The sequence below is a fragment of the Euleptes europaea genome, chromosome 13 (assembly GCF_029931775.1).
Source record: "Euleptes europaea isolate rEulEur1 chromosome 13, rEulEur1.hap1, whole genome shotgun sequence".
Lineage (NCBI taxonomy): Eukaryota > Metazoa > Chordata > Lepidosauria > Squamata > Sphaerodactylidae > Euleptes > Euleptes europaea.
Window position 1 is genome coordinate 49,389,472 of NC_079324.1, and position 144,179 is coordinate 49,533,650.

Below are 144,179 nucleotides of genomic sequence, written 5' to 3' on the forward strand. Positions count from 1 at the left end.
AAGATGGGTGTGGTGTTTTTTTTTCCATTTTGTGTTTGTGTTGTAAGAGCCACTGCAGGTTGCGAAAGCCGTCACGCTTCAGCGGGGAACTTCAGAGGAGGGCACACGGAGAGAAAAAGAAACCGTCACAGGACGTGAGACGGGGAGGGGAAAAGAAAGACAGCCGTCCTCGTCCTCATTTTTTTTTCCTCCTTCCTCGCCGTCCGCAACACATCCTTCAGGACACAACAACATGACGAGACACAGAAGAGCGTTTGTCGCGGGCCGTCGAGTCCCTGGAGAAAAGGAGCGGATGTGGACGGGTCAGTACAGAACCTAGCCCACTTGGGCTGGAAGAGAGCAGCAGGAGCTACTCTGACTGGCCTGGCTTGGCGTCCCATCAGGGGCAACACGGTGGTGGTTAAGAACAAAAAACCCTGCAAGAGAGGCAGCGGTTAGGACCGATGTCACATGTGCTTCTTCAAAGAGCTTTAATGGTAGCTTGGGAATCTCCCTCACCACCCATGGAGTCTGCCTTACCACCCTTCACGAGTTATACTCTTCCTGGATGGGACGTCACCAGAACTACTACATCTAGCCTGGTTATGCAGGGCAGAATTCTGAACATACCATACCAAGACAGGACCTGTCCTTGCTCTTCTGGCTCTATTGGTTCATTAGCTCCATGCCCTCTTTTACCTCCATGCCGCTTTTACGAGGAACTTCGATCACGTTACATCTCTTCCCTTTTAACATATAAATCTAATGCCTCTGTGTCGGACGTAATGCCTTTTTTAAATTAAGCGACAGGGATCCCAAGGCTACATTGTCAGTGGCAAGATTTATTCCAGTCCTTATAACCCTCAAACATTAGATTTAAAATTACGCTGCTCAAGATCAATGGATCAAGGAGCTTCCAAGGGATGAAAGGAAAGGAAAGTACAGCTAGCCCCGCCTGGCTCCCTGGATGCTGGCCAGGATCGTAGGAGTAAACTATTGGGGGGGGGGGCTGAGGGGCTTGAGACCCCCCGAACTTGGCCAGGGGCTCGGGAAAGCAGTGCCCACATGAGGGGCTCAGTTACAATGGCAGCTGAAGCACAGTCCTGTCCTACCTTCCTGTTGTATCATATTACAATTGCCATGATTCTTTGGGGCTTTGTTCCTGTTTGCTAGTATGTATTTGTTTATTATATGTTTATGATACAATTTATACATTTCCTTAAAAGACCTGTACCTATGGTCCAAACAAAGGATCTTGCCACTGAACTCTGCAGGTTCGTTCCCACCCACAACTACTTCAGGTTGGGTGAGGAGTTAAACCTTCAAATCAGTGGCACAGCTGTGGGGCACCCGCATGGCTCCACAGTATGCCAACATTTTCATGGCAGATCTAGAACAGCATTTTCTGAACTCCTATCCTTTGGCACCTCTCCTTTACTTGAGATTAATTGATGACAATTTCTTTGTCTGGGCTCATGGCAAAGAAGCCCTCAAAAGATTTCACCAGGCTTTCAAAAATTTCCACTCCACAATCAATCTAACTATGAATTTCTCTGAACAAGAAATAAGTTTCCTGGACACCACAGTATGGATACACAAGGGACACACAAGCACCACATTATACTAGAAATCAACAGATCAGCAAACATATCTAGATGCCTCCAGGTACCACCCCAACCATATCAAACAGTCTATTGTCTATAGCCGAGGCCTACACTATAGTCGTATCTGTTCCAACCCCTCAGACAGAGATACTCACTTGAAGGAGCTACAGCGAGCATTTTTGCAACTACAGTATCCTGCTGATATGGTAAAAAAGATTATTGGAAAAGCCAGAATGATACCCAGGCACAGCTTGCTACTAGACAAACCCAAAGAAAATGACAATAGAACACCTGGTGGTCACATACATCTCACAACTCAAACCAGTCTAACGTATTATTATTAACGGCCTACAACCAATTCTGCATTGTGACACTTCCCTCTTCAGAGAAGAGAGCTTCTAATGTGAAGCAAAAGCCAGGCCGACAGTACCAAGGGGGTTACCGCACTTTGTATTCCCAGCAATGTATTAAGAGTTTGAAAATGTAAAAAACATCGCTTTAAAAGGGTTTTTGGATACCACGGCTTATAAATGGTTGGAAGACGTCTTCACAGCTAGGGGCCAAACAAAGTGCAAACAGTATTTTTTATAACCTTTTCAAACTCTTAATACATTGCTGGGAATATATAGAAAGTGCAAACAGTATGTTTTATAACATTTTCAAACTCTTAAATACATCGCTGGGAATACAAGTGCGGTAACAGCCCAAGATACTTCGAAAAGAACCTATGAATGGCTCTCTCATGATGTGGCAATGGGAAGAGCATATTGTGACATCTGTCGCTTAGCAGCGAATGACATGAATGTTCCAAACACATCCAGAGACAAGGATGTACATGAAACTTTTGTTCAAAATGGCTTCTCAAACTGGAAGAAGTCACTGTTTAGATTTCAGAACTATCAGAATTCTAACTTGCACTGTGCAGCTGTCCAAGCTATAGCCTCTGTTAAAGCAGGAGTAAATGTGCAGAGCAAGTTTTCAGAAGGCCAGCAGAAGCAAATGTGAGATGCTAGAAAGGCACTGCTGAGAATTTTAGCATCAGTAAGGTACCTTGCCTGTCAGGGCATTGCAATATGCAGCCATGACGAGGAAGAGTCAAATCTGAAACACCTCTTGCTGCTTCGTGCTGCAGATGTTCCACAGCTGAATTCATGGTTGAATCGTACAAACTACAAATGGATTTCACCTACCATTGTAAATGAAATGCTTGAGATCATGGCTCACAATGTTTTATGTACACCAGTGAGAGAGATTAAAGCAGCTGCTTATTACAATGTAATTGTTGATGAGACCACAGATATCATCACACAAAAGCAGGTTTTATTTTGCTTCTGCATTGCTACAGAGGATATGTTTGTGGAGGAATTCTTTTTGGATTTTATGAAACTGAATCCACCACTGCTAAAACTCTCTCTTCTATTTTGAAAGATGTACTTTACTTAGGGTTCCCAACCTCCAGGTAGTGGCTGGAGATCTCCTGCTATTACAACTAATCTCCAGCTGATAGGGATCAGTTCCCCTGGAGAAATGGCTGCTTTGGCTGTTGCTTTGATCTTTCTCTTGACAGATGTCATGGCCAATGCTATGATGGATGTTGTTGGACATCTTAATGGAGTACAGGCTCTTGTAAAGCCAAGAGCACTATGTGTCCATGGTTTTGCACATGTTATGAACTTAGTGGTACGTGATGTGTCAGAAAATGTTACTATGTGTAGAAATTTCCGGAGTGAGTTATCTGACATGATCACCTTTGTGATGACCAAAACGTCTTGCTTTGTTTAAACTTTCAGCAGGCAGAGAACATAAATCTGAGACACTTTTGCCCCACTAGGTGGACTGTAAAAGCAGTTTCCTTACTGTCAGTCTTCAAATTATAGGGAGTTGATTCAGTTTAGTTCAGTGTTTAGTCGTTTGGACACATTAAACACAGGCTGTTACCGCACTAGGTATCCCCAGCGATGTATCAAGAGTTTGGAAATGTTATAAAAAACATTGCTTTAAAAGGGTTTTTGGATGCCACAGTTAAAAAATGGTTGGAAGACGTCTTCACAGCTAAAGGGCCCAAACAAAGTGTGAACCGTATTTTTTATAACAGTTTCAAACTCTTAATACATCGCTGGGAATACATAGAAAGTGCGAACAGTATTTTTTATAACATTTCCAAACTCTTAATACATCGCTGGGAATACCTAGTGCGGTAACATCCACAGCTCTTCAAAAAAGCAATTTACAGTTCCATCAAGCAGAGCTTCTTTTTGCTTCTGCAAAGGAGAGTACAAAGCAACTGCGGAATAACTTTGAACAGTCACGACAGCAAGAGACTTCGATTTAGAGCGCCCTACTGTTCCTAGGTGCAGAAAGCCTGCATGATGTGTTGATGCCAGGTGTGATCCTCACCAGTTTCAGCTCTTAACCACTACACCACACTGGCTTCTCCTTTTCTGGAACAAAGTAAAACTTTTTTAAAGAGAGACTATTTGAGAGCATTCAAAGTGCTTTCCGCTCTGTTGGCACCTCTTGTGTTAAGAAATAAAAAACGAATGGCGGTTTGCCTCTATTATATATTTATTTTACCACTTCTTTCTGCTGCGTGTGTGAACCAAGCCTCACAGAAGACAGCTGCATTTGTGACAACCAGTCAGGAGATCCTGCATCTCTCAAGTTGCCTTCTGAGTCTGAAACTTCTCAAGTACGATTCTTCCAGTCTTTACTGCCACACAAATTGGAAAGGAAGGTTAACAGTAAAAGTAAGGTTGGCAGCTCTAGGTTGGGAAATACCTGGAGATTTTGGAGGGTGGAGCCTAAGGAGGGGAGGGACTTCAATGCCCTAGAGTCCAATTGCCAAAGCAGCCATTTTCTCCAGGGGAACTGATCCCTATCAGCTGGAGATTAGTTGTAATAGCAGGAGATCTCCAGCCACTACCTGGAGGTTGGGAACCCTAAGTAAAAGCACAGAGAGCCGCGAGGTGCAGCTTTAAAAACAAACCAACCAGGTTTGCGAGAGAGTGGCAGAACCTGACAAGATGGCTCCGCACATTGTGATCCCCGCCCACTCGTAATAAGAAATGTAAATGATGGGAGTCACGCGGCACCATCGATACCTCCGAGCAACACAAAAGGCTCCTTTTCCGCAAGCCCACGTGTTGCGGAGAAACAAAAGCACAGGTTAAAAGAAAAAAGCCAACTCACTCATCCGTGTCTTTCTTGCTCTCCTCAATGTGCGCAATCGACTCAGATCGGAGGCGGTTAGTCACTTCGTAGGTGCGCAAGGTGACTCCAAATATATCTTCGTGGTAACGGTTGTCATCCTGCATGGGGGGGGGAGGGGGCAGCCACAAGCACGGACAAGAAAATCCACGGCACAGTTATTTGCCTGCAAAGCATCGGCATTTAAGTGAAATCTGAGAGGTGCCCTGATATCTGTGAATTGTGCCACAATGTTCCGGGATGTGTTTATTTTAAACACTTATGACCCACCTCATCAGCAAAAAGCTCTGCAGGAACATTCTGTACAATGTTTGTTTTTAAAGTTATCCTATAATTATAAGATACAATAAGACAAAAACAAAACAAAACCCAGAGCCTTTGGGCTAAGGGGCAAGGTACAAATGGTTCACATAAATAAAAATCAGGAGACAAAAAAAAAAAACCCTCTAAAAACTAACACCCCGCCAGCTGTAGTGTCAGTAAAATATTGAACAATGTCAAAATAATTATTGAACACCATCACCAACAAGAAGTGATACAATTGATGGTGGCGGGAAGTCCCGTCAGGTCGTAGCTAACTGACGGCTACCCCAAAGGTTTTCAAAGCAAGAGACGTACAGAGGTAGTTTGCCACTGCCTTCCCTCTGTGTAGCACAGGGTTGCCAGGTTCAGATTGGGAAATACCTGGAGATTTTGTGGGTGGAGCCTGAAGAGGGCAGGATTTGGGAAGCGGAGGGGAGGGACTTGAATGGGGTAGAATGCTATAGAGTCCACTTTCCAAAGCAGCCATTTTCTCCAGGGGAACTGATCTCTGTTGCCTGGAGATCAGTTGTAATAGCAGGAGATCTCCAGCCACCACCTGGAGGTTGGCAACCCTAGTGCAGCAACCTTAGATTTCCTTCGTGGTCTCCCATCCGAGGACTAAACAGAGCCGACCTTGCTTAGCTTCCAGGATCTGACGAGATCAGGTTAGCTTGGGTCTTCCAGGTCAGGGTGATATAATCAACAGGGGGCGATAAAAATTAGAAAAGGGGAAGGCAGGGAAAAAGAAGAGTTGGTTTTTATACCCTGATTTTCTCTACTTTTAAGGAGTCTCAAACCGGCTTACAATTCCCTTCCCTTCCTCTCCCCATGCATAAAAGATTTTAGTAAAACAATCTTGAAAAATGTTCGAGCCAGGAGAAATCACGGTTACGCAGATCAGCTGGATGGACCGTAGAGCCTCCTCACTTTTGAGGAACTCCTGCCGCCGTGGATTTAAAAATATACTGATATTTTCTGATTCTAAAAACAAGCAATTGTTACTTACCCTTAGTTTGCTAATGAAAGCGCTGGCCTCTTCTGCTGCCAACTGGCCCTGTTGACTCACAATGCTCTGGATGGTCTTGAGGACATCCCCGGCCATGGTGACATCCCCACACACATAGATGTGGCCGCCTTCCTCCTTCAGTGCGATGTAAACATATTCTGCCAGCTGTTCCTGCAGGATATCCTGCACATATTTCTGGAGGAAAAGGGGATAGCGTTTGGAGTCAAAGCGCATGTGAAGGAAGGAGGAAGGTGACCAGGTCATGCATGGCCCCCTGCAGGCCAACACGCCAGACAACGGTTCACATTTTCCATTGGTGACATGGTCTCGCAGAAGGGGAGGGGAAAGGATACCCAGGCCATTTTTCTGCTTACAGTGCAGAGGCCATATCTTCCTTGTATCTAGCAAGGAGGGGTGCTTTCACTTTTGGGGTGGAGACAACCTCCCTTCCTCTCTGGCCCGAACAGCAGGCTCAGCTAGGCAGGGAGGATGGTCTGTAACTGGAAACACTGTGGTCACGGCCGGACTTAATGGGAAACTGGGAGAGGCGTGTGTGTGTGAATCAGTGAAGAAAAGCCAGGACATGAGAGCCAAGGTGGCACAGCAGTTACCCTTTAAGACCAGGACTGGCACAAATCCCTGCTCAGACTCAAACTTACTGGGCAACCTTGAGCCAGCCACTGTGTCTTAGGTCATTTACGCATGGTCGCTGTAGCCTCCTTTATTCCCTGTTTCAGCCAGGATCAATTTTTTCTGCACGCATGTGACCTCATGCCTTGTTGGCTCAACCCTGTTTCAACGCAAAACGAACCCGGCCTTTCCCATTCCTCTTCTGGCCCGAATTAAACCGTTCCTCCCGGCTCATTTCAGAATCACTGAGCAAGCGTACAGCTTTCTCGGGTTGAGCTTCACCCACCCTTTTCCAAACCCCGCTTCAAGGTAGCATGAAGAAAGCCAAACAGGGGAAGCAGAGAAGATTGGCTTCTCTCACAGCCAATCACAAAGCACTGTGTAAAGAGGCAGGGATTCAAGTGCTTCCTGCTACCTCGGAGCTCTTCCTGAGCAAAAGAAAGTCTTTTTTAAAAACGAAGTTTGGATTTCTCCCCCCCTTCTTTCAGATTGCTCCGTTTTTTGTTCTTAAAATGCTTTTTTATGCGGCAGTTGGGTTTGGGGGGGGGAGGAAGTCTTCTCTCGCAGGGTAAGCCAATGACAGAGCAGGATTTAAAGGGGTGGGACTTGATTTGAACTTGGGAGACTGCTTTTCTGTATTCATGCCTCCATTAGCACACAGTTTCGTCCCTGAGCATTCCAGCCAATGCAAACAGTTTTCCCCAACCCGGGTTACTTTGATCCTGGCTGAAACAGGGAATCAAGGAGGCTATATGACCTTAGCCTCACCTACCGCACAGGAACTGGAATCAAAGCCAAGGAGCTTGATCTAGCCACCTTTTTTGCTCAAATCTCACCCAATTTCCCTCACTATTAAAACCCTACATGACTTATGTCCATGTAGGTCACATAACCCTCCCCCTCCGCATAGGCACTTTAGTGGTCAAACTGGGACTTGTTCCTTTTTGCACCAGTGGAAAAACTGGTAGGAGCCAAGCCAAGGTTTTCTAACTGCTCCCTCCGCTGAGTTTTCGGAGGCTGTCCACTGCTGTTTCCTTGCCAACAAGGCCCTTGCATTCAAACCATGCCAAGTTCTGTGGCTTATGGCCTCTTCCTCTTCAGTCTAATGGTCCCTTAACTTGTCAAGCCCTCACAAGCCCAGCATTCTCTGCATCGTTATAAGTAAGGTTTGTGCTGGGCAGGGCCGGGGGGGCGGATGTGGGGTGGGTTACCTTTGGTATGTCTGGCTCCCGGGAGTAGGCTGTGTAGAGCTCCTTGAAGACCCCTTTGTTTTGGGCCAATAGGGTCTCCTCCTTGTAAATGTGGTCTATCTTGGACTGTCGGCAACCAAAGACCAGAGTCATGGGAAACGGCTCCAGCCCTAGGGGAGAGATTGGGAAAGAGGGAATGGGAGAATGGAAGTGCAACGTTATTCTTCTACCCCTCTTCTCGGTAGTTCAGGTGGGAGGCAATTCGGCCACAGATTCATTTGAAGACTGTGAGCCATGAACATCTGGCCCTCTGAGTCAGTGGTTTTAAATTCCTGTGTTTGGGGACCTTTTGGCTTGTCGGAAACTTGTAAGGCATTTAAGAACATAAGAAAGGCCATGTTGGATCAGACCAAGGTCCATCAAGTCCAGTAGTCTGTTCACACAGTGGCCAACCAGGTGCCTCTAGGAAGCCCACAAACGAGACGACTGCAGCAGCATTATCCTGCCTGTGTTCAAAAGCATCTAATATAATAGGCATGCTCCTCTGATACTGGAGAGAATAGGTACGCATCATGACTAGTCTCCATTTTGACTAGTAGCCATGGATAGCCCTCTCCTCCATGAACATGTCCACACCTCTCTTAAAGCCTTCCATGTTGGCAGCCACCACCACATCCTGGGGCAGGGAGTCCCACAATTTAACTATGTGTTGTGTGAAGAAATACTTCCTTTTATCTGTTTTGACCCTCTCACCCTCCAGCTTCAGCAAATGACCCCGCGTTCTAGTATTATTTCTCGACGGGGTGATGGGCAAAGGCAGGCATGATTCTTGGAAAAACAGCTGGCCTATAATTACTAATATTTGCTAGCCAAGCATCTTTGGAATGTGTTCCCCACCTTTGTCGTTGGGTGGAATATGAGCCACTAGGCTTAAAGGAGGATGGAACCTAAACCACTCTTATACCTTCTGAAGCCAACTGTCAGCAGAGCTGGCTCCTCTTTTAACAAAAGCAGATGAGGGCTAATGTAACCCCTTTCTGCCCCCTCCTAGAGACCCACCATGGAAGAGCAAGGCAGCCCATTCAACTACTTACACAGGATCAGACCTACCTTTTTGTTTCACATCAAAGAGTCGCTGTTGCCAGAAGCTCCGGAAAGGAGCGATTCCAGTCCCGGGACCAATCAGGATGCAGGGAACCTGTGGATCTTGTGGCATGTGGAATCCAGGAGCTCTGGATGAAGAACATGGAGTTCCATTGTGATCATGCATGCAGAGTTACCCCCAAGCCATTACAAGCAGAGTATACTGGCACTGCTTCCATCCCATCTCTCACTGTTAAACCGTGGACCCATTTAAAAAGTTTAGACAGACCTCCACAATATGGCAATGCTACCAAGACGGTGATCCACAAGCAGATAACGAGGAATCAAGATGTACATAAAAGCAGGAGCCGGTCTGCTCTGGAAAGCAAATTTGGCCCACTGTGGTCAATCACACAGTCTTTTCTTGAGGCTGAATTGGTTGGATGCCTGAAATATCACTATGTCTCATCCTTCTCTCTCCCCCAGAGCAGGATCAAAACTGTCTTCTCAGAACCCCCACCCCACCCCCAGGTTCTTACCCTCTGACAAAACATGGCACCACTTCATCTGTTTGTATCTGGTTGAACCATGAGGAACAGACCCCATGATGAATTGGTCCTTCCCCATCTAGAAAGAGGCAGAAAGGAGACCGTTCATTTGGACAGCTGAAACAAATAATAGGAAACATTTGAAAAAGTGCAAACAAAATACTGGGACAGAGAAAGTAGTGAAGCTGCAGGATGGGAAATTCAGAGACCAAAGGAAGGATGCAGAATTAGGGTTGGGCATATCAATAAACCCGAACCGAAAATAAACCTGAAATTAGCTGTTTCAGCAATATTCGGTTTTTGGTTTTACTGAATACCAAAACCTGGGAATATAGCTGAAGCCAGATAGCCAATCACTGAATCAGCCAAATAGGTATTAGGTTTTTTTTGGCTTCAGCTTTCCCCAGGCTTTCCCCTATGGCAGTGGTTCTCAACCTTTTTCGAGTCACGACCCCCTTTTACAATTGCCAAGTAACCTGTGACCCTCATCTCATTTGCATAAATTTGCATAAATGACATTTTCAGTAGGATAAACACATTTGTTTTTTTGGCAGTCCAGGGTATCCATATAGATAATTACTTTAAATTTTAAAGTTTAAAACAAACAAGCAAACGGTACTACCACCTGTTGCGCAGCGGCTGTGACTGTGTGGCGCGGCAACCTTTCCTGGCACGGAGGAAAGAGTGCCTCTGAGCATGCACTGCGTTCCTTGTCCTCCCCTCTCTCCCCAAAAACTCTTCCAAGCAGGCCGGGGCTCTCGCGAGTAAATCCCCTCTCTTGTGACTGGGACACTGCTTGTGCACAGAACTGCAGTTATCCCTCAAAGCGGAGCTCCGTTTAATCACCCCATGAGAGCGAAGGGCCAGGAAAGAGCCAAGGGCCGCTTATCCCGCTTGGACTTTTCGTGCCTTTTTCTCCCCTCCGCCAGTCACCGTTCCTTCTGCGCCTCACCGAACCTGTGCACTCGAGGGGGAAATCCCGAACTGTGCATGCACCTCAGCTCTCTCCCCCTTGGCCTTGCCAGAGCGGAACTGATGACTCAGGGCAGAAAAGCGAAGCCACACTACAGACATGCGCACTTGGATTCCAGGCTGAAGCTCCCGCCCCACCCGAGCACGGCTAAAAGTAAAAACAATGTGGCTGTAGTGGCCTCAAGGGGGACCGCCCTCTTCTCCGAGACCTGAACTGGCCGAGCCAGGGGAGCTTCCTCAGCCTCCCACACATCCTGCCGCATCATCCGCTCGGCGCAGGTGCGACCGCGCCCAGGGCTGGCCCGCCCACCTCTCAGCTGGGCAGCGGGGCTACAGCTGGTGTGCGGCGGCACGCCGCCGCGTCTCTGCAGCCCGGCTCCTTCTGTCTGTCGGTTGGCCAGTTCCTCACCTCTCTGCTTGGGGTCTTCCCTGCCCTTGCGGACGGATCAGGGTTACAGGGTGTCTGGGTTAGTCCTGGACAGCCAGGGATGGGGGCTGTCCCAGGACAGTGGCGGCGACCCCCCAGAAAACACTTTGCAACTCCCTTGGGGGTCCCGACCCGCAGGTTGAGAACCACTGCCTTATGGGAATTTTTTTAATGAGCTGTAGGGGAGGCATTTTTGGAGGTCCCAAATTTTCAGGGTAGCTTCAAGGGACTCACCTTGCATGAACCCTGGAGTTTGGTGAAGATTGGGTCAGGGGGTCTGACTTTATGGGGTCTGGAAGGAGTCACCCCCCTCCTCCATACAGAAGTATTGTAAACTTTACCATACTTCTCTATGCAGGAGGGGGTGACCCCTTCCGGACCCCATAAAATTGGACCCCCTTTCCCAAACTTTACCAAACTTTGGGGTTCACGCAAGGAGAGTCTTGTGAAGCTACGCTGCAAATTTGGTGACCCTATTTACAAAAATGCCCCCAGGGAGAATTTTAATGCTACTTAACATTTCACAGTCTGTAATGGCAGCATTGTACCCAAGAATAGTGGAAAAACTCAATTTCCCATGAATGCTTGCAATCAGGCCCATTACAAGCCGAAATACCCCTTTACCGGTATGGGTATTCGGCTTATTCCGGGTTTACAAAAGAAAATCGGGCCCAATAAACCCGAACCCAAAATTTACCGATTTTTCTTTTTTGCCCAACCCTATGCAGAAAGTTGACTCAGAAAGTAGAACCAGATGGAAGGGAATAAGGAGAATGAGACTTGAGGAAAAGGGCAGAAGGAACTTAAAGGAGCTACTGAGGTGAGGCTACAAGTTCTGATGGGAGAACTAGGGAGGATAGTCAATAAATGGTGGTATAGTGGTTAAGGTGTCAGACTAGGATCTGGGAAACCCAGGTTCGAATCCCCAAGGAAATGCCCTGGGTGACCTTGGGCCAATCCTACACCCTGGCAAGTATTTAGATGAGAGACCTCCAAGGAAAACCACTTCTGAACGTTTCTTGCCTTGAAACCTTATGGAGTCGCCATGAGTCAGCTCTGACTTGGCAGCAAAAAAAAGGCGGGGGGGGGAGCCAAGGAAAGAAGAGCTCACTGCCGCTGAGAGGGTCTTGGGCCTGGATGGGGACTTGATTTTCAGGCCTACACATGGCGGGAAGTACCTCTGGTGTGATAGGAGACCACAGCCACTGTGAGGTGGACCTCGTCAGGGCACATGTCAGGGGAGGAGCTAATGGAATAGTAGCGAGGCTGAAGGACCGGAAGCTGGGTCAGGAGGAGAGTCGAGGGCATCTGCACCGACGGAAACTCTTCCAGAACTTCGACCAGGGTGGGGTTCTTGGACCATTTCCACTCCTCGAACTCCTGCAGACCCTGCACAGGAAAGAAGAGGTGCCAGTGTGGCGCTTAAGGGTTACAGTGTTGGAGACTCAGGTTCAAATCCTGTCTGTGGTACTCAGGTCACTGGGTAGGGTTGCCAGGTCCCTCTTCACCACCAGTGGGAGATTTTGGGGGGCAGAACCTGAGGAGGGTGGGGTTTGGGGAGGGGAGGGACTTCAATGCCATGGAGTCCAATTGCCAAGGGGCCACCTGATCTCTATCAGCTGGGGATCAGTTGTAATAGCAGGAGATCTCCAGCTAGTACCTGGTGGTTATTTGAAAATACTATTTGAAACACAAGGACTATGGGTCATTCTTATGAACTGCAAAATTGCAGTCAGAAATAATTGCACAGTCTGAAGAAGCAAGTTGAACTTCAAAGCGAAACAAGGAAAAACAACCGGGAACTTGTTACTACCTTCATGTGCTTGCATTTAATTACAACTCATAACGCATAGCTGTGTGTAGCTAGTGTTTGAAGCTTTGGTTATCCAGCAGTAACGGGATTCGGATGACTGGATTAGTCAGCGCACAATCAGCTGACCGCGACATCGAGCGCTTTCGACTAGTACAGTCTGGCTTTCGGCGACTCTTACTGCATCCTTATGGACTCTTACAGCTGGTCGTATGAATAATTCCCTGGGGTTCTAATGTTCTGAAATATGTGTATTAATTTTGTTATATTGAATTGTGAAGCCTCATATTATCAACATATTTAGGCTTTTTGTTGTTCAGAACTTGTAATTGAGATAGTGTTACGCATATTGATGTTTCATACTGCATTATAACTAAAAGTTGCATATATTTGAAACGTTCAGTGGCTGTGTACTGAGATTGATTTCCTTAGGGATTTCAGTACCTGGTGGTTGGCAACCCTTCACTGGGTGACCTCTGGCCAGTCTTGGTGTTCCAGCCTAACCCACTCCATGGAGTAATTATGAGGATAAAATGGAAGGAGAACCAGTTATGCCACTCTGAGCTTTTATGCTACAGCTTAACTTCAGTAACACAGTATAGAGCCTTGTGCCGTGGTGGCAGCTGCTACTGAAGCGTTTTAAAAAATCGACACAGCCAATCAAATCACAGTCCGAAGTCTTGCTGAGCAAAAGCCCTACTTGGCTCCGCCCACTTCCCCAAAACACTTGGTGGGCACCAAAAAAGGCGTCAGCGGGACCAACATGATACAGGCATATTCCTATTCAATCAAAAGTGCATAAAAACCAGTCAATCTAAACAATCAAATCAGCTGAACACTTCAAGTTCAGTTAGGTTCCTCTCTCCTCATGCAAGCAGAGCTGCTTCAAAGAAATAAAAAGGCCAACAGTCCGCCAGAAGCACGAGGGAAGGCCCAAACGAGCATTTACAGTGTTGTCAAGCATGGCTGTCATTGGAGGAAGGAATGCCCAGTTCCTCCCACAAGAGTGAAACATTGTCCTGGATCCTATTTCTATGATCATTTCTACACAATGTCAACCATTTGGCCAAGGGCAGATATGTGATTTAGTGTGTTGTAGAATATGAGGGGGAGGGAAGGCAGCACAGTATAGCCTGATCTCATAGAATCATACAGTTATGCAAGATATGAAGTTAGGTTTTGTAAAAGATAAATCACTCTTTCAGCGAATGTTGCTGGATAATAATGAACACTTAATATCAAAAATGTATAAGATGTTATTGACTTTGCATATGGAACAAGACCTCGTTAAACCAACAATGATAACTTGGGTGCAAACTCTGGGACATGATATTCATCTACATAAATGAATATGTAGACTCTGGTCAAATGAATATGAAAGACTCTGGTCAAAAGACATGAAATATATCTGTTCTCAATCATTGAGAGAGAATATATATAAAATGATCTACAGATGGTATTTAACACCAAAGAAATTAGCCAAAATGTATGGAAATATGTCACCAAATTGTTGGAAATGTCAAGAAGAAGTGGGTTCATTTCATCATATTTGGTGGCTTTGTGAGAAGGCTAAGAACTTTTGGGATATGATTTACAATGAATTAAGGTTGATATTACAACAAAATATTCCCAAGACACCAGAAATGATGCTGTTAAGTATAATACCAGATACCATAGTGACCCAGAGATCTTTTTTGATGTACGCCACCACAGCCGCCAGATTGGTATATGCTAGGAGATGGAAAATGGCTGAGATACCAAATAAATCAGAGTGGATAGAAAAAATGATGGAACTAGTTGAAATGGCAAAACTTACAGCATCAATAAATCAAAAAGACGATAATGAATTTGCAACTGAATGGGAGGCATGGACAAATTACTATTTGAATGAACTTAACTGTGATATTAAGAAATTTATTTTGATCTAATTCTGCTTTGTTGTAGGGGATATGGATGATTTGTTATAATAGAATTAGACAATAATTACAAAGAGAGCAACAATGATAATAAAGAGATAGAGGAGGGGAGAGGGGAAGTTAAAGAAAGTTACATTTTATAAGATAAGAAAATACTGTTACAATATAATTAATCAATGGCTATGTATAATGGAATATGAAATGATTTTGGGAAAAAATAAAAATTTTTATATACTATACTAAAAGAATCATACATTTGGAAGGAACCACCAGGGTCATCTAGTCCAACCTCCTTCACAAAGCAGGAATTTCACAACTACTTCCCCCCTACACCCCCAGTGACCCCTACTCCATGGCCAGAAGATGGCCTAGATGCCCTCCCTCTCATCATCTGCTTAAGGTCATAGAATCAGCATTGCTGACAGATGGCCATCTAACCTCTTCTTAAAAACCTCCAGGGAAAGAGAGCTTACCACCTCCCGAGGAAGCCTGTTCCACTGAGGAACCACTCTAACTGTCTCGTCAGATCTCAGAAGCTAAGCAGGGTCGGCCCTGGTTAGTATTTGGATGGGAGACCACCAAGGAAAACTAGGGTCGCTATGCAGAGGACGGCACTGGCAAAACCACCTCTGTTAGTCTCTTGCCTTTGAAAACCCCATAAGGGGTCACCATAAGTCAGCTGCGACTTGACAGCACTTTACACACACACACACACACTCAGAACGTGAGGTAAAATGGTTCTCCGCAGCCACCCTGCAACTGTGAGGAATGTGTCAATGAGGGGAGGGGAATGCTGCATACTGACAAACCCCACCCTTTCAGCTTACTTTGCTAAGAACCTGGAGGCGCGTCTTGTCATCCTCGTCGGTGGCCAGCAAGGCAAACTGCTGTAACAGGAGGGGGGTGGGAGGGGTGGTGATGTCCAGGTAGTATTTGAAGGCCTGGAAGATGGTGCAGGGCGGAATACGGTTCTCTTCTGTCCAGTTGCTGATGACACCTGCCAAGATAGAACCCAGGTCATTCTCAAGATCAAAGCTTCTTAAACTGTAGTTGCGACCCTATATGGGGTCATGTAACTGAATTTGGGGTACCGTATATACTCGAGTATAAGCCGAGTTTTTTAGCCATGATTTTTGGCTTAAAAAACTCACCTCGGCTTATACTCGGGTCAATACGGTAATTCGCCTGCCAGGCCCTCTCCCAGCGCGCTCCCGCCGGCCAGCTGATGGGCGGGCTGTCCAGCCTTCTCCCCCCCACCCCACCCGATTGCACCTTCTGCGCGGCGGTGGTGGCAGCTTCTTCCCCACCCCACCCAATTGCGCCTTCTGCGCGGCGGCGGTTTCTTCCCCCCACACCCCACCCCACCCGATCGTGCCTTTTGCGCGATCGTTGTGCTTTCTGCCAAGGGCTATTTGCATATTTATAACATCGTTCGGGGGCCATACCGGGCGTAGATCTCCTGGTGGGGGTGGAAGAAGCTAGAGTTGCCAGGTCCTCTTCAGGTTTAGAGGGTGGAGCCTGAGGAGGGTGGGGTTTGGGGAGGAAGACTGCATAGCCATAGAGCCCAATGGCCAAAGTGGCCATTTTCTCCAGGGGAGCTGATCTCTATTGGCTGGAGATCAGTTGTAATAGCAGGAGATGTCCAGCCACCACTTGGAGGTTGGCAACCCTAGGGGATGCTATGCAAAGAAGGCTTGGAGGGTGCCTCTGCTCCCCCAGGTCTTCTCCCTCCTCCCAGGTGTGAGGGCCCGCGGGCCTGACGTTCCCCATCCCTGGATTAAAAGGAGGCAAATTCAAGTATCCCACGTTACCTAAAGCTGTACTTCTTTCTTCCAAGAGTTCCACCTTCACCAGTTCATTGGCGGGAGGCGCATCTTCAAGCCGTTCGATCAAGGCATTGACCAGCTCTTCATGGTTGCCCGGAAACACACCCAGGTGATCTCCAGGGAGGTAACGTAGCCCCTGCTCCCCATTGGTGTGAAGCCGCAGGAAGATTGTGGAGCGGCTGGAAGGAGAGGGAAGGTTTTAAAGTGTGCTCTCCTTTTCCAAAGAGCTATCTTGCTACCTACAAAAGCCATGCCTTGACCTGGATGGCCCCAGGCTAGCCTGATCTCGTTGGACCTAAGAAGCTAAGCAGGGTTAGCCCTGGTTAGTATTTGGATGAGGGACCTACCAGGAACACCAGGGACATGACGTGGAGGCAGGTGACGGCAAACCACCTCTGAATGTCTCTTGCCTTGAAAACCCTGTGGGGTCGCCATAAGTCAGCTGAGACTTGCCGGCACAAAACAACAACAAACAAAAGCCGTGGCCACCAGAAACTAAAAGGATTGTTGGAATAGCCTCCTTCTTGAATAAGGGATGTTTATAAAATGGAAAGCCTGATCTGCCTCGGTTCAGAACTGTCTGACAAGAAAGTGTTGGAAGAGTTGCAATGTCTAGCGTGCAAAGGAACTGAGAAGAAGACACATGAACACATGAAGCTGCCTTATACTGAATCAGACTCTTGGTCCATCAAAGTCACTATTGTCTACTCAGACCGGCAGCAGCTCTTTAGGGTCTCAGGTAGAGGCCTTTCACATCAACTACTTGCCTAATCACTTTAACTGGAGGTGCCGCAGATTGAACCTGGGACCTTCTGCATGCCAAACAGAGGCTCTACCACTGAGCCACAGCCCAGAGGCTCTACCACTGAGCTCTACCACTGAGCCACAGCCCCTCTTGGAGGCTCTTGCTTTGGAATGGCTGACATTAGCCTCCTGCATTCTTCTTTCCTCCCTCCCTCCAGGTCTTCTTTCCTTCCTTTCTCCAGGTCTACCATCACCATATTTCCCCAGAGAACAGAGTAAGTAGTCAGCTAGTTAGGGCTGTAAGGCTGGAGACCTTTCCACCCTTTTTAGACCTCTTGTCTGTCCTTAGACTGATATTCTTAGGGGACAATTTCCTCCTTATTCTACCCTCTCCCTCCCTCCTTAGCTAGATAGACAGCTAGAGGCTCTGTCTCTCAGCTTTCCTATCCTAAAATGTAGTTCCTTCAATAAAGGCAACTTGATCTTTAATCAGTGAGTCTGACACTTTTCTGCGTAGTTAGCATACTCTGCAAACAGAAAGAGCCCCAGATAATGAAGTCAAGGTTGAAAACTGCTTGAAAGCCTTTAAGCTCGGTTCCAGTGTCAGCGCCATCCACAATTCAGACATTTCCTAGAAGTTCTCCATACAGATATACGTGTGTGGGGTTAGGTAAGGGGGGAGAGTCTTCAACCTGGGGGGTCCTTATCTACCAGCACCGTACTGTGATAAATCTTGACCACTTGAGGGCAAGTTGGCCGGGCTGCAGTTCCTACCTGGACTTGGGGCTTTGTAAATTCTGACGCGATAGCAACCGGGCTGCGAAGACTCGTTTTTTATGGATGCTGGATAAACCTGGGGATGAAAAGAGGTTTTTTTTTTAGAAACAGGCTCTTCCTGATATGTGGACTAGAAATGCACTTTGGACACTTATCAATCAATCAGATTTATTCATGTTGTGGTCACAGACCTTAACAATCCAATAAAATAAATAAAATTCAACCCACAGCTATATTGATCCAATATCACAATAACGTCTACTACTACACATTGAAATAAAACAATAACCCCCCCCCCCCATGAAAATCATTTACCAGGATATTGTGGACTATATCAAGCCATTATATTACCTGTATCAGGCCTATTAAAACTTTTCCTTAGTTTAAACGCTATAATGAAAAAAGAGGCTACTCTCTGTGCAATCCTTTCTTTTCCTTTATCCCTTAGAAGCTCCTTGATCCACTGATCTTGAGCAGCATAAATCTAATGTTTGAGGGATATAAGGACTGAAATAAATCTTGCCACTGACAATGTCACCTTGGGATCCCCGTTGCTTAATAAAAAAGGCATTATGTCAGAGACAGAGGCATTAGATTTATATGTTAAAAGGGGAGAGATATAACGTGATTGAAGTTCCTCATAAAAGTGGCAGTCCAAGAGGGCATGAGCTAATGAATCGATAGAGCCAAAAGAGCTAGGACAGGTCCTGTCTGGGTATGGTATATTCAAAATTCTTCCCTGCATAACCATAGAGGGGTTAGCATTCAGTGTAACTAAACAGAAGGCTCTAGAAAGGCGAGGAGTTGGCAAATAATAAGTATAAGCGGACAAACCGCATGGTGGTTGTATTCCGAAAAACTGAGATGAACAAACGCAGCGAGCACAAGTAATAGAGCTGTTATAATCAAGCTCCTTAACGCGCTTTTTAATTTTGGTGAAAGCGTCAGTTTCCCCAAGATCTAATAACATATCCTGCGAGAAGCCCAACAATGACAATTTCTCATCTAAGATTTTTTCCCCCATGAAGATTTAAAAGGGCCGGGCTTCAATGAAGCACTCTCTGTGTAATAGATAAATTTACATCAACCAGCAAGAATCTTGCTCACGCTTCTTCTGAGACCAGCACCTGTGGTACGCACTGGATCAATCTAGGTTATGTCGTGGTGTACAGGGCAGTGGAAAACAACATGTGGCAGGTCTTCTACCTGGCCAGCAGAACAGGGGCAAAACTGTTGGCCATATGGAATACGACCATATCTACCTTGAATAACTTCTGATGGAAACACCTGTAACTGGGCCCCTGTGAAGGCTCTCCTCTTTTCAGGATCCACCAACTCCTTACGGTAATTAGAGGGGGCTTTGCTCCGTTTAAATAGGGGATACCACTTTAAAAACTGTGCTTGTTGTATCTGCAATATATCTTGCTCCGCTTCCCTGTCACCTACCCATTTCCTGATTTCTTTTGAGTCCCAGAATTTTAGGGTCGTCAATGAGGACAACTTAAAAAACAACAACACACCAGCTCTGCTATTCTTAGATTATGAGCCCCGTGGCGCAAAGTGGTAAGCTGCTGTGCTGCAGTCCAAGCTCTGCTCACGACCTGAGTTCGATCCCGACAGAAGTTGGTTTCAGGTAGCCAACTTATTCCCGCCCCACAACAGACACCCTGTGAGGTAGGTGGGGCTGAGAGAGCTCTAAGAGAGCTGTGACTGGCCCAAGGTCACCCAGCTGGCTTCACCTGTAGGAGTGGGGAAACCAACCCGGTTTACCGCTCATGTGGAGGAGTGGGGAATCAAACCCGGTTCTCCAGAGGCGAGTCCATTGCTCCAAACTACTGCTTTTAACCACTATACCACGTTGGCTCTCTTGCTTTTTTCAAAGCATGTTACTAGTCCTTATCACTTTGTGAGGTGACTCAAGACTGTACAGGCAATGTCTAGGGACAGCCTCTGCACAGGGAAGGGGAACGAGGGTCGAGTGGGATTTACGAGAGGCGTTTCACTGCCCTGCTCGGTTCCTCGTGAGTAGCAAAGCTAGAATAAATGAAGCAAAACTATTGGCGAACATCTGCATAAATTTACTCAGGTCACGGAAGACAGCTTTTCATGGCGCCCCGCCTGGATTTCATGCGAGCCCTCCCGATACCTTGCGTTAGTTCCGGGGCCTCGGCTACGTAAGTCAGGCGGAATTTGCTCCTCTTCCAGCTCCGGTCATTGGTGATGAGGGAGTTGTTGGCCTTCTCAATGTTCACGTCGTCCCCCACGCAGAACACGTCACACGCTGCCTGCAGCACACACCAGGTTCTCAAGATAGGGGGGGCAAGGGGGGGAAATGGGAGCCCCCTTGCACACATGCCTCAAACCGTGCGCAGTCAAAAAAGGGAGTGAAACTTCAGCTGCTTAATGTACAATACTATCAAAAACAAAGCAACCCAGGCAAATTCAACAATGTGTAGAGTTTCATCAGAATTAAACAACCATAATACTACAATAAGGAGCCCCGTGGCACAGAGTGATAAGCTGCAGTACTGCAGTCCAAGCTCTGCTCACGACCTGAGTTCGATCCCGACAGAAGTTGGTTTCAGGTAGCCGGCTCAAGGTTGACTCAGCCTTCCATTCTTCCGAGGTTGGTAAAATGAGGACCCAGCTTGCTGGGGGTAAAGGGAAGATGACTGGGGAAGGCACTGGCAAACCACCCCGTACACAAAGTCTGCCTAGTAAACGTAGGGATGTGATGTCACCCCATGGGTCAGGAGTGCTTGCACAGGGGACCTTTACCTTTAATACTATAATAATAGAATAATACCAAGGACATAAATTTGACAACAAAGTCACGTGTGACACAATAGTACAATTGTTTCTATATGCATCCACTTAGGGCATGTCACCCTAAGTGGATGCATATATTTATTGTTACGGCCATCGGCCAGCATAAAATAACAAAGCAATACAGGTACCTGTGTGTGTGTGTAAAGTGCCGTCAAGTTGCAGCCGACTTATGGCGACCCCTTTTTGGGGGGTTTTCATGGCAAGAGACTAACAGAAGTGGTTTGCCAGTGCCTTCCTCTGCACAGCAACCCTGGTCTTCCTTGGTGGTCTCCCATCCAAATACTAACCAGGGCTGACCCTGCTTAGCTTCTGAGATCTGACGAGATCAGGCTAGCCTGGGCCATCCAGGTCAGGGCAATACAGGTACCTATACAACATTAATTAAAAATAGAAGGAAAAAATAAAAATAAAAATAACATGGCCTAAAATAAACTGATTAAATACATTATCAGCATAATAAGGTACCAAATCAACATTGCACATTATACATTGTACATTATTTCACCTGTCACTCATCATCTGATGAATCACTAATAATATAACCCTTTTTTATTTTGAACATTCCTTTTAGTAATGGCCTTCCAGCAAAATTTAGCTACCTCGTAGGAAACAGCAGGTTTTTTTTATCTTCAAGCAAAAATGGGATAAATGCGCTTTCTTCAATTATAGATTGATGTGAATGACCACAGAGGTAATACAATTCCATGCATGCACTGTCAGGTAAGTATCCAGTTATTTAACATATCAAAAGTACATGTCCATGCATAATATTCTCTTCGTATTCCTTTACAGGTCTCCGGTAGAATTTATCCTGTTTCAACTGAACATGAGAATCTTCTGATGAAGAAGTGGATGCATATGGAAATAATTGTACTATTGTGTCACATTGTGACTTGGTTGTTAAATTTATGTCCTTGGTATTATTCTATTATGGTTGTTTAATTCTAATGAAACTCTACACATTGTTGAATCAAACCATGTGCAGAATCACAAGTCGGGAAAGCACCGGCCACTGCGCAACCATTGCAGCGAGGCGAGGCAGCAGGCGCAGGTGAACCCTGGGAGCTGCGCTGCTTGCCGAGGCTGGAAGCTGCTCCCCAGAGCCTCAGGCAGAGAAAGTCCTCTCTCAGCCTCTGCTAGCTGAGATCTTTTAACTGGAGGATGCCGAGGATTCATCCGGGCACCTTCGGCGTGCAAAGCGAGGGAGGTACCACTGAGCCAGAGTTCCCCGGTATCTATACGAATGGGGGGGGGGGCTGGATCCAATCCCAGAATTGAAATGACAAAATGGCAAAGCAAAACAAAACCAAGAGCGTGCAGCTGGTGGAACACTTTGTCTGGTGACATCAGGGCCCTGCGGGACCTTAAAGAGTTCGCAGGGCCTGGAAGACGGAGCTTTTCCACCAGGCCTACAGTTGAGGACAGCTGCGGGTTATCACCTTTTGCTGGCCTCCCTACCCCCCTTCATTTCTATGCTGCTTTTGTTAATGGGGGTGGTGGTAACCTGCCGCCTATTCTGGGCACTATGGGTGGAAATTTGGCGCCATCTGGAGTTTTAAGGCTTTTCATTTGGTTTTTTTTACTGTTTTAAATTTAGAAATTATTATTAATTTTATTGTTGATATTATTGATGTATTTTAAATGACGTTACCTGCCTTGAAGCTGGGTACCCAAGGTTGGGTAGAATTATATATATATATAATTTATTGGAAACGCTATGTCTAGATTAAAATGGTTAAAAATCGTTAAAATAGCACAATGGCATTTCCTGAGGTTGATGTCTCTAACCACATGCCAGACGCGTTTCGGCCTATTTGGCCTTCATCAGTGGTCAATTAAAACCCATGTCACACCTGCACACATTTACAGAAATATATACATAAACAAACAGTTTAAATCAAACCAGGCATGTATATGTACCTTGGGTACCCAGCTTCTGTTTTCTAAGTTGGGTTTTATTCCCCTCTTTTTTCTGTTACCCACCCTGAGCCTGGCCTTGGCCAGGGCGGGCAGGCTATAAACCGTAAAATAAATAAATAAATAAATAAATAAAACCACCTTAATGACACCATTAAGACAATAGCAACTTGTGTAGGGAACCCACTGACTGAAGCAACCGCAATGAATCTGACTCCGGCAGGTTTGCCCGGCTGGGGTCCCCTCCCTCCAAGCCCCACAGCCCAAAAAGGAAGCAGGTTACCTTGAAGACCTTCTTGGCCCAGGTCCTGAAGAATTCCTCTTGCCCGCACAGCTCGTCCCCCTCTCCCATCTTCAGAATGCGTTCCCCTCCCAGCTCCTCCAAGAGAGTGTCCACGGCACGGGCAAAGGCGCAGAAGTGGGGGTAGACACGTGACCCCAGGCCAAAGACGGAGAATCTGCAAGCAGGCCAGAGAAAGGTGGCTGGGGGTGATGTGAAGCCGACGAGGGCTACCATTTGCCAAGACTGCGGGCCATGAGCAGGAAAGGAAACCTCTGACCCCACAGCTGGAGCAAGAAGATTTCTCCACTCGAGAAATTCATGCCTCCACCTTCCGAGTTGCTCCTAAGCCTGCACATCTCCCTAAATCCAGTGACGCTTCCCTGCTCACCTGACATTGGCCAGTGGCCCGGTGCTCTCAAAGTTGTCCCGGGATTCTGGTCCATCGCTGGAGGATTTCCGGGCATCCGAGTAAGAAGAGACGCTGTTGAAACGCACCTTGTAGCTCCTGCAAACAGCACAGTAGCAGAACGAGAACCTCTGGGTCAGGAAATGGAAGGCGATGTGGTGGTGGGGGGCGGGCAAGGAACACTTCACACAACTCATTCTGACTGCGGCTGAGCATTTTGATTTCCCTGTCTGGAAACATTTACCCCCTTGCTTGGTCTGTAAGATGTTCACACAGGGCATCGATGTGGGAGCCGGCCCATGACAGCCGAGTCAATTGCAGACAAGAAGGATGTGAAACCCTGACACCTAGTGGATGTGGGATGTACTTGCTCACCTTAAAACAACCTACGGAAAAGGGTCTCAGGCAGTGAGTGGGGTAAGATTGAAAGGTGAGTTCAAACTAATAATTTATAGAGCATTCCACATGTTCAAAGCATTTCAGATACTACATTATCTTCTTGCAAATAGAAGAAGAAGAAGAAGAAAAAGAAGAAGAGTAGGAGTTGGTTTTTATATGCCGATTTACTCTACCTTTTAAGGAGAATCGAAGCAGCTTACAATATCCTTCCTTTCCTCTCCCCACAACAGGCATCTTGTAGGTGGGGCTGAGAGAGTTCAGAGGGAACTGTGACTAGCCCAAGGAGTGGGGAAACCAACCCAGTTTACCAGATTAGTGTCCACCGCCCATGTGGAGGAGTGGGGAAATCAAACCCTGTTCTCCAAATTAGAGTCCACCACACTTAACCACCACACCATGCTGGCTCTCTGCAAGGTATCCTCCGTATTGCCACAAAGGGCTGGAAGTGGACTGTGTACGGTCACCCGGTGAATTCTGGCGAAGGTGAGATTCGACATGGGGTGTTCTTAACCACGATGCTACACCAGCTCTCTCTTGCCCCTGCTCCTTTTCTGCCTGAAGCACTGTTGCAAACGGGCCATGGTTTTAGTATCCACGCTTCCCCTGTGTCCAGAGGAGGGCAACAAAGATGGTATGGGGTTTGGAGACCAAGTCCTATGAGGAAAGATTGAAGGAGCTGGGTATGTTTAGCCTGCAGAGGAGAAGACTGAGAGGGGATATGATAACCATCTTCAAATACTTGAAGGGCTGTCGTATACAGGTTGTTTTGTGTTGCCCCAGAAGGTCAGACCAGAACCAACGGGTTGAAATTAAATCAAAAGAGTTTCCGTCTAGACATTAGAAAGAATTTTCTAACAGTTAGAGCTATTCCTCAGTGGAACAGGCTTCCTCGGGAGGTAGTAAGCTCTCCTTCCCTGGAGGTTTTTAAGCAGAGGCCATCTGTCAGCAATGCAGATGGCAGACCATGAGAGGGAAGGCATCTTGGCCATCTTCTGGGCATGGAGTAGGGGTCACTGGGTGTGTGTGTGGGGGAGGTAGTTGTGAATTTCCTGCATTGTGCAGGGGGTTGGACTAGATGACCCTGGTGGTTCCAACTCTATGATTCTATGATTCTATACTCATGGCTACATCCAATTCTGAAGAGCTGATGGAAGGTCTGCTGACTGTGCTGAACAAGGATTTTGGACTGTTACTTGGGGTCATCCCAAAGGGTGAAAGATACAAGGTCCCTGCTCCTTTTCCCTCATGGGGGTGGGGGACGATAACAGATTGTCAGGGAAAGGCAGCTCCCTTTTGTTCTCTGCTCATTCTTGAAGCCTGCTGCAATTGCATCGCATGGGGCGGGGAGGAGAAAATCAGTAGTGGGGGGAAAGAATGGCAGAATGACACAGAATGTGTTTGGCCCTAAGTGAGCAAATATTTATTTGTTCAAATAATTCTAATTACAGAACATCCTCCCCACAGGCATTCGGCGAGCGCAGAGTGTGCCAAGTTCCCAGCGCGATCTAAAGATATATTTTGTTTACCCGGGTTCTCTGTTGATAATGTTTTATTTAGATGGCATGCAAGTGAGTTGAATTCTTTTTACGCCCCTGCACATTTTAAACATCTGCTTTTACTGTTGCTAGTTTGCACTTGATTTCGTCGCTGCTATTGTTCTGGGGTGGCTACAACATTTCTTGATAGCACTGCTGTTTCAGTGTAAGTAAATTGTTTTTTTTTTTTGCCGCCACTCTTGTAACATGAGATTATTTTATGATGACATTTTTTAAAAATGGGTTTGTATTGTGATAATGGTCTATAAATTGCCTCTAGCACCTGGGGGGTGGAATGGAGACAATAACGATAAAGAAATTAAGACTAGCTCTTGTATGTGAATTCCTGCTTCTGCGGAGGACCTTTATCCTTCGTACATTCTCTAGCAGATCATTGTCCATTTGAGGTTAGGGTTGCCCAACTCCAACTCAGGACATTCTTAGAAGTATAGGGAGGGTGGAGTTAGGGGGGAGGGAGCTCAGGGGGAATGTGTTGTCATTCTAGGAATTTTGCTTCTCCTAGGCCGAAAACACATGGCTGTTTAGTCCGGCGAATCTCCCGGGCATGTCGCGAATCTCCCCAGTCAACACGCATGGCCGTCCCCAGCTTGCGTGATCGACCCACCCACTTCCAGAACTTCCCTGTGCTTTTCACTTCTCGGTTTGTCGCGACTTTAATGTAAGCCGTGCAGCAAACGCGAGAGCTTGCCGGAGCGTTTAAGCATCCGGGTCAACTCCCCGCTGGAAGAAGCCACTGGCCAGCCCGATGGCAGCAGCAGCAATGGCACCTTTCCACCCCCTGGAACCCCACACCCACACCCTCACTCTCCCCCTCTCCTCCACCTGCCGCCAGCGTCCTCTCACCCCACTCGGGGGAAGGCAGAGCGATGGCGACTCCTTCCGCCAGTAGCCACCTCCACCTGCCACCGGCTTCCCCTCACGTCCACCCAGGGGGACGGTGTGGTGGAGGAGCGCAGAGGGGCAGTGGCTCCTTGCCACGCGTTCAATTTTTTGAATCCGGGATCATCAAACGTGCAACAACACAGGGACAAAACAAGTAGGACCGAAACACTAGACTCTGTGGTGTACCTTATGCCTCTATGGTGTTGCCCTCTGAAGCAATTTCCTCCAGGGTAACTGACCTCTGTAGTGTGGAGATCAGGGGCAATTCTGGGAGAACTGGCGACCCTAATTTGACGTACGTGCACGAAAGGCAGCACAGAACACTTGCAAGGAAGTGCCCAGGTCTTATGATTCAATCAGCTGGTAAGTAGTTGTGTGCCTTGTGGATAAGCACAGCGGCTGGCTGCTCTAGGCAGCCGGCTTGCAAAGACAACGCACCCCCCCCCCAACATGCAGGGAAACTAGTGCTCCTTTAACGAAGGCAAATAACTTGCCTATAACAAAAATGGGAAATGGAGCCCTAATAAGGGCACACAGGAGATGAACTGTAGACTCCACTAGTCATTTGGGGGTATGTCCTGGAAACATGCCCTGTTCTGGATGGCCCAGGGTAGCCTGATCTCATCAGATCTTGGAAGCTAAGCAGGGTTGGCCCTGGTTAGTGCTTGGATGGGAGACCACCATGGAAGACCAAGGTTGCTTCGCAGAGGCAGGCAATGGCAGACCACCTCTGTTCATCCCTTGCCCTGAAACCCCTATGGGGTTGTATGTCTGCTGCGACTTGACAGCACTTCCCACCACCACCTGGAAACACCCTTGACAGTAAGGTATCATGGTCCCTCTTCTCCGCTGGTGGGAGGTTTTTGGGCGGAGCCTAAGGAGGGCAGGGTTTGGGAGGGAGGGACTTCAGTGCTGTACAGCCCAGTTCCTTAGTGGCTACTGCCTTATACATGCACACAAAAACCTCCTTAGTGGCTACTGCATTATACATGCACACGCATTAGGGTTGCCAGGTCCCTCTTCGCCACCAGCGGGACGTTTTGAGGAGGGTGGGGTTTGGGGAGGGGAGGGACTTCAATGCTGTACAGCCCAATTGCCAAAGTGGCCATTTTCTCCAGGTGAACTGATCTCTATCGGCTGGTGATCAGTTGTAATAGCAGGAGATCTTCTGCCACCACCTGGAGGTTGGCAACCCTACTTGACAGCCTATCAAGCCTATACAAACGGAGGGGTTGTGAGACTGAAGTCAATCTCTCCAATGGATAGAGACCAACCCAGAGAGGGTGTATTGCACTGCCTGTTGTTTGTGGGTTACCAAGAGAGTTGACCCCTTCCACCCACCCCTGGACAAATTGGGATTTCCAACAGCATTTGTGTGGACTGGCATACCCACTGGCAGCAAGTATGGTGAACGCAGACTCCTGAAGGGACCTTGCCTGGTCATACTTACTTCCTCTCTTCCAGGTTGGAGTTCGGATTCCTCATTTCCATCAGAGCACAGCCAAATTTCTGAGAAGTGAAATGAGAGAGAGAGATCAAATGACACAAAGGGCTTTTATGCATTCTCAGTTTCCTTGTGCCTGTTTTCCCCCCAGTTCTGCATGCATTTTGCTCCCTCTAGTGGTCAATTCGATATAACATTATTTTTTATCAAGCACAAAAAGCTGCTGATTTAAACTGCAGGAAGAAACACTTCATTCAAAGCTGTGTGATGTTGAATTGACCACCAGAGGGAGCAAAATGTGTGCAGAACTGAACTCCCCCTGAAGAAACAGGAGGTTAGATGCAAGGAAACTGAGAATGCATAAAAGGCCAAAGTCAGGGAAACATTGAGGGAACAGTACGGAGGAAAGCACTGCATAATGCTAATGGCTCAGCCCTGGGCAACTATCCTCAACATGAGGTCTTTGCTTTATCCCCCCTCCCCGCTTTGGGATGAGTTCCTTCATCACCCCACCCATCCTTTTAACAACCTGGTCATACAGCTGATTGGGAAGGCAGGGCAAAGAGTTTGTAGTTGCTCGAAAATGACAAGACATCCTCCCCAGCTGTCACCCCAAGAGGCTTGTGGCTCAATGGCAAAGCATGTGCCTTGCATGCAGAAGGTCCTAGGTTCAATCCCTGACATCTCCAGCTAGAAGGTTCTCCAGCAACTGAAGCAGGAGAGGCCGGGAGAACCACCACCAGAGAGAAAAATGTGGTGAAAGGTACCACCACTGTTCAAGAGACGAATGACTGTGGGATTCCAAAGCCGATGGTTACTAGAAGAACAGTTGGTTTTTATTCCCTGCTTTTCTCTACCTTTAAGGAGTCTCAAAGCTGCTTACAATCGCCTTCCCTTCCCCTCCCCACAACAGGCACCTTGAAAGGTCAGTGGGGCTGCGAGAGTTCTGAGAGATCTGTGACTAGCCCAAGGTCACCCAGCAGGCTTCATGTGGAGGAGTGGGGAAACCAACCCAGTTCATCAGATTAGAGTCCACTGCTCTTAACCACTACACCACTCTGGGTAGAATACTTCTTGGCTCCTACCGCTGATGAAAGGAAAGGGCCAGACCCCATATGCAAAGGAAGGCAACCAGCCCTTCCTACCTCGCCATTCTCAGGTGGGTCTCCATTGCCAAAGGTGCTTGTGACCACCAGCACGAGGGTTTCATGCTCCAGGTGGACAATGTCATACTCATCCATTGACGTCACCTGCCAAAAAATGGAAAGGCTGGTCAGAGGCATTCTTGTTACCATTCAGAAAGGCTGATATACACGGACCCAGATTTCCTTTTTAGTTCTGTATGCAGGAAGGGAGGCAGCATGGTATAGCCTGATCTCGTCAGATCTCAGAAGCTAAGCAGGATCGGTACTTGGAAGGGAGACCCCCAAGGAAGACTCTGGAGAGGATGGCAACGTCAAACCACCTCTGCTTAGTCACTTGCCTTGAAAGCCCATTGCTGGGGTCACCATCAGTCGGCTGCGACTTGACGGCACTTGACACACACACATTCAGCAATGCAGGAGAATTTGTGCATGCATGTGCATGCATGCACATGTAAGATGCTAGCCATCTGACAAGGCTTTTGTGCAGTAAAGGCCAAGGAGTAAACACAAAGGCTTTAGGGAAGAGAAAGAAATGCTCTTCTTAGATATGCCTGCTAAAGGCCATGGGTTAGAGACAATGAAGAACAGGCTGTGCGTTCTCTCCTTCTGTCCACTGGCCTCAAAGTGAATATTGTGTGCCAAGGTAACCCCAATTGCTGGCGCTCAGCAATTATGCAGTTAAATGTTCCAGGCTTTGACAGCAGGTTCCAGGAGCTAAGTTCCAGTTCAAGTCAAGCTTTTAGGGTGCTTTTTAAAACAACTTTCCCTTAACAGGAGCAGAGGTTTGCACGTATGTTTCTCATTTTATTTGGCTTCCTGAGCTTTTAAACCTAACCCTTTGCCTGCATTTATCCAGGGCTAGATGCAACGCCAATCAACACAGTCACTGTCCACAGCTGGCTTTCGCTACCGATATGCAGAATCTCCCCCCTCCCCAAAAGTTTGAAAGAAGTATGTTTGTACTGAAGGTGGGAGGGAACTTTAAAAGTGTCCAGCTTGTTTTACAAAGATTGTGTGGCTGCACCTCAAAGGATGGCCATTTCTATTCAGCCCTTTGCTAGGGGTTGGAGATGGCTCCCCTGTCCCCGTGCATCCAAACTCATGCAGTCCAGGAGCCTACCTTGGCATCAAAGGCATGCTTGAAGATTTCGCACAGGGTTTTTGCATAGACCTGGGACTTTCCTGTTTCCGTGGCGTACAGGATGGTGGCCTTCACTCTCTTCGCCATTGCCTGCCCCATCAACTTGGCGGAAAACTTCACCGCTCTAGGAGAAAGGGGGGGAGGGGAACAAAGTTGACTCCTTGACCAAAAAAGACACTCAGCGGATAACATTCACCGACTCCAAGGCGTGAGCCCAGTTGTTTTCTTACTAACAACCTATTTATATTCTGATTCTGCTGGGGAATTTCGGTTTCGATAAATATGGGCCGTATTGACCAAGGAAGAAGCCAAAACAGGAACGATCAGCCGGCATTCGCTCAGTGAACTGGAGGAGTGTAGAAAATTCAGGACAGGCATAAGAAAAAAAAAACTTCTTGGCACAGTGCAGAATTTAAAGAATTCACTGTACTGACTGGCCCTGGTCTTGGTGGTTGTAAAAAGGGGATTAGATACATTAACGGACAAGAGGCCCATCAGTGGCTATGTCACAAGAGCTAAATGGAACCTCCATGATCAGATGCAGAGTACCAACGAATACCATTTGCTGAAGGATTTTTGCCTTATGGGCACCTGGCTGGCCAGGGGCCCCCTTCAGAAACTGCTCTTAATGGGCTTTGCTCTGATCCAGTGTGTTTAAGAGCCAGCATGGTGTAGTGGTTAAGAGCAGAGGACTCTAATCTGGAGAACCGGGTTCGATTCCCCACTCCTACACATGAAGCCTGCAGGGTGACCTTGGGCCAGTCACAGTTCTCTTTGAACTCTCTCAGCCCCACCTTCCTCACAAGGTGTCTGTTTTGGGGAGAGGAAGGGAAGGAGATTGTAAGCCGCTTTGAGGCTCCTTGAAGGTAGAGAAAAGAGGGGTATAAAAACTAACTCTTCTTCTTCATCAAGCATAAAATGTGAGCCTAAACTCACCTTCTAACCAGGCTGTTAACGTAACTTCAAATCAACCTCTGGCAATATTGCCACATTGCTGCAGTTCATGAGTGCTTTCCAAGAGGTGAAGAGGTGGTTGGAATGCCACTTGCATACAGCTCCTTAGCGTAAAGGTTAATGCATCGTGTTTTGAATTAGTTCTGGCCGCGTTTGCCCTCTGCAGTGCCCAGACTCCATTTGCGGAACTGAAGGCCGTTTCCAGCATCGCAGATGGCAGGAGAGCTCCTGAGCTTGGTTAAATATTGAGGGCACAGTAAGCAACACACACACGCACCTACTTCCTGCTTCGTACACCGGGGCTGCTGGTTGTGTCTGGCCCGGCTCAGCCTCTGTTAATATCACTGAATTATTAACTCAGAAAATGAAGAGTTTATAATACACTGTGCCAAAGAGCTTCTGAGATGGTAATTTGTGTGCAAATATGGCCATAAAGATGAGCTATAGCAGAAAGGCTGGGTGAGCGCCAGCTTCAGCTCCCATGGCTTCAGAGCAGAAGCCTATCAATGATGGCCAAGTGGAACCTCCATGTTCAGAGGCAGTATACCTCTGAATGCCAGTTACCGGGTGGTCCAAAGGCAGAGGAGGGCTGTTACCGTCATGCTCTGCTTGTAGGCTTCCCAGAGGTGTCTGATGGATAATTTGGATGTTGGACTAGATGGAATTTTCCTTTTCTTTATCCCTTGGAAGCTCCTTGATCCATTGATCTTGAGCAGTGTAAATCTAATGTTTGAGGGATATAAGGACTGAAATAAATCTTGACACTGACAATGTAGCCTTGGGATCCCTGTCGCTTAATAAAAAAAGGCATTATGTCAGACACAAGAGTAATTAGATTTATATGTTAAAAGGGGAGTGATATAACGTGATCGAAGTTCCTCATAAAAGCGGCATTCCAAGAGGGCATGAGCAAATGAATCAATAGAGCCAGAAGAGCAAGGACAAGTCATGTCTGGGTATGGTATATTCAAAATTCTTCCCTGCATAACCATATAGGGGTTAGCATTCAGTCTAGCTAAACAGAAGGCTCTAGAAAGACGAGGAGTTAGATGGAAACTTGGTCTGATGCAGCTCTTCTGTTTTTGTTAATGTACTCTTTCCACCTGACTCTGATCCTCCTTTAATGCCCTTGTCCTTTATATGCCCCCTTACATTGCTTGGGCCCCTGGCCTCTGCCCAGGCATTCCCAAGTCCTGACTCATCACTTGGTTACGTTGATGCTCAAATCTGTGCACCCATATCTATTAGTGACCTTTTGCAACATGTCCAGTTATCATTCACAACAACAGGCCAATGGAATTCTCAGCCTATGGGACAATCCCATCTCATGTGCAAAATGGTACCACTTCCTGTAGTATCAGTTATATGCACAAGTGCCAGAACGACGTGGTCGGGCCAGTAACACGACTGTGACTCTCTTCTTCCTGGCTAGCCACAAAGTTGAACGGGAAAACCTCTGCAAATGGCCCCGCCATGTTGTGTTGGAGCTCATGTACTATACTGGATTCATCCATGCAGCTCTGGTGTTTATGTACATTTTGCAGTGGAAGCATTTCCCCCACTGATGCCAGCACACATGTGCACACACCAACAGTGGTGTATCGAACCTGTAAGGAAGAGGCCACAGCTCAGTGGCTTTGCACACAGATGCCCCCACGTTCTGTGCCTGGTGTCCTCAGTAAAAAAAGGATCTCTGCAGAAGGTGTCAAGAGAGACACAGCTGCTGCCAGTTCAGGTTAGGCAATGGTTTGACTTTGTATAAGGCGACATTGTATAGCCACAGGCTCCTTTCTTCCCTCGTGCACCATTTCCCTTTCGCAGTTTTCTATTGGGTGCCAATTGCCTGGACTGGCAAACTAGGGTTAGCAGCTGGCTCCCAAACCAGAATCAGAAATCTGCTCCAAACCACGTTTCCTGATTCTGGTTTGGAAGGGAAGTGCGAACCCTACTTTGCCGATTCAGATGCTAACCGCAGTTTGCTAAGTCGGATGTCACAGCAAACCGTGAATGCATGAAACTGACTTTTATCACGGGCCCTGCCAAAGTCATCCACAGAGGACTGCAAAGCAGCTGGAGCCTTGCTTTCTCCCCAGTTCCCTCTCGCACTCCCCTTCCCTTTTCAGGCTGCACACAGCCATCGAAAGAGAAGCCCAGCTGGAGCCTCCAGAGCCTGCTTTGATTTTCTTGGCATCTTCTGTCACCTATCCCGGAGTGGATTTAGAAGCCTAACGGCCCAGAGGCAGGCTGGATTAATGGGGGAATAAAACCCACTTTTGCCCTGGGGACAGTGGAGGGAAAGGGTCATCTATCAGGCTCACATATTTTCCCATACCCTTTCCTCTGCTGCATGGGAAGAACGGGGCTGTAATTAGCCGCCAGTTGCTCCTCTCTATTCCAGGAGACCAGATTAGTTTCCTCCACATCTGAGCTCTAGCTCAGTCCTGGAGAAGGACATGGAGGAGGCACTTGTGGTTTCTTTCAATCTATATGGAGGGAGGTTTCTGGAGTCTGGGCACCCATAATGTAAAGGTCAAACTATATGAAAGGTCTCCACTCCCATCTGGCAGCAAAATAAGGCCCAAGACCACTGAGTGGGTTGGCAAACCTTTGGCCTGCCCTTTGCAGATGGAACTCCAAACAAAAAGAAGGAAGTGATGATTAGGGCTGGAATGATTAGCCCAATCTGGAAACGTGCGGAGAATGTGGTCACTGCTTGGCTCTCTGGGCTACTGACTCACCTTCCCAAGCATTTCCTCTTGTAGAATCATAGAGTTGGAACACCAGGGTCATCTAGTCCAACCCCCTGCACAATGCAGGAAATTCACAACTACCTCCCCCACACATCCCCAATGACCCCCTCATGCCCAGAAGATGGCCAAGATGCCCTCCCTCTAATGATCTGCTTAAGGTCATAGAATCAGCATGGCTGACAGATAGTCATCTAGCCTCTGCTTTAAAACCTCCAGGGAAAGAGAGCTCATCACCTCCTGAGAAAGCCTGTTCCACTGAGGAACCGCTCTGTTAGAAAATTCTTCCTAATGTCTAGACGGAAACTCTTTTGATTTAATTTCAACCCGTTGGTTCTGGTCCAACCTTCTGGGGCAACAGAAAACAACTTGGCACCATCCTCTATATGACAGCCCTTCAAGTACCTGAAGATGGTTATCATATCCCCTCTGTCTTCTCCTCTTCAGGCTAAACATACCCAGCTTTTTCAACCTTTCCTCAGGTTGAGGAATAATAACATCTTTGGAGCAAACCCAGGCAGCTGCCAATGATGCCCCAAAGAAACTCCCCAAGAGGTTGTGGTCCCAATGAAATCTGACGGGCACTTCTGGTTTTCAACCGATTGCACAAAGAGCCCTGCAGGATCAGACTGATGGTCCGTCTTGTGCTTGCAATGGACAGATGCCTCTTGGGAAGCTCAACCAGACAGGAAGTGGTGCCCCCCCCTCTGCCATTCCCCCACCCCTGCCTCTGGTCTTCAGAGGTAAAGACTGCCCCAAACCATGAACTTTCCCATTCTTTGTGGTTATGGTTAATTGCAGTTGATAGGCTGGTCTGTCACTCATTTGTCAAATCCTGGATAAAGAACAGAATTGCCTTAATGGCTTGCCTTGAAGGGAGCACTCAACCCAGGATCCTTTTTCCCCTAAAAAGGGCCAGCCAGATGTTTTTGGGATGCCCAGAAATTAAAGATGGAGGCAAGCCATTTTGGTGGTGACTGGTGGCAGGCTTATAAGCATTGCCCCATAGAGATGCCCAGGTGAGGGGAAAGTACACCATCTTCCTTGTTCGGATCCTAGTTTTGCCTCCCACCTGGTAGTTTTCAAACAAGAAGAGGGTTGCATAGCTCTCTAGCCTTCTCTTTGCTACTAGTAAAAATGGATGTTAGTCATGATGAATACCTATTCTCTCCAGGATCAGAGGAGCATGCCTATTATATTAAGTGCTTTGAAACACAGGCAGGATAATGTTGCTGCAGTCGTCTTGTTTGTGGGCTTCCTAGAGGCACCTGGTTGGCCACTGTGTGGACAGACTGATGATGGGCCTTAGTCTGATCCAGCATGACTTTTCTTATGTTCTTGTACATAATAACGCCTCTTGCATTGGTTGGAAGATGAGCAGCAGCATGCCCCCAAAGCAATGTCATGGCCAGATGGCTGTCCCGCTCCGTCTCCAGGAAGGCCCCGTGACATGCCCGGCGGTGTACTTACTTGGCTAGCTTTTTAAACCCGATGGCTCTCTTCTTGGTTGGAGTGCCATTGATGCCCTTCCAGATATGCGTCTTCCAAGGGTCAGGCTGGGAGGAGAGAGAAAAGGCCCAATTGAGGAGGAAGAGTTGTTCGAGGTCAAAACCTGAAGGGCCTCTCAGGCCCACGGGACAGAATCATTCTGTGGCGGAAACTGGTCCGCGTTAGAGAAATCGGGAATGGGAAAGGGCAAATGACAGTGCAGACAGACAGGCAGAAATCAACACAGAGAGCCAGCGTGGTGTAGTGGTGAAGAGCAGTGGTTTGGAGTGATCTGGAGAACCGGGTTTGATTCCCCACTCCTCCACATGAAGCCTGCTGGGTGACCTTGGGCTAGTCACACTCTCTCAGCCTCACCTACCTCACAGGGTGTCTGTTGTGGGGAGGGGAAGGGAAGGTGATTGTAAGCTGGTTTGATTCTCCCTTAAGTGGTAGAGGAAGTCGGCATATAAAAACCAACTCTTCTTCTTCTTCTTCGTTCCTGGCACTGGTGCTCTGCTTCCCTCCATGTTCACTCTTAGAATCATAGAGTTCGAAGGGACCACCAGGGTCATCAAGTCCAACCCCCTGCACAATGCAGGAAATTCACTACTGCCGCCTCCGCACACCCCTAGTGACCAGAAGATGGCCAAAATGCTCTCCCTCTCATCATCTGCCCAAGATCACATTGCTGAAACGACACACGTAGCTGCCTCAACAATGAGTCCAGATTTCTTTGCCTGTTTGGACCTTACTCAGTTCTTCTGGAGGTCAGCTTGTTTAGTTTGATAAAAGGGCCATTTGCACAAATGACAGCAGAGAGAGGCAATTAAAGCTGCAGAGGTTCCAAAGCTAGATTAAATAAATGCACTGCCATTGGGGGAGTTAGCAGGCAGGTTTTCGGGGTCCCCTTTTCCGAGCGATTTTGTGATTGTGGATCAGGGAGTTCAGATGCTGTTTGGCATTTTTTTGTTAACTGTAAAAAAGCACGATCTCCCCAGAAACAAATGGATCCCTGTATACATTCAGAGGTGGGGACCTGCCCTAAGGCAAGAGATAGATGCAAAGCTATTGGCTGATACTGATCCAAAAGTAACCCTCGCCGTGGCAAAATTTTTATCTGTGGTTTTTAATGATACTTCCTTTTAACTGTACTGCTCAGATATTGTATTTTTGTATGTTTGGTTATTTTTGAATTATGGAATTTATTGAATTTGTTTTGCTCATGACCTGTTGGTCCGCGGGCATAAAGAACAGAATAAAGGAAAGGAACATGCTGCAGTGGTTAGAATGTTGGACTGGGATTTGGGAGACCCGGGTTCCAATCCCCACGCTTCCTTGGAAGCTTGCTGGGTGACCGTGGGCCAGTCACACACTTTCAGCTTAACCTACCTCAGAGCGTTCACTGTGAGGATAAAATGGAGGCGAGGAGAATTATGTGAACCACTTTGGGTCCTCATTGCAGGGAAGGTGGGGTATAATTGAAGTAAGGAAGTAAATAAATAAATATAAAGCACCCTTTATTTAGTGGATAGCCCAGCAGTCAGATTATACCCAATTAAAAAAAAAACACAGTAATGATTTAATTGAAAAACTGCTTTGGGTTGGGAAGGGGAGGAGCTTCATGATGTTACAGGCGCCCAGCCAATCAAAACTATGCAAAGCATTTTCTGCTTCAGATGGGCATAACTTGGCCACTGCCCAAGTTCAATACTTAAGAAAAGATTGTGCAGGTGACCACAATCTAGTGAGTGCACTTAGAGGAGACAGCTCCTTTAATGCTGATATAGGCTCACTCTAAGTGCACACAAGAACTATAAAGGGGGTTGGGCAATGCCCCAGTGGGGCAACCCTATTGCTGTCTCCTCACTCTGTGACAGTAGAAAAGAGCAAGAGTCCAATAGCACCTTAAAGTCTAACAAAGTTTCTGGCAGGGCATGAGCTTTCGTGAGTCACAGCTCACTTCTTCAGAATGACTCTGTGGACAGACACATTATAGCAAATGTCTAAAATGTGACAAATGTCAATATTCACACACAACAGTTGACACTTCCAGATGAATGTTGGGCATGCTGTCAAATATGTGTCCATTTCTCCCATGTTTCATACCACATACAAATGAACATTGACACACCCATAGGGGAATGTCAATATTCTCTAGAGTTCCTCTTAATTTAAGGACATTCCCAAAATTTGCCTGAGACGTTGCTTAGGGCCACATCAAACATTGCAATGGAATTCCAGGACCAAGTTTCCTGGTGTGTTTTATGGCCATGAAAAATGAGATGGGGTGGGACAATTTGGGAAGGGGACGCTAACACAGCCTAGGAGACAGAAGATTAAACTCTTCCCTCTTCACATTTTTCTTGATCGAAACCTGCCTTCATGGGATACAGTCAGAGAAAGAAGACTTGCAAAGGCAGGGTGTCCCTACTGGGGGGAGGGGTTAATTGCAATCTGGGGGGGCAGTTTTAATTGGGAATTAAATGGAGTGGGGGGACAGAGAACATGCCTCCTTGACCGAGGTCACACTCCTGATTTGAATCGCCTCATCCATTACTGGTATGGAGAGGGTGGACAGGGAGAAGCTTTTCTCTCTCTCATAATACCAGAATGTGGGGCCATCTGCTGAAGCTGGAGCGTGAGAGATTCAAAACTGTAAAAAAGGAAGTATTTCTTCTCACAATGCATAGTTAAATTGTGGAACTCCCTGCCCCAAGATGTAGTGATGGCTGCCAACTTGGAAGGCTTTAAGAGAGGAGTGGACATGTTCATGGAGGAGAGGGGTATTCATGGCTACTAGTAAAAATGGACATTAGTCATGATGCATACCTATTCTCTCCAGGATCAGAGGAGCATACCTATTATATTGGATGCTTTGGAACACAAGCAGGACAGTGCTTCTGCAGTCATCTTGTTTGTGGGGTTCCTAGAGGCACCTGGTTGGCCACTGGGTGAAGAGACTGCTGGACTTGATGGACCTTGGTCTGATCCAGCATGGCCTTTCTTATATTTTTATATGCAAAAAAACCTTTAAAGGTATTCAGCAATGCTACTTCAGACTGGTACCATGGACAGCACCAGGGCTTTCTTTGCCAGCAGGATACAAGTGAGGCCTACAAGGCATCTCCAGTGGGCGTTGCAGCCATCTTCACAGAAGGAATGCAAACCAGGGACAGCGGACCCACGGAGTTTCTGACAACTTTGCAGTGGCAACTGCAGACCCATGACCAGAGGTAAACCATCTTGATGCATCTCCCTCCTTTGCCCAACCCCCAGTCTCAGCGGCGGGTCGCAGAAACGCACGGTACCTGGTACTCAAAGGAAGGGGTGAGCCTGTAGTTGAGCATTTCCTGGTGGAAGACAGGGGTGATACTGGCAGACATCGGGGGGACGATCCACGCCCAGTCAGCAGGGCACCCACCCCGGCACCGGTACTCGTTCTCCATGTGCTTGAGGAAGGACTCGGTGGCGGAGTGATGGTCCACAATGGTCACTTTGTCGCTCTGTACACATGAACACATGAACACGCATGAAGCTGCCTTCTATGGAACCAGACCCTTGGCCCATCAAAGTCAGTATTGTCTACTCAGACCGGCAGCGGCTCGCCAGGGTCTCAGGTAGAGGTCTCTCGCATCACCCACCTGCCTAGTCCCTTTAGCTGGAGATGCAGGGGATTGAACTTGGGACCTTCTGCATGCAAAGCAGATGCTCTACCACTGAGCCAAGGCTGCTCCCTCTGTAGGGAAGGGAGGACCAGGCAAGCTCATTCTGAGAAAACAGAAAGGGGATGGGACTCCAGCCTGCCTGGGCCACATTCCCGCCAATCTGCAAATGTTTCCAGGATGTTTGCAGGGGGAATGCGGGCATGGTGCCAGCACATGAGGGGCTTGCTGCCAGTTTTGTCCCACTTCCTTCATCCATGCCTGCCTCTTGACCAGCTTCAGTTAAGCTCATTTCGTCCTCCTCCTACATCAAACAGCCTCTCTTAAGCCAAAACTATCTGGGGTTTCCTTAGAGCCACCTTTATTTTATTTATTTATTGTATTTTATTTAATTTTGACCCTGCCAAACTGACAACATTCTTGTCCTCCACAGAAGTTGCAGGCATTGTTCCCTGAGTAGCTGGAATGTTTGTGAATATCCTAAGCCCTCACGCCAGCTCTGCCAACGAGTGATAGAGGCCTTACTGCCCAGCCTCCTCCATCTGCATGGCACAAATGCTATCATGGGGCATTTTCTGAAGGCTTTCATGTCAAATATGAAGTGCCACAGCATTGTACACTAACCTATGGGAACAAATTACATATGCACTTTTTTGTCCCACATATGGTGGCAACCTCAAAGGATTTCCCACAAGATGCTACACTATGCCACCCACAACGTACACATGCACACACAAAGGCTCTTCACTGTATCTTAATGTGCTCTTCATGTGAAGACATGAAGCTGCCTTATACTGAATCAGACCCTTCGTCCATCAAAGTCAGTATTGTCTACTCAGACTGGCAGTGGCTCTCCAGGATCTCAGGCTGAGGTCTTTCACATCACCTACTTGCCTAGTCCCTTTAACTGGAGATGCTGGGGATTGAACCTGGGACCTTCTGCATGCCAAGCAGATGCTCTACCACTAAGCCACCGCCCCTCCCCGCCGGCTGTTTTTGCTGCAGAACAGTTCCCTGTTACCTGGAAGCTGTACAAGACAGCAATATTGATCTCCACCAATGCCTGGTCCTTCCACAGTGAAGATGTCTTCCGCATGTCCAAGTTCATCTTCTTGGCAACTTCCTGGAATGCAAGGAGAGTGACTCAATATGGAATTAAGCTGCCCCAATTGGGAAAATGGGCAACGGGCTGGCATCTGAAGTCAACACATCAGCAAGGTCAAAGGGAGAAGAGGCCACAGCCTGGCAGCTCTCCCTTGTGTCTGGACTCAGCTCCAGACAAAAATGCTCCTCCTCCCAGTTATCTGCTGCCAATTTTTCAGACCAGAGGGAGAAATGGCAGCAGCTGGGCACCCTCCTCTTAGCCTGGGAATTACATGCAACTGGGAACTGCCTCCCCTTCCCCCGTAGCCTTGCTGATTTCAGGAGGTAGCTGGAAGATCAGCAAGACTACAGGGGAAATAGGCAGAAGCCGGATACCCTCCCACTACGCCTGGGTTGTGATCTTACTGGGAACTCCCTTGCTGAGCATCTTTTAAAAGATCTTTTAACTGGATTTTGTTTTCTGTAAGCTTCGTGGAGAATCAGTTTTGTATCAAAATATTGTCGAAGGCTTTCACGGTTAGAGTTCATTGGTTCTTGTAGGTTATCCGGGCTGTGTAACCGTGGTCTTGGAATTTTCTTTCCTGACGTTTCGCCAGCAACTGTGGCAGGCATCTTCAACTGTGAAGATGCCTGCCACAGTTGCTGGCGAAACGTCAGGAAAGAAAATTCCAAGACCACGGTTACACAGCCCGGATAACCTACAAGAACCAGTTTTGTATCAGTTTATATACCATTGCTGAAACAATGGTATATAAACAAATACTTGACCACCGCAGCTAATTTGAACATCAGAATGAAGGTTTTGGGTTTTGAACATTGTGATGTTGGTGCAATGAAATTGGAAACCTCTGTGCCCCATCTTAGGTGATGTCATGTCAACATTTTGATGCTGTAATTTACGGTGCAATTTAAAGAACTGTTATTGCAGCATTCAGCATAAACATAGTCTGCCTAGTAAACGTCATGAGGTGTTGTCACCCCATGGGTCAGTAATGACCTGATTAGGGTTGCCAACCTCCAGGTGGTGACCGCTATTACAACTGATCTCCAGGCAATAGAAATCAGTTCCCCTGGAGAAAATGGCCGCTTTGGCAATCGGACTCTATGGCATTGAAGTCCCTCCCCTCCCACAACCCCACCCTCCTCAGGCTTTGGTCCCAAACCTCCCACCAGTGGCGAAGAGGGACCTGGCAACCCTATTCATCTGGGTTTCCCACCACATCCCCAAGTGTGCCATGTCTCTTCTGCCTTAAAGCAGACACCATTTCTCAGTTTACCTCCAGGATGTTGTAGCGAGAATTGTCACAGTAATCGCGAACTCCGATCTCAGTCCCCATGTACCATCCACTGAAGGGGCAGCCAGAGAACTCCAAGCCTCCGATCTCTAGCAGCATGTTGGCAACAGCCGGCAAGCCGTACCACTTCAGCCCCAAGTCTTTAAACCAGGAAAATCTGCAACAACAACAAAAAAGATCAGGAAGGGCAGACTCAAGTAGGGTCAAGCACTGGTTCCTTGCCCTGCTGGGGAGAAGCCGAGAACTTGAGGCCATTGTAGCCAAAGCTACGTAGCAACCCATGTACTGCCCCAGACCTTTAAGAAAGCGATGCTTGGTGCTCCTCCTATGGGATACAACGGCTAACTTATCTGCAAGCATGGCTAGGTTTAGCACATTACCTTTAGCACATTACCTTTAATACTTTGCAGGACAATGACTCAGCTCAAACCTAACCCCCTTCTGACTATATATTACTCTTCCTACACACTTGACACTGAGAGACACTGTCCTTCAGTGTTACTCTTCTGAAGATGCCTGCCACAGCTGCTGGCGAAACGTCAGGAAAAATACCAAGACCACGGTCACACAGCCTGGATAACCTACAAGAACCGATGGCTAGGTTTGCTTGGCTAGCAATTAAAATCAGGCAGAGTTTGCTTAAGTACCTACAATAGCCAAGGAAATAGAGAATGAATGGCTGCCAGCTTGCAGGGCTTTAAGAGGGGAGTGGACATATTCATGGAGGAGAGGGGTATTCATGGCTGTTAGTTAGAATGGATATTAGTCATGCTGCATACCTATTCTCTCTAGTATCAGAGGAGCATGCCTATTATTTTGGGTGCGGTGGAACACAGGCATGAGGGTGCTGCTGCAGTCATCTTGTTTGTGGGCTTCCTAGAGGCACCTGGTTGGCCACTGTGTGAACAGACTGCTGGACTTGATGGGCCTTGGTCTGATCCAGCAGGGCCTTTCTTATGTTCTTATGTTATGTTCTTATGAATACTGTTTGACCCTAGGAGCCCCGTGGCGCAGAGTGGTAAGCTGGAGTACTGCAGTCCAAGCTCTACTCATGACCTGAGTTCGATCCCGACGGAAGTTGGTTTCAGGTAGCCGCCTCAAGGTTGACTCAGCCTTCCATCCTTCCGAGGTTGGTAAAATGAGTGCCCAGCTTGCTGGGGGTAAAGGGAAGACGACTGGGGAAGGCATTGGCAAACCACCCCGTAAACAAAGTCTGCCTAGTAAAGATCGGGATGTGACATCACCCCATGGGTCAGAAATGACCCGGTGCTTGCACAGGGGACCCTTTTCTTTCTTTCTTTTTACCGTTTGACCCTACAGATTAAATGCATATTTATTTATTTGTTTATTTTTTCTTTCTTGTTTTAATCTCTGCCATTTTAGGAAATTATCAAGCATTCTAATTTTACCCACATTTAGTATTTGTTTGAATATTAATTAGTTAAGCATCTTGATAATTCTGCCATTTTTAACTTTGAATCTGATTTGATTGTGTCTACTTGATTGTAATGGCCTTTGGCTATATACAATAAATCTGTACCTACCTAATAATACCATTTTAAACAATTTTAATAGCAAATCCATTTTGTCATTGTTTTTTATCCTATACTATTTAACTATGCATATTTGCTTTATTTGATGGTCTATGACTGCAAATCCAAAAAAAACAAATCAGTGGGTTTTAGATCAAATCAAGCCTGAACTGACCCTAGAAGCTAAAATGACTAAACTGAGGCTGTCGTACTTTGGACATATTATGAGAAGACAAGAGTCACTGGAAAAGACAATCATGCTAGGAAAAGTTGAAGGCAGCAGGAAAAGAGGAAGACCCAACAAGAGATGGATTGACTCTATAAAGGAAGCCACGGCCCTCAGTTTGCAATATCTGAGCTAGGCTGTTAAGGATAGGACACTTTGGAGGACACTGATTCATAGGGTCGCCATGAGTCGGAAGCGACTTGACGGCACTTAACGCACACACATGACTGCAAATAAATTATTGATTGATAACAACCCATGATTTTCCTGGCCTGTGAAGTCATGTGAATGGCTAACCTAGTGTCATCGCGAGTCACGCAGACTACCTAGTCCACACTTTGTGGCCTCCAGACTTCCGCCTTGTGGCCCAGACCCTTGCCTTTAACCTCCCTGCCTGCCTCTGAGACTACTGAGGGGCCTGTGGCTCAGTGGCAGAGTACATATGCTTTGCATACAGAAGGCTCCAGGTTCAATCCTGACCACCTCCAGTGAAAAGATAGCAGGCCCTGAGAAAAGTTTTTCCCTGCTTGAGACCCTGGAGACTTGTTGCCCCTCAGGCTTGACATTAGTGAGCTAGGTAGAGGAAAAGCCAAGACTCAGCACAAGGCTGCTTTATACACTGTTCATATGCTCACTTTTGGCTTGAGCCCCTGGCACTCAAGGAAAAGCTGTGGCTCAGCGGAAGAGCCTCTACTTTGCATGTAGAAAATCCTGGGTTCAATCCCTGGCATCTCCAGTTGAAAGGGTCAAGTAACAGGTGATGTGAAAGATCTCCGCCTGGGAGCCTGGAGAGCGGCGGCAACCTGAGTGGGCAATACCAACCTTGACGGACCAGTGATCTGATTCAGTATAGGGCAGATTCATGTGTGTTCATGTGTGTTCATGTGTGACATTACTAGGTTTTCCAGTAACGTGAGGCATTTTTACTTACTTGGGGTGCCGAATGGGTACTTCCAGCACCAGCTCAGGTGGGATTTCGAAGAGTTCCGGGTCATTGCCGTTGGCTTGGAGAAGCAGCGGCAGGATGTCAAAGCGGCCCCTGGGAGCTTTCCACCCTTGCTGTACACAGAGCTGTACCCAGAAGGAGAGTATCTGGTCAGTGGCTTTCCTGATAGCGGGTTAGCTACAACACAAGCCTTTATTGGCATATGAAAAGGAAGCACATACATTTGGATAAAACCGAGTACAAAAAAATAAAATTGGATAAAACCATCCCAGATCAGCCATTCAGGAAAGCTACACACCATTCACGATACCTGATTGCTAGCTGTAAGAAAATGATTCAATTATTTTTGGGTTTTGTGTGGTCATAAGATAGGGTGTCCTTATTTCACCAGAGAGCCATTCCCTGTTTACGAACAGTGGGACAATGAATTGGGATTGGCTACCCTGACCTGGATGGCCCGGGCTAGCCTGATCTCATCATATCTCAGAAGCTAAGCAGGGTCAGCCATGGTTAGTATTTGGATGGGAGACCACCAAGGAAGTCCAGGGTTGCTATGCAGAGGAAGGCACTGGCAAACCACCTCTGTTAGTCTCTTGCTATGAAAACCCCAAAAGGGGTCGCCATAAGTCGGCTGCGACTTTACGGCACTTTACACACACACACACACACACACACACACACACACACACACACACACACAAGCATAAAAGCAACAATTGAAAAGGACATGCACAAGGAATTCAATTTCACCATTCCTGCAGGGGCAAACTCTGTTCGCAAATGGGATTTTATTAAATCTTCCATATAGCAAGGCAGAGGGTAGTGCATTTAGCCTGGCAAGCATGTATGCTCTATGCTGTTGCAGTGCAGTTAGACACGTAAAGTATAGTTAGCGGGTTAGCATTCACTCGTTTGTGCTTCCATTTGCAATTTGAAATTGCACAATGCAGACACAGTTCATTGCCAGTTCTCACATTACAAACTCCTTATGTACCCGCGTGTCTTGTCGTCAGATGCGATCTGGGAGTTTTTGTGTTCAGAACTTAATTCTCAGACATGCATAAACCTGATTTTGATCATAATAATGGCAAGAAGGAAGAAGGCTCCTAAGTCTCCCTACTACCCTGTCTTCCCAACATGAAAAAGCCCATGAAGTCACTATTGTGTGCGTAAAGTGGCGTCAAGTTGCAGCCGACATACGGCAACCCAGTAGGGTTTTCAAGGCATGAAATTAACAGAGGTAGTTTGCCGTTGCCTTCCTCTTCATAACAACCCTAGCATTCCTTGGTGGTCTCCCATCCAAGTACTAACCAAGACCAGCCCTGCTTAGCTTCTGAGATCCGATGAGATCAGGCTAGCCTGAGCCATCCAGGTCAGGGCACAGTCACTATTAGCCCCACTGATAATGTAGCTCTCAGGTTAATGTAAGTTTTCCTGAAGTGGGAAAGGGTGGCTCTCCGAAGCAATATCAGGCCAGCAAAACAGCAATGGAAGGAAAACGCTGAAGTCCTCTCCCCCCACACACCACAGTTCCAGTACAAATCAGGCTACCACATGCCAGAGAGTTAAGCTCGGCCATTTATGCATGGGAGGTTTTGTTTTGGATTTGCCACTCTCTAGATGCACATTTTCCCCATCCGAATTCTCAAAACTCTCCATGGGGGCTTATTGTTGAGTTTTGAGAATTTGGATGGGGAAAATGTGCACCTAGAGAGCGGCAATTACAAATGCATAAATGGCCCTCCAAGCACAGAACTTCCAGAGCATATTTGATTGACAGGACCTGTGGAAGGCATGCGGTGGACATAAGGCCTTTGTAACATGTAACCAGCAAGGAAAGTCAATCAGGGATTGTACTGAGCCTCTAGAGACAGCAGCCTTGCAGCCTTCTCCTTTGAAACTCATGTCAAGGTCAGCTTTGCTGACTTCGTGCCTGTAGAAGTATTGTAGGTGCCCCTATGCCAATGACCTTAAATCCATAAAGAAATCTCCCAGGACAAAGCCCTGCAATGGCAACAAAGGGCAGCGTGTAATTATGTGCACCTTCCACTCTCTCACCCACTGACCTCTGTCAGCTCGATACTGGCCGGGTCTCCCAGGATGATGCCGTCCGGCTGTTTGTAGCCAGCGTATCGGATGAGCTGAGGGTTCCAGACTCGGAAGTCGTGTTTGCAGTCAGTCCTCTGGGGAAATATGGTGATGGCAGACCTGGAGGAAGGAAGGAAGGAAGGAAGGAAGGAAGGAAGGAAGGAAGGAAGGAAGGATGGAAGGAAGGAAGGAAGGAAGGAAGGAAGGAAGGAAGGAAGGAAGGAAGGAGGCTTATATCAGCCATTCCAAAGCAAGATCCCCCAAGAGGGGCTGTGGCTCAGTGGTAGAACTCAGTGGTAGAGCCTCTGGGCTGTGGCTCAGTGGTAGAGCCTCTGCTTGGAATGCAGAAGGTCCCAGGTTCAATCCCCGGCATCTCCAGGCAAGGGACCAGGCAAGTAGGTGATGTGAAAGACCTCTGCCTGAGACCCTGGAGAGCCGCTGCCTGTCTGAGTAGACAATACTGACTTTGATGGACCAAGGGTCTGATTCAAAGGCAGCTTCATGTGTGTCCATGTGTTTGATTGATTAGGGAGGGGCTGTGGCTCAGTGGTAGAGAATCTGCTTGGCATGCAGAAGGTCCCAGGTTCAATCCCCGGCATCTCCAGTTAAAGGGACTAGGCAAGTAGGTGATGTGAAAGACCTCTGCCTGAGACCCTGGAGAGCTGCTGCCAGTCTGAGTAGACAATACTGGCTTTGATGGGCCAAGGGCCTGATTCAGTATAGGGCAGCTTCATGTGTTCATGTGATAGGCACTGAATCAAGATCCAAACTTTGGGCTGTGAGGCCGCTTTGGAAAGCGTTCAATTTGGAAGCCACAAATCTTGAAATGCAATTCTTGCAGAGGGCTTTTTTCTCTGTGCCGCTCAGCCAACGAGACATGAACAGAAACTGATGTTCCACTGAAGCAGCACGCAATCAGACCCTCACCTAGCCACAGGCCAAGGTACCACCAGACCTGGTCAACCCATGTTGGGGATGTACCACTGCAGAGATCAGGTGAGGGTTCACCTGACAGAATGTTCCCTCCTACAAAAGGGAGCCAGTTGCACATAGAAAACTAGCTCCAGGGAGAAGGGGCCTTGTCTAGACTTCTCACTGACGTGCTAGTTTTCTAAAATCAAATCAAAATCAATCGACCTTTACTGGCATATACTCAGAAACATAGCATAAACAGCGCACAAAAATTCTCTGTCCATACATTTTCGATTTAAATGTAATTTAAACTTTGGTCCTAGTCTTAACAACTTCCATCAGAAATTCCGCCACCTTTAATGTGACTTCAGGAATAGAATAATTCATTAAAAACTGGCATATGGAGGATCCTTGGCAAGATTTCATTTTATCAATCAAGGGTAGAATTGTTTTCAGTTCAGTTTCAGTCACCTTTATTGGCACGATAATAACAAGAGTGCATACATGTATTCCCTCTCACTCAAAAGGGTCTCACATACAACTATATAACTAAAACATGGCTATCAAATTAAAACTCTTCAGTTTTAAAAGAATTGTTTTCTTATGAGGGCCGTCGTGCAGAAGACAATTTATGATTACCGGTATATGCTATAGCGTATCATGTTGACTCAAGCCACGTACACATAGTCTTTTCTCAAAGGGGATATTTTTAAACCTACCATTTAGTACCTCCAAAGGGAGGGCATTAAGCCTGGTGAGCATAAATGCCCTCCATTGAAGGGGTTCCTTGAGTGTATGCTAGTTTTCTACATCTGGGTATTATTTTAATGAGCATTTATTTGTGCTTGCCTGTTCCCCCTTCTTGCCCCCACAAGTTGGCCAGACCCAGGCATGACAACTGGGAGAGATGGCAAAGGAAGCAGACCCTGGCACAGATGTGCTATGCAATAATACTTTTCACATGAGAAGAAATGCTTGCTGGGTTGAGTTGAACACTGATATATTTCCAGGGAGTCCACCAGAATTGCCAAACTGGGCCAGACCAAATTGCATGCAGTGAATGCGTGCGTGCGCACACACAGCCCCTATGAATTGCACAGCTCACCTGAGGTTCCCTTTGTTAGTGGCGTATTTTATGTGGTTGCAAATGTAGTTGAACATCCCATGGGCGGTGGTGCAGTCCCGGGCATCAAACACCTGAAAGAATTCAAAACCACAGCATGAGAAAACAGTTCCTGTATCTCCCCTAAGTAGGGTTGCCAACCTCCAGGTAGCAGCTGGAGATCTCCTGCTACTACAACTGATCTCCAGCCGATAGAGATCAGTTCACCTGGAGAAAATGGACTATGGCATTGAAGTCCCATTGAAGTAATGACCCGGTGCTTCCACAGGGGACTACCTTTACCCTTAAAAGGACAATTTTTCCCTTTGAAATGCTAATCAGCAAGGGGGAGCGGAGTTAGCAAAACTATGACAGGGTTGAAGCTTTAAAGCCACTCCCATGCAGCCCCAAACCAAGTCTGGGCTGCGCCAGCTTGCCATTTGCCTTTTCCAGACAAATGGGAGATCCGTCTGCTTTAGCCCTGAGCTGCGCACGCAGTCGCTGCCCTGAAAACAAAGCCCTCAGAATGCAGAGAATGTGCACAAGGAGACGCGTCTCGTGCACATCATTCACCCACTTCATTTCTATGCTGCTTTCTTTGCCATTGTGCTCACGGTGGCTTTCAATTCAAAGTAATTGCCCATAACATAATACACATAACAGCAAAGGAGAAAAGGACAGAAAAGGAGCGGGGGGGGGGAGGAGAAAACCGAAGAAGCACCTCTTAAAGCAACTGATGGAGTAAACACAGATGATCATTTTTTAAAAGGTAAAGGTAGTCCCCTGTGCAAGCACTGGGTCATTCCTGACCCATGGGGTGACGTCACATCCCGACGTTTTCTAGGCAGACTTTGTTTACGGGGTGGTTTGCCAGTGCCTTCCCCATTCATCTCCCCTTTCCCCCCAGCAAGCTGGGTACTCGTTTTACCGACCTCGGAAGGATGGAAGGCTGAGTCAACCTTGAGTCCTGAGCTACCTGAAACTGACTTCCGCCGGGATCGAACTCAGGTCGCAAGCAGAGCTTTTGACTGCAGTACTGCAGCTTACCCCTCTGCGCCACGGGGATGATCATTTGCCAAGTGATAATTGGCCCCACTGGGCTCTGTACCGAATAATAAACCTGTCACCTGCGTTGTCCCGCCAAGGGGTGGGGGGAGGAAAATCTTAGCACTCTTCTGCTTTCCTGAGTTTCAGATCACTTAACAGGACACTGCAGACAAACAGCTTCCTAAGTGGTTACAAACACACTGGGGTAAATTAACACTTGGTGGACAGTCCTCTGCCTTTCTCCTGTTGCCCCCTAACAGAACTCCGAACAGACAGCACTGATAGTACAGAGGTAGGTGCTGCTCTGCAAAACCACGGAGAGATTTCCCCATGTCAGTTGATTGCACTACGACGTACAAAATGCCCGTCTTTTAAATATACATTTATAGAGGAGAGGTAGTGTGCCACTGAACATTGGTTGCCAGGGGGTGGGGGCTACTGCCTTCTTGTCCTGTTTGCGTGTTTCGTGGGGTGCATCTGGTTGGCCACGTTGAGAAACAGGATGCTACATGTAACGGGCCTTTGGTCTAATCCAGCAGGGCTGCCGAAACCCTGGAGAGATGCCATGTGAATGTCAGACCTGGGCTCTCTGAAAAGGCACAAAGAGAGGCAGGCGCAGAGAGGGAAAGCAGGAAGTACCTGACATAAAACACCAACATTTCCTTTGATGGGAAAAAATTGTTTTTGAATGATTTATATTGTGCCACACAACCCAAACAAACTCTTGGGTGGCTTAGCATATAAGAAGGAAGAAGAAGAAGAAGAAGAAGAAGAAGAAGAAGAAGAAGAAGAAGAAGAAGAAGAGTTGGTTTTTATATGCTGAGTTTCTTTATCTTTTAAGGAGAATCAAACTGGCTTAGAATCTCTTAATGTTAGATAATGCTAGAAGTTGGTTCTTTTTAAAAAAGTTTCTGTAGCCAAAATCCATGAACATAAGTTAAGACCAACATTTGTATAGAAAATATGGTTGCAAATAAAACTGGCTTTCTTCTTCTCTTAAATGTAAAGAAGCTTACAGGAAAGGCTCCCCAAACATCCTTGTTTAAAGACTGTTTCTATAAACCTGCCAGTAGAGATGCCTTCCAAAGCCTGAATAAGAAGCCTGCAATTCTTGCGCCCCTTTCTCAATAAGCTGATTCCTCAAAGAGTGGGTCCCTTGTAGGGGCGCCCCACTAGCTGTGCCCAAGATACCTACCTGCAACTTGGACCACTGAATCCTGCCCACGCAACGGGAGGCATTGCGCCAGGCATGCTTCGCTCCATAGATCAGCTCTGTATCGCGCAGCTGGTAAGTGTCCGTCGTTTCAATCTCCTTGGTTACTTCTTCCAGCCTCTCCATGTGGGCCTTGGAGCCGAACCTGCCAGCGTGGAGAAAAGAGCCGGCAGCTGTCACCACTGTCATCATGCTGGGAAAGTCTGTCTTGTTGCATACAATCACAGAATCCAGCTTTTTTAAAAAACAAAACACACCACAAACATATATACACATACATGAGGCAAAGGTGGACCATGGATCCATCATTATTTGGGAAAGTAAAAAGCATACGCCCTCAGCAATCTATTACATTTGCACTGCAAATCCTCATTCAATCAAGCTTTATTTGATGAAGAAGAAGAGTTGGTTTTTATATGCCAACTTTCTCTGCCGCTTAAGGGAGAATCAAACCGGCTTACAGTCACCTTCCCTTCCCCGCAACAGACACCCTGTGAGGTAGGTGGGGCTGAGAGAGGGTGACTCACCCAAGGTCACCCAGCTGGCCTCATGTGTAGGAGTGGGGAATCAAATCTGGTTCTCCAGATCAGACTCCACCGCTCCAAACCACCACTTTTAACCACTACACCACGCAGAAATCTAGACGTTTTCTGGTACAGAGCTCTGTCAGAGGCAGAGGCCACGACCGTTCACCCGCAAGACTTGCCTCTTGATAGAGGAATAGTACTGATCGATGAATTCTTTCGCTAGCGGGAGCAGCAGTTCCTTCGTCTTGACTTCTGGCTTTCGGATGTACTGGGAAGGGAACATGACGGAACCCATGCAGACGTTCTCGCTACAGGGCGTCACCTGAAAGGTACGAGTCACAAGATTACGGGGGTACGTGTCTTGTTTCGTTTCTGTGTCAGCTGCATTCGTTCAGCCAGTCTGCAAAGAATGACCCTGACCGCCAGCATGGTAAGACTCCGGCCAAGACCATGACCTGGCAGAAGGCCCACCACCTACCAAAGATACCTGGCTTGCCTTCTCCCTCCAAGAATGGATGGGCTGTGGCTCAGTGGTAGAGCATCTATCACATCTATCTGACCTCTCTCTCAGTAAGCCCCATTCTCGAGTTTGCTCCTACAGCAGCCACTAGGTGGCATCACATAGAATTCAACACGAGAGCCAATTAAAGGGCTGGAACTGTAGGAAACGGATATGCTCAGCTTATCATTTAGAGTTGGGACTAGAGAAGTGGGCTTCCTTAAGCCAATAAAACTTCTTCGCAGGTTTGAGTATGCAATCCTGAACCAGCCTCTTCTGGAAACTACAAGAGTTAAGGGTGTTTTTTTTTTAATGGCTTGTGCAAAAAAGAAAGAGAATCTAGCTTCCTTTTGCTCTTTGAGCAACACAAATATCTGCCTCCGCTGCAAACACGGATTTTCGCAGTGGTTTGTCCCTTCCCTCATAGTGCTGATGGGCCGTCCATCTTTGGTCGCCCGTTCAAAGCACCATTTGTGCAATTATCCCCTCTCATTCTTACGGGCGATCTGACTTGAAAACAACAGCAAACAACAACAGCCAGTCCTCTGGACCGTGCATAGAAAGCTCTGTGCATCACAACACCCTGCACTGCAGCTGAAACGGGACGTCTGGCCAGGTTCACACTGTAACGGAAAACCAGGGATCGTGGGGGGAGAAAGAGACCCAAAACCGTTATCAAGAAAAACAGTTTTATTCGCAGCTGCGGCTCAGTTACTCTAACAAGTCAAACACTGAGCCCCGATTCTACTGGGGAGCAGACATTTATCCAAAATCCACACTCTGATGAAGTACATCATCATTCTGTGCTTATCTGGTTGTTTTGCATTATCTGGTTGTCTGGAGCCTTTAGAGCTCCGCAGTTTTTTCCAGTTCCAGTTCTTGTTATCGTTCAACATGACTTTCCATGACTTTCCCCCCACTACCTTCAGCACACACATAGAATTATCTTGCCCAGCAACAAGCTACTCTCTTGCTGTCTTAATACAATTTAATACATTTACAGAAAGGAAAAGAGGTTTTCATAAACTATTAAATCAGACTACTTAAGAGGATCCTCCACATTCAGGGGAAATCTATCTTGCTGTCACAACACCTAGGCCTCCAAGCACTCGGTAGAAGAAGAAGAAAAGTTGGTTTTTATACGCCGACTTTCTCTACCACTTAAGGAAGAATCAAATCAGCTTACAATCACCTTCCCTCCCCCTCCCCCACAGCAGACACCCTGTGAGGTAGGTAGGGCTGAGAGAGCGCTAAGAGAGCTGTGACTAGCCCAAAGTCACCCAGCTGGCTTTGTATGTAGGAGTGAGGAAACCAACCCAGTTCACCAGATTAGCCTCCGCCGCTCATGTGGAGGAGCGGGGAATCAAACCCACTTCTCCAGATCAGACTCCACAACTCCAAACCACTACGCCACGCTGGCTCTCTAGGAGGGAAAGGGAAGCAATGGATGAAGGCAATCGGAATCCCGCCGCCCCATTTCACCAGCTGGCGACGCTTCCCGCCTCGGTTGGATCCGATCCTGTCGAGCCGCCGCCAGCCCAGTTCCCCCAACGTTGCCATGGCAGCGTGCGATCTGGAGGACGCTTCTCCAAAGCAACTGTTCCCGAGCCATTTCCTGTGTTGCTGTGATCTGGCAACGCCGGCCTTGGGGAATGCTGGGCCGGCCGGGCCGTCGCACTTACCAAGGAACTCTTGAGATGCAAGGTGTCGTTGAGCACGGAACCCGTCTCCCAGTTCTTGACTTTAGCAAAGCGCGGGCACTTGGAAGGGCTCCCGTTCACCAGGCCCTTGGTTGGTGAATGCCGGCCCGAGGGTGGCAGCTGCGTGAGATGGGGAAGAACATTAGGCTGTTACATCCTAGCAGCTTAAGAGGGGCAATGAAATGCGGAGGACTGTGTATATTCTGTGGCCCTCTACCTGCACCGAAGGGGCCTATAACACAGGAAGTCTTCCGCAGGGCCTGCAATGCGAAGATTTTCCGCCAAGCCTACAATGGAGGACAGCCGCTTATAGCAGCTTATGCCATCGATACCATCTTTCTGGCTTCCCCTTCTCCCCCCTTGGGTGGGAACAATACGAGTGAAGGGTTGCCACCTGCATGGCCCCATCTGTTTTAGATTTGGTGCGCCATCAAGTTAGGTTTTAGAATTTTATTGTTGGTTTTAATATGGAATTTTATATTGGTTGGATTTATATTGGCTGTTGTATTTTAAAATGATGTCTCCTGCCCTAAGCCAGCTTGCTGGGGAGGGCGGGCTATAAGCCGAATGAATGAATGAATGGATGAATGAATGAATGAATAAATTCTAGGCGGGTCAAAGAAACCTGACAACATGTGAACCATGCCTGGAGAAACAGCACTCTGGAAGGGAATGGCTTGCTAACAGATGCAGATCACGCCCCCACACACACAATATGAAGAAGAAGAGTTGGTTTTTATATGCCGACTTTCTCTACCACTTAAGGGAGAATCAAACCGGCTTACAATCACCTTCCCCTCCCCACAACAGACACCATGTGAGGTAGGTGGGGCTGAGAGAGTGTGACTAGCCCAAGGTCACCCAGCTGGCTTCATGTGGAGGAGTGGGGAAACAAATCCAGTTCACCATATTAGCCTCCGCCACTCATGTGGAGTGGGGAATCAAACCCGGTTCTCCAGATCAGTCCACTGCTCCAAACCACCACTCTTAACCATTATACCACGTTGGCATGGAGCAGCAAGGGTGAAGAAAACTCCACCTGTTGAGTTTCTGCCCGCCAAGTAGCCATTTAAGGAAACAGGAGGGTAAGAGGGGTGGCAATCTAGGAGGGCAGGATCAAGCTGGATTTCCTTGTCAGTGTGTGCATCCCTTTCAAACCTGCTTGAACGTCTCTTTCTACAAAATAAGCCCTGTATATTCCAAGTCAGATCTAGCCAGAAAGAGAATAAAAATGTGTAAACAATTTCTAGGAATTGGTGCTGGCTGCCAACTGCAAGGCCAACAAGGGAGATGCCTTCACATTTCTCATCCTTGCTACTTTCATTCCCAAATCCCAGCTTCAATTTAACTTGTCCATTCTTAGAGTTGCCTGGTCCCTCTTTGCCACCGGCGGGAGGTTTTTGGGGTGGAGCCTGAGGAGGACGGGATTTGGGGAGGGGAGGGACTTCAATGCCATACAGTCCAATTGCCAAAGCAGCCATTTTCTCCAGGGGAACTGATCTCTATCGTCTGGAGATCGGCTGTAATAGCGGGAGATCTCCAGCTAGTACCTGGAGGCCGGCAACCCTATCCGTTCTGCGAATTAAACCTGTGATTTTGCAGTTTCCTCATACCCAATTTTTCCTGTAAAAATATGTGCATTTTTACCATCGCTTGACAGATCAGCATCAGACCTAAACATATTGCATACACAAATGATGTGCATTCAGCATGTGAATACCGAATAAACCAAGTGTGCCTCTGTACAACCTCTGGCCACACAACAAGTGAATCAACAAAATCAACTGCCGAAAAGCACGGAGGTGAAACCAGCAAGAAAAATATTTAAAAGATATGAAATGGTGAGAGGATAACCACCTTCAAGTACTTGAAGGGCTGTCATATAGAAGAGGGGGCTGAGTTATTTTCTGTTGCCCCAGAAGGTCGGACCAGAACCAAAAGGTTGAAATTAAATCAAAAGAGTTTCCGTTTAGACATTAGGAAGAATTTTCTAACAGCTAGAGTGGTTCTTCAGTGGAACAGGCTTCCTCGGGAGGTGGTAAGCTCTCCTTCCCTGGAGGTTTTTAAGCAGAGGCTAGATGGCCCTCTGTCAGCAATGCTGATTCTGTGGCCTTAGGCAGTTCATGAGAGGGAGGGCATCTTGGCCATCTTCTGGGCATGGAGTAGGGGTCACGGGTGGGGGGAGGTAGTTGTGAATTTCCTGCATTGCGCAGGGGGTTGGACTAGATGACCCTGGTGATCCCTTCCAATGATTCTATTGTTCCAAATGGAGCACATTTGCTCATCTGCACCCTAAACTAGGCTTGGCTCCCATCTGGGGGGCCTCACTACGTCAGAAGCCGGGCTCCCTTGTACCGAGGTTGCCGTCTTGGGGAATCCAGGTTATGCGAAACGGAAAGATTAATGCAACCGCCGGAGGTCCACATACATTATGCAAAGAAGGCTTTTACGAGGGAGCGTGTTAACGGCTTATTACTAGTGTGAAGATTAGTGAACCTTCGGCAATTATGACATACGCCTGGGCGAATGCGTGCCAGCCTACCGTGCATTTGGTCTCGCCTGGTTGGCTCATTAAAGCCCCAGAGAAAATAAAAATGAGGGCAGGAGGTAGAAAATTCATTGCTCAGTGGCAGGGGGGGAAGGGTTCTTAAGAGAAATCCCTCTCACCTTGCAAGATACTTTTTTGCAAAAAAAAAAAAAAAAAACCCAGTAACAGCAACAACAACACCCCACTTCTGAACACTCTCCATTTGGGCCCCATGGCTCTGAATGGAATCGCCTCCTCCCCCGCAACACACACATATATACAGGGGGACAATCTGAATGCAGATCTCCTTAATTCATCCAGTCTGACCCTTAGAAGGAGGAAAGCACTTGTCAAGAACCTGTTAAAATAAATGGCTGCTTCTTGGCTCTTTCTAGTGCTGGAAAAAAAAAGGGCCCAAATCTTATGGAGGAAACACGTTTTTCAGAGATTCAGATGAGGCTTCCACTTCTAAAGACGTGTAAGAGGAACTACAGGATGGTAAAGACTGCCTCATCCCATACAAACCTACCTATTACGATAGTTTTCTGGGGCTGAATCTTCAGGCATTTCCCAATCTGGAATTGGCAATCCTATCTGGGGCTCTGTTTTGGGCAGTGCCATCATCTGAGGGTTGCCAACCTCCAGGTACTAGCTGGAGAGCTCCAGTTATTACAACTGATCTCCAGCCGATAAAAGATCAGTTCACCTGAAGAAAAATGGCCACTTTGGCAATTGGACTTTACGGCATTGACGTCCATCCCCTCCCCAAACCCCGCCCTCTTCAGGCTCCGTCTCTAAAACTAGGGTTGCCAGGATTGTCTTCACCACCAGCAGGAGGTTTTGGGGGTGGAGCCTGAGGAGGGCGGGGTTTGGGGAGGGGAGAGGCTTCAATGCCATAGAGTCCAACTGCCAAAGTGGCCATTTTCTCCAGGTGAACTGACCTCTGTTGGCTGAAAATCAATTGTAATAGCAGGAGATCTCCAGCTATTACCTGGAGGCTGGCAACCCTACCTAAAACCTCCTGCCAGTGCGGGACCTGGCAACCCTAGAGGCTAAATAACTGGCACCAAAATTATGGCATTCACGCCCCAGGGAGATTCATTTGTCCCCTTCGATTACTTTCTGCTAGCCAGTGAAGGCATGCCTGTTTCATCTGGAGTTTCCTTAGTGACCCTCCTTACCTGTTTGTTTTTAATTGGTTTTATCTATAAATATGTACTATTTCCAAAGTTGATTTTGAATGTCTTTTAAGCTGTTCTTCACCACCCCGAGGGCTTTAATTGGCCAGAAAGGCCAAATACAAATGTTTTGAATAAACAAGTAACGTTAGCTTTTCAACTGGATTCAGTGTTCCAGCAAGCCCACACGGTGCAGAAATCTGGGGTCATAATAGAATATTATGTGCAACTTGCTTCCAAAAGTATGAAGAACAATATGAGTGTACCTCAGTTATCCATACTAAGCTCTATTATCACACTATTTTCGCTGCACACGAGTCTCACTGCAAAAAAAGATCCAGAAATTTCAGCTGCTATAGAACAGCAGCCAGGTTTTTAACTGGACTTGGAGCAGGGAACATATCCCCCCCAGGCACTTCAAAAATCTTCAGCAGCTTCCACCTTGTTTCCAAGCGCAATTCTACATGACCCAAAAAGGTCATTTAGGCCCAAATAGCCTAGAAACAAAGCGCCTAAAAACCACCTTTGCCATAAGCCTCTTTAAGTTGAGATCACTGGTTTGGACAGATTCAATTCTGCTTTAAAAAGCCAATTTGCTTAAGCTCCCAAATTCAGATGTCACAACAGATTGCGGTTAGATCAAAGACTCCCTAAATCATGTGAGCCCTAGGACCTCAGACAAATCACAAGCAGATGTAGGTTTCTTCCTGACACTCAAAACAAAGTGACTCTACGATTTATTCCACAGGCCAGAAACTAAGGGTCAGGTTCCTCCCAAGTAGCTTAGGTGGGTGGCCACATTGGTCTACAGTAGAAAAGCAAGATTCAAGCCATAAAACATAAGAAAGGCCCTGCTGGATCAGACCAAAGCCCATCAAGTCCAGCAGTCTGTTCACACAGTGGCCAACCAGGGGCCTCTAGGAAGCCCCCAAACAAGACAACTGTGGCAGCAAAGGCCTGCCTGTGTCCACGACACCTAAAGAATAGGAAGGAAGGAAGGAAGGAAGGAAGGAAGGAAGGAAGGAGTTGGTTTTTATATGCCGACTTTCTCTACCACTCAAGGAAGAATCAAACCGGTTTACAATCACCTTCCCCTCCCCACAACAGACACCCTGTGAGGTAGGTGGGGCTGAGAGAGCTCTAAGAGAGCTGTGACTAGCCCAAGGTATCGGTATAATAATAAGTCCAGTAGCATCTTTAAGACCAACGAGATTTCCCGAGAGCCAAAGCTCCCTTCATCAGGTACAAGCATTTCTATTTATTTCCTGCTGTTTCTTGTTGGTCATCAAAGTGCCGCCAGACTCAAATCTTATTCCTCCCAGAGGGATTCTAAAAGTCAAAGTCTAGTGTGAAAAAGGAGTTTCCCTTGCTAACCTCCCTCAGTTTATCCCAAAAATGGTGACATTTACATTGGGTAAAGAAGCCTAAAGATGTTATAATCTCTACTTTATTATGGGGGGGGGGACTTCTTTTAAAAGGACTTCGGTGGGGATAATACACTCCAGGCAGGTCAACGTAAAAGTTTCCTTTTCAAAGGCATGTCCTGGAGCAGCTTTCTCAAGGGGGCAAAAGAGGAGCCCTTTAACTCTTTCCTCTCCAGCCACTCCCTGGCTAATAAACAACACTCCTGAGGCACCTTCAGGCATTGATTCGAGCATTTTGGAGCTGGCAACCTGAAAGGTGGAGGTGAGAAGTATCTGCAGAGTCGGTAGCCAAGGAGGATGTGGAGCAACACATTTTAGAAGGATAAAAGTAAAAGCTGGCAGTTTCATGAAATGTTGCGATGGAAGACGTTTTTCTCGTAGCAGAAGTTGCCTCTGTGCGTGCGGTTTCTTAAACGTTTCTCCCACTCAGTTTTCCTAATCTAGATCTCCTATCTCCTACCCCCTTGCTTTTCAGATTTATTCATACAGCATAATCCAGTAAAACACATGTATCGTTTATACAAAAGGTAAAGCCCCCCTGCTTTTACCTGTATTTTTTTCTATCATGGTCCAAACAGCCACCAGACGAAAGGGGTATTTTGCTCGAGAAATACCATAAGCAGGGGAAGGTGCATTTAATTCAAACAAAACCTATCTAATCAGGGATCTCCGGGTTAATGCATTATTTGGCTTTCAGATTGCAGAGAAATCTTCTGCAGAGTACACTCTACTTTCAAGTCTTGGAAATCTCCCCCCGCCCCCCGCTCTAGTTCGGCCCTTTCTTTAACTAACAGCCAGTCCTTTCTGTTATATTGCAACTTGCTTACCCCTTTGCACCCCCCTCGATGATGTGATTTTATGGATAGTCAGTCCTCTCTTGCCTTGAAAACCATAAGTCAGCTGTGACTTGACAGCACACATCCACACACACACACTCACACCCAAACACACATACACACAAGCAGCCCCAACTCTTACAGAGGAGGGTACTGACCCTTCCTTTATTGTTCAGCAACATTTAATTCAAAACAAAAACAAATGAACACAGTAGAAAACCAGCAACATACACATAAAAGTAGCAATTTAAAAAATACATTAAAAGCAACCAGAATGAGCAGATAAAAATATAAAAGCCTAAAAGTGGCCAACAGCTTAAAAACCATCAACAAAGTGCAAAACTATTAAGATATCAGAGATGGAACACATTTCAAAGGAATGGGGGCGACAGTTGATTAAAGGCATAGAAAAATAAAAATATTAAACAACAGATTTAATTTTTTTTTAAACAACAGATTTGGTCCTAGACTGTGGGAAGGGATTTCCAGACTCTTGGCTTAGCAACATAAAAAGCCTTTCCCCCTAATAATCACCCACCATACTGGGTTATGTGGGAGGAAGCAATCCTTCAGGTATTCTGACCCTGGACTATGAAGAAGAAGACAAAGAGTTGGTTTTTATATGCTGACTTTCTCTACCACTTAAGGAAGAATCAAACCGGCTTACAATCACCTTCCCTTCCTCTCCCCACAACAGGCACCCTGTGAGCTAGGTGGGGCTAAGAGATCTGTGACTGGCCCAAGGTTACCCAGCTGGCTTCATTTGTAGGAGTGGGGAAACCAACCCGGTTCACCAGATTAGCCTCTGCCGCTCATGTGGAGGAGTGGGGAATCAAACCCAGATTCTCCAGGTCCATCGCACCAAACCACCACTCTTAGCTGCTTCACTATGCTGGGCTTTATAAGCGACAGAAGGTGAAACCAGATATATTGGCCCCCACAAAATCCAAAACCCACGTTTCCCTTTTTTATTATGAGCAACTGAAATGACATAAAGTACTGTGCAAAGCTTTCCAGCACATGCAATTGACAGTCAGTGAAGATCTTCTAGAAGTGGGAAAATGCAACCCCTCCAGTTCACAACAGCAAGAAATCTCACTGCTGTGTTCTGAACCACAGATACATGAATTTGCCCATTCCGCCACATACGCCCAGTAGCCAACGGCACAGCATTCCAGCCAGAAGTGCCACCTATCTCTGAGGAGGACTGACTATCCTCCCAATCCACATAGCCCTCTACAGCTGACCTCTAGGGTTGCCAGCCTCCAGGTACTGGCTGGAGATCTCCTGCTATTACAACTGGTCTCCAGCTGATAGAGATCAGTTCACCAGGAGAAAATGGCTGCTTGGCAATTGGACTCTATGGCATTGATGTCCCTCCCCGAACCCCGCCCTCTTCAGGCTCCACCCCAAAAACCTCCTGCTGGTGATGAAGAGGGACCAGGCAATCCTACTGACCCCTGATACTTCAGATGGCAATTTTTAAGCTTTTGGATTGGTTAAGGTTGTTTTTATCTGCTTGGAACCCTTTCCAAATTGCCGCTCTTATTGTCAAGTTGGGGTATTCACAGGTTTACTGCTTGCAACTGCTTTTTTATTACTGTGACCTTATTCTTTTTAGATTTTTCTCGTGTGTGTGTGTATATATATATATATATGTTTTGCTTTGTAAATTTACCTGGATGCCATCTGATGGGAGGGATGAATGGAAGCCCATTATGCCAACGAATAACAAAATGCTGAAGGTCTGCAGGCTAGATGAGGGAGGTGTCTTCAGCCTTTTGCTCTGCTCAGACTCCCAGGTTTATTGTTACAGCAAACAAAGAGCCTCGTTTGAAGATTGATGTTTTTTGCATGAGCTTTTCCTCAAGGGGCAGAGAATAGATTTTCCTTCTACATTGTTTCAGCTTCTATGCAGGTTCTCTCATCTTTATATAGCACCATTTGGCAGAGAAACCAACTGTGCGACATTTCCCTTCTAGCTGTAGGCGTGGGGTGGGGGGAGAGAAGGGAAACCTCTGCTCTCAGATAGTACCCATGCATAAACCAGGCTTAAGAAAAGACTTTTTGGAAAGAGAGAGAGATGCTAGCAGAGTTGTGTGAATTTGGAGAAAACAGGTGTTAAACGGAGTTAATAAGTCGGTAAGTCGAAGGAGGGAGGTAGTTGCTCAATGGCAGAGTACCTGCTTTGTATGTAGACGATCCCCATTTCAATCCCTGGCATCTCCAGTTAAATGATCTCAAGTACAAGCTGGGGAAAAGGCCTGCGTTTGCTTGAGTCCTGGGAGAGCTGCTGCCAGCCAGAGCAGACAATACTTCAGCTAGATGGACATTTGACTTGTCCTCTTCTAGCACTGTCTTCCCCCAGCATGTGAAAACTTTTTTTATTATTTATTTTATTAGATTTTTATCTCACCCTTTCCCGACCATGGTTGGGCTCAGGGGGGCTCACATTCAATAGTACATTAACAGTACATAAAATAACATAAAATAACACACCAATACAATATACCATAATTTAAAACCTAATTATAATCTAAAATAGATAATTTAAAACCAGAAAAATCCAATCGAGATCCAGAGGACGCCTTCCAGACTACTGGTTTTGCCTGGTGTACCCTCAATGATTCCTACTTCCTGCCTTGTGTTTTACTTTGCTGTCCTGTTTTATATATGTATTTTAGCTCTATGTTTAATTGGCTTTACGATGCATTTTATCTTGCTGTTTTGATTTTGAGGAAGGGCCATGGCTCAGTGGTAGAGCCTCTGCTTCACATGCAGAAGGTCCCAGGTTCAATCCCCGGCATCTCTAGTTAAAAGGACAAAGTTGTTAGTGATGTGAAAAACCTCTGCATGAGACCCTGGAAAGATGCTGTCAGTCTACAGACCTTGATGGACCAATAGACTGATTCAGTATCAGGCAGCTTCAGATGTTCAATTGCTAGCTGCCTTGGTGGCCTTGACTGGGCAAAAAGGCAGGATATGAATGTTGTAAATAAATACATTCATTAAAAATATTTTTTAAAAAGAAAAATGGCTGGATTCTGAGCTGTCAAGCTGAGCAAGTTAAGCTGAACTTGGGGTGGGGAGGGGGATTTGGCCTGGCTTGTAATTGGGGCTAGGGTTTCCAGGTCCCTCTTTGCCACTGGTGGGAGGTTTATAGGGCGGAGCCTGAAGAGGGTGGGTTTTCGGGGAGGGGAGGGACTTCAATGCCATAGGGTCCAATTGCCAAAGCGTCCATTTTCTCCAGGTGAACTCATCTCTACTGGCTGGAGATCAGTTGTAATAGCAGGAGATCTCCAGCTATTACCTGGAGGTTACTGAAAAGAAGACACCACTGTTTGGAAATTAGCACAGGAGCGAGGAAGTATAACAAAGTGCAAAAGCTTATATTAATTGCTACATGAATCTCTAATGACTAACATTGTACACAGACTAACCTGTAATATACACATCAAATAAATATACACAAACACACTGTGGGAAAAGTCTCTATATGATATAAATCTTCTGTCTCCGGCTTTATTCCTTGTTGACATCCTTGTTGAACCACTCTACATAAGAAGTTTGAAGATTTATATCTATATGGAGACTTTTCCCACAGTGTGGTTGTATATACTTATTAGGATAGTTTGATGTGTATATTATAGGTTAGTCTGTGTACAATGTTAGTCATTAGAGATTCATGTAGCAATTAATATAAGCTTTTGCACTTTGTGATACTTCCTCGCTCCTGTGCTAATTACCTGGAGGTTGGCAACCCTACCGCTCAGCTTCACATATATACCCCCCCCCCCATACCATGGGCTACAAGGCATGGCATCCGTTCTGATCTCCCTCCCCCAATGGCAAAAATTCTTCTCCATCTCTCACTCCAAACTTCACTTTTCCTTCACTCTTCTCCGGGCACATTCTTGAATTGTGCGTGAGAAATTCAGGCTGAAATGGCAACGCGGCAACGCACACCCAAGTGCTTTCGCTCTGCACACAGAGGAAAGAGAACAACGGAAATGGCCCACACCTCGAGAGGTCTGCCAACTCCTTTCCTCGAGGGGGTCCCCTGCTCCTTGCTGAAGTTCCCTCAACAAGGAAACAGGAACTCTCTCGGCAGGGTGGGAAGGAGGAAACCAATACCCAGGGCAAACTGAATCAAGTGAATGAGGCCACATTGAGGGAAGAGGCAGCGCAAAACGAAGCCCCGTTCCTTTCCCAGCAGCACAGCTGCGTTCCCTGGAACAGAAATTAGGACATTTGAGTGGCTGGGTGCAGGAATGGGATGTGGCCATACCCAAATAATGTTAAATGTTCAAAACAAGAGCTTAAGAACTAGGTGGATCAAATCAAAAGCCTGTGTCATCCAGCATCCTGTTTCCAACAGCGGAAAGCTGGAGAGCTCAAATTCCGGGAAGTTTCAGAAAGGAACAGTCCTCCCCTGTTATTTGTCGCTAGTGTTCGGTACGCAGAGGTACACTGCCTCTGAACATGGAGGTTCCACCCTGCTATTATAGCTACCTGATGAGGGTTAAAGGGTTTTATTTTTTACTCTTTTGTTCCAAATATTGTATGCTGCTCTGAACTTGGGGCAGGGGCAGGGTGGTGTACATTGAAAAAACACAAAATAACTAAAATAATAATAATATCTTGTAGCAGTGGGTTTCATACGTTAGAAGATGATTGCTTTCTGTCATCTTAAGAAGAGCCATGGTGGTTCAGACCAAGGCCCATCAAGTCCAGCAGTCTGTTCACACAGTGGTCAACCAGGTGCTTTTAGGAAGCCCACAAACAAGACGACTGCTGCAGCATTATCCTGCCTGTGTTCCACAGCACCTAATATAATAGGCACGCTCCTCTGATACTAGAGAGAATAGGTATGCATCATGACTAGCATTCATTTTGACTAGTATCCATGGATATCCCAATACTCCATGAATATGTCCACTCTCCTCCTAAAGCCTTCCAAGTTGGCAGCCATCCCCACATCCTGGGGCAGGGAGTTCCACAATTTAACTATGCGTTGTGTGAAGAACTACTTCCTTTTATCTGTTTTGAATCTCTCACCCTCCAGCTTCAGTAGATGACTCTGTGTTCTGGTATTACGAGAGAGGGAGAAAAGCTTCTCCCTGTCCACTCTCTCCATACCATGCATAATTTTATAGCCCTTGTTTTGTTTGCACCTATAGCTGACTGATTTCATAGGGTACCCCAAGTTCTGGTATTACAAGAGAGAAGCACACCGTAACCTGAGGAACGTGACATCACAATAAAGAATCAGACCAATGGATCAGCAAGTTGTGGCCTCTACCACAGACTCCCTCGATGACCCTAGGCAAATCACTGTCACCTCCTCCCTGTTTTCAATATAACTCTGACGTCACCTTACAAAGTCATTGTAAAGACCAACAAGTCAATGTATGTAGAGCAAAAATACTAAATAAATGCTGATTGGGGAAAAAATAAGTTAACGCAAACAACCCTCGAAATCCCCCCAGCTTCCTGCCAAGAGACAAGCCTCATCCTGAATGGCTGCTGTTTCTCTAACAGTGCTGCTTCTGCCCGAAGCATCCTCAGGCTGCTTAAAATTTCTGCGGCACCTTTAATCTGCAAGACTTTTTAAAGCAGTTGGTGCATTCACCCACATAGGCGGCTGTTGCCAGCCTCATTTGATTGCTGGAATGCTGTGGTTGAGAGGCAGAGGGTTATTTTCACACGCTCAAGTTTCAGTTAGCTTTGAGTCATAGAGTTGTAAGGGGACCTCCGAGGTCATCTAGCTCACCTCCCACACTCAGTGAAAGAACAGGCAACTACAGCATCCTCAATAGAGGGCCATCAAGGCTCTGCTTAAAAAAGAATCCCACCAAAGTTTACTACCTCTGAGAGTTTACTACCTTCGAAGGCAGTCTGAATCTTTGATATTTATGTTAACCCTGGAGATTAGTTAATGCAGTATAGAAGGAGAAAACAGCACGCAGTAAAGCAAGGGAGCCTTCTGACCAATGCAGGTTATTACATCTGCATTACAAGTTGATTGAAACAACAGCAGCTTTAAGCCTCATGCGTAAAAATACTCAGGTTGCATTCTGTTTAACAGAATGTCTTTTTTAATGAATATGTTATTTCAAAATGTTTTCTTGGATGCGCACAACAGTCACACAGTGAAGATTTCTGTGCTGTGACGGCTGCCAAAGCAACTTCTTTAAAATCAGCGCAATCAATCAGATCTCCATTGGGAGGGGCTGTGGCTCAGTGGTAGACCATCTGCTTGGCATGCAGCAGGTCCCAGGTTCAAGCCCTGGCATCTCCACTTAAAGGGACTAGGCAAGTAGGTGATGTGAAAGACCTCTGCCTGAGACCCTGGAGAGCTACTGCCGGTCTGAGTAGATGATACCGACTTTGATGGACCCAGGGTCTGATTCAGTATAAGGCAGCTTCATGTGTTCATTAGCCAATCAGAAGCCTTGCTGGGCAAAAGCTCCACTTGACCCCACCCACTTTCTAAAGACACCTGGCAAGTGCCAGGAAAGGTGTTCTCAGGTGCCACAGGGCCCATGGGTGCCATGCTGGGGAACCCTGAGCTATATGATAAGGAAATGTCCTGATTCCGCTTGTTCTGCACCTGAAGAGAGGTTGGGCTCTCCCCCCCCCACAAAAAAAATTCAGACACCTACCTGGTTGTTTTCTGAAGAGGCATTGCTCACAACAACAACAGATGTGTTGGTATTTCCCCAGTAGTCACTGATGACTCGGTTATTCTCCATCCCAGCTGGCAGAGACTTCACAGACTTCTGGTCTTCTTCCCTGAGACTGGAAGAGGGGGGGGAGTTAATTAGCAGGGGGTGGAGTGTGGCCTCTTTGTGGTCCAGGATCATCAACGGACCCCAAAGCCTTTGCAATCAGTGGGCTTGCTAAAATCTTGTGCTTGCCCCCCCCCCGCTTTGGAAGCAGACCCATGCCAACCCCCAGATGAAGTAAGGATAGCCAGCATCCCAGGATCCAATTGCAGCCTGGGAAATCACCACTCAGTAAGGTTGCCAGGTCCCTCTTCACCACCGGCGGGAGGTTTTTGGGGCGGAGCCTGAGGAGGGCGGGGTTTGGGGAGGGGAGGAACTTCAATGCCATAGAGTCCGATTGCCAAAGCGGTCATTTTCTCCAGGGGAACTGATCTCTACCAGCTGGAGATCAATTGTAATAGCATTAGATCTCCAGCTGTTACCTGGAGGTTGGCAACCCTACTGCTGAGCACATATACCACCCCCTTACCATATGAGCATGCCTAAATGAACTGCTTTCAGAAGCACAACAATGCATACACCAATGTGAAGAAGAAGAAGAGTTGATTTTTATATGCTGACTTTCTCTACCACTTAAGGCAGAATCAAACTGGCTTACAGTCCCCTTCTCTTCCCCTCCCCACAACAGACACCCTGTGAGGTAGGTGGGGCTGAGAGAGGTCTAAGAGAACTGTGACTAGCCCAAAGTCACCCAGCTGGCTTCATGTGGAGGAGCGGGGAAACAAATCCTGTTCGCCAGATTAGCCTCCACTGCTTATGTGGAGGAGTGGGGAATCAAACCCAGTTCTCCAGATCAGAGTCCACAACTACAAGGCACGGCATCTGTGAGAACGTTTGAGGCACAGAGACCTTCCAACTAGCCCCAGGCTGTTCTGTCATCAGCTCTGGGGCATGTTCATGCTCAGCAACAGGCGCATCCCTTTTTCATTCTCCCACCCATGCAACCGCGGGGAGCTGTGGAACCACAGTGGGATGCACATCAGAAGCAGAGCATTTCTTCCCATCCTGCCTGCTCCCCCGCCACCAGCTCTTTTCAACATCCCCTCCCAATCAAGACTGACCCGTTCTGCTGTGAACCCGAGGACAAAGACCGCCTGGTTTGGACGTGTGGAAACTCAGCTCGAACAGGTGTGCCGCTGAGGCCTCTAGGTTTGCCGTGGCCTCCAAGCAAGCTCGCCCCAAGCTATCTGTGCGCCCAGTTCCCCTACAAAAGCCTAACACTTTCACAAGAGGTTTTTGGGTCAGGAGTGGGAGGGGAACTTGGCCCAGTAGCGACACAGTAATGAATCAGCTGATAGCTGCAGGAGTAAAAACAATGGTAATTTTATAACGTAAACAAGCCCTGATCCTAAAAAAAAATACCAGGAAATGAAAGTCCTTAAAGCAGTCATGATTTAGGAAAGTGGGTGGAGCAGCAAACTTCCCAGTTTCTCCTTTGGAGGACAATGCATCCTAATCCGGGACAGAGAAGCTACTAAGATTCCTGGCTCCAGCAGCCAGAGGATCGGCTGGACGAGACATGCTCTCCTGGTCGACAGTGTGTTCACTGCACGGTTGCTATGTGCGGCATCATGTGAGGAAGTGCCCTGCGAAAGCAGAGTGAGATAGTCCTAGGCTTGCCAACCTCCAGGTAATAGCTGGAGATCTCCTGCTATGACTGATTTCCAGCTGATAGAGATCAGTTCTCCTGGAGAAAATGGCCCCTTTGGCAGTTGTCCTCTATGGCATTGAAGTCCCCTCCCCAAACCCCACTCTCCTCAGGCCCCGCCTCCAAAACCTCCCACCAATGGTGAAGAGGGACCTGGCAACCCTAGTTAGTCTGACACCTAGTCTCCCAGAGTGGCTACATTCCCCCCAGCCTACAAGCAAAAGCACGTTGCCTCTGAGCATGGAGGTTTTGTTAGCCATCTTGGCCAACGGTAGGGTGGCCAACCTCCCGGTGGTGGCTGGAGATCTTCGGCTATTACAACTGGTCTCCAGCTAACAGGGATCAGTTCACCTGGAAAAATGGCTGCTTTCGCGATTGGATTCTAGGCCATTCAAGTCTCCCCCCCTCTCTAAACCTCGTCCTCCTCAGGCTCCACCCCCAAAATCTCCAGGTATTTCCCAATCCAGAGCTGCCAACCCTAGCCAATGGCCATTGAAAGACTTTTCCTTCAGTTAACTTGTCTAATCTACTTTAAAAGCCTTCTGAGCCAGTGCTTCAGGATGGGTGCTATGTGCCCTACTGGGGGGTGCTTATGTACTGATGTGCTCTATGCTACATTTCCACAATGGGTCAAACAGTGCCCCCTCCGGGGCTATATCAGGTCAGGAACACACACACATATATTTATTTGTAAAATACAAACACACAATATGGCAACGGAGTCTGTGATTCTATCTATTTCAAGCTTGAAGCATGAAGGTAGAGAGAACAGGACAAAGGGAAGTAGTTATAGGTGATCTAACAATTACCGATGAAGAAAAGAAGAGATACACCCACTTTATTTTAAATTGCATACAGGAACACAAATTATAGCAATTAACCCAACCGAGACCCTAAATAAATGTGGCGGTGGCAGGTCGGTATGTTAGAACGCAGGTCTGCTGCACAGCTGTAAAGAGGGAGTCCAGGGTTGCCAACCTCCAGGTACAGCCTGGAGTCCTCCCAGAATCACAACCGATCTCTCTAGACTAGTAACTGTATATGATTGCCTCACAATTCTTTTAATGTGGAGTTTTACTCTTATGCTCCTGAGCATTGTTTTGCCCGTGTGCTCCTGCATAGTGCACTACACAAAAAGAATCTTGATACATCTCTATGTATAATCACCGCAACACTTCAAGCAGTATTTTATCACTGCACAGGTGGGCATCAGTAACAGAGAAGAACAAAGAGGCACAGGAAAGGAAGGAACGGCAGCAAACTGTGTATGCGCACAGCCTTGTACAAAATCCAGATTATTTTTTTTTAACACGGAAGTTTCAAAATGAATTGGTTCTATGTAAGAAACACAGAGACCTGGACAATGAAGAAAGCTGATAGGAAGAAAGTAGATTCCTTTGAAATGCGGTGTTGGAGGAGAGTGTTACGGATACCCTGGACAGCCAAAAAAACAAATCAGTGGGTTTTAGATCAAATCAAGCCTGAACTGACCCTAGAAGCTAAAATGACCAAACTGAGGCTGTCGTCCTTTGGACATATTATGAGAAGAGAAGTGTCACTGGAAAAGACAACCATGCTAGGAAAAGTTGAAGGCAGCAGGAAAAGAGGAAGACCCAACAAGAGATGGATTGGCTCTATAAAGGAAGCCACGAACCTCAATTTGCAAAATCTGAGCAAGGCTGTTAAGGATAGGACACTTTGGAGGACACTGATTCATAATGTCGCCATGAGTCGGAAACGACTTGACGGCACTTAACACACAAGAAGCATGACCAGGCCCTTCAAAATCCAGGGACAAATTTCAATGAGGTTTTCAGAAGCCTCCTATCCCGAATGGACCTCAACTGTCGTTACTTGCAGTAGAAAAGGGCAAGAGTCCAGCAGCGCCTTAAAGACTAACAAAATTTCCGGCAGGGTATGAGCTTTTGTGAGCCACAGCTGACTTCTCCGTTACCAGTTAGCGGAAAATGCTCCTGCAAGCTACGCTTTGGAATTCGTGCTTGAAAACACGCCCGTCCCACAGCCCGATCTCGTCTCCCTGCCTACTCATGCCACAAGCAAGGAGCAAGTGCTCACCACAGGAACGGCACTGTGTTCATAACCAAGGGAGCAGGAGAACAAAAGGGACTCCGTGACGAAGGCAGCTGCCCTGCCGCCTTCCTGTGGTCCGTACCGCTGTCATCTATGTTCAACCAGAAGAGCAGAGTGAAGCTGGGTGTCTTCAGAAACGGAGTCCTCCTTGTTCTCACTTTCGTCACAATGGCAATTCCCTCCTTTGTTCTCCCAGCTTTTGCCTTGCAGAATTTACCCCCGTCGGTTTTCAAGAATAAATCAAACGTCTTTTCTCAGCAGGAGGTTGCCGCTGTTTCATTATATCAATATAATAAAAAAAGGAAAAGAAAAACCAACGTGCAAGCAATCACCACTCTCGCAGAAAAACAGTACTTCTGGCACAAAAGCCAGTGTTTCGACCGGCTCGCTCATTGTCTATTTTTAAGACCAAGTAAACTGTAGGTCCGAGTAGTTCATTCAATTTCTCCCTGCCCAGCTGCTGAACTTGTCTCCAAAAACCACTTTCAAATGGGTCGTTTCTTTGGATTTTAATCCAAAGAGGTTGAGAGGCTGAGCTATGAACCACTAGTCTCCAGTTCGAATCTCCCCACAGCTGTGTACTTAGTAAAGTCCTTCTCTCTCAGCCTCACCACCCTGTATGTAACAGGAGGGTAATAATATTGACCTAACTTACTGGGACCCCTGACCTGGATGGCCCAGGCTAGCCCTAGCTCATCAGATCTTGCGAGCTAAGCAGGGTTAGTCCCGGTTAGTACTTGGTCAGGAGAACACCAAGGAAGTCAAGTGTTGCTACACAGAGACAGGCAATGGTAAACCACCGTTGTATGTCTTTGCTTTGACCTGAATGGCCCAGGCTAACCCCATCTCGTGAGATCTCAGAAGCTAAGCAGGGTTAGCCCTGGATAGTATGTGGATGGGACACCACCAAGGAAGTTCAGGGTTGCTACACAGAGACGGGTAATGGCAAACCACCTCTATTTGTCTCTTGGGTTGAAAACCCTGCAGGATTTCTGGCTTTGGCAACAATCCATGCATCCATGAATCAAACCAAAAAGCTCAAAACAGCACCCTGTTTCTCACAGTAGCCAACAGTGGCCTACAGATACCATTAAGAAACTCACAAGTAGGCCACGAGGGCAACAACCTTTCCTTTGCTATTGCCACCCCCCCAAAAATGATAGTCAGAGGTACACTGCCTCTAAACATGGAGGTTCCATTTAGCCATCACGGCTAACAGATGTCGACAGACCTTCCTTCTATGAATTTGTTTAGTTCCTTTAAAAGCAACTGGCCATCTTGTGGCAGGGAATTCTCTAAGTTAAATGTGTATTGCATGAAGAAGTATTTTCGGTGTGTCCTGGAAATGGCTACCCATTTATTTTATTGGGTGACCTCCGACATCCTAAGTATGGAATACTGCAAAAACCATTTAATGTTTCCCATTGGGGTGGGGGTGATTCAAGTGCACTGTAAAAATATGAGTTCCAATCCAGAAGGAGGCTATACTGCTCAGTAAATTATCTCCCGTCTTTACAGAAGAGGGAAGTGTTCCTTTCGCAGCTTAGCTTTCATGTTGCTGTGAAAAGGCCTTCATCAGATAAAAGAGAATGAAGAGCCCCACCCACAAGTAACATACTGGCCAAGCACAACATACCCCAAACTTAAGATAACTCCATGATAAGGGCTCAATGCTGTAGTGGTAACAGCATGAGAAAATGGGAGTCTGAAACAGACCAGGTGAAGACACGGTTTTCAAAAAGCAGAGCAATGGTTGAGACCATTCACACACAGTGGGGCACAACTTGACCTCTGCTAGTCTAAAACCTCTCTAGGGACTAGTTCTCGAACCAGGTGCCAGGATCAGGGACCCAGCGCCTAACATGCAAACCAGTAAGAGAAGGAAGGTGTGAAGTATTAAGAGTGCTTTCAAACATCTACAGAATGCTATCACCCCATGACTGAATAATCGCAGCAAACCTGGATCAGGTTATAAAGAACGGCTCCCAGATCAAAAACTGACTCCAGTCTAGATACCAAGCATCTCTCTTGGCAATGGAATGTGGGCTGGGGGGGGGGGGCTTTTGTTTTATGTTTGCTGGGGAATGTAGCGGAAGGCCATTTACGCTTGGTAATTAGCAGCGCATTCCAGGCTGAAGTGCCCCGCATATTTTTTTGATTTCTTCACGCTGAACCGGCATTCCCGACGTCACTGCGAAGCCGCTTCACATTTCTTAAGAGCCCCTTTAACACGACCTTTTGTATTTGCTCTGCCCCCGCATCGAAGCATTCACTGAAGGAAGCAAGCAGAATCCCGGCTGCGGCTTAGCTATGCAAATGACTATTGCTAATGGCGATGCAAACAAAGGAACGAGGGAGCAGGCGAGTAAGGGGGTGGAATTTGTTTGACTTTCTCCTCTTGTATCGGGACCGTGAATAGTCCAAGAGTCGGATTTGAAAAATCAGCATTGAGCGAGGAGCAGAATCGACGCTGCATAAATGGTCAAAGTATTCGGTTCATACTGGATCTAGGCTCTTGATCTCCTAGTTGTTATCTGCTGGCTGCCTTTGATAGGGTTTTTTTTTAAATTACATGTAATTTAATTTTTATTGCAAGCTTGTTTTGGTGCTTTTACCACAAAGTGGAAAAGAAACTTTGTAGAATAAAGTAGGTTGGGAAATTAATATGGTTGTGCGCGCACGCACACACACAAAAAACAGTGCAGTCGGCATCAAATTTAGACTTCTCCAGACGCTTAATTTTTTGGGAGGGGGTATAGGGCTGAGCTGAAATGAGGGGCTATATCTGGCTCTCTGTATGATGATAGTTTGAGGCACATGCAAAATATGGTGAAAGTGTTCAGCCAATTGGAGTAAAGACAGGGGAGCATGGCCCCCAACTCCCGTCTGGCTTTGTGATGCTGTCAAACAGCCAATTCTGATTGGCTAGGTGGCGCTGTGAACTCATGCAGGTTACAGGACTCTCTTTACAGGTAAGATCATGTAGCCTTAAAGAAGGACTCTCTTACAAAAATCAAACGAAGCTGCCAAGAAGGATGAAAAACAGGAATAAACCAATTTAACTATGCAAAGTTTTTTTTTTTGGAGGGGCGGTTAGAAGAACATTTTGCACCCTCCAGAATTCCTTTTTTAACCCCCAAAATGTCTGCAAGTGAAAATTCAATGCAGCCCTAGTCAAAGTAAAAACAAAGGTTTTAGTCTTCTAATACAGTGGTTCTCAACCTGGGGCCATATGGGCCCCCAGGATATTCCAAGGGGGCCACAGGTGGTCTGAGCAGCAAACCCAGAACATAACACAATCTATATCATTTTGGATTTTTGTTTTAAATTGTGACTTACAAGATTACACATATGGAATGGAATCTTATGCTTTGACCCAGGGCATCTATTTTAGCTACAGGTTTTTTTAATTTCTGTTCAGTTTTTAATAGGAAGGGATGTAGGGTCCCCAACCTCCAGGTGGTGGCTGGAGATCTCGCACTATTACAACTGATCTCCAGGTGACAGAGATCAATTCACCTGGAGAAAATGGCTGCTGTAGAAGGTAGACTCTTATGGCAATATACCCCACTGAAGTACCTTCCCTCCCCAAACCCCGCCCTCCTCGGGTTCCACTCCCATAATCTCCAGGTATTTCCCAACCCGGAGCTGGTAACCCTAGGATGATGGCAAAATGTATGAGTCTTCATATTTAGCCAATCAGATTCCAGTCTAAGGCCAGGGTTACCAGCTCCAGAGCCAGCGTGGTAGAGAAAGTCGGCATATAAAAACCAACTCTTCTTCTTCTTACCCAAGCTTGGATCCCGGCCCCTGGCTAGACCTCAACAAGTGTTTTAACACCTCCTTTTTTGCAGTCATAAAGCCCGGGAAATGCATCCCAAAAGCCTTTTCAGGGAAAGAAGCAGATCTAATCTGAATGCACAGCAATCAGGATTACTACTGCCCCCGACCCCCACCCCATGGACAATCCTCATTAAAGAATCGCAGAAATGCTGTAAGGGGAACCGGGAGCCTTAAGAGGTGGACTCTGCCCAGCCTAGCAGGGATCAAAGGAAAAGAGAAGGACCGCCGCCCAGGCGTAATTACGAAAGGCAAGCTTGAAACGTACCAAGCAGAAAGGACAAACGCTTCCTTTCCCAAGAACATGAGGCCGTTGTGTGGACAGATAAAGGGAAACTCATGAGGCCAGCAGGAGGGAAGGTACATTTGGGGGAAACTCAAAATGCCTTTTCGGTTATACTGCGAAGGAACCAACAAGGATGCCCTTGACTGCTAGGAAGGATAATGCACATCGAGGACTCGAGAGCCCGGGAAGCACGCCCGAGCACAGCCCGTGATGTCCCAGTTCAGCATCTCTGTCCCTTCTATTAATAGGCTTGCCAGGCCCCGTAGCTCCACCGGTGGGAGCTTTCTGGGGCTGTGGCTGGGCGTGGTTTCTATGCTACGAGAGCCAATGTTGTACAGTGGTTAGAGTGTTTCACGAGGGGCTTTTTCCGCATTAGTTTTTCCCATCGGTTCTGGCCCCGTACTGCTTCAGTTTATCCCCTGATTTCTGCACACATTTTTGTGCCTCTCGTGTTTTTTTTTTCCATTTTGGGGAGAGGGTTATTCCCCAGGTTTTCTGGTTCTTTTAAAACAACTTTTACCCCTCCCGTTTTCTGGAAGCTGATTCTGAGTTGGCTTTTCCCTTGTGTGTAAAGTTTGTGTCGGTTTTCTTTGTCCCACCCTCTCCAGTAGGGCTGCCCGGTCCTACCTCCCTCGACGCTTCTAGCACTCGCGAGAAACTGCAGGGAAAAGTGGCCTGAGAAACCTGGGACACTGGGCAGAAACCTGGGACACCGGGCAAAGACGGCTCGCGCGCTGGGGTGCCAGGGAAGCCGCAGCAATGTGGCAAAGCAAAAAAGAAAGCCCGCACCGTCGCCAAAGAGCTTAAGATAGGAATAGGAGGAACTGCCTCATGCTGGCAGTTCCTGTTACAGTGTAGATGACACTGGTCACTCCCCCTCTCTTCCCCCACCTACTTCTACCCAGCGACCAGCTGAGAGTCAGCGGGCAGCAGCAGTAACAGGAGGTAGATTGCCCGCCATAAGCAGGCAGTTGGCAACCCTACTCTTAAGGTTGCCAGGTCCCTCTTCGCAACCGGTGGGAGATTTTGGAGGCAGAGCCTGAAGAGCGCGGGGTTTGGGGAGGGGAGGGACTTCAATGCCATAAAGTTCAATTGCCAAAGCAGCCATTTTTCTCCAGGTGAACTGATCTCTATCGGCTGGAGATCAGTTGAATTAGCAGGAGATCTCCTGTTACTACCTGGCAGTTGGCAACCCTACCTACTCTCCAGCCTACTTTTCAATGGCTGGACTGCCATCACCATCAGACCTCTCCTCCCCCACCTGAAAGCGAGTGGTTTCAGTTTCTATTTTTTGGAAAAAAAATGGCCCTAAAATATCAAAATACTGATGTAGTATTGTGCTGATAGTTTAAGAAGGTTCTCTGAGTTTCCAGCTTTCATTTAGAAAAAATCCGCAATTCTCTAGTTTCTGTGCTCATGAAGTTATGCCTTTTCCCTTATAGCTCTGAGAGGGAATGGGCAGAGATTTCAATCTTTTTAAAAAATGAAATCTGGGAACTAGAGACTTTTGTTAAAAAATGAAAGCCAGGAATTCAACACTACACCGATATAGCAACATTTTAGGGCCTTGTTTTAAAAATAGGGGTTACTGTAATGTCACCGATGAAGAGAGAACCCTCCCTTTAAAACCCACATGATTTAAGGCATGTGCGAAAGAAACTGACTTTGCAACTATGAAAATACACAGGGAGGGCAGACATGTGGAGGAACTATGCCCAAAATGATTCAAATGCTTGTGCATTGACTGCCAAGAAAATCAGGGGAAAGCTGAGTGTGCGGAGAAGGTCTAGAAATGGGGAGATCCAGGTTCCACCCATTGCTCAGCTACCAAGCTCCCTGGGAAGCCTTGGGCCAATTTAACTTACCTCACAGGGCTTTTATGAGGATACAATGCAGGAGGGAGACCATGCAAGCTAAGCTCCTAAGCTCCTTGGAAGAAGTGGGAGAGGAGAGACAAAAATGTTACAAATAGTAGCCAGACAAAATTTCTGGTAAAATGTGAGCTTTGGTGAGTATTGTGAGCTGTGATTCACGAAAGCTCATACCCTACCAGAAATTTTATTAGTCTTTAAGGTGCTACCGGACTCTTGCCCTTTTCTACTGCTACAGACAGACTAACACGGCTACCCATCGGGAAATAATAGACAGATATTGAAATCATAGGTCAGTTGCCAAGACAAGGATTCCCCAGGAAAAAGAGAAACAAGATCTTGGACAGTAGTGGTCAGACTCAGTGTAAGGCAGCTCTACATATTCAATGGGACATAAACTCACAACCATGTGCAAGGGTATGCGCATTTTGCAATACAAGATTTGGTACTGGGCACTGAATTCAATTACCTAGAAATTTTCAGTTTTTTAAAAAGGCAAGTTTCTAACCTATATGGCTAGAAAGTACATAAAATGACATTTCGGAAGCAGCATTTTGGAGGAGATGGGTGAGCAGGTTTTATAGCATTCAGGGCAGTGGCTCCTTCCCACTTAACTAGCAAAAGCACCTTGCAGAGAATGTGAGATGCAGAATAGCTAAGCTCTAAGCGTGGTGTAGTAGTTAAGAGTGGCGGTTTGGAGCGGTGGACTCTGATCTGGAGAACCAGGTTCAATTCCCCACTCCTCCACATGAGTGGCGGAGGCTAATCTGGTGAACAGGGTTGATTTCCCCACTCCTCCACATAAAGCCAGCTGGGTGACCTTGGATCAGTCACACTCTCTCAGCCTCACCTACCTCACAAGGTGTCTGTTGTGGGGAGGGGAAGGGGATTGTAAGCCAGTTTGATTCTTCCTTAAGTGGTAGAGAAAGTCAGCATATAAAAACTAACTCTTCTTCATCATTATCAAACCAACTATTCTTGGAGAAAGAGCAATGAAGCCTCAGCTGGAAAGAGGGGGACTGCATAGCCCCACCTAAGCTTTAAAAAGGTAAAGGTAAAAGTAGTCCCCTGTGCAAGCACCGGGTCATTACTGTCCCATGGGGTGATGCCACATCCAGACATTTAATAGGCAGGTTGTGTTTATAGGGGCGGGGGGGGGGGGAGGTTGCCATCACCTTCCCTAGTCGTGTATCCCCTCTCAATCTTCTCCTCTTCAGGCTAAGCATACCCAGCTCCTTCAACCTTTCCTCATAGGACTGGGTCTCCAAACCCCTCACCATCTTTGTTGCCCTCCCCTGGACAATTCACCTCCTCCCTCAAGGTCACCCAATCTGAATCGGTGCCCCCTGTGGCTCTTGCTTAAAAACTGCTTGAGTGCTCCAGTCACAGAAACCCCAGATTCAGGTGTGATTCAACCCTTATTACTGCTCAGTGCTGGGAAAGGTGTAGCCTGCAAACTCCTTCGCCAACCGAAGCTTTGCTGATAAGGGATTCTGCCCTGTTGTGTGTGGGTTTTTTTTTAATTTCCCGTTATTTGCAAGCATGACCTCTTCCCTGTCTCCGAGGCAGCCTCTCGGTTACTGAAGCTTGCATGGCCAGCTGTGCTATTTATTCCCCTGTATACGTGTGGGTGTTTTATTTGGCTTTTTTTCCCCCCCTTAAGGGAGTTGAGAGCTCCCCAGGTTCTGCTGCGTCTTTCTTTTTAACGTGTGACTCATCATGAACTCCTAACAGTCTCAAAGGCTGATGCCAGAAGCGTCGGAGAGAGTTCAGAGCTGAAACTATGCTGTCAGACTAATCAGGGGGTACAACCTTTTCTTCCCTTCACAGCGCAGGTGGAGGGGTTTCTATGACTGACATGCTCCCCTGTAGTAAAAACGGCTCTCCTGCCATGTAGAAAGCCAGCACATCAGGAGTAAGATTCCACCTGACATGCTAGTTTTCTACAGGCAAAGAGGTTTGTTAACATGGGAGAGTATCCAAACATGCATTTTTGTATGGAGCAGAGTGGTAAGCTGCAGCACTGCAGTCAAAAGCTCTGCTCACGACCAGAGTTCGATCCCAATGGAAGTCGGGTTCAGGTAGCCGGCTCAAGGTTGACTCAGCCTTCCATCCTTCTGAGGTTGGTAAAATGAGTACTCAGCTTGCTGGGGGTAAAGTGTAGACGACTGGGGAAGGCAACGGCAAATGACCCCATAAACACAGTCTGCCTGGAAATCTTTGGGATGTGATGTCACCCCATGGGTCAGGAATGACCCGGTGCTTGCACAGGGGACTACCTTTACAGAATCATAGAATCATAGAGTTGGAAGGTGTCACCAGGGTCATCTAGTCCAACCCCCTGCACAATGCAGGAAATTCACAACTACCTCTCCCCCCACACCCCGTGACCCATACTCCATGCCCAGAAGATAGCCACGGTGCCCTCCCTCTCATGATCTGCCTAAGGTCATCGAACTGGCATTTTTGACAGATGGCCTAAGACAGTGGACTAAGGTGGACAGTCTTCGGGCAGGACTATATGGTGGAAGGCAAACATGAAGTTCCCATCAGTCTTGCAATGCTAACCTGGGAGCAGTTGATAAAAAAAGGGTGTATCCTCCTGTTTGTTCACTGTCCCTCCGTTTCTCTCCCTTTTTTCTCCCAGCTGAGCACCACAGACCAGAAGTAAGTCTGTATGAGAGGGGAGTAAATCTTGAGGGAGAGGGACTATGGGAGGCAACCAATGGGAAGGCGTTAAGCCCTCCCCTCTCCCCCAACCACTTTCCCCTGCAAACACCCCCCATTACTGCATTGGGATTAACTAGAAAACACATGCTTGCATAAGGGACAGACCTGCTCTTAGGAGGGCTGTGTCTAGATGTTTTTGCTGCCTAGAGGAATTAAAATTTCCCTTCCCCTATGCGATCATCAGTGAATGGCATAGCAACAGGATGCTGAAGGAGAAAGAGTTGCTCAGGAGATTTCTCATTTTGATGCTTAATTTAAATAATTTAACAAATCACACGATTGTGTTCCATGTTACTTAAGCTGGGAGCATTTCTCCAAACAATACATAATTTATGGAACATGCTTGCAACAGGGCATAGTGATTAGCTTTAGATGGTTTGTGGAAGATAGGCCCATCAAGAACTATTAGCCATGGAACATCCATGCTCAGTAGGGTTGCCAGGTCCCTCTTTGTAACCGGCAGGAGGTGTTTGGGGAGGATCCTGAGGAGGGCGCGGTTTGGGGAAGGGGAGGGACTTCAATGCCACAGAGTCCAATTGCCAAAGTGGCCATTTTCTCCAGGGGAACTGACCTCTATCGGCTGGAGATCAGTCGTAATAGCAGGAGCTCTCCAGCTAGTACCTGGAGGCTGGCAATCCTAATGTTCAGAGATTATATACCTCAAATGCCAGTTGCTGGGAGTGCGACAACTAGTGAACGGGTGGTGTCTTTGTGACCCTGCCATGAGTGCTCTGGGGCTAGGGTTTTCAGGTTCCTGCTTTGGGCAGGGCACCTCCAGCCCCAGACCAGCCCTTCTGACAACCACCCAGCTGGGGAGTGGGAGAAAAATGGGGAGATGAATGGGGAGGGTGACCGCCAGTGTCCTGGTCGGGCATGACCAGAAGTGACATCTCCATGTTGCCGGCGGAGCTCCAGCATTGTGGTCAAACTCTATGGTCAAAGAGTTTTGGCTGAACGCTAGCGTGTTGCTGGCGAGACCGTGACATCACTTCCAGTCACACCTGAAGCCTCCTGACAGGTCAGTCTCCCGCTGGCAGCCTTGTGCTGGCAACCCTATCTGGGGCATCTGTTTGGCCAGAGGGAAACAAAGTACTGGACTAGAGGGTCTAAGCCAGAAGGGTTCTTCTTATGGACTGAATACAACATCCAGATTCCTGGCTGCTGCTGTTGACATAGATTAGAAACCTCATTCTTCTTCACACAACACATAGTTAAATTGTGGAACTCCCTGCCCCAGGGTGGGGTGTTAGCTGCCAACTTGGAAAGCTTCAAGAGGGGCGTGAACATGTTCATGGAGGAGAGGGTATTAATGGCTACTAGTCAAAATGGATACTAGTCATGATGCATACCTGTTCTCTCCAGGATCAGAGGAGCATGCCTATTATATTAGGTGCTTTGGAACACAGGCAGGACAATGCTGCTACAGTCGTCTTGTTTGGGGGCTTCCTAGAGGCACCTGGTTGGCCACTGTGTGAATTGCCTGCTGGACTTGATGGGCCTTGGTCTGATCCAGCATGGATTTTCTTATGTTCTCATTTCAACAGGAAGTTTACAATAAAGAGGCTAAATTCAGAAGTGCAGGCAGGAGCTCTTTCCACAAGTCGTTTAAACCGCAACACTGGAATTCTAGTACTTCAGTTTGCCTCTATGTTTCCCCTGGCCCTGGCTGTAGCACCTGATTTTTCTGAAGGTATTGGCCTGACTGTCCTGGGGCTCAAATAATCTAGCCTGGTCCATGGAATGAATTATTGTAAGGCGCAGCTTCAGGGGGCAGAAGAAAACATGGACGCAGATCTAGAAGAAAGAGGTGGCAAGCTGGTAAAAGAGATCGGCCATGACAACTTTTCTTAAGGCAAAGGGGCAAAAATAGAACAAGATTGGTGGACAACAAATGAGTGAGGCTCCGTTTTTGCCTGCCAGCTAGCAGGGATGAAATGTTTTCCAAATGCCTCTTGGTCACAGAAGAGACCAACATCGCCACTAACTCCGGAGCCATCTAAGGTGTATTTTTATATGGGCCATTAAAAGCTGTTTAATCATCAAAAGACTGTGGTCAACTGAGTTTATCTTTCACCCTTCTGAGATAATTGGATACTTATCAACCTGAGCTCCTCCAAAAAAAACTTCACAGAGGGAAGGATAGTTGTAATGAAACTAGTTACTTTTCTGAAGTTAGTGGGGCAGTTAGGTAACTGGATTTAATGTTCTTGGTGGCAGGAGAAAAATCTCCATTAAAGGATGTATATATACTTCCAAAGCACAGTCCCCTTATTTTCATGGATTACATGCCAATCAGCCTCGAACCGCAAGGAAAGGCAGAGTATAAATGTTTTAACAAATAAAGTTTTAGTTATGTCTAATTTTATTGCTATTCGATGCTTGTTTATAATGTGTTCACATTACAGCCTGAATAGCCCAGCCGAACTAGAAGTGGTTAGAACTTGGAAGCTAAACAGGTTTGGTACCTGGCTCAGTGTGGTGTAGTGGTTACAAGTGGTGGACTCTAATCTGGAGAACCGGGTTTGATTCTCCACTCCACCACATGAAACTTGCTGGGTGACTTTGGGCTAGTCACAGGTCTCTCCAAACTCTCTCATCCCCACCTAACTCACAAGGTGTCTGTTGTGGGGAGAGGAAGGGGATTGTAAACTGGATAGGTGACCACCAAGGCAGACTTGGACTGTTGTATGGAGAAAGGCAATGGCAAACCACCTGTGTTCATCCCTTGCTTGGACTGCCCTGTGGATGGGGTTTCAATGAGTCGATTGCAACTTCAGGGCATGTTCTTCTTCTTTATGCTTTATTTCATTGTGTGGTTTTTATTTGGAAGCCGCTCAAACAAGCTTGGAGGCAGAAGAGTAATTAAAAAAAGCAGAACTGGGTTGGGGGGAAGACTCTGGTTGATAAGGATCCCTTTTGGAGCATCTCTCTGCTTCCATATTTTATGTACGGATGTGGGTGGGAGCACAGGGACGGACAGTGCAATGCTTAAATATTCTTATGGCCCACGTAAAACAAGCAGACATAAGAACATAAGAAAGGCCCTGCTGGATCAGACCAAGGCCCATCAAGTCCAGCAGTCTGTTCACACAGAGGCCAACCAGGTGCCTCTAGGAAGCCACAAACAAGACGACTGCAGCAGCACCATCCTGCCTGTGTTCCAAAGCACCTAATATAATAGGCATGCTCCTCTGATCCTGGAGAGAATAGGTATGCAGCATGACTAGTATCCATTCTAACTAACAGCCATGAATACCCCATCTCCTCCATGAATATGTCCACTCCCCTCTTAAAGCCCTCCAAGCTGGCAGCCATCACCACATCCTGGGGCAGGGAGTTCCACAATTTAACTATGCGTTGCATGAAGAAATACTTCCTTTTATCTGTTTTGAATCTCTCACCCTCCAGCTTCAGCAGATGACCCCGTGTTCTAGCATTATGGGAGAGGGAGAAAATCTTCTCCCTGTCCACTCTCTCCAACCCATGCATAATTTTATAGACCTCTATCATGTCTCCCCTTAGCCGCCTTCTTTCCAAGCTAAACAGCCCTGAGCGTCCTAACCGCTCCCCATAGGGCAGCTGCTCTAGTCCCCTCATCATTTTGGTTGCTCTTTTCTGCACCTTCTCAAGCTCTGCAATATCCTTTTTTTAGGTGACCTTTTTTAGACGACCTTTTCTCCAGCCTTTTTTTGTGTAGACGACACTGCTTCTGCCATGGACGCAAATTGCCAGAAGGTGATCAGTCACTCAAAATGGGCACTGCCGACAGGTGGCTAATATTTATCAGACACGCCCTCACCTGCTTGAGCGAGGTGGAAAGGAACAGCTAGGCAAGTGGTACACAGCCAGTCAAGTAGAGAAGAGTTGTGGCTGGATTGGCAAAAGGCATTCTGGGGCGTCCAAAGGCACACCCTTCGCTTCTGGGAACTGTTTTCGAGGCCAGAGCAGTTTGTCAAGATGCTTGCCTGCTTCTCATTTCCCCTGAGCAAGTGGTTAAACACAAAGGAGCCTGTCAAAGCTTGCCCTGAGGACTTCCTGGCGCCCAGCAGTGGGGTGAATATGAAAGGCTGCACTTGCCCCAAATATTTTATTTAAATGTTTATACTCCTATTCTCCCCAATGGGGACCTGAGGGTCTTTAAACGTCGTTCTCTCATCCTCCATTTTATCCTTATAGCAACGCTCCTGTTAGGTCGGTTCGGCTGAGGGTGTGACTGGCCCAAGGTCACCCGGCAAGCTTCCATGGCAGAGTAGGGATTCGAACCTGGGTCTCCCAGATCCTAGTCCAATGGTTTAACCACTATACCACACTGGATTTAGTCACACCAACAGTGGCATATTATAGAAAAAGATAAAGGTCCCCTGTGCAAGCACCGGGTCATTCTGGACCCATGGGGTGACGTCACATCCCGACGTTTACTAGGCAGACTTTGTTTACGGGGTGGTTTGCCATTGCCTTCCCCATTCATCTATCTTCCCTTTACCCCCAGCAAGCTGGGTCCTCATTTTACCGACCTCGGAAGGATGGAAGGCTGAGTCAACCTTGAGCCGGCTACCCGAAACCAACTTCTGTCAGGATCGAACTCAGGTCGTGAACAGAGCTTGGACTGCAGTACTGCAGCTTACTAGCTGGAGATCTCCTGCTATTACAACTTATCTCCAGCCAATAGAGATCAGTTCACCTGGAGAAAACAGCAGCTTTGGCCATTGGACTCTATGGCATTGAAGTCCCTTCCTTCTCCAAACCCCATCCTCCTCAGGCTCTGCCCCAAAAACCTCCCGCCGGTGGCAAAGAGAGACCCGGCAACCCTATTAATTAAATAGTACATTGATCATCATCGTCGTCATCATCTTTGCATCTGTATTGCTTTTTCAGTTCAAAGCACTTCATATAAATTATCCTTTTGTGATTCTTACAATGGTCCTGTAAGGTAGGCCAATATCAGTATTATGGGAGTCCTCCCCAGCAGCTGAGAATGGCTTGTTTTCAGGACTTCTAGTGGAAGTGTGGCAGAGGTGAAATTTGAACCACAGACTTCCCAGACCAGATCTTAGTCTCATAGCCACCATACTACGGCAGCTCCCATAACCCCAGTTGCCCAATTGGCACACTAATGCTAATTACTATGATCAGCCTCTTTATGAGATGAAATACCAGGAATGGTATTAAATTATATGGCGCACGTAGATCTTTGAAAGGTTCACAAAGGAGATTTTCCCACTGGTATTTCTTTAATTGCTTTAAGAGCTTTCCATACGGGCTTGCTTCCAACACGGAGCTCCGTCGCTTCCACAGCCCTCACTTTATACGGGCCAGTTTTCGTCCATCTATTTACGACTATGCGAGCGGAGTGGGGTGAGTTCGTATCCGGCCATCCAGGGTTAGCTTTTAGAAATGTATCTTTGTTTGTGTTTTATATTTTGTTATTGGTTGTTACTGAAGATTTGTTGGAGGGCCAGCGTGGTGTAGTGGTTAAAAGCGGCGGACTCCAATCTGGGGAGCCGGGTTTAATTCCCCACTCCTCCACAGGAGCGGCGGACTCTAATCCGGTGAACTGGGTTGGTTTCCCCCCACTACTACTCATGAAGCCAGCTGGGTAACCTGGGGCTAGTCACAGCTCTCAGCCCCACCTACCTCACAGGGTGTCTGTTGTGGGGAGGGGAAGGTGACTGTAAGCCGCTTTGAGACTCCTTAAAGGTAGAGAAAAACAAGGTATAAAAACCAACTCTTCTTATTTTTGTTATAAACCGCCCTGGGCTTTGGTAAGGGGAGTGTGGAATATATAATTATTATTGTTGTTGTTGTTATTTTCAAGTACGGTACCTTTCCTTTCCTTTTATCCCTTAGAAGCTCCTTGATCAATTGATCTTGAGCATTTTCAAGTACCATCAGTTCCCCAAAACAAGCACATATCTTTGGAGTCATGTCCCCCTCTCCCCGAACTTCCTCCTTGCTAGTTACCTGCAACCTCTCTGCCTCTTTCACAGGCTCCGCTCCACCAGACAACCTGTTTCCCTTTGCAAACCTAAGAGCTGTTTGCTTTCAGCGGCAGAATGATGTCCTGCTTGGCTGGAAAAGCAACCAGCTGCATCCTAAAGTTGGCATGGATCGTATGTCCCTGGTCATTGTTAGGGTTCATTCAACAATCGGCTATACATCTTGCTACTGGAGAAACTGGCCTTCCTAGCAGTTTGAGCGAGACTGGGTGGGAAAGCGTTTCAGGGAAAGGAGAGATCTAGATTATTCTTACCTCTGTGCCAGTGTACTTTGCAATGTTCCCGTGCCAGCATTGTGTCTCTGGCTATGGGTGAACAAATCAGGAAGTGTCCAACTGCCAGTATTTGCATACACCTCCCCCTCCCCAAGACACCACCTTAGCTCCGGTGCTTCTGGCCCAAGCAGCAGTAAGACAGCTTAAGTTCCCCCTATCCCAGGGCTATATAAATAAATAAATATGTTGCCCATGCCAATCCTGTCCAGCAACTTTCTGTCGGGGCACCCCCACCGATGGAATGCGCAATAAATGCTCCCCCCACGCGCAACACACCGCCTGGCACCTACGTTATCTTCGAGGCACCGGGTGAAAACAGCTTTTGCTCCCAAGCTTCCAACGGCATTTAAACTTTGAGCAGTTGAGTTTATCACTTTGAAGGCGGCTGTTGCCAATTTGATTCGGTCACTGATTTCCAGCTGACTTTCACAGGATTTCAGATGTGACACTGTTTGATCCACAACATCTTTATTTTTTATATGACTCGGAGGCAAATAGGCAGAAAGGTGGGGATAAATCTTTTAAATCCCAAACTTGTGGTGACACACCTGCTACATTTCTACCCTAGCCCACCCTGGAATCTGTTTCTCACACTGTAGCTCAGTTCAGCCACAATGCAAAACTGTGGTTTATTCAGGCTACGGTTAGTTTGTGAAACGAGGCTTCGGTTTGCAGACAATCATCCAAATCCTGGTTTGCTTTGACGAATGCAGGTATCATTACCTTTGCTCTTTCCTCCCCACAAAGACCCGACTGATATCCTCACCTTCATTGGAGCGAGGGCGGTACCAGAGTTCAGGGCAGATTTAAGCCAAGACGTTCATATAAAACCATGGGTAAGATTAAATTGGGTTAATAAACCAAATCATTGTTTCAGCTCCAGGTCTACTGTATCCTCCTGACTCTCCATAGGCAGTGGAATGATTAATATAACTAGCTGCAGTTAGTGTGGATAACCATTATTTATTAATACATTTTTATCCCTCCCTTCCCCATGGCTCAGGGCATTTTACAATATATACTCAAAATATCTAACAATACAGCTCCAGCCTAATAAAATACCTGCAACCTCTCCCTCTCCCTCTCCCTCTCCCTCTCCCTCTCCCTCTCCCTCTCTCTCCCTCTCTCTCCCTCTCCCTCTCCCTCTCTCTCTCTCCCTCTCCCTCTCCCTCTCCTCTCTCTCTCTCTCTCTCTCTCTCTCTCTCTCTCTCTCTCTCTCTCTCTCTCTCTCATGAATACCCCTCTCTTCCATGAACAGGTCCACTCCCCTCCTAAAGCCTTCCAAGTTGGTAGCCATCACCACATCCTGAGGCAGGGAGTTCCACACTTTAATTATGCATTGTGTGAAGAAATACTTCCTTTTATCAGTTTTGAATCTCTCACCCTTCAACTTCAGCAGATGACCCCGAGTTCTAGTATTATGAGAGGGAGAAAAACTTCTCCCTGTCCACTCTCTCCAAACCATGCATAATTTCATAGACCTCTATCATGTTTCCCCTTAGCCGCCTTCTTTCCACGCTAAACAGCCCTAAGTGTTTTAACCACTCCTCATAGGGCAGTTGCTCTAGTCCCCTAATCATTTTGGTTGTCGATGAAGAAGAGTTGGTTTTTACATGCCGACTTTCTCTACTTTTAAGGAGAATCAAACTGGTTTACAATCTCCTTCCCTTCCTCTCCCCGCAACAGACACCTTGTGAGGTAGGTGGGGCTGAGAGACTTCTCAGGCTGGTTCATGAGAGCCGTAAGAAAGTTCTCATAGCCCAAGTTCTCAAGCTTAAATGAAGCTCTCAGGGCAAGCCTAGTCCTTCCCCGGCTGCTCTGATTTCTAGTAAGTTTCGACCCCATAAAAGAGCTGCCTTCTATTGCTGTAGAAACCAGGTGAGTTGACCACACTGCAGCTATTCCTCTGTAGTGAAGTCAAAAACGGGAATGCTGATACAAACGGCTGCTGTTTAATTTTTTAAGGGATAATAATTTATCTCTCAGCCTCAGTGTTCCTCACATCTATACACATGAACACACATGAAGCTGCCTTCTACTGAATCAGACCCTTGGTCCATCAAAGTCAGTACTGTCTACTCAGACCGGCAGCGGCTCTGCAGGGTCTCAGGCAGAGGTCTATCTCATCACCTACTTGCCTGGTCCCTTGAACTGAAGATGCCGGGGATTGAACCTGGGACCTTCTGCATGCCGAGCAGATGCTCTACCACTGAGCCACAGCCCCTCCCCAAAATGGTAATATTAATCAGCTGCCTATGACAAGTTCACTGTGTAACATTTTTAGAGGTTTTGCTTTGAGTAACATGTGTAGAGATTAGTTTTAATTTTAAAAGAACAGCAAGTTTTAGCTCAGATACAAGGCTACGGTTGCCAGGTCCCTCTTCGCCACCGGTGGGAGGCTTGTGGAGTGGAGCCTGAGGAGGGTGAGGTTTGGGGAGGGAATGGACTTCTATGCCATAGAGTCCAATTGCTAGGATTGCCAACCTCCAGGTAACAGCTGGAGATCTCCTGCTATTACAACTGATCTCCAGCCGACAGAGATCAGTTCACCTGGAGAAAATGGCAGCTTTGGCAATTGGAAACACAACCCCCCCCCCACATTTTGGCTCGGCCCTACTTTCCTCTGCTCATTCCATCACTCCTGCCCCAAGTGTCACTCATGCGATCCACAGGATAAGAGCACTATGCTGACAACGCAAAAGCCAGAATTTCTTTGCAGTCTTCCTGTCTTTTCCCTTCCCGCCAGCTTGGGAGCCAAAGCTGCTTATTGGAAGTGAAATGTGGAAGGGATTATTACTAACGACTTTGATCACAGCTTCTTGTCACGTAGCTACAGAATTTGGGAGGGGGGGCAGAGAAAGAAGCAAGTAAGAGAGAAAGAAAGCCAAGCGCCTGGGGGTTTCAAAACAGGTGCCTGAAAGACTGAAGCCGCTCAACAAGCCGAAACCGTCGACGAAGCAAGTTCTGATGAGCAGAGAAAGATGCTGCTGGTATCAAGATTATTATTTTTTTTAAAAAAAATACACAATCACATAAAATTAGAGTTGCGTGTGTTAATCGATTATGTGGGGCTCTTAGCCAATTATTAACACATCTCCATAACAAAAGGACTTAAAAGGGGGGGGGGAAAGCTGGGAGTTCAGGGAAGCTGGTACAGATTGTTATAAAAGGTAAAGGTAGTCCCCTGTGCTAATAGGAAGAAAGCTGATAGGAAGAAAATAGATTCTTTTGAAATGTGGTGTTGGAGGAGAGTGTTACGGATTCTGTGGACTGCCAAAACAAATCAGTGGATTATAGATCAAATCAAGCCTCGACTGACCCTAGAAGCTAAAATGACTAAACTGAGGCTGTCGTATTTTGGTCACGTCATGAGACAACAAGAGTCACTGGAAAAAACAGTCATGCTAGGAAAAGTTGAGGGCAGCAGGAAAAGAGGAAGACCCAACAAGAGATGGATTGACTCAATAAAGGAAGCCACAGCCTTCAATTTGCAGGATCTGAGCAAGGCTGTCAAAGATAGGACATTTTGGAGGACTTTCATTCATAGGGTCGCCATGAGTCGGAAGCCGCTTGACGGCACTTAACACACACACACAGTCCCCTGTGCAAGTATCGGGTCATTACTGACCCACGGGGTGAGGCCACATCCCGACATTTACTAGGCAGACTATGTTTATGGGGTTGCCTTCCTCTGTGTAGCAACACACGTCTTCCTTGGTGGTCTCCCACACAAGTACTAACGTATTATCTGTGGCTGACCCTGCTTAGACTAAAAGCTCTGACAAGGCCAGGCCAGGCTGGGCTATCAGTCCGCTTGGACAGTGCTAATACCTATCTGTAGATGATATCCAGGAAGGACACCTACCTCTGAAAGGCTGAAGATATTGTGGTGGCTAACATGGAACTGGAGAGGGAAGGCAGCATGGTATAGCCTGATCGCATCAGATCTCGGAAGCTAAGCAGGGTTGGCCCTGGTTAGCATTTGGATGGGAGACCACCAAGGAATACCAGGGTCTCTATGCAGAGGAAGGCACTGGCAAACCACCTCTGTTAGTCTCTTGCCATGAAAACCCCATAAGGGCTCGCCATAAGTCTGCTGCGACTTGACGGCACTTTACACGCACACACACAAGGTGGAACTGCACATTACAAGTAGATCCATGAGGATTCTCCCTCCCTTCCTCTCTCTCGCACAATATCAACCTACCTACCCTACAATGGGGGAAAGCAAATATGTTAAAAATGTCACCCGATATGATCAGTTGCGATGCCAGGATTTTCAGTGTCACGAAAGGGTTCATTTTGCTTTGTTGTTTTGATCCTCAGGTACGCTTTGCACATTATGCTTTTAACGGGTTATGTGTTACAGATCCACTCTGCAAACCCATCTAAAAGTAACACTGGAATCGTGCGTGATCTTTTCTCTTTTTTAAAAACAATATGTTCCCGTCGCCGTGAATACCGTGGCTTTGTTCAGTTTCTTAAAAGAGATGAGTAGCCACTGCGTACAGCTTTAGGCACGTACTAAATGTCTCTCTCTCCTGATCTGGGAGTGTCATGAGAAACGGCCCTCAGCTATAGAAATTTTGTTTGTTTTTTTGTATTGTTTTCTCTAATTGCCCTCCAAACCTTGGCCAGGTTCTTTCAAATTCTATTTTGAGACTCTCTCATTTTATCCCAACCTTCCTCCAAGGAACCCAGGGCAGGGCACGTGGCCTTCCTCTCCCCGTCTGATCCTCACAACAGCCCTGCGAAGTAGGTTAGGCTTGGAGTTCAGGTCCCAAGGTCCCGCAGTGAGCTTCCAAGGCCTTTCCCCAATTGGTCAGAAAACCTTACTGGTATGTGAAATATGTTGTACTCCTTTGTCTGACACTCTCGTCTATAACCTTGAGTCTATAACCTCATTTTACCGACCTCGGAAGGATGGAAGGCTGAGTCAACCTTGAGCCGGCTACCTGAAACCGACTTCTGTCGGGATTGAACTTAGGTCGTGAGCAGAGCTTTTGACTGCAGTACTGCAGCTTAACACTCTTCCCCCGTATTCCCTCTTAAATCTTTCTCATTGGCCAAAACAACATACTGTCCAGTCTATCTTAAATGTAAGATTTCAACCCACCTAAATGTATAAAGGGAGGGAAGATGGCTTGGCATAGCCCAATATCAGATCTCAGAAGCTAAGCAGTGTTGGTACTTGGAAGGGATACAACCAAGGAAGACTCTGCAGAGGATAGGGTTGCCAACCTCCAGGTAGCGGCTGGAGATCTCCTGCTATTACAACTGATCTCCAGCCGATAGAGATCAGTTCCCCTGGAGAAAACGGCCGCTTTGGCAACTGGACTCTATGGCATTGAAGTTCCTCCCCTCCTCAGGCTCTGCCCCAAAACTCTCCTGCTGGTGGCGAAGAGGAACCTGGCAACCCTAGCAGAGGAAGGCAATGGCAAACCACCTCTGCTTCTTACGAGCCTTGAAAGCCCCTTGCCAGGGTCACAAAAGTTGGGCCTTTACACACACGCACACACACACGCACACACACACATACACTCACGTACAAAGTTGGCTCTGTAGTTAGTGGTTATGGAAGCTACTTAGCGGAAGATAAAATTGCATTTTAAAAAAACCATTTACTGCTACGTTTAGAAGATTTCTGCTTTTGACCTTTTAAAATGTCGTGTACATTTCTAATTTTAATTTTAACTTTCCCCCCTTTTTTTGCACTATTCCCACACTACCTACCAGGCTGTTTGCCTTTCACAAGCAGGGTTCCTTGACTGGGACAGGAAAGTATCAGACAGGCATCTTTGGAAGCCTTTACTATGCACAGTTATCAAGTCTTGTGGTTTTCAGCCCTCTTTTTAAAGTTCTAGCAGCTTCTGCTCTTTGAAATGTTTTGAGGGCCTAGGTTGGGTCAGAAGTGCAGGAAGATGAGCTGGAAAGCACTCTGCACGCTCCCAGAGAGTGGTACTTTGTAGAGATGGTCTTTCATGCAGTTCTTCACTCCCCTCTGCTTATCTCATGCTTTTCATCCCGCCCTTCATCCAAGGAGCTCAGGATCTTCCATCTCCCATTTTATTCTCATTACAATCCCATGAGGTCAATTAAACTGAGAGCAAGTGACTGGCTTAGGGTGAGCTTCAAGGCAGAGTGGGGATTTTAACCCAGGTCTCCTTGAGGTGCCATACCACAGCAGTTCTCCTTCACCTCACCTTTCAGGCTTCAAAATGGTAGATCCGCCAACTAATAGAGCCACATCAATAGGGGCCAATTTTAACTGGTAAAGGAAAATTTAGCGAGCCTGCATGCTAAGGGACCATTTGTCCTTTTGCAGCCGCCATTTTAGTTCTGTTGTATAACAGCGAATTAAACAGAACTGTTAAAGATGGCCACCTAACACCAAGTCTCAATAGTAACTTTTACTTCATAAATTGTGTGTCAATTTTATGCAGCCCAGCATGCCCCCAAAGGGACATGTATCTAGGTTTGACAACACAATTTTTTTATTTATTTCTTATCTTATTTACCAGATTGTCATACCCTGACTTGGTTGTAGACTTTTCAAAGCCATTTACAAAATGAAGTAAAGTTATCAACAACTGCATCCTCTCCAATGTGTCACACATGAAAATAGGGGCTGCCTTATAATATCCCTGTTCTCATATTAAGGATTGCCCTCACCCCGCCTTCCTCCTCCTTTAAACGTTGCCAAAGGTTTTGTTCAACCCACTATATACTATACTAATTGGCTTGGCAACTGCCTGTTTTAAAAGCCAAGAAAGTCTTTGTTGTTTAAGTTAAAGACATGCCGGGGTTAAAGGGAAAATCTAGATTTGTTCCATACATCTCTTATCAAAAAGTTCACAAGGAACCTCACCAGCGTGAGAAATAATCCGTGTGCCACACTGCGCCTTGATAGTCACACATGAGCATTTTGCACACATGTACATTAGAGACAAGACGCGCATACGCAAAAACGTACCCCACAGAGAGATTTAATTGCTAGAGACCCCCCAGGGAAGATGTTGAACTCGGAAGCATGACAACTGTAGCAAGTCACACTAACCACATTTTAACAAGGCATTCCCAAAAGGCAAATACAGGGAGCAAAACAGGACGATGATTCACCAGAGATGAGGATCAGTAAACAGGGGCTATGCCTAGTAAACAGGAAAGAGTTGGAGCACACACAATTAAATACATTTTCAAACGTACACTGATTGATTACAATCCAATTCTGTAGGTAAAATGAAGAATTTTAGTTGACTGAATCAGCATTAACCAGTCAGCGGTCCTGATTGATTCTATGCTTCCTTCTTTGGGGTCTTGGGTTCAAAGCCCAGATTACTGCTTACTTTTAGCAGTTATTTCCACAATGACACTGCCATTCCCATTAAGTCTACCTGCATTTGAAAGAGAGCTTTATCAAGATTATTTTGAATGCCATTCTCTCTATCTGCTACTCTACAAAAGAAAGGTTGCACCGCACAAAAACATTTCATGCAGACACCTACCCGTCCACCTGAACCTCCACATCTCGTTTGTCCATCTTGGATTGCGCTTCTCTGTTGAGTTCCTTGCTGTTGTTCTTCAGAAGGTCCAGGACCGGCTCGATCTCTTTTAACAGTTCACTGTTTTCAACACTACCATTCAGGCAACGCTCAGAAATGTCGTCGCTGTTACCTTTCAGGGAGTCCACTGCAACGGTGCCAGAAACCACACCGTTGACATGCACCAAAGACTCGTCTCCCTGCCCATTCTCTCGGGCACATCGAGAACTGACGGAACCACCCATTGTAGCGAGGTCCGCCCCTTGCTGCTGATCTTTGGTGAGGATGCTCGGACTGGACGGCAAGTCAACCGAAGTCGGGGTCGTACACAAGGGCCGGGTGACTCGGACAGTCTTTGGTGTCCCGTCGCCAGTGAAGGTAGTCTCTAAATGAGTGGTGAAACCTTCCGGGCCTCTCAAGATGAGAACAACGTAGGTTTCCGAGGTGACGCTCCTCAGGACCTCCAGAGCGTTTCCATAGTTCATATCCACCAAAGGCCTTCCATTGACTGCTAGAATAATGTCCCCTCTCTGAATAAGGCCACTTTGTTCGGCTGCCCCTCCTCGGATCAGGTCTGAGATGATCACCGGTGGTTTGTTGATACGTTCCTTCACAAGGAACCCGAGACCCCCAACCTTGCGCTTGAAAAGCCTCACCGAGATGACATTGGGCTGAATCTGCTGCACACTGAACACATTCTCATCCATTGTAGTCCTTAAATCTTCAAGCCCAGTGGCTGAGAGCAAGTAGTGCACAGCGTTTCTATTGGTCTACGACGGTGATACCAGCAACTAGAGGGAAGAAGACAGCGCTCTCTCTCCCTCTCTCGAGCTCTCTGTCTGTGAGCGCCTCGCCAGGATAGGTTGTTTCTTTGGCTTTCAAACACGTTGCACTGAACACCTATGTTCTGCAGGGCATCACTTGTTGAGCATCAGCTCTGGATCAGTTTCATTCTCTGGCTGCTTCTCCACAACACAGTCAAGTTAGTGGTCCCACATGGACCGCTGGGCAGAGAAGAGCACAAGCAGAACCAAACATCCCCCAGATGCACAGCCTCACAGAGAAAATACAGTGCTGGTAGAGCCCTGGGGCTTGGAGTTCCACTTCACATGTTTATCTACAAATAGGGGAAACAGGAGGAGAAAATAACAAAATTAAGCCAAGTATATATATATATATATATTGCAAAAATTTACAAGCATGTGGGAGAGATGGCATCGTTGCCCCTGTAAACAAACCCTTTTTGAGAGAAGCCAATTTTGAGCCTAGCATACACAGGAACGTGAATGAACTGACTTCAAGATGGCATTTTTGAATGGTCCCCTACAAGTGTATAGGGTCAGGCTTTTTTTTGTATAATTATGTCTTTCAGTTATCTTAATAGATGATTATTTTTGTACAGTATGTTGTCATTAATACCCACCTTGGGACCTGACACTGTCAGTGGAAAGGTGGAGAAGAAGAGTTGGTTTTTATATGCTGACTTTCTCTACCACTTAAGGAAGAATCAAACCATAGATGACCATGGTGGTCCCTTCCAACTCTATGATTCTATGAAACCAGCTTACATTCACCTTCCCTTCCCCTCCCCACAGCAGACACCCTGTGAGTTACATGGAGCTGAGAGAGCTGTGACTAGCCCAAGGTCACCCAGCTGACTTCATGTGTAGGAGCAGGGAAGCAAATCCAGTTAACCGGATTAGCGTCTGCCACTCATATGGAGGAATAGGGAATCAAACCCAGTTCTTCACCAACCCTTTCCAATCAATGGCAACTGAAGCTCTGAACAAAGCAGCCGAGATGCTGGGATTTCCACGATCAAAACTACTAATTGTTTTTTCAAAACATTTCTTTTCAGATGTATGAAGCCTAACTAGTACCTTCAGTTTATGTATTTTAAACACACCAGCATACTTTAGAAACATTTGCATAGTTGGAGAGACCGTTTCCCCCCTACAGATCTTCAGAGCACAGAAATTCCTCACACTCAACCATCCGCTTCCACCTGCCGCTGCTGAGACCAGAGGGAAGGAGGGGACACATGAACACACGAAGCTGCCTTATACTGAATTAGACCCTTGGTCCATTAAAGTCTGTGCCGTCTACTCAGACCGGCAGCGGCTCTCCAGGGTCTCAGGCAGGGGTCTTTCCCATCACCTACTTGCCTAGTCCCTTTAACTGGAGGTGCCGGGGATTGAACCTGGGACCTTCCGCATGCCAAGCAGATGCTCCGCCACTAAGCCACAGCATCCTGCCTAGACCCACCTCTAGCTGAAAGCCTGCTTCACAGGTAACTCCATTCACACCGTGTTCTGATTTATGCTCGTTCGTTATTAGATGTTATGTTTTATGATGTTTTGCTTGATTCAGAGGGAGAAAACGCACGGTCGCTTTATCCTCCTTTAATCCCTGTTTTAGCCAGGATCGAACGCACATTAGGCGAAACGCATGCGTTGGATCCTGGCTGAATCCTGGCTGAAACAAGGATCAAAGGCGGATAAAGCGACCGTGCGTTTTCGCCCAAAGATAAAACAAAAGTCCCTTTGAGAATGTTAATACTGGAATATCAGTGTCGGAAAGTGGTATACAAATCTCATAATCAATAGACATGTGTGGTGATTCCGGGCTGTCCGCTGCGCTCTCTCTCTCTCTCTCTTTGCCATTTCCCAAGCTGCGAAGTGGCTTTTCTTTCCCTTTTTCTTCTAATGATCCAGCTGAAGCGAGTGACAACAGAAACAATGAATTATAACATCTTCCCAGCTGTCACGGACTTCACTGATTTTGCTGGCTTGTTATAGAAAAGGGGGGAACAGGAGGGGGAGGGTGAAGTTGTCAAAAGGAAGAGATCTGCGGAATGGGATCTGTCACTGTGTTTCAGAGAACACGGACGATTCAAAAAATCCCTCGGCTTTCATTCAGAGCAGAGACACAGGATGGAACCCTGACAGAATGGTCCAGCGAGGGGAGGCAGTTTCAGATCCTTGCCGAGAGAGGGACCTTGGGCTGAATCTGAGCCTCAGTTGCCCATCGGTAAAATAGGCGCAATCTTTGCAAAACAGACTAGAATTGCAGGTCTAGAACACCACAGATGAAGCTGCCTTACACTGAATTGGCAAAAACTAGAGACAACTGGGGCAGTGAGAGAATTAATCTTAATTCTCTTTGAGACACCCTACACGTTTGCATACGCTTCACCAGGAGGATCTGTCAAATTATATATTATGATTTGGACACTACCTGCAGCAATAACGTTTGAGCAAAGACTGCGGAGAACAGGTCTGAGCAAAGATCTTTCACATCATCTACCTATCCCCTGAAGACAAGAGATGCTGGAAAAGACAATAATGCTAGGAAAAGTCACAGGAAAAGAGGTGAGATGGATTGACTCAATCAAGGAAGCCACGTCCTTCAGTTTGCAAGACCTGAGCGAGGCTTGAACAACAGGCTATTTTGGAGGTAACTAATTCATAGGATTGCAGTAAATTGGAAACAACTGGATGGCTCATAACACATACACCACCAGAACCTTTTAATGGCAGAGGATAAGGATCGAACGTGGGGCCCACTGTATGCAAAGCAGTTGCACCGCCCCTCCCAAAAATGTCCAACCCTCCCCCAAAAACTTCTGCAATACTTTTTTATTAGGATCTGCTGGTGTCAATGAGTTGTTATGAGCAAGATTTCAAAATCTGCAAAACTCTTATTTAGGCTAGATGTTCAATCCCCCTACCCAAAAAAGGGTGTGTGTATGTGAGTAATCTGGGTTGTTGTTTTTTAATCCAAGACTGTCACCATCTTCTTTTTTCTCTGCCTTTCAACAGACTTTGTGTTCTGAGTAGTGCTGAGTAGGGATCTAACTGCTGGCATATACATTTTCAAAGCTAGGGTGCCCCTCCTTTTTTTTTTGCTTCCCTACCCCATTAGCCCAAGGGCGTATCTTAATTTTGCACCTAATACCATCTCTGCAGAATCAGAGGAGCATGCCTATTATATTAGGTGCTGTGGAACACAGGCAGGATGGTGCTGCTGCAGTCGTCTTGTTTGTGGGCTTCCTGGTTGGCCACTGTGGGAACAGACTGCTGGACTTGATGGGCCTTGGTCCGATCCAGCAGGGCTTTTCTTACATTCTTATGTTCTTATCTAATCTAATTAAGCCTGCCACACCCACCAGCCTCCATTTCACAGAGGTGACAACCAACATACCATGAAACGATTACCTAATAATATGCGACCACAGCCCCAAATCTACCTGAGCACCTGTAGAGGAGGGTGAAAGGGAGGCTGTGCAATGCTTGGTGCCCTAATGTTCATCCACATGCAGTTATATTCATGTGCACTAGGGTTGCCAACCTCCAGGTAATAGCTGGAGATCTCCTGCTATTACAACTGATCTCCAGCTGATAGAGATCAGTTCACCTGGAGAAAATGGCCGCTTTGGCCATTGGACTCTATGGCCTCGAAGAGCCTCCCCTCCCCAAACCCCGCCCTCCTCAGGCTCTGCCCCAAAAATCTCCTGCGGGTGACAAAGAGGGACCTGGCAACCCTAAATGTGCACTGCAGACAAGATGCTGAACCCACCCACAAAAAATAAACAAAGACGGGTAGAGTGGATCTTGAAGGAACCCTCTTGCAACCACATTGGCAAAAATAGGGGCAGGTCTTGTGAGTGTGTGTAAAGTGCCGTCAAGTCGCAGCTGACTTATGGTGACCCCTTTTTGGGGTTTTCATGGCAAGAGACTTACAGAGGTGGTTTGCCAGTGCCTTCCTCTGCACAGCAACCCTGGTATTCCTTGGTGGTCTCCCATCCAAATACTAACCAGGGCCGACCCTGCTTAACTTCCGAGGTCTGACGAGATTGGGCTATACCATGCTACCTTCCCTCCCTAGGGACAGGTCTTAGGACCACAAAAATCAGAACTGTGTCCAATCGATGGGGACAATGGGAGGGTGTGCCACCACGCAGAACCCAAAAGGGTCCCATTATCCCAGCAAATTGTGCACTCAAAATACTGAAGCTGTTTCCTTTTAAATCTGGATGTGATTCCAATTTTCCGAGAAAGAACACAATGGACTTCCATCTAAAAAACCACAAAAACAAAAGAAGAAGAGCTGGTTTTTATATGCCAACTGTCTCTACCCCTTAAGGGAGACGCAAACCGGCTTACAATCACCTTCCCTTCCGCCAACAGACACCATGTCAGGTAGGTGAAGCTGAGAGAATGTGACTTGTTCAAGGTCACCCAGCTGGCTTCGTGTGTAGGAGTGGGGAAACCAAACCAGTTCACCAGATTAGCCTCCGCTGCTCATGTGGAGGACTGGCGAATCAAACCCGGTTCTCCAGATCAGACTCTGGCCTTCCATGCTAGCCTTCCATGCAGACTTTTCCTGTGATTAATTTTTAATTTATTATCAGGTGATTAATTTCTAATTTATTATTAAACGTTTAAAAAAAGTTGTGTCCGCTGAGAAAGCACAAGAATACGGAATCTGTTGGCTGGATTATCAGGGTAGACAACTCTGTGGTTAGAACTAGTTACCCAGTGAAAACATTCAGGACTGACTTAAACTGCAGTTTCCAGACAATGACTAATGAATCATCACACAGAGAGACCGGAGTCCAGTTACTTGGGAGTGGGGGGTGGGAAAATCAGATCTTGAGCTTTTTATAGCTCCCAAGTAGCCCCCACCAGGTGGCTGTAAGAATTAATAATCTTCACGGAAAGAAGTGAGACTTTAGGAACGGATTCACACACGCTGGGAAAGGAGGTAGTAGAACAGACCACGCTACTTACGGTATTTATTTAAAATATTCATATATATGCCTTTCTGCTATGACCTGGATGGCCCAGGCTAGCCTGATCTCATCAGATCGCAGAAGCCAACCAGGGTCAGTCCTGGCTAATACTTAGATGGGAGACCACCAAGGAAGTCCAGGGTCGCTATGCAGAGGGAGTCAATGGCAAACCACCTCTGAACCTCTGTTGCCTTGAAAACCCTACTGGGTTGCCATAAGTCCACTGTGACTTGATGGCATTTTACACAAACATGCCTTTCTGCTGAACATCTCACAGTCCACTACTTGAGGAGAAAAATCATAAAGGATCATAAAGAGAGCCAATGTGGTATAGTGGTTACAGTCTGGGAGACACAGTATATTATTTTCTAACAGTTGGAGCGGTTCCTCAGTGGAACAGGCTTCCTCGGGAGGTGTTAAGTGCTCCTTCCCTGGAGGTTTTTAAGCAGAGGCTAGATGGCCATCTGTCAGCAATGCTGATTCTATGACCTTAGGCAGTTCATGAGAGGGAGGGCATCTTGGCCATCTTCTGGGCATGGAGTAGGGGTCACTGGGTGTGTGTGGGGGAGGTAGTTGTCAATTTCTTGCATTGTGCAGGGAGGTTGGACTAGATGACCCTGCTGGTCCCTTCCAACTCTATGATTGTATGTAGTATATGTTGGATTGTTCTTAAAGATGGTTAGCCGCTCTGAGCCTGGCCTTGGCCGGGAAGAGAGCAGGATATAAATCTAAATAAACAAACAAATAAATAAAATCTAAATAAATAAATTAAAGTGCAAATAGGAAACAGCATGCAAAGAGACAGAGTAGAAACTTGCTCTGTTGCGCCAGTTTTCTGGTTACATGGAGTTCCTTATACAAACAGCCACTCACACCTGCGGCCTGAGGTGCTGTAGACCATGCTACTCTGATGCACGTGTGCAACAAACCTTATTCTCAAGGAAATATGCGCTGGGGTGCAGAGTTTTGTCTCTTCTTGAGACAAAACTCTGCACCCCAGCGCATATTTCCTTGAGAATAAGGTTTGTTGCACACGTGCATCAGAGTAGCATGGAGAGTCGGGGCAATCTAGGAGTAAGTACTGGTCTAGAACTGCCTGCTAGAACTGCAGTCCACCTCTCTTTCAGCCTAACCTACCTCACAGGAATGTTTTGAGGCTAAAATGGAGGAGAGCTTTGTCCACCACTCTCAGGGCAGGACAAAATTGTGTTAAGATCTGACTGACTTCTTTTCAGGGCATACATAAGCTACCAGAGGACACTAGTTTTAGTATCTGATTAACCATTCTCTCTTAAAATGCTGTTTTCCCCAAGGAATAAAACATGCTTGGTATGCAATCTCCTCCCCCCCCCTCTTAAAAAGAACCTTGCTTGAAGAACAAAGTGACAAACGGTATCATCTACTCTCTTCCTAATTCCCCGTTCCAAACATCTGTTCATAATTTCCTTTTCACTGGTACTTAGAGACAAAAACAAAATGAAAAAAAGAGAGCGTATTTCCAAATTAATTGTGTTTAATCAAATGTGAGAGTCCCCAACCTAGCTGGGCAAACTTCGCCAAATCAATTGCTCAGACTTGGATGCAGAAACAAAAGATTTATTGAAGGCTTCAGGTAGAGAAGACAGGCTCATGGATACAAAGTTGCGAGTGACTAGCTTATCGGGGTTACAGTATTTATCTACTACAGGGCACGAAGGTTCACACGCATGGGAGGCATGGGAGGTTACAAGGCAAACCGGTGCAGCATAAAACATCAAACAGTCCTAGAGAGACAGTGAGGGCTATCTGCATTTCAAGGCCGGATTCGGCCCGAGGGAGTGAAGGCAGAAAGCACAGCAGGGGAGGAGAGGTGGCACCTGGGCAAGAAGGACGAGGCGGGGGACTCAGGAAGATACACAGAGGTGCGAACTGCTTGTACGAGTTCAAAGGGGTAGAGATAGAAACAGATAAGAGCCAAAACCAGATGGCCCTCACATTCTGCCCCCCTTAAGGCCCCCCTCCCGCGAGTTCGGGAGGTCGAGGCTTCTCGGGATAAGCGCAATGGAATTCGTGTACGAGCCGGGGGGCGGCCATATGGGGGGCTGCAACCCATTCATCGTGCGCAGCGCCTAGATGTTTCCACCGTACAAAGTAAAACAGCTTTCCCTTTTTCCACTTGGAATCCAAGACCTTGGATACTTCCATGTGGGTATCCCCTCCCACAACAGTGGGCACTTCAGGCTTGGAAGGGGGGTGGAACTGGGGAGCGGAGACGAACGGTTTGAGCAGACTGATGTGAAAAACGGGGTGTACCCCGCGAAGAGTTTTGGGAAGATCCAGCTCCGCAGTTACCTCGTTTATCACCCGGGTAATGGGGAAGGGGCCCACATAACGGTCACTGAGTTTTTTACAGGGTCGGAGGGAACGCAGATTTTTCGTGGAAAGATAAACCTGTTCTCCCACCCGGAGTTCCCATCCCTGTGACCGGTGTTTGTCAGCCTGTTCCTTGTATTTCCACTTGGCCCGTTCAAGGTTCTTCTGTAGCCAGGGCCAAGTGGAACTGACCGCCTGTACCCATTCCTGCATCTCGGGCACTGCCTCGAGTTCGGGGGAGACGGGGGCGGCACCGAAAGGGCCGAAATCGGTTCCGTATACCACACGGAAAGGACTAAACCCCGTGGAGGAGTGGGGGGCGTTGTTGTATGCGTATTCGGCGAAGGGTAACAGGTCCACCCAGTCATCCTGATGGTAATTGACATAACATCGGAGGTAGCACTCGACCACGGCATTCACCCGTTCGGTTTGGCCATCCGTTTGCGGGTGGTAGGCAGACGAGAGACCCTGTTCCCCCACCCCCATAAGCTTCAGGAAGGCCCGCCAGAATTTGGCAACAAACTGGGCCCCTCTGTCGGAGAGGACCTTCCTAGGGATCGAGTGAAGCCTGAGGACATGGGTGACAAACATTTTGGCCAACCCCTGCGCCGACGGGAGTCCAGCGCAGGGGACAAAGTGGACCTGCTTGGAGAAGAGGTCTGTAACAACCCACAGTACGGTTTTGCCCCTGCTGGGGGGTAGATCGGTGACGAAATCCATGGCGATCACCTCCCATGGCCGGGTGGGGATCTCCAGAGGTTTCAGAAGCCCTGGGGTTTTGCCCCCCCTGTTTTTGGCAGTGGCGCATATGGGACAACTGCGAACGTACAATTCTACATCCCCTCTCATGCCCGGCCACCAGAACTGCCGCCGTACCAAATGCAACGTTTTGACAAACCCAAAGTGACCGGCCAGCTTGGCTCCGTGGACCAGTCCCAAAACCTCCTTGCGAAGAGAGGCTGGGACATAGAGTTTCCCTTCCTGCACCCACCAGGACTCTTGCTGTTCCATACCGGAAGGGAGCGTCTGCTGCTCCGCTTCCTGTAGGGACGCTTCCCGGAGGCGTTGCTGGAAAGCCTCCGGGATTCCCTTGAGCGAGGGACCACTGGGGTGGCGGGTTTGAGACCGGGTGGAGACCGCCAAACCCGGGATCTCTCCCCTTTGCTCAGGAGTGAATAGAGAGTCCACAGGACGGTCAAAATCGTTGCGATACTGGGGCAGTCGGGATAGAGCATCCGCTAGGGCGTTTTCCTTCCCGGGCACGTGTTTGAGGGTGAACCGAAATTTGGCAAAGAATTGGGCCCAACGTATTTGCTTGGCGTTGAGCTTTCTAGCCCCTTTGAGAGCCTCCAGATTCTTGTGATCAGTACACACTTCAAACGGGAATTCTGCCCCCTCTAGAAAATGCCTCCACACAGTGAGAGCGTGCTTAACTGCCGCGGCTTCTTTCTCCCAGATGGCCCAGTTGATTTCGGACTGGGTAAACTTCTTGGAGAAATAGGCGCATGGCTTTAAAGCGCCACTTTCGTCCCGCTGCAGGAGAGCCCCTCCCATAGCTACATCGGATGCGTCCACCTGGACCACAAACGGTTTGGTGCAGTCCGGGTGGGCCAGGACCGGTTCGGACGAGAAGAGTAGCTTCAAGTCCTCGAAAGCCTGTTGGCAGGGAGGGGACCATTGCAGTCGGGCCGAAGGCAAGGCGGCATTGGCACCCTTTCCCTTAGTGCGCAGAAGGGAAGTGAGAGGAAGAGCCACTTGCGCAAAGTTGGGAATGAAATTGCGGTAGAAGTTGGCGAACCCCAGGAACTGCTGCAGTTGCTTGCGCGTAGTAGGGGGTTCCCAATCTCGCACAGCCTGAACCTTTCCGGGGTCCATTTCCAACCCCTGGTGGGAGATTACATAGCCTAGAAAGGTAATGGAAGGCTGGTGGAATTCACACTTAGACACTTTGGCATATAACTTGTGGTCCCGTAACCGCTGGAGGACCTCCCGCACCAGCCGGACATGCTCTTCCATGGTTTCAGAATAAATGAGTATATCTTCCAAAAATACCACCACCCCCCGAAACAACAAATCATGTAACACTTCATTGATTAACTGCATGAACACACTCGGAGCCCCAGAAAGTCCGAACGGCATGACTAAATACTCAAACATGCCAAAACAGCTCGAAAAAGCCGTTTTTGGTTCGTCCCCCTCTTTTATGCGGATGCGGTGATAGGCTTCCACTAAATCCAGTTTGGTGAAAATCCGGCCCTCCTTCAATTGTGCTAGCAGGTCTGGAATGAGAGGGAGGGGGTAAGCGTTAGACTGCGTGACAGCGTTGAGCCTCCGAAAGTCAATACACAGTCTTAAGTCACCCGTTTTCTTTTTGACAAAAAAGGCGGGGGCGGAGTACGGAGCTTTGGAGGGGCGGATGAAGCCCCTCGCCAAGTTAGTGTCCAAATAGTCCCGCAACACTGCCTTTTCACTGGGGCTCATGGGGTACACTTTTCCCTTGGATAACTTGCCGTCTCCAACTATTTCAATCGCACAGTCGGTCTCCCGGTGCGGTGGCAGTTCGTCACACTCCCGCACATCAAACACATCCGAATATTGGGAGTATTCCGAGGGTAGGTTGGGGGTATTGGAAACGGGTCCTGGGGAACCCACTAGGGCGGCCGCCGGGGTCCCGGTCATGCGGTCCCTGTCATGCCTGACGCAGGGATCCTCTGGGAAGGTAAGGGTCCGCTTGACCCAATCAATGGAAGGGTTGTGGCCCCGTAGCCAGTTCATTCCCAGCACTACAGGGGCAACTATGGGGGCAATGGTAAAGTACAGCTGTTCCCAATGCTCCCCTACAGTCATGACTATCGCGGTAGTCCGGTGAGTGACAGGCCCCTTTTTAAAGTCACTCCCGTCCATCTGGGAGAAGCGGAGGGGACCCGGGAGGCGCTTGCGGCGGACTTGCAATTTCCGGGCCGCCTCCTCACTAATCAAAGTGCGGGCGCACCCCGAGTCCACAAGCGCGGGGAATTCTAAAACTGGGCCCCCCTTGGGTAGTGAGAGGTGAACCCGGATATAAACATTATCTTCCTGGGCGCTTACCATCGGTGGAGCTCCTTGCACAAGGGACGGTGCGGTCTGCTGAGGAGCCCCCCTTACAGCAGACCGACGGCGTTTTTTGCCGGCACATCCCACTCTTCCTCCTCGCTGGACGAGGGGGACGAGGTATTTGTAATCCGTGACTCGGCAGAGTCAGAGGTTGCACTGGCAATCCGGGGTCCCGATGGACCGGTCGAACTGGCGATCCCATCCAGGGTGTGCGCGTGTAGTGCCGAGGGAGTGCTCCGTCGTCCTGGAGCGTTGCTTCGGCGTCGCAGCTGACCCTCTGTGGGGGCTTTCTCTGGTTCGCTCGGGACGGGACGAATGGAAGCCGGGCGTCCGGAGCGGGATGGGCATTGGGAGGCGAAGTGACCCTTTCCTCCACAAACCAGGCACACCCCTGCCTCGAAGCGCTTGCGGCGCTCCGCTGGCGTGGGGCCGCCGCCGCCTGGGGTGCGAGGGTCACGGATCCCACTTGCCTTGTCTCCTCTCGGTTTAAAGTCGCGGCCGGATCGTTGCTTGGACAAGTTTAGGAGCTGCTTCCTATTTTCGATATCGGCGGCGTGACGCACCCAACCCTCAACGTCCGGGGGGTTACCTTGCATAAAGGCCCAATGCTGCAGGTCCGGGTTTAGGCCCTCCCTGAACAACTGCACCCGGGTAGCCTCGCTCCAGTCCAGAATCCGACTCGATAAGGACTGGAACTCGCTCGCATACTGCGCCACCGACTTGGTCCCTTGGCGCAGTTGCATCAGAGCGGCTTTGGCCCGCTCCCCCAGATTCGGGTCCTCGAACCGGTTACGGAGTGCGATCATAAAGTCATCCAAACTCCGTAGCACAGGGGAGCGGAGCTCGTACTGTAACACCATCCACGCGGCCGCTTTGCCTTGCAGGAGGGAGGCCACATACTGGACCTGGGACTCCTCGGAGGTAAAGGTCCGGCCCTGCTCCCGCATAAAAATGTCCACTTGGACCATGAAAAAGGTCAACTGGTCCCCCGACCCATCATACGTGATCTTCAGGTCCCGGCGGGCCGGGGTGCTGGGAGGAGGCGCGGGGGGAGCCGCCGGTGTCCCATCCGGAGGGTTACCCGGCGGGGGCTGTACCTTCAGCGCGTCCATGGCCGCGGCCATCTCCTCCATCACAAGTTGCATGGCATCTATGCGCTCCACCATCGCTTGGCGTTCCTCCTGCCACTGTCTCCGCTCCTCATCCATCAGAGCGTCCCGACGGGCGGGGTCGTCCTCGAACCCCGTACCAGTTAAGGCCAAGCGGCGGTGCTTTGCCTCAGTCCGGGAAAGCGACCAACCTTTCGGCGAATCCAGCCAAGTGTTAAAGGTGGTCTTGGGACGTGTGCCCGGTCCCGGGCCCGGGCGGGGCGCACCTGGCACCTTCTGGTCCGGTCTGTCCTTCGGGGCCGGCTTGTCCGGTGCACCGCTTCCGTCCGGCGAGGCCGGAGGGGTAGTTTTGTCCTCGTCGCCTGACATGGCTGTCCCGTAGGGTACAGATGCAGAACGAAGAGGCAAGGACTCGCAACTTAATGTGAGAGTCCCCAACCTAGCTGGGCAAACTTCGCCAAATCAATTGCTCAGACTTGGATGCAGAAACAAAAGATTTATTGAAGGCTTCAGGTAGAGAAGACAGGCTCATGGATACAAAGTTGCGAGTGACTAGCTTATCGGGGTTACAGTATTTATCTACTACAGGGCACGAAGGTTCACACGCATGGGAGGCATGGGAGGTTACAAGGCAAACCGGTGCAGCATAAAACATCAAACAGTCCTAGAGAGACAGTGAGGGCTATCTGCATTTCAAGGCCGGATTCGGCCCGAGGGAGTGAAGGCAGAAAGCACAGCAGGGGAGGAGAGGTGGCACCTGGGCAAGAAGGACGAGGCGGGGGACTCAGGAAGATACACAGAGGTGCGAACTGCTTGTACGAGTTCAAAGGGGTAGAGATAGAAACAGATAAGAGCCAAAACCAGATGGCCCTCACATCAAACTATGCTTCCTTATCTGCTCTAAAAGATGCCATAGAAGAAAATCCCAGCCAAGATCTAGCCATCCGTGACCTACAACTTGGGGTTGATCCACAGTCCGTCAAGACACCCCTTTTCGCAGCCCTTTCCTCACCAGCCAGCCCTTTGCTCCTATGCCTCTTTTCACATTCAGTTTCCTTGCTGCCATCCCTGGTTCTCTGCACGTTTTGGAGCGGCTAGCCTGATCTCATCAGATCTCAGAAGCTAAGCAGGGTCAGCCCTGGTTAGTATTTGGATGGGAGACCACCAAGGAATACCAGGGCTGCTGTGCAGAGGAAGGCACTGGCAAACTACCTCTGTTAGTCTCTTGCCATGAAAACCCCCAAAGGGGTCGCCATATGTCGGCTGCGACTTGACGGCACTTTACACACACACATGTAGCCTGGGCTAGCTTGATCTCATCAGATCCTGTAAGCTAAGTAGTGTTGGTAGGGTTGCCAGCTCAGGGCTGGGAAATACCTGGAGATTTTGGGGGCAGAGCCTAAGGAGGGTGGGGTTCGGGGAGGGGAAGGACTTCAATGCCATAGAGTCCAATGCCCGCGTTGGCCATTTTCTCCAGGTGAACTGATCTCTATTGGCTGGAGATCAGTTGTAATAGTGGGAGATCTCCCGCTATTACCTGGAGGTTGGCAACCCTAAGGGTCACATGAACACATGAAGCTGCCTCATACTGAATCAGACCCTTGGTCCATCAAAGTCAGTATTGTCTACTCAGACCGGCAGCGGCTCTCCAGGGTCTCAGGCAGAGGCCTTTCACATCACCTACTTGCCCAGTCCCTTTTAACCGGAGATGCCGGGGGTTGAACCTGGGACCTTCTGCATGCCAAGCAGATGCTCTACCACTGAGCCACGGCCCCTCCGAGGGTCGGCCTCGGCTAGCACGTGGAAGGGTGACCACCAAGGAAGTCCAGGGTTGGTACACAGAGGCAGGCATCAGTAAACCACCTCTGAATGCCTCTAGCCCGGAGAAGCAGACGGGGTCGTCCTTGAGTCGGCTACGACTTGACAGCAAAATAAGGGGGAGGGAACAGTTCCCTTGCAGAACAGAGAGTAACCCCTGAATCCACATTCCTGCCTCCCAGCCTCGTTGAGGGCTCCTGCTAATGGGCCAGTAAGTGTCATTGCAGATGGCTCTGCTCTAAAGGCAGAAGGTGGTGCGTGGGGGGAACGGCAGGGGAGCCAGCCGCAAATCAAGAAGCCCGCTTGTCAACACCGCGGTCATTAGGTTGCTTCGCCAGACATGCAGCTCCATTAGAGACCATCATGTGTCAGTTCACAGAGATTCTTTCCTTTATTTTATTCCGGGGAGATGTGTCAGGTAGACGGGAGCGTCGTCACTCTTCGAACTCTCAGAGGGCAACGCCCGAAAGGGAACGCTCTCTGCAGGGCGATGCTGTTTCTCGGCCTGGCATGCAGAACCGTTTGCTGACAATGGTTAGAACACTGGCCATGTTTCACTGGTGGCGTTCCCTCTGGATGGGAATATACACACTGCCAAGCCCAAATTCACTAAATCTGTTTAGTGAAATTGTATATATGTATTTATTTATTTATTTATAGTCACCTCATGCACTTTAATACACTTTGCTTCATATAGTGATTGTAAGTTTCTTCAGCCATACTCTGTGCTTATTTCCTAACCTTTGGAAGCAGTACAGGGGTGTTTATTTTGGTTGCTCAACCTCCAGGTACTAGCTGGAGATCTCCTGCTATTACAACTGAGGACCTGGCAACCCTACATTTGGGGGAAACTCCCCACCTCCAGCAATGTCTGTCCAAATAACATATTTTTTCTTTAAGTACTAGGGTTGCCAGTTCCCTCTTTGCTACCAGCGGGAGGTTTTTGGTGGTGAAGCCTGAGGAGGGCATGGTTTGAGGAGGGCAGGGTCTTCAGCACCATAGAGTCCAATTGCCAAAGCGGCCATTTTCTCCAGGTGAACTGATCTCTATTGGCTGGAGATCAGTTGTAATAGCAGGAGATCTCCAGCTAGTACCTGGAGGTTGGCAATCCTATTAAGTCCTCAATTTGTGTTTTCAATGTTAAACTTTTTCTTTCTTTCTTTTTTGCCTCTCAGATGGGAAAAAGATACATGTGCTGGGGTGTATCTTAAGGTCGGCAGAGTTCTCTCTTTAGTAATGGGCGTATTCGCAGTTTTGCTTGCAGAGAGCTCAGGCGTTTATACTTTTCAGTTCCATCAGAACACCAACTACTACAATTTTATACAATGGGTGAAATTAGAAACGGTGTCGTTTTATGTTGTTAAAGCAGTACGATAAAAAGGGCTGCCGAAATGTCACCACGCCCCCCAAACCCAGTCTACCCCATCTCCATTTTCTGGAAAATGTCTAGAAATGTTGCAGCTTTACACAAAACATTGTTAATAATTGATTAGAGAGCATTGCACAGGGCTGCATTAGTAGAAGGCACAGCTGAATGCTTGCTCGCAGCCTACGGGCTTGCTGACAGCCTGCCGCCGACTGCGGATGCCGGGTTGCTCTCCCATTTCCTTGCGAAGCCAGTGAGGGGTCACGCTCCTCTGCCTCCTCCACATGCCTCTCCCATGCGGCCCAGTGCCCTTGGCAATATTGCAACGGCTTTCTTGTTCGCTTTGGACGCGCTGGCACCGACAGGAATGCAAGCAATTATGCCCTGTGCTTCCTCTAGCTTAGCTGCAGCAGGTGGGTGCCATGTAGGCTTGCCAACTTCCAGGTACTAGCTGATGATCTCCTGCTATTACAACTGATCTCCAGCTAATAGAGATCAGTTCACCCGGAGAAAATGGCCGCTCTGGCAATTGGACTCTATGGCACTGAAGTCCCTCCCCTCCCCAAACTCCGCTCTCCTCAGGCGCTGCCCAAAAAACCTCCCGCCGGGAGGCAAAGAGGGACCTGGCAACCCTAGTGCCATGCAAAGATTGCTGTGATTGGGGTGGAGAAGAAACCCACCACTATTGGGTGGGGTAGAAGAAGATCCCTTGGAGACCCTGTGCTCAAGTGCCCAGAAAAGGCTGAAGGCCCTATGCACACACTATTGATAAGGTCCAAAAATGCAACTGAAGGAGCAATCTTAAGCAGGTCTACTCTGAAGAAAACCTCCTTTTATTTAATGGGACACTCCCAGAAAAAGAAGTGCTATTAGGATTGCAAGGTAAAGCTATCAACCTGTGGTCAATAGTTCCTCTACCTTTTGTGATTGCCCCTCTTCTGTTTTTGGAAAACTACCCACATTGGTGGGTGAGCCGAGTGTGTGGAATTTCCCTAAGACTTCAGTCCCCCCGTTCCCATATCTGAGACTGCTATCAATTCTGCCCTGGTGTATCTTGCAGAAGGCATTTTTTCAAATGCTCTCTTCTTATCGAAGACACACCGTTCTAATAAATTGTTTTCAGAACTATGCTGGAATTTAATAGCTCAGAACCGGAGGCGGGGGCAGTGATCTTAACTCTGTCGACAAAGTCAAATCGTGCAAACACAATCTTTAGTCTTAAAAAAAAAAAATCTTCTGTATTGGCATTTGCTGGAAAAACTATTTCTAATGGAGGTTGTTCACATAATTTGTGGGCCACATACCAGGGCTGGACAAAGAACAGCATGAGTTATATTCTTTTTAGCCATATATGCTTCTAGAGGAATCAAGGGGGGATTCTAGCAGCTCCCTAAGCAAGATAGCAGGTTTACCGCCTCTTCACCCACCCATGCACCCACCCCCATATGGGGAAAAGGGAAGGTGGGTTTAGGGTTTCCAACCTCCATAAGGGCATGTGTTTTCCCCAGAATTACAACTGATCACCAGATTACAGAGATGTTCTCCTGTGGAAAATGTCAGCTTCAGAGGGCAGACTCTATGATATACCATAGAGTCTAGGTGAAATCCCTCCCCAGATTTCCCCCTTCACAGGCACCATCCCAAATCTCCAAGAATTTCCCAGGCCAGTTACCCACCCTAGTTGGGCTAAACGTTCTTAAGGGGTACTATAATATTTCTGGGTGTACAGCTAAAGACTTACCTAAATGTGGAACGGTTTAAAAGAACTTTTAATATGAAGAGCAACTTAAACATCTTGTATAGCAGTGTCTAAGCCTTGATCCAGAGTAAACTGAGGTAATGTGATCTTAGGGTAATGCTACAAATTACCAATTCCTTAACACTGCCAAATATAACTGCCTCTATATAATGTCTCTACCTTGACTTGGATGTCCCAGGCTAGCCTGATCTCATCAGATCTCAGAAGCTATGCAGGGTCAGCTCTGGTTAGTATTTGGATGGGAGACCACCAAGGAATACCAGGGTTGTTGTGCAGAGGAAGGCACTGGCAAACCACCTCTGCTAGTCTCTGGCCATGAAAACCCCCCAAAAAGATCGCCATAAGTCGGCTGCGACTTGACGGCACTTTACACACACACACACATAATGTCTCTACATTGTAAAATGTCCAACTGCTGGTAATTTATGAGAGCCAGAGTGGTGTAGTGGTTAAGAGCGATGGACTCTAATCTGGTGAACCAGATTGGTTTCCCCACTCCTTCACATTAAGCCTGCTGGGTGACCTTGAGCTAGTCACTGTTCTCTCTGAACTCTCTCAGCCCCACCTATCTCACAAGGTATCTGTTGTGGGGAGAGGAAGGGAAGGAGATTGCAAGCTGATTTTATTTTCCCTAAAAGGTAGAGAACATCGGCATATAAAAACCAACTCTTCTTTATACAACGCTTTCAAGAGCTTTGCATATTTATTAAGTACTTAATTTATATCCTGCCTTTCTCTCCTTTATATCCCGCCTTTCTTCAGGGGAACTGATCTCTGTTGCCTGGAGAAATCTCCAGCCACCACCTGGAGAATGGCAACCCTACTCCACTGTGAAGGGGGGCATGGTCCCTGCAGAGCCAAGGCCATCGACTGACTTCATGACAGAAGCGAGATCTGAACAAGATCTTTTCAATTCATAGCTCATTTTCTTGCTAGTACAGGACACTAAAGACTCAAAGAGCGTGAGCTGTAAGCTTCAAATCCCCCGGTTCAAATTTCAATTCTTTTGAAAGGCAAAAGATCCCAGGCTCATTCCTGACATCTCCAGTTAACAAGAAGAGGTAGTTAGTTGATGCGAAATATCTCTACCTGAGACCCTGGAGAGCAGCTGCCAGTCTGAGCAGACAATACTGACCTTGATGGACCAAGGGTCTTATTCAGTATAAGGCAACTTCATATGTTCACCAGCAGAGCCCCCCTCGGCAATCTAACAGATCCCAGCTATTGGGTGGGGGGATCAGGTAATTGTTAGATGAGGTTTCCAGGACATTTTAAGTAATCAGCATAATGTTAACAGCTTTCCCTTTGCACTGGCTGAAATGGGTATAAAGATGAGTCTGGGCTGCTTTGATGGGTGATGCCTCTATTTACATATGAAAGAGGAAACATTCACCAGCTCACCCATCCGAAAACCTGCTGACAACCCCCGGAAAGAAGTGAGACTCCACGCTGCAGGATCAGCCCCCTTTTAAACCTTTGAAAGGGGGGGATGTTCATTTGCGTCCCCCTCTTCTCATTGTACTTTGTGATAATGTCATTCTTTTGTCCTTGGTTGGGGCGGGAGAAGATATGCATATAATCTTTTCAAGAGTCAGCCACATTTGACATGAGCGTTTAATGCAGCAATACATTAGGATTTTATGTCTTGAAAAAAAAATTATGTCTAGAAATTTTTTTTTTAAAGGATTGGATTCACTGGCAAAGTTCAGCCCTTCTGCCACAGCAATTCTGTTGCTGATCTTAAAGTCCTCTATTCTCCCAAAGAACTTTATCAGGGAGAATGCAAATGGGAAATTACTGAATTAATATTCATCAAGAAGTTTAATGCTCTCTCTAAGCCAGGTCTTATAAGGGACCTGATATTCCTTACTCACTATGAAGGAAAATGGGCTGTCAAGTCACAACTGACTCATGGTGACCCCCAATTCTAGGGCTTTCCAGGCAAGACAGGAGCAGCGGTGGCTGACAATTGCTTTCCTCCATGTGGAAACCCTAGTCTTTCCATCCAGGTATTTGCTGTGACCGACCCTGCTTAGATCTGACAAACTCTGGTTAAGCCAGGTTATCCAGGCTGCTTTTCAGAAGAAGAAGAATTGGTTATTATGCCCTGATTTTCTCAACCTTTAAGGAGTCTCAAAGAGGCTTACAATCACCTTCCCTTCCTCTTCCCACTATAGATACCTTGTGAAATAGGTGGGGCTGAGAGATTTTGGAGAGGCCTGTGACTACACCAAGGACACCGACCAAAATTCCTGTGGAGGAGTGGGAAACAAACCCGGTTCACTAGATTAGAGTCTGCCGCTCACATGGAGGAGTGGGGAATCAAACCCGGTTCTCCAAATTAGAGTCCGCCACTCTTAACCACTACACCATGCTTACTCACCAGAGGTGCTAATACCTTGCAGTCCTCCCCCATGAAAATACTCCTCCTATGCCTCTAACTTTCTATTGTATCTGTTTATCTCATCCTAAACTAGATTTTACATTTTGGCTATATAAGAACAGCTGGAAGCGTCTCAAACCTGTACAGGGTGAATCGAAGATGAATGTGTAGCGTGGTCCTCTTTTCTCTTGCTGGGAGGGAAGGGACAGTTTCAAACAAGGGAAGTGCAGAGCGAAGTGTTAAATCTCACTTCCCTAAGCTTTAGACCACGGCTGCAATTCACCTTGATCTCCATTCCAACAGATTTTGAGGCTAAATTATACATTTGGGGATTCATTCACAAAATTCCAATTGGGGGGATTACCAATGGACCCCAAGGCACTAGTATCAGGCTATTTGAAAGCTAGAGTAATTGAAACCTACTGGGAAAGATGGCAAATTTATTCAAAGGTAGCAAAAACTCATATTGCTGCAACCTGGAAGAATCGCAATGCTCCAGCAAGGACGGAACGGTTTCATAGAACATGGGAACGGTGTGTCACAATTAAATTAAAATACTATCTGAGAACTGAGAATATATTACATTCCATGGTAAATAAATTTTTATGAATGCTGGGCTATATTTCTGATGAATTGGAAGTTCCAAGACAGGGCACATCCCTACGTATTTTTGGCATGCTGCAATTACAAATCTGTGGATTTGAAATTAAGCTGTAAATATATTGTTAATTTTTATGTAATCAATACATATAATTTTTAAAAAAGAACACCAATCAGGGGCATACGGGGAAACAAAAATGGCCCAGGAGAAAGCCAAGCTCAGCGACACCCAAGAACCAGCCCTGCAGCACCCAATAATGAGAGAGGTTCACCCATCACCTCTTTCCACACTGCTGCCAACCAGTGGGGTTGCAATAAGAGACAACCAGTGAGCTGATAAAGATTGCCGGTGCCCCACTGAAGAGTCCAAGCAAAGCAGCCCTCTCAGTGCTGCCAGAGCTACTGGGCCCCCTTGCCTCTGCTTTCTCTTGGCGGCCGGAGGCCCTCCAGGGCAAAGGCACGCCGGGAACTCTTCCGCCCAGTTCAATGGCCACTCCACTCCAGACTCCGATGCTGCGAGCAGTTTGGCTCAGTGGCTTGCCCTGTGGAGTGTCACCGTGCTCCCCTTGAACCAAAGCACAGCTGTGTTTGGTACAGACTGGTTAAGACTGATGGCCAGCCAACAAATGTTCAGCTTACCAAAACCAGGTGGTATCACGCGACATTAAGAGAGCCAGTGTGGTGTAGTGGTTAAGAGCGGTGGTTTGGAACGGCGGACTCTGATCTGGAGAACCGGGTTTGGTTCCCCACTCCTCCACATGAGCGGCAGAGGCTAATATGGTGAACTGGATTTGTTTCCCCACTCCTACGCCTGAAGCCAGCTGGGTGACCTTGGGCTAGTCACACTCTCTCAGCCCCACTTAACTCACAGGGTGTCTGTTGCGGGGAGGGGAAGGCGATTGTAAGCCGGTTGGATTCTTCCTTAAGTGGTAGAGAAAGTCAGCATATAAAAACCAGCTCTTCTTCTTCATTAAGCTCATCTAGCTTTTTCAAGCAGTTTACTGGAAGTTGTGTTTTCCCGCTGAACACGCATGAAGCTGCCTTATACTGAAACAGACCCTTGTCCCATCATGGTCAGTACTATCTACTCAGACTGGCAATGGCTGTCCACGGTCTCAGGCAAAGGTTTTTCACATCACCTACTACCTGATCCTTTTTAATGGAGAAGCCAGGGATTGAACCTGGGGACCTTCTGTATGCCAGGCAGATGCTTTACCCCTCCCCATGACACCAATACTTTAGGAAAAGGCTGGAGCCACTATGAGCCTACCTTCCATACCTTCCATACTCTCCCTTCACTTTGTACATGCATTTCCAAAAACACTGGCACTGAGAATGACTTCCATGTTGCTGGCAACCAGACAAACCAGTCCTATCAGCCAGAATAGCTGGAAAGAATCCCACGTATTCAGGCAGTATACCTCACAATATCAGATGGTGGGAACAAACCACAAAGGAACGCAGCTGTTCTCACACCTTGCTTGGAAGCTCCCGATGGTCTTTGGGTGACAACAGTTAAAAACAGGATGCTGGACAAGAGGAAAAGCAGAGACTTGCCCAATACCACAGACAGAGTACAGGGCAGAGATGGGAAGTCACAGCCCAACCACCCCACTAACTGATAGAACTGACTCAACAAGATGTAGAGATGGGGACTCCCTGAGGTGACTACTCCCTGGGAGGGGACTGTGGCTCAGTGTTAGAGCATCTGCTTGGCATGCAGAAGGACCCCGGTTCAATCCCTGGAATCTCCAGTTAAAGGGACCAGGCAAGTAGGTGATGTAAAAGACCTCAGCCTGAGACCCTGGAGAGCCGCTGCCGATCTGAGTAGATAATATTGACTTTGATGGACCAAGGGTCTGATTCAGTATAAGGCAGCTTCATGTGTTCATGTGACTTTACTGGAGGATCTGACTCATCTGTTGACAATAAGCCCCTTGCACTCATGGCTGTATCCCTCTGAACACCTCACAGGTTAGAGGCACACAACAGGCAGAGCTTGTTGTCACCCCCCCCCCCCGTTGGTGGGTTTCTAGAGTAATCTGGCAGGCGGCCGCTAAAAACAGAATGCTGGATCAGACAGACCATGGCCTGATACAGCCTAAGGCAAAACAAATTGTCTTTCGACAATCAAATGCAATTACCATTCCTTTGCCCTAGGTGCACAGACATTTTTCTCTCTGTTTATGACATTTGCATCTCATTTTTCTTCCATCACAAAACTCAAGACAGATTAGGTATGATTCCCAGGAGACCTCCTGTGAAGGCACAGGCTGGACCATACCTGCTTATCTTCAGCCAGGTGGCTGTTACCACATACCCTCCAACTTCTGGTTCAATTTTCCTTCCTAAAAACTAATTTCCCCAAAAACATTTTCCCCCATCAGTCCCCCTGGACCTCAAACAATTTCCTTCCTTCCTCCCTGCATCCACCAAATCATTTAGGGGAGATACCACAATTGGAGAGCAGATCACATACTTTTCACGCAAAAAGGCCCAGATCCAACTCCAGTATCTCCAGCTAAAGCGATCTCCGGTAACAAGTGTTAGGAAAGATTTTTCTCTGCCCAGGTCTCTAGAAAACCGCTACCGAACTAAGCAGACAGTGTGAAGCTAGATGGATGTGCAGACTCGGTTGAGAGCAATTTCCTAATTCACTTTTCTTCCTTCTAGGGCTATGTAAAGATGTATCCATAAGCTAGGGTTGCCACCTGTGGATTGGGAAATTCCTGGAGATTTTAGGGTTGGGGCCTGGGGAGGGCAGGGTTTGGGGAAAGGAGGGACCTTAGCAGGGTATAAGGCCCTTCAAAGCACCCATTTTTTCTGTAGTCCGGAAATCAGTTGTAATTCTGGGAGATCTCCAGGTTCCAGTTGGAAGTTGGCAATCCCACCGTTAGAGGCATTTGGACGAGTACTACAGTTAAGAGCTCAAGAAAGGGATGCAGGATTTCACGCTCTCAGCCCTTCCAAGGTTTTTGTATTATAGGTATTATATTTGATCGGATGGAATCACTATCCATTTTTAACACTGTATTGTAGTATTGTATTGGCATTTTTTGTAATCATTCATTTTAAAAATCCTGGTTAAATGAAGAACCTGGTTAATCTCACAGCAGTAGAAAGCGCCATACTTAGCTGAGCAGAATGCTATCATACAATATTATTAAGACTTAGCATTCAGTGGGGAGGGGCTGTGGCTCAGCTCCAAGGGCATCTGCTTTGCATGCCAATGGTCCCAGTTTCAATCCCTGGTTTCTCCAGCTAGACGGATCGGGTAATTGGTGATGTGGGGAGGGAAGGCGGCACGGTATAGCTCATCAGATCTCAGAAGCTAAGCAGGGTCAGGTCGGTACTTGGGAGACCACCGAGGAAGGCTCTGCAGAGAAAGGCAACAGCAAACGACCTCTGAATCTGACTTGCCTTTAAAACTCCTTGCTGGGGTCGCAATGAGCTGGCTTTGAATCGATGGCTCTTTACACACATAATAGGTGATGCGAAAGACCTCTATGTGCGATTTTGGAGAGCCGTTGCCAGGCAGGTCAGAGAATACTGACCTTGAGAGAGCAATGTTCTGTCTTGGTATATGAACACATGAAGCTGTCTTAAAGAATGCAAAAGCTTCACATACATTATCTTATACATTATATAACTCTTTCCATATACTAACAGTTGCAAGACCAAATCTTGCAAGATATTGGAAAAGCAAAAAACTCCCTGACTTAAATAATTGGCTTGGTAAGGTTAAAGAAACCTATGCTTTAATTAAGTTGATTAAGTTGATATATTTTAACAATGACAAAAATAAAGAGGAACTGGACGCTGGAATGTAACAATTCCAAAGATAAAAAAACACTGCAACGTGTAAATTGCAGAGAGGAAGGGAAGTGACAATCATGCGGATTTTAGATAAATAGTGCTTGGTTCACTGTTATGGATATTTTAGTTATATTAGCAGCACTGTCTTAGTTTCTTTTCAAGAATTTGTATTATGAGTATTTTACTAATGTTATATTCCCATTTTCTTTTGTTGTTATATTTCCATTTTCCGTCGTTGTTGTATTCTCATTTTCTCTTCATAAAATAATTTTTTTAAAAACATTATCTTGATATAATTCTTACAACAACCCTGCAAGGTAGGCAAGTATTATCCCCGTATTGCAGATGGGTGGTGGTTAATACCATGGCATGGTTCAGACATAATACAAAACCGTGGTATAATTATACGAACTTTGGTTGGTGTGATTGTCCAAATGTGGGCCCCTCTACTAGCTATGGTTAACTAGGGTACGTGAAACCAGAAGCTAGACTTCCGGTGTGAAGATCTGGCTTCTTCTCGGGAGATGACTTCTGACTTCATAGCTACACAGAAGCCTGGACAGAGTGAAGGCAGTTTAAACCAGGATTTTCATAATCATCTGCGAGCCAGCCAAACCCTGGTTTTTACAAACTAACCGCAGCAAATATAAGAACTTTACTATATTTTACAAGCACAAAAGTGTGGCTCAATGAAAAAGTCACCTAGTATGCTTACAGCAGATGGAACATTCAAAAACAGGGACCTCCCAATTGTTTGTTCATTGCTACTTGGTTTAATCAGTTCTCAGCTATCTTGGTTTTCGAATGATACAACTTCTCCAAGAGCCCTGAAGTCTTGGTCTCAGAAAATGCAGGAAAAAGTCTTTTAAAAACCCATAATGAAGAGCGTAGCTGGAGAGCCACTCAGCCAAGACCCAGCACATTAACAATCAGATCCAATTGAGAAGCAGGACTGCAGGTATTTTAATCCACCAGGGCCTTACCTAAGTGCCCCCGCAGGGCTGCATCACTGTGCCAAAAACATGCGCCTTTCCCACCAGTCCCGGGAACGGCCTTCCCCAAAGTCAATCGCCTCTCCTTCTCCATCCGTCTTGTCTCGTTTAATGGCATCCGTTTTTACGAGCCCAGATTTAAATGCCCACTATTGTCTCGCTTAATCAGTTTTCACGGGATTTATGTTGTTAGACAAAGAGCCCCGGGGCTGATGGATTTATGCGGGTTTTAATTTTTACAAGCCAAGTGGATCTGACGAAGGGCAGCGGGAAGCAACATATGCACAGCCAGCTCTGCGCACGCTGATCCGAAAGTGGAGCATGGAGATGACTCACTGACAGCCGCCTGTCCCCCTGCCAGCTTCGGTTTAAAAACCAAGGCAGGCAGGGCTTTGCGGGGGCATCGGGCTTTGCCACAGTCACCGGCAGTTCTTTTTAAAAAAAAAAACCCACAGACGCTACCACCACCACCTGGAATCTGTAGGGAAAAAATCATTCTGCCCCACACAGCAGCTTTCCTTGGGTGGGGGGAAGGCCAAGAATGCTACCAAGTGGTGTCTTTCCCCCTATCAATCACCATAAGGAAAAGACAGATGAACGGCCAGTGAATTTTTCTTGACAGCTCTACAAGGCCGACTCCCCTCTCTATGGGTCAGTAATTCAAACGACAACCATCACGCCCCTCTCCTTCCTCCTTCCCTACTGCATGACCTACCAAGCTGGTGATTTCGCCAGATAGCTCCAAAAGTGAAGAGAACTGCAGAACTGAACTGGAGAACCGGATTTGATTCCCCACTCCTCCACATGAGCGGCGGACGCTAATCTGGTGAACTGGATCTGTTTCCTCCACTCCGACACACAAAGCCAGCTGGGTGACCTTGGGCTAGTCACAGCTCTCTCAGCCCCACCTACCTCACAGGGTGTCTGTTGTGGGGAGGGGAAGGTGATTGTAAGCTGGTTTGAGAAAGTTGGCATATAAAAACCAACTCTTCTTCTTCTTCCCACTCCTCCGCATGAGTGGCAGAGGCTAATCTGGTGAACTGGGTTGTTTTCCCCAACTTGAACTTCAAGTTCAAAGTGTGCTTCTGAATACCAGTTGCTGGGAGAAGGGAAACGGGGGGGGGGGGTTGGTGTCCATGGCTTGTTCAGAAGGCCTCCAAGGACATCTGCTTGGTCACTATGACAAACAATTGCAGTATGAGATGGATCCAGCAGGGCTCTGCTCATGACTGCTAAGAACATTCCTCAGTTACATGAGGGAACTGCTAAATGTGACATCCATGGATGCCATGATGCCCACCAAGTGTTTTTAGAAAGAACGAGAAGAAGAAGAGTTGGCTTTTATGTGCTGACTTTCTCTACCACTTAAGGAAGAATCAAACCGGCTTACAATCACCTTCCCTTCCCCTCCCCACAATAGACACCCTGTGAGGTAGGTGGGACTGAGAAAGCTGTGGCTAGCCCAAGGTCACCCAGCTGGCTTCATGTGTAGGAGCGGGGAAACCAATCCAGCTCACCAGATGAGCCTCTGCCGCTCATGTGGAGGAGTGGGGGAACCAAACCCGGTTCTCCAGATCAGAGTCCATCGCTCCAAACCACCGCTCTTAACCACTGCACCACACAGGGCCAGGTGGGGCTCTTGCTCAGCAGGGCTTCTGATTGGCCGTTGGAGGTCTGACTGGCTATGCACAAGGATCTTCACTGTGTGACTAAAGGTGTATTCAAGGAAATATTTTTAAACGACATGGTCTTTTTAAAAAGCATCCTGTTCAACAGAACTTCTGCCTGAAATTATGATGAGTTATTATCTGAGGTCTGCATGGCCTCGCTGCCTCACATTTTTAGCTGGCTCCAACTCCTATGGCAGCCCTTTGGTGGCTACGCTCCACTAGACTGTATCAGAATTCCAAAGGTGTCTGCAGGATTTAAAAGCTTGGGGGCCCTTACGTTAAAAGGATATTTGGGGAGGACAGACAGGCGTCGTTCCCTGCTATTTTTGTGCAAAAGAAGGGTGGTTTATTGGTTACGACATCCGACTAGGATCTGGTGGGACGTGAATTCAAGCCTCCATGCTGATGTGAAACTCAATGGGGGACCTGGGGCCAGTCTAGGGTTGCCAGGTCCCTCTTCACCACCGGCGGGAAGTTTTTGGGGTGGAGACCGAGGAGGGCGGGGTTTGGGGAGGGGAGGGACTTCAATGCCATAGAGTCCAATTGCCAAAGCGGCCATTTTTTCCAGGGGAACTGATCTCTATCGGCTGGAGATCAGTTGTGATAGCAGGAGATCTCCAGCTAGTACCTGGAGGTTGGCAACCCTACGCCAGTCACACTCTCAGCCTACCCAGCCTCACAGGGTTATTTTGTGGGTAACGTGGGGAAGAGAAAACTATAGGTGTCACCTTGAGCTTTTTGGAGGAAAGATGAGATACAACTGCATTAGAAGAATAAACGCCAGCCCTGCAAACCACCTCATTTCAGCCTTAAGCTGCAAACTACGAACACTTTCCTGGGAGTAAGTCCCACTGAATAAAATTGGATTTACTCAGGACTGCTCTCTCCGTGTGGATGCTGAGGCTTATGTATCGCTGATGTTTCAAAGGATTGCCTCACAACTTTGTTTGCTTCTCTTCTCATTTTTTAGGCCTATTAGTCTAAAGCACATTTTGAAGTAACTTGAATGCAAGCAACTCGTACTAACTAGATTGTGGATTACAGCCTTGTAACAGAAGAACATCAGGGGATTCATTTCCCACCAACACAATGCCATTTGTCTGGGGAAAATCCAAGCTAGGTCTTTAGATACAATATAAATGAAAGTTTCTGAAATACTGTATAGAATTCTTTTTTTTTTCTCCTCGGGAGAAAAGCTTTATGGCTGGTTACATATTCAAAATTTTGGTTTTGAATACCTTGCATCTCAAATTGACCGTGGCTATCTCTGTGGATTGAGCAAAATGAATTTTAAAAAACTTTTTTCAAAGAGTTTAAACTGCGCCATTCAATTTCTTTTCCCCCTCTATGATAACAAATGGCTTTCTCGAGTCCCAAGGACTTCAACACACTTCACTCAGGCTGAATAGCTTCTTCCAATGCGCTAATTCACAGAGAATGTTAGGGGCACCCGGAATCTGATACGAAACCATTTTCATTAAATAGTCAATTTCAACCCTCCCAAAAGCAAAATTAATGTTCTTGTTAGATTAGGGCTCAGCCGCGTATAATTTTATTGAGATCAATTTACAAAGCCAAAAGGTGGCTCTAATGGAAGCCTCCAATTTAAGAAATAGCATGGAGCCGGCACGATGCTAGTTTTACCCCCCAAAAAACCTCTCTCTCTAAAAAGCACAACAGAGACGGATGGAAAAATAAATGAGAAAAGTGTCACTCCAGAGATGGCTTTGAAAACCAATCATGGCACATGACAAGAAACATGCCCCTATTTAATAAGATGCTATCATTACAGCAAAGTTGGGCCGACTTAGAGGAAAGGCATACCAATGGTAGAAACCTCCTCTTTAAAATGTTCAAAGGGACATAAGAACAGAAGAAGAGCCTGCAGGATCAGACCAGTGGTTCATCTAGTCCAATGAACTCTTTCACACAGCGGCCACCCAATTGCCCTGGAAGGCAAACAAACAGGGTAGAGAGGCCAGGACTTTCCCCTGATATTGCCTCTTAGCACTGGCATTCAAAGGTTCCCTGCCTCTGTAGTTTAAACTCCCTTGAGTCTCCCTTGAGTCACCATGGCTTTTGATGGCCTTTGGGAAGTGGGTGTGGCTCAGTGGTAGAGCATCTGCTTGGCATGCAGAAGGTCCCAGGTTCAATCCCCGGCATCTTCAGTTAAAGGGACTAGGCAGGTAGGTGATGTGAAAGACCCCTGCCTGAGACCCTGGAGATCTGCTGCCGGTCTGTGTAGACAATACTGACTTTGATGGACCAAGGGTCTGATTCAGTATAAGGCAGCTTCATGTGATCATGTGATAGTCCTCTTCTCCAAGGATCTGTCTAACCCAGGGGGGTAAAAAATAAGGCCCGGGGGCCAGACCTGGCCCCTTGAGAGCTCTTATCCAGCATGTGAGCCAGCCATGCACATATCCCTCTCCTGATCTGGACTGACAAGTCCGCTGCGGGCTCACCAGCCAAGGCAGCCACCCCTCCCCCCAAGGTGTCAATTATCAAAGACTGTTAAATAAAAGAAAATACTGTAAGAGTGTTATTGTTTTAAGCATGTTTGTATTGTAAGTGAAAAATAAAGTAAAAAATAATATATAATTGATTGGCTTTGCCTGTGTCTTCTATAACATTTGTATCTCCGGTACATGGCATTAAATTTTATGGTACACATGGCCCGGCCCAACCAAGTGACATTTATGTCATATCCGGCCCTCGTAACAAATGAGTTCAACACCCCTGGTATAACCCCTTTGAAAGCGATCTATGCTCTGGCCATCACTTCTGCTCCTGGCAGTGAATTCTACAGTTTAATTACTGATTGAGTAAATAAGTACTTAGGAGGGAAGGCAGCATGGTATAGCTGGGTCTCGTCAGATTTCAGAAGCTAAGCAGGGTCAGCCCTGGTTAGCATTTGGATGGGAGACCACCATGGAATACCAGGGTTGCTATGCAGAAGAAGGCACTGGCAAACCACCTCTGTTAGTCTCTTGCCTTGAAAACCCCATAAGGGGTTGCCGTGAGTGGGCTGCGACTTGACGGCACTTTACCCGCACACAAAGTAGTACTTCCTTTTGTCTGTCCTGGACCTATTTCCCATCAACTTCATTGGGTGCCCCCAAGTTCTAGTATTACAGGAAAGAAGAAGCTCCATCCATCCATTTTATCCACCTCATGCATAATTCCACAAACCTCTATGATGTATCTTCCTCAGCAGTTTTTTTTCTAGACTGAAAATTCCCAGTCTCCTCAGTCTTTCCTCATAGGAAAAGTGTCCCAACTGGCCCCCTCCAATCAATCTTGGTTGCCCTCCCCTGTACACCCTCCAGCTCTGCAACGCCCTCCTTGAAATATAGTGACCAGAACTGCCCACAGCATTCCTAATGAGGCTGCACCACAGTTGTATACAAGGACATTACAATTGTATATAAGGACATTACAATATCGGCCATTCTATTTTTCAGTCCCTTTTCTAATAATTCCTAGCATGGAGTTTCAACACTGGGTTGACATTCATCGAGCTTTCCCCTACAACCCCAAGATCTCTTTCCGTTGCAGTCTCAGACAGTTCAGACCCCGGGCTGTGCGAGTGTTAATTTTATAGAAAGTCACATTCCTTTTGCCGTTGGATCCCAGGACAGTCAGTGTTTAAACGTCCCTAACAGAATGAGGAGGAGTGCCGTGGTACAGAGTGGTAAGCTGCAGCACTGTGGTCAAAAGCTCTGCTCACGACCTGAGTTCGATCCCGACAGAAGTCGGTTTCAGGTAGCCGGCTCAAGGTTGCCTCGGCCTTCCATCCTTCCGAGGTCGGTAAAATGAGTACCCAGCTTGCTGGGGGTAAAGGGAAGATAACTGGGGAAGTCACTGGCAAACCACCCCGTAAACATAGTCTGCCAGGTAAATGTCGGGATGTGACGTCACCCCATGGGTCAGGAATGACCCGGTGCTTGAACGGGGACCTTTCCCTTTTTAACAGAATGAGGAACCCAATTAAGACACAAATTGGTAATGAACCTCATTGTCAGAGATGTTCATAAAGAATGACTCATGACCATTCAATATCCTTACGGAATAACGTCACATTCTCAGGCATCGACTGTGTTTTCTACGACTGATGCCCCAGCAACAGGTTTCTTAGCAGGAAGAAATCTGTTTTTGTGACCCAACCAATGAAATTCTACAGAGAGTTCGCTTTTCTTGTGCTAGCATCACACCCTAAAACATTTTTATCCTCACAATAACCCTGTGTGATAGGTTATGCCAAGAGACAGAAAGACAGCCCTAAGATTATCCAGTGAGCATCATGGTTGAATGGGGGCAAAAAAAACCTAAATAGCAGACTCACGCAGACTCAAGTTGTCTTGGAGCTGTGGAGGAACGGGAGAGAGAGTTTATCCTTTCAACCTCTGCTTCCCTCTGTTATCAAAAACTGCTGCATTTCTAAAAGGACTTAATGCATGCAAAACTCTGTTGCCCTTTATTGTACACAAGACGTGGGGTGTTTGTAAGCATCTCTGATTAAAACAGTAGGTCACACTGCAACTTCGGCAGTTTGACACCATGCAGAAAAAGCCTCGCTGTTAGAATGGCTGCTAAGCATGCTACCATTAAAAAAAAAAAACTATTTACAACAGGCCAGTATCAAAACATATCACTTGTACTTTAAATTATTCACGCCACCAGAAATATTGGAAACTAATACACAGAGAGATTCAAGACATGCTGCACATCAGTTTTGATTTAAATGCCAAATATGTTACTCGGGATAATTCCAACTCAGATACACTCGGTAAATAAGGAACTTTTCCAATATGCAACAACGGCGGCGAGGATCTCATTTGCTTCTTATTGGAAGGACAAAAAGATTCCCGACTTGACAGAGTGGATTACAAAAACGCATGAGTTTGCAACCACGTCAAGATTAACAAACCTACTTCAACGAAAGGCTAATGACGATTATAAGCAGATGTGGCAACCTTTCTTCGACAAATATTCACGATTGAATTAAAATAAGAGGATTCATGAAGATAGATAAAAAAGAAATGGAAATATATGAGTTAAAATAAATTAATGATATTATGGGTTCAAGTAAGACAGTACAGATGAGTAAGACTAGACAAATGGTGTAATAAGGGCACGGACAAAGATGTTATTGGAATGATATGCTTTTTCTCTTTCCCCCCCTTTTTTTATGTACCCCATAAAAACAATAAAAATTATTTTAAAAAATATTCATGCCATAACCTGGTCACCTGAGCACCCCACCCCCCACTCCATTGGCAGCAGTCTTAGCAGTCATCCCTGCTACGATATTTTCCTGCACATCCGTCAAACTGAGAAACACAGGTTTCTGCGTTAAAGGGAAAGGAAGTGACCAGTGAACACCAGTGAAAGTGAACAAAACAGAAATCCTAGAAGTACGATGCAACCTTTCTATGAAGTCCTGTTTTTCTGATGAGAAATGCTGTGCTAACCCTCCCCCCACCCCAACATTGTGCAGGAAAGGTTTTCATGTGGAGAAGCACTGGATCCCGTGAACCCTTTCAAAAACACCACAGCCCAGTCACAAATTTACCACCTTAGTAAGGGTCAAATTACATGTGATCCTGGAGTTCCATATATGTAACTTGGCCCTAAAAAGAACTGGGGGAGAGGAGTGTAGAAAGGTGCTTTGACACTAGCGGAACAGGGTACTACTGAGCCTGGGAAGAAACCACCTCCCCAAGTTATGTTTAGCCCCAGAAGAAGGCGCAATATAGAATCATAGAGTTGGAAGGGACCACCAGGGTCATCTAGTCCAACCCCCTGCCCAATGCAGGAAATTAACAACTACCTCCCCCCACATCACCAGTGACCCCAACCCTCCCCCCGCCATGCAGGATCCCACAATCAAAGCACTCCCGACAGATGGCCATCCAGCCTCTGCTTAAAGACCTCCAAAGATGGGGACTCCACCACCCTCCGAGGCAGTGCATTCCACCGTCGAACAGCCCTCACCATCAGGAAGTTCTTCCTAATGTTTTGGTGTCATCTGGCCCCCAGGGTTGCCAACCTCCAGGCAGTGGCTGGAGATCTCCTGGGATTACAACTGATCTCCAGGTGACAGGGATCAGTTTGCCTGCAGAAAATGGCCACTTTGGAAGGTGGACTGTATGGCATTATACCCCACTGAAGTCCCTCCCCTCCCCAAACCTCACCCTCCTTAAACTTCACCCTCGTCAGGCTCCACTCACCAAACCTCCAGGTATTTCCCAACCTAGAGTTGGCAACACTATCTGTCCCCAAGAGCCTAACCTGGTCAGGAAAGGGTGGCCTAAAAATCAAAGGAAGGAAGGAAGGAAGGAAGGAAGGAAGGAAGGAAGGAAGGAAGGAAGGAAGGAAGGAAGGGACTGTTCTAAGTAACCCCTTCCTAAGCCTCAGCTCTAATAAAGTCTGTTTTCGGTCACAAGGAAGTAGTAAACAGATACACCTTTCTAAACCTTTAAGTGCCGGTACAATTCCTCTTTGGATCTAGCCACGCAAACACACACATACATAACAATTCGCCACAGTTCTGGGCTACTCCTGATCTGTTCCTCTCCGTCCCCTTGACCTGATCTCCTAGCACCATTGCGCCTAGCTTCTTTGGAAAGCAGACAGCTCTAACTTCAGGGGAGTCATGAAGATGAAAAGTGAAGACGAGGGAGCAGACGGATGGGCTGGCCTGAGAATGACGATCGGGGGCAGATGGATGGGCCAGACTTTGTTTGCAAGGCTCAGGATGCTTGGCACAGCACCCTGCCACCAGATTTGATGGAAAGATAGATGGACGACTGACTTCGCCTCTGGGATATGTGACAAGCCAAGGTGACACTCTAGACTTGCATTCGTCAACAGGCAATACGGTCACCAACCTCCAGGTACTAGCTGGAGATATCCTGCTATTACAACTGCTCTCCAGCCAATAGAGATCAGTTTACCTGTAGAAAATGTCCGCTTTGGCAATTGGGCACTATGGCATTGAACTCCCTCATCTCCCCAAATCCCACCATCCTCAGGCTCTGCCCCAAAAATCTCCAGGTATTTCCCAACCCGGAGCTGGCAACCCTAACAGTCAATGTTTAATATCTCAATAACCTCCTTGCAAAATGGTCACAACCAGGCCTCCCTTTCAGGGTTGTTTGGATAAAACAGTACAAAAGGCTACAAAGAAGGCAGCTTCTGGGTCAGGGGATGGATCAGCAGAAGTCAAACGGCCGGTGGTCAAAGCCTGGAAGTCTGCAGATGCTGTAAACACGGCATCCTGTAGATGCTCATAAGCAAATGTGCCAAATCAGAAACGGACAGTGAATAAATATTGTCGAAGGCTTTCATGGTCAGAGTTCATCGGTTCTTGTAGGCTATCCGGGTTGTGTGACCGTGGTCTTGGTATTTTCTTTCCTGATGTTTCGCCCGCAGCTGTGGCAGGCATCTTCAGAGGAGTAACCCTGAGGACAGCCTGGATAGCCTACAAGAACCGATGGACAGTGAATAGTTCAGAAAACGTAAGTATTATTCTGTTGGTGCTGAAATAGGAGGAAAGGGAGAAATAGTCTTCTTGGATATATTGTTGACCCTTCCTTGAATTTTAATCTTCAGAAAGAAACATCTAAGCACCTTTTTAACTTACAAAAAATATAAGGAACAACTGCAGAAAAAAAGTTCTTCTGAATTGCTGGCAAGAAGGAAGCCTGTTCCTCCCTTCCACTGTTTTAGCAAAAGGCCGGGATGCTGGATGACTACTAGAATGGCATTTTTAATTCATTACAACTTAATAAATTAATTTACTTCCTTTATTTGTAGCCTGCCTTTCTCGCTGAGACTTGAGGCGGAGGGCAGAATAAAAGAAAACAAGGCTCATACAGCGTAAGACATCCACTGAACAATGCCACTGTGCTAGGATTACAGCATTAGTAGACGAGGCTGAACCGCAGTTGCCCAGGAAAGATATAATGGAATTACAAAGTCAGAAGACAATGAAGTAAAAACAAGATGGTGCGATGCAAGGGAAGTGATACTACCACTGTATTCTGCATTGGTCAGACCTCACTTGGAAGGATGTTGACAAGTTGGAGAGTGTCAAGAGGAGAGCGACCAGAATGGTCAAAGGTCTGGAGTCTCTATGCCCTATGAGGAGAGACTTAAGGAGCTGGGTTTGTTTAGTCTGGAGAAGAGAAGGTTAAGGGGTGACATGATAGCCATGTTTAAATATTTGAAGGGATGCCATGTTAATGAGGGAACTAGCTTGTTCTCGGTTGCTTCAGAGACTAGGACACGCAGTAATGGATTTAAACTAAGAAAAAAACGATTCCACCTAAACATTAGGAAGAACTTTCTGATGGTGAGGGCAGTTTGATGGTGGAATGCGCTGCCTCGGAGGGTGGGGGGTGGAGTCCCCGTCTTTGGAGGTCTTTAAGCAGAGGCTGGATGGCCATCTGTCGGGAGCGCTTTGATTGTGGGATCCTGCATGGCAGGGGGTTGGACTAGATGGCCCTTGTGGTCTCTTCCAACCTTGTGTGATTTTGTGATTTTTTGTAATGCAGAGGCTAGAGGTTAGAGTGTCGCATTCGGATCGGAGAGACCCAGGTTCAAATCAACTGCTCTGCCATGGAAGCTTTGCTGGGTGTTTTTTAAAATATTTATTTGGACAAATATTATCATTATGTAACTACGACGGAAGTGTTGTGTGCACCATGCATCAAATCCATGCCATCTGTATCCGAATATATATCACACGTGCATTCACACAGGTGAAAATCCGTAGAAGAAAGGAGCAGCCAATCTAACCAAAGCTACAGTATAGATTTGAAACAGACGAAATGACATTTATTACTAGGTCTTAGAAGAAAGAAATCACTGCTCCCCACTCTGAAAATATAAATGCCAATAGTCATTCAAGGCTCACTCAAGGAGCACTGGGGCGCAGAGTGGTAAGCTGCAGCACCACAGTCAAAGCTCTGCTTACGACCTGAGTTCGATCCCAACAGAAGTCAGGTTTAAGTAGCCGGCTCAAGGTCAACTCAGCCTTCTTCCCTTCCGAGGTTGGTAAAATAAGTACCCAGCTTGCTGGGGTAAAGTGTAGACGACTGGGGAAGGCAATGGCAAACCACCCCATAAAAATACTCTACCCGGTAAACATTGGGATGGGATGTCACCCCATGTGTCATTAATGATTAGGGTTGCCATGCCAGGTCCCTCTTTGCCACTGGTGGGCGGTTTTGGGGCAGAGCCTGAAGAGGGTGGGGTTTGGGGAGGGGAGGGACTTCAACGCCATAGAGTCCAATTGCCAAAGCGGCCATTTCTTCAGGGGAACTGATCTCTATCGGCTGGAGATCAGTTGTAATAGCGGAAGATCTCCAGCTAGTACCTAGAGGTTGCCAACCCTAGTAATGACCTGGTGCTTGCACAGGGGACTACCTTTACCTCTAATAGTCATTCAGATCTAGATTTTAGTTGTTGCTGTTTCACACTGATCTATGATACCCCTTGCCGGAAAAAAAATGTCACAAAATTAGAGGCCTATAGGGACACCTGGCATTTGTTAAAGGGCAGTTGTGTAAACAGTGCTTTCCAATAACAGGAAGTATGCAGATCCGGCTGCCCTCACTGCCAGCCCGAAACACCCCAGTTGGTGGAAGGAATGCCATATTCTTCTGCTGCTGCAGCCCTCAAAAAGGGTCAACAGTAGGGTTGCCAACCTCCAGGTACTAGCGGGAGATCTCCTGCTATTTTAACTGATCTCCCGCCCATAGAGATCAGTTCACCTGGAGAAAATGGCCGCTTTGACATCTGGACTCTATAGCATTGAAGTCCTTTCCCTCCCCAAAACCTGCCCTCCTCAGGCTCTACCCCAAAAACCTCCTGCCAGTGGCGAAAGGGACCTGGCAACCCTAGTCAACAGGCAGCAGGAACGGGTTATTCTAAGAACACCAAGCCCTGCCCGCCTTGCCGTGAAGCTGCTGTCTAGCAAGACACGTCCCTTTGCCAAAAATCACGCCAGGCCAAAGCAAATTCGGCCAGGACTCGTCTGGTGTGCCCCGGAGCATCTGCTTCAGCCAAGCAGGTGGGAGGAATCACTTTGTTTCAATGAAGGCACCAGCTTGCCAGCCTGTCTATTTTTAGGGCCCTGAGCATTTATTTACGGCGCTGGAAGAGCCTTGGTAATCCACATCTGCTGGATTTAATGCACTGATGCGGTAAGTGTGGCATGGCTAACGCCGTGGCCACGTCTTCGGTTCCCTGCTCAAAAAGGTTCTTTTCTGCTCGGTATTAACACATATTGAACATTATGCGCCTAACTTGGGAGAGGGAGGGGCTGACAATATGTGAGCAGAGCTAAATATAGTTGTTTTCAGTCAGACTTTTTTTTTTGCCAGATTTTCTGAACCTTTATAAAGATTCAGCATTCAGCCTGAAATGCAGAATATAGTAAGTAAACCGTTTTTTTTAAAGCCACTTCCGAGAGGGGGTGAGTTTCACCTGGCAAGGGCGTTCCAACGAAAGCTTCCTTTGGTCCATTTACTTATCAAAATGACCAAGTCCAGTTCCAGGTTTTGGGGGAAGGCTTCCCCTGAGCAACCTGCCCCCTCCAGTACCCCCCAACTAAGCATGCCATCCCCTTGTGCGAGCGCATACCCTCCCTTCTAGAAGAGGTAACGGAGCCCGACTCTTTGGCTGTCCTTTAAGCCCCATCGGCAAAGAAAAAAAGAGCATTGCAAAAGTTGCGTGTTACTCCCCAAAAGAGTCTCTCCCAGTTTAAAACTGGAGGTTGCCTGTGTGGCCCATATAATGGAACGAGGGCCTCTGGGGCAATTTCCTGTTCCAGATGGGAGCGGACTGACCAAGTGTGTCCGGCCAGCAGTGGTCCCTCTGGTAAGATCCGGGCCATCAGAATCCCCCAACTCTGGCTTTGCATGGGACTGCCTTCCGAGATCCATCCACATCCCCTTTCCATAGCCTTTTCATACTCAAAGGGAGACTCTATAATCTGGAGAACTAGGTTGGATTCTACACTCCTCTACATGCAGCCTGCTGGGTGACCTTGGGCTAGTCACAGTTCTCTCAGAACTCTCTCAGCCCCCACCTACCTCACAAGGCCGCTTTGAGACTCCTTAGAGAAAAGCGGGGTATAAAAACCAACTCTTCTTCTCTACCACAGAGCCATGACCCCTCCCAGTGGCACCAATACATCTTCTTTCCATGACTTAATTTAACGTTTCTCCATTCTTGGAAGAGGGGGAACAGCATGCCTGACTCCCTGCTACCTAGCAGACTAGCAAAACTTCTATCAGCTAACTTTCTTCCTGAAAAGGATGGATTTGGATTGCCAGCTCTTGTTCGTCTATTCGGCATGATTGCATTTAAAACCTGAATTTTGTCTTTTTTAAATAGTAGCTATTACTTTGTGAATGTTTTGAAAAGGAAATTAAAATAGAATAAAGCAAACTATACACTGACTCTGGTGTTCTGGGATAAAAGCCAAAGAGAAGAAGTGTTCAGTGAATCATTCACATTTAAAATAATTTTTTAAAAAACGTACCTAACATTGTTAAAGTTAACAATGATTCATTTATAAGTTTTAGAAAGTCAATGTCATAGCTTCAGTGTACCTTATTTTTGAAGAAGAAGAAGAGTTGGTTTTTATACTTCACATTTCTCTACCTTAAGGAATCTCAAAGCGGCATACAATTACCTTCCCTTCCCCACAACAGGCACCTTGTGAGGTAGGTGGGGCTGAGAGAGTTCAGAGAGAACTGTGACGAGCCCAAGGTGGAGATGTGGAGTATCAAATCTGGTTCTCCAGTGCACTGCTCTTAACCACTATGCTGGCATTTTTTGTAATCCACATATCGACTCTGTTGACAATTTATTTTGTTCTAATATTTTATTGTTCTAATAAAATTAATGCTTAGGCAACATTTGACCGATCCACCTTCCCTTCCCCTCCCCACAACAGACACCCTGTGAGGTAGGTGAGGCTGAGAGAGTGCTGTGACTAGCCCAAGGTCACCCAGCTGGCTTCATGTGTAGGAGTGGGGAAACAAATCCAGTTCACCAGATTAGCCTCTGCTACTCATGTGGAGCAGTGGGGAATCAAACACGGTCCTTCAGATCCTATGGATGTCTTAAATACTATATAGCTCTTTCTAGTTCACTCCAAAATCTTGGGGCACATTGCCTCTACCATGTGTGCCCAGTATTTTAGTTTAAAAAAATCCTCTACAAAATTCCGGCCTAGCCACAAGAACACACAAAAAGAGGGCAGCCACAATTCACACAAATCCGTGCATTTTATGCCAAGGTGAACCAGAAAGAAAAACTAGTAACAAGCAAAATGCCTATAGTTATAATGTATAAGCTTGTATGTATGTATATAATGTATGCACAGAAGAGGGGGTTGCCTATCTTAAGCAATCCTCAGGAATTCTGCAGTGTGTTTGGTTCTTCTGCACACAGAGACATCCTGCACCCCAAGCCAGCCAAGCTATACAATGTCAGGAGCAGGAAGCAGATCTTGCCCCAAATTCAGTGCTTTAACTATTTCTTCTTGTTTGTCCCCCTTTAAAGCTCATACTTGTTTGTCCCCCCTTTAAAGCTCAAATGACTAAACTGAGGCTATCGTATTTTGGTCACATTATGAGAAGACAAGAGAGACAGTCATGCTAGGAAAAGTTGAGGGCAGCAGGAAAAGAGGAAGACCCGACAAGAGATGGAAAGACTTAATAAAGGAAGCCACAGCCCTGAGTTTGCAAGATCTGAGCAAGGCTGTCAAAGATAGGACATTTTGGAGGACATTGATTCATAGGGTTGCCATGAGTCGGAGGCGACTTGACGGCACTTAACACACACACAACTTCCTGGCATGTGGCAGCCTGATTTGTACTGGAACTGTGGTGTGTGGGGGGAGAGGACTTCAGCATTTTCCTTCCATTGCTGTTTTGCTGGCCTGATATTGCCCTGGAAAGCAACCATTTCCCACTTTGGGAAAACTTACATTAACCTGAGAGCTACATTATCAGTGGGGCTAATAGTGACTGTGCCCTGACCTGGATGGTTCAGGCTAGCCTGATCTCATCAGATCTCAGAAGCTAAGCAGGGCTGGTCCTGGTTAGTACTTGGATGGGAGACCACCAAGGAATACCAGGGTTTCTATGAAGAGGAAGGCAATGGCAAACCATCTCTGTTAGTTTCATGCCTTGAAAACCCTACTGGGTTGCCGTATGTCGGCTACGACTTGAAGGCACTTGAAGCTCATACGGGTCATGATAGCCAGATATCTTGGAAACTTTGCGCACGTGTTAAGGAGGCAGTGGCAGTAGAAGGATTTCATTCAAAATTTACTGGAGACTTTCTGTTCAGTTACTTTTTGGAAAGGCTCTACAAATCCTCTTCGTGAAGACAGTATTAAGGGCTGGAACCTAAAATACACTGAATTCTACTCAGGGCTTTCCTACTTCTTTACCACTCTGCTCCGGAGAGTTAAGGGACACTGGGAAAGGGACTGCAGATGGAGGAGGAACGACGCAGAAATTGCAGAACCCCCTTGGCATGAGGATTCTGAGTTATTCACCCTTGGATCCGGAGTTGTCAGGTGGAAAGCAGGTTGGTAAATAGTTTAAATTAAAACAAATAGACGATATAAAGAGGCACCTGGCAGTCATGGAAGTGGCATTTTGGACCCACATCCTGAGCACCTGGGCTACTGCTGTCATGGAGAAAATAATAACTGATGTTAAGAGAGGCCAGAATTCCTATGGATAATTTCTCATTTAAACAGTGCATAAATGGAAGAAAACTTTAACCAGAGAAATGGGTTTTCTCCCCTGACTTTAACTGTTTTACAAACTGGAGAAAGCCTGGATATTAGTCAATCAAAGGTTTTGTGATACAGAACATGGCATGCCCCTTGCATGTAGACTTTGTGCACCGTTATACCTGGATTCTCTAGTACTTGAGAAATATGCAAGAGATTTATCAACCCTAAGTATCCAAAATATAAGAGAGCTTTTATGTTATTATGCTGAATGTTTTGCCATCAGCAATACTGAGGGCCGTGATAATCATATCCCTTTAAATGACCATTTATGTTCGTGGTGCAGAGGGGATGGAGACTGCATCCCATGTACTGTTTTCTTGTAATCATTCTAAGCAAGCTAAGGATGATGTAATTGCTCCACTTCTGCCTTCACAGAACAAACAAGCTCCCCTTCTTGCTGGGGAGAATGTAAAGGTAAAGATAGTCCCCTGTGCAAGCACCAAGTCATTACTGACCCATGGGGTGGCGTCATATCACGATGATTACTAGGCAGACTATGTTTTTATGAGGTCGTTTGCCACTGCCTTCCCCAGGTCTACACTTTACCCCCCCCCCCAGCAAACTGGGTACTCACTTTACCAACCTTGGAAGGATTGAAGGCGGAGTTAACCTTGAGCCGGCTACCTGAAACTGAGTTCTGTAGGGACTGAACTCAGGTCATGAGCAGAGCTTTGTCTGCAGTACTGCAGCTTACCCTGCGCCAAGGGGCTCACATGCCACAAAAAGAGTGGCCATGTTTCCTAATGTACCCATTGAGATAGGGCGGTGGTTCCCAAAGTGGGCAGTACCACCCCCTAGGGGGCGGTGGGATTACCTAGGGGGGCACTAAGAGGAGAGGAGGCAGCAGGGTGGCGCTAAAGGTGGGGCCCTTCAACTGTGCTGTAGGATAGGGTAGGGGGTCCTGGGGTTGAGTTTATGGAACCCAGGGGGCAGTGGCCCAAAATGTTTGGGAACCAATGAAATAGGATCTTGGATGGAGAAACAACTCTGTTAATCAAAAGTGTAGTTGGTGTTCTGTTTTTACAATTGTATTTCAGAGGTCTAATGGCTGCACAATAAATGTTCTACTTTTTTTTTGCCGTCGAGTCACAGCTGACTTATGGCGACCCCATAGGGTTTTCAAGGCAAGAGATGTTCAGAGGTGGCTTGCCATTGCCTGCCTCTGCGAAGTGACCCTGGTATTCCTTGGTGGTCTCCATCCAAGTACTGTGTGTGTGTGTGTGTGTGTTTGTGTGTTAAGTGCCGTCAAGTCGCTTCCGACTCATGGCGACCCTATGAATGAAAGTCCTCCAAAATGTCCTACCTTTGACAGCCTTGCTCAGATCTTGCAAATTGAAGGCTGTGGCTTCCTTTATTGAATCAATCCATCTCTTGTTGGGTCTTCCTCTTTTCCTGCTGCCCTCAACTTTTCCTAGCATGACTGTCTTTTCCAATGACTCTTGTCGTCTCATCCAAGTACTAACCAGGGCCAACTCTGTTTAGCTTCTGAGATCTGACAAGATCGGGCTAGCCTGGCTTATCCAGGTCAGAGCCAGTGTCCTACTACAACTGCATTAAAGTGGTGTTAACTGATTTCATTTTGGATGGAAAAACAGCCAAGAGTTTGGCTGTGAGGATACTGAAGCAGACATGGAGGAAACATTTGGATTTTTAAAATTACAATTATAACATTGCAAATTATTGTTATATTAACCATATCTTCTAGAATATTGAAAAATACGTACACATGAAGCTGCCTTGTACATTGGCAGATCCTGGGTCCCAGTAATTTCTACCACACTGGCAATAGCTCTTGGAGACCTCAGTCTGAAAGAAGTCTTTTTATCAGCCCTGGTACCAAAGACCTTCTTCCTATAAGGTGATAGGAAGAAAGTAGATTCCTTTGAAATGTGGTGTTGGAGGAGAGTGCTATGGATACCATGGACTACCAAAAAAACAAATCAGTGGGTTATAGATCAAATCAGGCCTGAACTGACCCTAGAAGCTAAAATGACTAAACCGAGGCTATCATATTTTGGTCACATTATGAGAAGACAAGAGTCACTAAGAAAGACAGTCATGCTAGGAAAAGTTGAGGGCCACAGGAAAAGAAGAAAACCCAACGAGAGATGGATTGACTCAATAAAGAAAGCCACAGCCCTCAATTTGCAGGATCTGAGCAAGGCTGTCAAAGATAGGACATTTTGGAGGGCATTGATTCATAGTGTCACCATGAGTAGGAAGCGACTTGACTGCACTTACACACACACACACACACACACACACACACACACACACACACACACTAAAGACCTTGGGCACTTTCACACATGCTGAACAATGCACTTTCAATGCACTTTCAATGCACTTTAGCGATCATTTGCAAGTGGATTTTGCCGTTTCACACAGTAAAATCCAGCTGCAAAGTGGATTGAAAGTGGATTGAACTTGCATTATTCAGCGTATGTGAAAGCGTCTCTGATTAAGGTGAGTTGCCAGGGTTAGAAACCTACAACCTCCAGCACGGAGCCACAGACCCTCCCGTAAAACATTCAACCACATCAAAGAAACAGCTGGATTGGGGAGTCCATTGGAGCCATTCCCTATTTTATTTTGTTGCTTGAAAGATAAGGTGGTTTGGAAAGGGCTTGGAAACGGTTGCCTGCTTGAACAGCAGCAAGAAATGTTCTTCCCAGGGATGAAAACACAGAGAAAAAAAATCATTAATGGACTGTTCAGAGATGAAATATGAGTTCCATGATCAAATGAATACATTTTATAAATTATGAGATGATAAATGAAAAAAAAATATTGGGGTGCGTAAAATGGGAGGTTCTTGGAGGATTTTAGAAAATCAAGGCACAAAATAATATTTGGCCATGATATACCACATTAAGGCATTATGATTTGTGCAAAGTTATGTCTGTATCATGATAATACCACATTTACAGCTCTCTATTATATATTTTCTTTTATGATTCACAAAAGAAAAACAAGCTTTCTCCTAGCAGCCTAGCTGTGCTTCATCTGCCTAGACCCCTCCGGAGTTCCGTTAACTTGGGTGCATGACATTGTGACAGAAGGTTGGGAATTGCCATTTATATAAGTTTCTCAACTATAACTGCGACAGCCAATTAATTAAATTCTAGTGGGACATTCGATAGAAACCTCTCTTGTTTATCTATTCACTTACGCAGTGGTGCAGACTCAGGCCCCCCATGCTTAACACTCAGGGTACAAACTGCTACCTTCTGTGCTCTTTGACATTTCAGCTGTCTTAATGATCCGCCCAGTTATCCCTTTTGAGGAGGAGAAGGAGGAGGAAAAGGAGGAGGAGGAGAAGAAGAGTTGGTTTTTATATGCTGACTTTCTCTAGCAATTAAAGAAGACTCAAACTGGCTTACAGTCACCTTCCCTTCCCCTCCCCACGACAGACACCCTGTAAGGTAGGTGGGACTGAGAGAGCTGTGACTAGGCCAAGGTCACCCAGCTGGCTTCATGTGGAGGAGTGGGGAAACCAGCCTGGTTCACCAGACTAGCCTCCGCCGCTCATGTGGAGGAGTGGGGAATCAAACCCAGTTCTCTAGATCAGAGTCCACTGCTCCAAACCACCACTCTTAACCACTACACCACGCTGGAAGGCTGAAGTGAACAAAAACCAGAGAAGCGACTGCTTTTGGCAAGGCCTCTTGGGGTTGTTGATGGAACTTTATGAAACGCCCTCCGTTGCTGAATACATACTACCCTTTTGATTATATCCTGCCTGAAGGAGAACTGAGTGTAGTGCAAATCTGCACCTTGTAGCTTCTCAGAGAGGTAAAGCCTTTTGAAGCCAAAAGACTTAGATTCTCTTTCACTGGAGGAGGAATAGGCCATTCAAGGCTTGCTGGTTATTTGCTTCTCCGACTTGCAGTCTCCTTTTGAGAGGACCACCTTGCCAACACAACTCTGCCAAAACAGTTTTCATTCCCAGCAAGGCTTTGGAACCCCACTGGCATGCATCCCTGAAAATGTGTCCCTTCAAGCTGGTGACAGAGCCAGCTGCCTCCCGCCAAAAATGGCTTGAATTTACATACAGTATGCACATGGACAGAGAACCATGCATTATATCAGTAGGGCAGAGGGGCTGCCCATTGCTGCCAGCATATTGGAAGAAAGAAATAATATTTCTTTTTGACAGCAACAATGAAAGAGTGTATTCGGCATCTATCAAGGGGTTTCCAAAATGCCAAGGACTTTGCTTTGTAATGATGCAATTGCCCATCAGCTTTATCTTTGTTTTTCAAAGGCTGAAATGCTGCACTAAATTCAACTCTCCCACCCTATTTCCCAATATTTTGGGACGACGGAGACAGAAATTCTGAGCTCTTAAAGCATGGATACTTCCACTGTGCCTCAGTGGAAGGGCACCTATTTTGCTGGCCAAAGATCCCAAGTTCAATCCCTGGCATTTCCAGGACCTCAGGAAGGAAGGGTTGCAACAGACCTGAAGACTAGAGAATTATTGCCAGTCAGAGTAAACAATACCAAGCTAGACGGATCCTGACTCAGTATGGCAGGTTCATGTGTTCACAATTCCTTGGAAGCACATACAGCTTGAGTAGAGCAAATTTCTAGAATTCCCTCCCGCCAGCCAAAACAACTTTTTAAATTCCAACTGAAACAAATGAGGCTCATTATGAACAATTACAGTTAATTCCTGGATTTTATTTGGGCTGCTCAGATGCATGGATCTCTCGCACGTCCCTTTCAAAATGTGAGAAATGCTTTATTTCTATTTCACAGATTGGCTTGAGATTCTCATAACGTAGGGGAATTAGAGCGGATGATCTATATCAAGCGACTTTAGTTTAGTTTTGTGTTTTAAGATTGTTCATTAACACTTTCATGTTTCCCCTCCGCTCTCATGAGGTCTATGAACTTGTTTCCCCCACCCCTATTTTTTACATTGAGCATTTCTAAGTCTCTTCTGTGGCTTTCAAAAGGGATTGGCAAGATGGCGCATCATGGAAGCTAAACTGTGCATTCATGACATTTCTTGTTCAGTTCTCATTTAAGCCGTGTTATTGACAATCAAATCTACAAGCTACTATACTTTAGCACCATGGAATTGCTAAATATATATAATTTAAACACAACCTCAGGCAAGCCATTCTTTTTTTTTTCTCAGCCCCCTTCCTCCCAGCCCATCTAAAATATGGGTGGGGGGGATGATGAAGCTGGACTACCTTACACTTTGACATCACAATTACCAAGTCAATGGATGCAAAGTGCTCTCACCGCTTAGGAAAAGTGTTCGGTAAATACTTTATTTTCAAAAGTGACATTGACACTTATAAAGCACTGGGTCATTACTGACCTCACATCCCAACATTTACTAGGCAGACTATGTTTACGGGGTGGTTTGCCATCGCCTTCCCCAGTCGTCTGTGCTTTACCCCCAGCAAGCTGGGTACTCATTTTAATGACCTCAGAAGGATGGAAAGCTGAATCAGTCTTAAGCCCGCCACCTGAAACCGACTTCCATCAGGATCGAACTCACGTTGTGAGCAGAGCTTTGACTGCAGTATTGCAGTTTACCCCCTGTGCCACGGGACTCCTTGGCACTTATTATATGACTTTTTAATTTTTTACTTCTGAGAGCATTATAGGTCTCTGATTCTAATGCTTTGGCCAGCCCACTACCACTTTCAGAATGGGATTAGCTAGTACTGAATCCGTTCCCTGTAATAACTTCAGTTCCTGGAGCTCTCCCCCTAATCTCACCTCTACACTTCTCATAACTCTAAGCAGCATGGCTACATTTCACAGAATCTAGGAAACAGGCACTGTCCCACCATGAAAGGCAAGCCACGGTCTTGATGATCAGGTCAGACAGCAACACAGTTTGAAGTAAGGCAGACTGTACCCAGACCACCAGTTTCTTTCCCTTGGAGTTATGATCTGGGGCCACCCGTGGGTTTAAATAAGCCCTTCAACAGGGCATTTTCTGCACTCTGTGCAGCTGCAATCACACTGCAGATTTTTAAAGATTTCCCTATGTTGTCACCATTTTATAGAATCATAGAGTTGAAAGGGATCTCCAGGGTCATCTAGACCAAACCCCTGCACCATGCAGGGAATTCACACATACCACCCCCTCACCCACACACATACCCCCAGTGACCCCTGTTCCATGCCCAGAAGATGGCAAAAAAAACCCTTCCAGGATCCCAGACCAATCTGGCCTGGAGGAAAATTGTTTCCTGACCTTAAAGTGGCATGTAAGAAAGGGCCTCAAGAGCCAAGCCCTGACATAACCCTTCCTGCCCTCATTCCCTCATTATCTATTTGCCCTTGATTGCCAGCTTGTGAATGCCCGTCTCGATTTTCCTGCAAATTCATGAGCATCTTTCGACTGGGCTGACTTAGGAATGGATTTGTACTTCCTGAGTAGTGCTGGCCACCTATTCTTCCTCTCCCCCCCCCCACACCCATCCCCAGGAGCTGGCAATGCCTGCCACTTGTCTCTTTTGAGTGCAAACACGTAGGAGTCAATTTATACAAGCTACGCCATCTGGCTTGTCCTCCTGACAATCCTCACTACAAGACAGCAGGCAAAACTGCTGCACCAAACGGCACTGATTGACCTGACAAGCAAAACAGAAGTTACTAAAGTATAAGAGAATTCCCAGGAGAATACACCCATGAAGCTGCCTTATACTGAATCAGACCCTTGGTCCATCCAGGTCAGTATTTTCTACTTAGACTGACAGCGGCTCTCCAGGGTCTCAGGATGAAGTCTTTCACATCACCTACTGCCTGGTCCTTTTAACTGGGGATTGAACCTGGGACCATCTGCAGGCCAAGCAGAGGCTCTTTAACCGCTCCTTATAGGGCAGTTGCTCTAGCCCCCTGAATGTTTTGGTTGCTCTTTTCTGCACCTTCTCAAGCTCTGCAATATCTTTTTTTTTAGTTGTGGTGACCAGGGGTCCCCCTGCCCCAACTTTGGAAGGAGACAACCTTCAACTAGAGGAAAGGGAAGAAGAACAGCTTGCAAACTGGAAGAGAGCAAGGAGGGAATATAAGAGCAATTTTTAGCTGGAGTTAGCTAAACATGGGGCGTAGCCTTGCGAGCTTTCAGTAGTTGCTTTCTCTTGCGATGTGATGAGGATTGGTGCGCATGCTGCCCAACTCTGTCTGCTCCCACAATGCTCTGCTTGCACATTTGTAAATAAGAAACAGATAAACAGGAAGAGTCCTCAAGACTCCACTGGTCTCTCGCCAAAAGCAATCCAAGCCCTGTAGCACTGCCTCTGGGTTTCTCATTGCTCAAGGATGTGGAGCCTGTTTATTGCTGGCAGACAAACATCTCCTATTTTTTGCTAGCTCACAATGGAGAGGTTCAAATAAGGAGACCCTACAAAGAAGCAAAAGTGATATTTTGCCAACCGGGGGCGGGGGGGAACCAAGCAAAATGCCCAACTGGACAAAAGTGATCGAACACCGAAAAGCTAGGCTTTTGAGCTAAAGGAGGGAAGGGGCTGTGGCTCAGTGGTAGAGCATCTGCTTGGCATGCTTTTATTATACATGCATTTTCCGACCGTCAGAGGTTGCCTTGCTCTCCCTGTGCATATCTCCCATGTTTTCTGGATGCTGGCTACACACGAATCTAGAAAACGCGGGCAAAATGCGCGAAGAGAGCGAGGCAACCTCTGACAGTCAGAAAATGCAGTCTTCATCAAAGCAAAGCCCCAAAGTAGTCGGCGGGGTGTCGGCGAGGAAACCACCATGCATAAATAGCCTTTGTCTGCCCAAGACTCCGAAAAGCTGCTTCTAGCACGATCGTCTGACTTAGTGAGGCAGCACAGGGAGGTGCTGTGGCTCAGTGACAGAGCACCTGCTTAGCATGTAGAAGGTCCCAGGTTCAATCCCCGGCATCTCCAGTTAGAAAGGGACTAGGCAAGTAGATGATGTGAAAGACCCCTGCCTGAGACCCTGGAGAGCCGCTGCCAGTCTGAGTAGATGATACTGACTTTGATGGACCAAGGGTCTGTTTCAGTATAAGGCAGCTTCATGTGTTCATGAGAGCTGGGTCTATCCAGAACAAAGTATCTATCATTGATGCACCTTCATCAGAAGATAAGACACGGACATTCCGAGGCAACAAGGGAAGAAGTGAAAGAAGAAAGAAGGAAGGCAATCAAACACCCCTAGGCCTGGTATTGATAAGGGGCCAGTAGCAAGGGTGAGTGTTTGAGGCAGTTACTGCAGTTACACAATGTATGCAAGTCCTAAAATGCCGCACCGATTCTTCCAGGATTACCTAGGCTGTGTGTGTGAGAGAGGGGGGGGGGGGCACCCGACAATCCCTTCGCACACACTATCTGCGCTCACAGTCACAAATATGAATGAGTCCCTCTACTTCACCAAAAAAGCAGACTTCAAAAGCAGACACGCTTTTGCCACCTTGATGAAATCGATGAAGGGTGTTAAGGAACAACTGTTACTTATCTGTTAACCGATCTCAGAGACATGCCCTTTAAAAACAACAGCACAGCGTCGGAATCTTAGTAGGCAAACTTGGCAATTTGTACCAAGAGGTGCAAAACACCCCATTCCTGACAGCAGACAGCATGCGTAAGAGAGCAAAACACTGATGTGCAGGAAGAGGGAGGTTTTTCGTTTGAAGTGCCAGAGGAAACAAAAGCTTCAGAATGTGTCCTGGCACACAGGAGTGCATGCAGCTTAATGCGCATGCAGGCGTATATAAATAAAAATGGATCAAAGTAATGGAACCAGTGATTAAGGGGAAAGAACTCTTCCAAGAGTAGCCCTGTGGCTGGGAGGCTTGGCTTTTTCAAGTGAGCTAGTGCTACAGACAACTGGCTCCCCACACAGATGTGGTCGCCACACTGCAAGGATCTAAGCAGCTACCTCACTGTACTCAATACATTAAGATAATGAAGTACATTTTCCTTGCTCAGCACACTCAGTGTAGCACATGTACTGTACACATATCCAAGTAAAAAGGTAAAGGTGTGCAGACACCGGGTCATTCCTGACCCATGGGGTGACGTCACATCCCCATGTTTACTAGGCAGACTATGTTTACGGGGTGGCTTGCCAGTGCCTTCCCCAGTCATCTTCCCTTTACCCCCAGCAAGCTGGGTACTCATTTTACTGACCTCGGAAGGATGTATGCAAGACCAAGTCCTTAAATGCTGGCTACCTGAAACCAGCTTCCATCACTCAGGTCATGAGCAGAGCTTTTGACTGCTGTACTGCAGCTTACCACTCTGTGCCATGGGGCTCATCCCATCCAAGTAGGACACAATTTCTTCTAAAAGGAAAACTGTCCATTATGATGTATCCAAATTGTGTGCTTTAGAACAGAAATGGCCCTCCCCCTTTGCTATTGATTCTTAAACTACTTGCATTTAGGAGCTATTTCCTATATTTTTACCCTGGCTTTCACCATAAATATTAGGGTCTAATGGTTTCCCTTCCCCCCCACCCCCATCCCTGGAAGGTAGACTAGGCTCAGAAATAGTGACTGCCCGAGATTAGTTAGCAAGCTTCTTGGTAGTGCAAAGATCTAAACCCAGATCTCCTGAGTGATGATAGCCTGATAATCCAACAACTTCATCGTGTTGGTTTTCTGGTTGTTGATCCCATTAAGTTGGTTTAAACTGCACAGCATGTCAACACAACAGTGCATGAATTATGTACGGTACTGGAATCCACTGTGCGCCTCTGGTGAAGTAATCTGTTACCTTCAACTGATGATGCCACTACGAGCCATCTAGACCAGTTCACAGGAGATAATTTTTGCACTACAGGAGGGTCAAAACTACCTTTCGGCATCTGTGCAGGTTGGCAATCGTAACATGGGGACTGGCTGACCACAATCTCAGCCAGAAGCTATTCCTGTGATCGCAGCAAATGGAAGAAAAGCTATTGCTGCGAGTATGGGAACTGTGATTTGCTATTTCAATATTTCCTGCGCTGCTCTGACCACCAGAGAGGTATATCCAGAACAGCTGTCTAAAACAACACATGGGTGACGCTGCTTTTAGCCGGAAAGTGCTGCCGCACATTTTGCCCTCAAAAGAATAAAAAGCTGTGATTTGGAAGCACCTTTTCTTGGAAGGAAGTTCCCTCTAGTCTTACTAACCGAGTTCATTGAGCTCAGGATGGAGAGATAGATTGCTTGTGTAAGGTTTACTCATTCACAGGCAGATTCCACCAGAAAATCGTATGTTTACCGAGGTGCCGTCCAAGGATCACTTATGCTAAAGCTGGTTTCCAGCCCCTTTGCAAAGACTGTATTGTGTAGTGGTTAGCATGTTGAACTATGACTGGGAAACTCCAGGTTGGAATTTTGCATATTCTTCCCTGTAAGTCTGCTGGCTAACTTGGGCCCAATCATACTTGCTCACAGCCTAACCTACTTCACAGAGTTGTTGTTGTGAAGGTTAAATGCTTTCAGTTTTGATTAAAAGAGATCCCCCCCCCCCTCTAGCCCACAGATCCTTATTTTGTACATTTCAGAACTACATTATTTGTTAGGTGGAAGATCCATGAGATGTTGCCATTATCCTCATTCTAAAACATCTCCCTGCCAATGGCTATTAGCACCTCTGGGGGAAAAAATTACAGATATAGAAGAAGAAGAGTTGCTTTTTATATACTGACGTTCTCTACCTTTTAAGGAGAATCAAATCGGCTTACAATCTCCTTCCCTTCCTCTCCCCACAACAGACACCTTGTGAGGTAGGTGGGGCTGAGAGAGTTCACAGAGAACTGTGACTAGCCCAAGGCCACGCAGCTGGTCTTTATGTGTAGGAGTGGGGAAACCAATCTGGTTCACCAGATTAGAGTCCGCTGCTCATGTGGAGGAGTGGGGAATCAAACCAGGTTCTCCAGATTAGTCCACTGCTCTTAACCACTACACCACGCTATATTATTACAGGTGTTTGAGTGGTTTCATGAAGAACTACATTCTGGATGCCCGAAGAAGGCTTAAAAACAAGCTTCACAGTTAAGTGAGGTGTGAAAAGCGCAGGTGAACCTTAAAGTAGGGTGCCCTTAAAGCACAGGTGCAAAGAAGCTTTAGAATGCTAGCACCTGCGATTCACTGACTTAAAGCCAAGGCCGCTGAGGAAATACATATCGACAAACAAGTCTCTGGTATATTGTCGAAGGCTTTCCCGGTCAGAGTTCATTGGTTCTCGTAGGTTATCCGGGCTGTGTAACCGTGGTCTTGGTATTTTCTTTCCTTCACTGTCCTTCAGTGTGACTCCTCTGAAGATGCCTGCCACAGCTGCTGGCGAAACGTCAGGAAAGAAAATACCAAGACCACGGTCACACAGCCCGGATAACCTACGAGAACCAAAGTCTCTGGTATCCTCCCTAGCTATGACAGGAAGCAAGACCCGTTGTTTTCACGGTCCTCCTCGGCCGTTTATGCACGGGAGGTTTTGCCTTGGATTTGCTGCTCTGCAGATGAACATTTTTCCCCGCCCGGATTCTCCA

The 144,179-nt window shown here is 47.0% G+C and overlaps 1 protein-coding gene across 1 annotated transcript; it reads right to left on the reverse strand.

The window, feature by feature from the left end:
- Window positions 1-325: 325 nt before the first annotated feature.
- On the reverse strand, window positions 326-92,811 carry NOS1 (nitric oxide synthase 1). The gene is made up of 28 exons (XM_056859788.1): window positions 92,062-92,811; window positions 65,697-65,826; window positions 53,049-53,186; window positions 51,047-51,189; window positions 50,323-50,485; window positions 48,084-48,175; window positions 46,045-46,186; window positions 43,964-44,103; window positions 41,257-41,431; window positions 39,897-39,998; window positions 38,522-38,716; window positions 35,196-35,281; window positions 30,004-30,148; window positions 28,884-28,988; window positions 27,745-27,803; window positions 23,440-23,556; window positions 23,052-23,226; window positions 20,169-20,307; window positions 18,020-18,098; window positions 16,487-16,680; window positions 15,503-15,672; window positions 12,128-12,338; window positions 9,542-9,629; window positions 9,030-9,151; window positions 7,941-8,089; window positions 6,100-6,294; window positions 4,773-4,891; window positions 326-416 (listed from the first exon to the last, which is right to left on the reverse strand). The coding sequence occupies exons 1-28, from the start codon at window positions 92,802-92,804 to the stop codon at window positions 401-403; spliced, it is 4,332 nt and encodes a 1,443-aa protein (XP_056715766.1). The 5' UTR covers window positions 92,805-92,811; the 3' UTR covers window positions 326-400.
- Between the last annotated feature and the right edge of the window lie 51,368 nt (window positions 92,812-144,179).

Excerpts from the sequence above, each read along its gene's own strand:
- NOS1 (XM_056859788.1), bottom strand. The coding sequence starts at position 92,804 with ATGGATGAGAATGTGTTCAGTGTGCAGCAGATTCAGCCCAATGTCATC. Across the intron at positions 48,176-50,322 it reads TTCAGTGGTCCAAGTTGCAG|GTGTTTGATGCCCGGGACTG; the intron begins GTAGGTATCTTG and ends GAATTCTTTCAG. Across the intron at positions 15,673-16,486 it reads AGAAAGAAGTACAGCTTTAG|GTGTCATCAGCAACTGGACA; the intron begins GTAACGTGGGAT and ends CTATCTTGGCAG.